Source organism: Seriola aureovittata, chromosome 5, assembly GCF_021018895.1.
Source record: "Seriola aureovittata isolate HTS-2021-v1 ecotype China chromosome 5, ASM2101889v1, whole genome shotgun sequence".
NCBI classification, from domain to species: Eukaryota; Metazoa; Chordata; class Actinopteri; order Carangiformes; family Carangidae; genus Seriola; species Seriola aureovittata.
The window spans coordinates 5,743,577-5,887,755 of NC_079368.1; the positions used below are offsets into that span (position 1 = coordinate 5,743,577).

A 144,179-nucleotide genomic window follows, 5' to 3' on the forward strand; every position below is an offset into this window, starting at 1 on the left:
TTTTCCTATGTGAACTGAATCTGAAACTCAATTTGTTACTGCTCTCTTCGTTCCTTCCCGACAGATGGATGGAGCCAGTAAAGAGGAGCTGATTTGAATCTGTAACTGGTGGAATCTGAGGTTAGAGGTCAATTTACTTCCAGACATTTGGCTGTGTTCAAAATGTAGATCAGAATAGTAATTTATGCAGCGATTCACTCAGTTATGGCCAAAGGTTGTGGTTAATGTGAAAGGAAAGCTGCTGTAACTGGAACTGAAGCGACCACACAGCTGGAACATCACATTTGTGGAGATAGCGGCTGTTTTATTATCTGGATGAATTCTTATCCAATGAGTCTTAATCATCTGTTTAAATGAACACAGCTTGGTGTGATGGAACTCAACCAAAGTATTTATTTTATCAGTCTAGCAAGGTACACATTTCTGGAAACCCATTGAGAACATCAACTCATATTTAACTTGATGCAATGTATGGCTGTCACAATTAATTATCAGCAGGGTATAAGACCATCCATTAAAAGCTCAGATACCACAATGAGACAGGAACGTCTTCTGACATCTTTCTGTATGTCAACAGTATCAACGGTCACTAGAAGAAGAAAAAAACAAAACAAACTCCAGCTGCCACAAATAAAGAGAATTATTTGAGCCTATTAAGTTGATTTCTGTGTGTGAGGCAGATTCACTCTCCCCTCCCCCAGCCGTCTCCATCCATCCACAAAGAGTAGATATTGATTTGGAGATGCTCGATCCAGTGACTTTGGAGAGGGAGACTGAAGATGCACTGTGATTACCAGCTGAGTGGTTGGATATTGATTAGGAGGTAGTCAACAGACACGACTGGGCTCTCAGTGTGTATTGACTAACTTGGTTACCTCGCGGAATCTGGCAAGAAATTATCGGTCAGCTCTAATAATTCGGGCGGAACAAAAGCATTAAGGTTTTAGATAATGTTAAGCAATCAGCTCCTTCGTTGAAAAATCATTCCATTTAATTTTAAGAAAACAGGCTGGTTAGGCATGTATGACAGAGTGATGAACGCATCACTTATCTCCCTTTAATCTCAGTTCATTCAAATAAACACAGTCTCCCATCTGATCAATTTACAGTCTCATGAAGCATCGGCTTGTGTCTCCTCAGAGACTGAAGGTTGGGCGGGTGGAGCAGCGCTGACCCGCCGGCCCCGGGTCCTCCTGCGGGCCTCTTTGCCAGAGTCGGGAGAGGTCCGAGGCAGCCAGGCAAGACCTGCACTGCTGTTGCTGTTGCTCTGGTTCCTCAGACTGCGGCGTACAGAACGCTGCCCTCTAGTGGCGACAGGTTTGAACACATCTTCAAAATTAAAGTCAGCTTGCCAGGGGGCCAGGTCCAAATGAGCTACTCCCTCCTCTCCCTGGCTGTTTGAGCTCAACCTGCTGTTGTTTTCATGATAGCTCATTGCTTGGTCTCCCTGTCCGTTCTGCTCCACCTCATGGCTCTTTTGATGCTCCTCCATCTGGTCCCCCTGCTCCTGTAGGGCTGGGCTGTTTACAGAGCTCCTCCTGCCCTGCTTGGCTTTTCTTTTTGTTACCTCTGCTGGCAGATTCAAAGTGTAGTCGAGTTCTTCTCCTGGAGATGGGCAGACATTCAGACCAGCATGACATTCTGATTTCCTGTCTGAGTCTGTGCTTGGTGTACTGGCATTAAGTTCAATGGCAACACCTCCCTGTTCAGGTACAGTGTGGTTCAGCTGGGTTTCTCTTGATGCCTCAAGCTTTGTAGTGGTTTGGTCTTCACAGTGCTCCTCTGTCTTTCCTTCAGTCTGGTCCTGAGGTTCCTCTCTGAGCAGGTCACAGTCGCCAACACTGACCTTCCTTTTCAGTCTTCTCCCTCTGACCCTCTGCCCTGACAGCCTCCTGCCTCTCCCTGTGGTGCTTTCTGTACCGGAGTTGGGACATGTGACTGAATTTTCTAAAGGATTTTCCAAGGCGTGTGTCACAGTGAGGTCACCTGTCATTTGAGTGTCGTTATCCATTTCAGGGTTCATCTGGGTCTCTGGATTTTTGGCTGTTGGGAAAATGAGAGACATACTGATGACCATAGTTTTTGAAGTGTTGCAAATTATGGGAAACTGTAAATAGGACAAGAAATACAGGGATTACAACATGTTTCTCTCCCAACAGCAAAGAAACAAAGTTTGTTATTGCCTTCATGTTCTGTGCAGCTCATGGAGGGAGTCTGCTGTGCTGACTGACTGATGAAGGACAGTTTCTCGGTGATGGGACTCAGGGTGGGGTTCTTGGAGGCGTATTCCCTAGAGCCATACAGGGAGCGGTCCACGTCCCTGTTCCACCGACGTGCAGCTGTGGAGGTCACCTGTGGAAACAATCTGCATCATGAGCACGTCTCTACTCTTTCCACTGAAAATGTTTTATGAGCTGGTGATATGATGGAGTGTACATCTAATCAACAGTACACTGGTTATCAGTGAATGAGATTATACTGAACTGATTCTTATCATCGTCAGTAAGTAAACAATGTTAGTTCGTAGAGCCCGACCAATTTATTGGCCTATCACAGATGTATCGGTATCGGTGTATATATTCTCCGATATGAAAAATTTTATTAAGAAGCAATAATGCAGTGGAAATGCTCGGGTCAAGTCAAGTTATATAGGTGGCATTTTATGTATATTTGATCCTTTGTTTTCATTTAAGCTGCTTTCATTTCATATCTTTTTCACAACCGTATATATATATATATATATATATATATATATATATTTACTCCCTAATATCGCTATTGGGCTCTATTATTTATAGTGAGAATTTTGGTGGGTAATTGGAGAAGTGCTGTTGTCAGAGGTCAGGGATTACTGAATAAATTATTAATAACTATATTTATGATATCACATAAACAACATGACAGTAAATAAAACTATTTCATTTAAGGGATTTACTTCTCGATGGGAGCTAAGGTGACTTTATACTGCACAGGCTACTGGGAAATTTCTCCTTTTTGGTTTGTCCTCTAATAATTTAAGTCTCATCTGAATGACACCTTTGCTTTAATTAAATTTCATCAGCTCTGCAACCAAAGCAAATGTGTTTGGTTAATCTGATGGATAGGTATCTATTTAGACTGATACACAGCTATGATGGAGCACCTGAATGTACGAAGAAAAAAAGAAAAACCACAAAAGCTGTTAGAAGAGGCAGACACTACAAGCCCAGTAAATTGACTGTTGTAATGTGAGCCACAGTCAAGATAGCAACAGCTATCCAGACTGCAGACTGCCTTCAAATAACTGGTTTGATGCATTGGGGAATGTACTGTCAACCACGACCTACCTCATATTAATCTTGTCCAAATGGGCTTCAAAGCCCAAGTCTGGTGATATTCTCTTGTGTTATTATTGTCAACAAATTTCATAAAAACAGTAAAACCAGGAGTGAACGTACTGTGTGTGCATCCAAAACCTGATTCATCTTATTCCTCTGTGCCATGGAGCTTCAGTGTTGAAAAACTACTACAAACACATTGGTGAGCCACACCATCGTACTGAGAGACATGTTCCTTCATTATGACGCAACTAAAGTACCCATGCTCATTATGATGAACATGATGTCCATGAATCGTAGAATTAATCCTACATGCTCCATTGTGGAGCTGTAAACACTCACTAGTGCATCAAATCAGCCACTGAAAATAGAAAATAAAAATTAAAAAAAAAAAATCAAGAAATTCACCATTTACCTCTGTCAGAGTTACTGGCCCTGTTCTGACCTGGTATTAACATCTGTCTCAGGTGATCTGATCACAAGTTGTCAGCTCTAAGTAGAGGTGTGAACACACACATTGAGGACATATTTGAGATCTGATCACTCAGGCCACATTCTTTTAGCAGTGTGAACACAAATGTGTCCTGGCCACATTGACACACAACTGATGTCCTCTCCAAGTCTAATTAGTCCCAACTGTTTCATGGCTTTTAACATTTTTTTTTTTTTTAATGTTTACATCTTCAGTAGGAATGAATGGCTCAGGCCTGAGAGCCACTCAGATGGACACACACTTTGGTTTGGGCCTTTTCGCAGAATTTGATGACAATAACAAAAATACTAAACAGAAAATATCAGCAACCTTGTCCTTTAACATGACTACATGGGTCATAATAAAACAGCAGGCTCCCGACCCATGCACCACGTGGCACATTGTTATGATTTACTTTAATATTTCATCATGACCATGTGAAAAATAAGATAAATCTGCAGTGCTGTAGGAACATGTAAACGTACATACACACAGATCCTTTCCTTAACTCAGACAAAGTAAGTTGTAGTCAGAATGTGCAGCCATCAGCCCCCGACTGCCTCCCAGAAAGACAGGTCTACAGATCCCCGGGTGAAGTGGTGTAAAGAGAAATCAAACGAGCAGACTCCGCCAACTCACCTTCATCTTCCCGGCGGCCGACTTGGCAGCAGAGCGTGTCGACCTCTTCGCAGGTTCATTCTCCTCTGGTTGCTGGGGGAGCAAAGAGTTGGCATAAGGATATGTTACATAGAGGATGTCTGTGCCACACTCTCACACACACACAAAGTGGATATCCTCGGATTTGATTAAGTTCAGATCCAGTGGAATTAAACAGTAGATTAGATAGGAGCATGTTATGACCCTTAAATTATTGAGAAAGACAATCCTTGTCTGGTAAAAGGATATTTTTTGCAAGTGAGATCAAGCTGAGAGCAGTTTGTGGTAAGAGCAGACCTTTCTCTTTCGACTGCTGGAGCGAGCTGGAGCCTCACTGGTAGATTCATGCTCTGGTTCTGGCTGCTAAGACAGAAGTTTAGAAGTTTTTGGTGCATAAAATGGAAATTTCACAGTATGAGGTTTTATAGAGAATAGAAATAATTACTTTGGAAATATTAACAGCAGTAAGGTAACAGTAGAAATGGTAAGCTGCGTGTCGCTAAAAATATATATATATATATATATATATATATATATATATATATATATATATATCTTAAATGACCACATTGACCACTGACCTATCCATGAAAATAGTTTAAAAAAAATATAAAAAATGGGAGCAGACCTTTTTCCTTCGGTTGCTGGATCTGGCTGGAACTGGGGCTGGAGCTTCAGGTTGCTTTTCATTTTCAGGCAAGGAGGCAGGCTCATCCAGGACGTCCATGATGGAGGTTGTGCTGGGTTTAATCTCAGACTCTGAGGAAAAATACAGGATTAACAGTTTGTGACTTAACCTGTAGGTAACATTATTAAACTATTAAACTAAGTGTAACTGAATCCAAATGATAAAAGTATGGTGCTCCCTTGATACTTGCAAATTGTGGTTTACCGTATTTATCATTTTAACCACCACTATCCCCGTTTCTACACTTGCTGACTGGCAACTGGCTTTTTTTCCTTACGCTGACCTCTAGATGAGAAACCTGAGCTGTTTGAGCTACACGGTGTGATGTCCCCTCTGCTTAGTTGCAAGTTAAGCCCCTCTCTACATGACTGACTTTACAGATACTCCCAGTTCCCTTTTGTGTTTGTTTTGATAATTTTGTTGTAAATAAATTAGTTTGTTACTTTGTATACCTGTGTCTCCCATTTTTTTGTTGCAGTCTAAGAGCTTGGCTGTAACAATGCTACAAATTTGAATGTCATTACTGATAAGCCTTATAGCTCAACACTCCTGGATTTGTCAGGAGACAGGACGAGACAGAGAAGGGGGGAAGGGATGAAGTTAAGTGACAATGAAAAGAAAAAAACATCAAGAAGGCAGTTCACCTGTTTCTCTCAGAGAAATAGCCTCCTCATGGAAAGCAGTGTTTAAGTTCAACGGCCGGGAGTCCCACATATATTCTGAAATTTTAACATGCAGGAAGAGCTGTTATCATACAGAGTTTAATTACATTTTATGGGAGACAATAAACTGTAACTCTCATGGTGAAACTGTAATAACCAACCTGCACCACTTGTCACTGCAGAGTCAATCTCCTCCATTGAGGGGAAAACAATCTAGGACCAGAAAATAAAGAAAAACAATGTTGCTTAGTGATGATGAATTCAACATGTGAAATCTAGAGAAGATAGTGGCTCATATTCTGGTTCTTCTCAGTGACGTATAATTATCAACAATACAACCTATAGATACTGTATATTCAATTATAACTTACAAGTATACTAAGAGAAAAAACTGCATTGGCTAAACAAAAACCACAAAACATAGATACATGTGTCAGGACTACTAACAAACATCTATTTTTCTGTAGTTTCCTGGATGTTTGTGGCTGTGTGCTGCCTGACTGTCCAGGTTATCTCTGTGTAAACGTTCAATGTTGTATCCATTATTTTTTTTTTAATGTTCAATAAAAACAATCCCGGCGTCTTGTCTACCTTTCCAGACGTCTCCTCACTGTCCTCTCCCACAAGCTGCATTCTGCAGCGGCGAGGCATTGCAAGTGTTGGGGAGGCACCAAACATGGTGGGGCTGCTGAGGTCTGGCTGAGCTTGCGGGGTCTGGGATTCACTCCTCTGTGGCGTCTTGAGCAATGAGCGCAGCTGTAAGCCCTGACCTGGTGTGGGTGCTCGAGCCGGTGTGCCCCCCTTCTGTAGTGGGGTGCTGGGGGGCAGGTTCTTATCAAAGAACTCAGGAGAGAGCGGACCTCCAAAGCGCACCCTCTTTTTGTTCTTAACTGAGGACATCCCAGTGGAGTCATCCTGCCCTGCACAGAAAGGAAAACCTTGATTGCACAACTAAGCCATTTATTAATTTACGTAGAGGCACAGAGTTTCTATACTATAAACTCTTAAGACTGTAGACATGGTGCTTGGTGTTTCATTAATAATTGGTAAAACTCCCAAACATCTCACAAAAGTTATGAAAGTTAAATCAACATAGATTTAAGGTTTTCAGGTATTTTCATGCCAATTAGACAAGAAAATAGTAAAAGACACAAGTCATTTCTTGGTTTATTTTTACATAATTTCTTAAATTCACCTTTTAAAAGGCACCGGCATATAACTTAATACCCGAGTGTTTCATATCAAAATTTCCAAGAGCACTGTGTAAAGACATAATTTGGCCCAAAGGCTGAAAAGTCAAAGACAGATTTTTGAAATTCTTCAAATCTCTAGTGGATGAACTGTTTTGGTGTTTGAAATGGGTTTACCAAAGTCTTCCTAAAATATGAAATGTACGATAAATGCATAAAATTAATCTTAGTCATATAACTCTTTTATTTTCACTTTACTTTCACCATATGTTAGAGGGACTGAGATAAAATTGGACTGAATAATTATTTCCTATTCCATATCAAACATCATGTGATGTGTGCAAACGAAAAATTAGCATTACAACACATTCCCACCGCTGCTTTGTAAAACTGCTGCAACAACTTCCGTAGCTGTAAACGTTTGCTCCATTTTTCAAACCTCTCCAGTGTCGACTGAATGAAAACTGCAGTGTTTCTAAGGCAACAGGTAAGTCCTAAGGATTTCATGAGTTTTACAGAGAGTTGATGGACTGATTGGCTGAGTCGCATATGATCTCACAAGAAGGAGGATTGGAAAGTGAAGAGCCTACAGTTCTAAACCATATTTCTATGCTGTATTAGCAGAAAAATATTGAAAGATCACAAAAACATTGCATTGACACTACCTAAAAGACATAAGGTGTTCTCCAACATGGAAAACTCAAAAGGTTGTAGGTGAATTTCCTCTCTACAAATACAACTTGGACACTATCCCGGTACGGAGCCTGGATACACAGCATCTAGCCTAGCCTCAAAAGCTAAAGCAGATAAAAGGCCAGTTACTCTAACACGGCCACAGAGAGCAGTGTGTACCTGTAGGCTTCGTCTCCAGCAGAGAAGGGACAGAGGGGATGTAGACGGGGGAGGCAGGGTGAGCTGGAGAAGCTACTGCAGGATCATCAGGTGGTGGTTGACTGGGGCTTTGTAGTTCAAAGGCACCATCCTGTTGACAGAGAATTCATTAGCTCCCACATTCTGTTGGACTGTAGTTTGAGGAGCTTCAAAAAACAGGTTGTTACGCAGAGGAAGTGTTACTGAAATATATCTGATACTAGCATCTATTTTTTGTTCCGATACCATTTTTTCCCTTAGCGATACCGATTCCAATACCTGAACTTGTGTATTGGCTGATACCGAGTGTCGGCCTGATACCAATGTGTGAAAAAACATTTAAAACAGCTGTATACGTCTAACCCTGTATGGATGTGATAACACTGTTGTCATTGTTATATGGCTCAGGTTAAACCCTTTGTAAAACATGAACAAAAACATGAATGCCCATGAATGTATGAATGCACTGTAACTGTGATCACTATGAGCGGTGTCGCACATAGTGATCAACACACTGACCAACTGCTTACATGAATCAAAAAGCTTGAGACAGAGTCAATGCTGTAAAAATACTGTAATCAGATAACAGTAATCAAATCGTTCAGTTACAGTGTTCATCGTGGGTCTTTTCTTACTTGACAACATATGCAAAAAGAATTTTAAAAATTTTATAGCCTACTACTGCGAGATGTCATACACGAGGATCTCTTGCCACAGTATGTAACCACCAGTAGTGACCATCTTTCCATACTCTTCCAACATTACTTCACTGTGTGTGAGTATTTGTGTGTGTGTGTGTGTGTGCGTGCGTGTGTAGGAACATTAATAAAATAACAATTCCTACACTAGTTGTCTTAACACTGTACTCTAATAATAATTAAATGTTATTTTTTCATTTCAAGGAAAACAAACACTGTAATTAGTGATAAGTACATAACAGAGAGCTTTTGAAAAATAAAGTGCTTAATTAAACAAAAAAATAGTAGTGAAAAAAGTCTATCTTGAGTTTCCCTTTTTCTTATTTTTTGTTAACTCCATAAACTCCATGTTAACACCCTCTGCCATTTTTATAATAAACAACCAACTTATCTTAACAACTGAACAGCTTTAACACATCCTTCTCTTCTTATATCCAACTCCACCACTTTTGCCATTTATTTCTTACTGTCTCTCATCTTGTCTCACTGTGTGTGTATGTGTGTGTGTGTGTGTGTGTCTGTGCATGCACACACACACACCTAACTCACTGGCTTGAGTGACAGTGATTGGCTGAGCAGCGTCACGTGACCAGTGCCATTAAGGCTAGAAAAGTGGTGCCAGAAAGACTCAAAATGTAATAAATTCTCAATTTATAGGTTATAGTTCTGGATCCGGATAGGACAGCAACTGGGTCTGACGGTCCACCTATTAGTGACCTCGGCCAACAGCTACTGTTAAGCTTGATTTCTGGGAAAATTGCTGTTTTATTTGGGTGTGAAACTATCAAGTTTATCAATATATTATTTGGTATCGGATTAGTGCGTAAACCCTTGTGCTCCAGTAGTTTAGGCAGTATTGGAGAAAGTATACTGTCTGTGAAATGATTTAGTCCATTCATCTAATGAAGCTCACTATAGATGTTTTCGTTACATTCTTCCTTGCTAAGGTTTATTTAAAAAGGTAAGATTCAACATTTTGGAAAATACACTTATTCACTTTCTTGTTGAGAGTTAGATGAGAGCAGCAATCCCACACCCATGAACTATATCTTTGCCAGGTGCAGTGACTCCATGTTTTGGCATCACCTTGAGGTTACCAAGCAATCTGCAGAGACTCGAGGAAATTACTGTGATGAGTCAAGAAAAAGTTCTAAGACATAACTCCTTGTAAAACCGCAAGTTCACAGCTCTGTTTGTGTATGGATTAAACAAAAAAGATAAAATGTGTTGATTAATCAGCTTCAGAGGTGCAGGTAGGCTGAATTTTATAACTTTAGACAGAGCCAGGCGAGTCGTGTCCCCGTTTTGAAGAAGTGTGTTTCCCAAAATGTCGAGCTGTTCCTTTAAAACAGATCTGCTGACAAAAGAGGAGCTGAAAATGTTACTCTTATCAAGCGAAATAGTGCAAAAACACACATCCTCGGTACTATGGCCTAGCCTAGAGTGCTGCTTTCTCAGTTCATACATTCGTGTCACTTTATCAGATTCCCAGTTCACTCAGTTGAGGTGCACCTGTTTTAAAGTGAAACATTTTGCTGTGCCAACCAGTTTTTCCCACACAGCAATCAGTGCTGACCTCTGACAAATAAACCACTTGTCCTACAGCTGCTTCAAAATAAATGCTTACCAGTGGTCCTCTGGTGGAAAATGTGTTTTCAAAATATACCAATCACAGGAAATGTTCTCTTAACGCACAAATACAGCTCCAATATGGTCGAACAAAAGCAGATCAGATGAGGCCGTTATATCTTAGATGAAAGCAAGAGCATGAATGTAGCAGGGCAAAAAAACCACCCCAATCACAGAGTGCCCTGAACTAAATCTAGTAACATTTTTAGAAATGGCGCTCCCTGTTGCTAGCATGACCACACATGTTGAGTACTTTCAGGCAAGACAGCTCTTGGTTAAAGGAGGAGATGGTCACAGTTTGGCTCCACTTGGCAGCACACAATTCATTCAGAAAATTGTGAGCTTCATTGGTTAACGTTGCAAATATCACTTCACTTTGGCAGTTTTCTGCTTGAATTCTTACTGAGTCTGGTTGTGCTGTCAATTACACAACAACTCTTAACTGGTTTTAGCTGTGTGTTTTTTTTTTTTTTCCATTTTCTCTTTCTCCCATTTTCTCTACACCCCATTTGTGTGTGTGTGTGTGTGTGTGTGTGTGTGTGTGTGTGTGTGGTGTGTGTGTGTGTGTGTGTCTGGATTAAGACCAAACCTGTTGTTTCTTAGTGGGGGAACAGCCCTCAAAGTCATCATGTAGGGCTGGGGAAATAAGCACAGCTTGGGCCTCTTCCACAGTCTCTTTGGATGGCAGTGGTCTTTGTGTCAAAATCTGTGTCACCGGTTCGTCAGCCTCCTGTGGACATGATAAAGGAATACCCGCTGCTTTCATTCTGATGCACTGCACCACAACAGAAAGAACATTTCTCTCATGGGCACAGAATATAATGAATTTGTTAATTTGCTGCTTTAGTGTTTTCAGTGATACAGAATATTTAAAACCTGATATTGCTCTTCACAAAATGCACACAAAAGCTCCAAGTTCAAAAACCAAAGACAAAAAACATGCATTAGTAAATAAATAAACCTCAATACCCAGGACTTAAAATCAAACTTGGTTTGAGAGTGCTGTTTTTCTCTTCTTTGATGCTTGTAGTCGAAAAGACCTGTCTAGCACTGACATCTACCATTAATAGAAGAGTTAAAAATAATCGGTGGATTCAACGGTAGCCAAGTACAGAGAAGTAAAACCTTTTAGTTAAATTATTTACAGCAGTCAAGTCAGTACATGGTCAGAGTTAGTGTACCTCCTGCTCCTTCAAACTGAAGTGGAGGATAGGAGCGCTGGCCTCTCTAATCTGCACCTCACAGGCTTCCAGGGGGCCCAGACACCTCCTCTTTTTGGTCGTGGGCGTCATCATTGGAGGGTGGTTTTCCTTGCCTCCATCAATGCTGCTCTCATCTAAGAAGGAAAAAAACACCTATTAAAAAGGAACATTAGATAAACATTCAAAAACAAAAGGGACTTGGGGACACCTAAGCCAAATAGAAATAAAATATCACACATCAAATAAACATAAATAGCTGGAAAAAGCTTAAAACAAACTTGATCAAAGGAATGGAGATACAGTCTCATTTCAGCAACAAACAGCTCAGAAACCGGCTCATTTAGGAGGCTAACCAAGCTTAAAAGAAATGACTGTTGTCAGAGTCGGGCCTAAACTGTGCTACGCATTAATCCACTGCTTTGAACGGTGCCTCCAGACATCATAAAGAAATCCTACTGGCATAGATCCTCTTCGAGAGATGAAACTATTAATCCTGTGGCAATGAGGCAGCCTCACCAGACAGATAATCTCTTGTCTTGATGCATCCTCCAATGTTTCTGTCCTGCATTGGCATCGGATCACAGACCTCACTCTCCTCCACATCCATCAGGCTCTGGAAGGAGGCCATCTTCTGCCTCAGTGTGGAAGCGACCCGGGGAGGGAAGGGGCTACTTCTGACACGCTGAGAGTTGAGACAGCAAAAAAAAAAAAAATCACACACACACAAAATCCAGGAATATTATGGTTAGTAAAGCACCTTGAGAATATTCTGTCATTACCATTCACACAAGAATAAAAGAAATCTTCCCTTCAAGTGAAATATGACTGAAAATGTATCTCTTTAGTATCAGACTCACCACCTGCAGACTGGAGAATTGGTTTTCACGGTGGAAGAAAGGACAAAAAGTCCACAGAAACTTCTTAAACCACTTCTGCAGCATAATACCCTTCTGCGCTGTCCACGATAGACTCACTATTTTCCAAATATGCACAGCTCTGTCATCATCATATGGCTAAATGAAGATAAGACTGAGATCCTCCTAGTTGGCCCAAAAAAATAAGAGATCTTGTTCTTGCTAAACTGGGACATCTGGCCTCACAGACATTAACACAAGTAAGAAACCTTGGTGTCATTTTACATTCTGATCTCGATTTTATGGCCCATTTTGATTATTTGGCCAAAACATATTTTATCATTTGTGCAACATTGCGAAGGTAAAACCTCTACTGAGCCAACAATATGCTGAAAAGCTTGTTCATGATTTTGTTTCTAGTCATTTTGACTAATGTAACACTCTGTATACTGGCCTACCAAAAAGAAGAAACAAGCATTATTACACTGTCACGTAGTTTGACCTTTCTCTTCACATTGATCTGGTCAAGGCTTGTTTTGGGGTAGGCAAAATATTTGTTTCATCCTGTTTATTCCCTCACACTGAGTTTTAATGACAGAGACGCCAACAGGGAGGCTCTGCTTGCTTTAAAGTAATGCACAGTCTTTTCATTGAGTAATACTGACTAGTCTATTGTATTAAACTATGATATTTCTACTTCAACAAGGATCATTTGACAAAAATTTAATTTAAGTGAAGAATTCTCCAAGAGAAAAGTGAACTTGAAAAGTGACATGTACAATTATAATTTCTCAGGTAAACCCATTTTCCTCTAATTACGTAATTTATGTCAGTCCTTAAAAATCAACTGGTCTAGTTCTACTTTGTATTGTTTGATATTACTGAGCAAGGGGTCTGTTGTTTTCTTTGGATTTCATTACATTAGTTTTAAATGTGTGCGTACATACTGCTATACATGAGTGAGGCTGAGTAATGCCCTGCGTATAGATACAAGTTATTTCTTTATAACAACATATAGTGTATAACATAGGTTAATTAAGCTACACATTCTGCGACACTCATTGACATGTGGAAATATAAATATATTCATTTGAGAAAATATAATTGTACAAGTTCTGACCAATTCAGAACAGCCTGTGTGTTGGTGGAGAAATCTTCAGTTAAATTTCTTTTTTTAATTTCATATCCTTGAAGTAGAAATATTACAGTTTCTACATTACATTATTCAGTGAGAATGTGTATTGTGGGCTGCCAAACTTGGATTTTCAGTGTCACAGCAATCCCCTGTACATAATATTGCTTTAGTTAACAGTCAGAGCAAGAGACCCATCTCTTCTCTTCTTCTCTGTTCTTTTACTCTATTAAGCTAATGTTGATGCAGACAGCAAGTCTCGATATATACACTTCTTGAGTGTGCTTCACGGACTCTGATCATGGCTGCACACAGCTCAGTGCTATATCTGGACACAATACCAGTAATCTTACATAAGCAACTGTGTGTGAGACAAGTCAGATATTATAGCCTCACTCCCCTCAGGTCAGGCTATGATAATACATTTACTCAAGCTGACATGATGTAGCACATGTTTTAACAGAGGGTTTTGTTTACAAAAACCAATTACTATTTTTTTATACATGATATAATTGCAAACAGAGAGAAAGCCAGTGCATGTTTCACAGTAAATATTTATTTAATAATTGTTAGGTTAAATAGGCTTTAAAAATATCAATATCTTACAGTGTACCTATGCATAAATAAAGTGTGTGTATTTGGTGCTGGATTCAAAGGGCTGGATCAAGAAAAAGTTTTGTTGAAAGCAAGATCAGTATGCATTAAGAATTGTATGTAGTTGAAGCAGTGACAGTCCTTGTGTGTGTCTGACAAAGTATGCTGCGCAGTCACAGACAGTATCAGAAATATAAGTCAGCTTTAATATTGATCACACAGGGCTGACCAAAAGCCACACTAACCTGAACATGGCCTCACACTCTGAAATGATGCGACATGGGTGCAAGATTTGCTCAACTGTGTCCTGAGTAACATCTCACCTCTGGAGTTAGGTGAGTTGGTGGAGTCTTCATTCTCTGTTGTGCCATGAAGCGGATGAGAGAGTTTGTCTCTGGGGAGCCCCGGACACCGATGCTCGACCGCCGCCTCGCCTTTATTTGTGCTAGACGAGACTTATCTAGAGCAAGAGGGAGAAGAATATGACTTCACTAACACTTAACTGTTGCAATATACAGGGAATATAAACATACTCTCATTTTATGAATCAGTCATGCTGAAGAGTACATCTGTTACTGTTTTAGTTGTAGTTGTGGCTGTAGTGTGGTTTAATACGCTCATATTTCTTCTTGAATGGTTTGAATCCTTATAATACAGATTATAACAAACCCATCAAGTATTTCTATAGCTTTTCTCATTGTCTCTTCCAGTGGTGACTGCGCACAGCAGAATCAATACAAAGCAAACAACTCTGTCTTATAGTATATGCTGTTTAGCACCAAATAAGAGCCAATTCCCTCACCTTTGTGGTTTGATGATACTGCTGGGGTAAAACTCTGGACAGAGATGCCAAACTGACAAGGTGTGAGCTCTGAGAAATTCAGGGGGGCTGAAGTGCCATTTAAAACAGCAGGGGAGTCCTCTTCAGAGGGGGACAACATTTTCTCCTTTTGGTCTCCCTCAGTGCCAGTGGTGTTCAACTCTACGGTAGCCATCTGCATAGAGTAGATCATATAATTCAAGAGCAGCTGCACCACAAGAACATTTCCATTGTAAACAACAGTTACTAGGTGAAACTTAAGATGGATGACAACAGAGGACCGGTCAGACACTTTATTCCCACAATATGGCCTACTGTTCTAACACGAGTCAAGCTTGTAGGCTAGTGCAGCGAATAACAATATGAATGAACATTTTGTATGAACAAAACTTCATGCCAGAGCGTTGATGTTGTATTGACTTTAGTTGGATGCTAATATAATTAGCTTAACACCCTCGTTTACATATGAAAACACGGTGAGTTAACTCAAAACGTCCCGCGTGTGGTTTATAACAAATGCATTTGTTGAATACGTATAACGAACTGAATGGGTCGAGCACATCTTACAGCTACTGACACAGAGCCTGCCACAGGCGTTACTATGGCTGACTAGCTAGGAATAGGAAAACTAAAGCTAATTGTTTAACGCTTGTTCCTTCATACGGGACGTTAGCTCACAGCAGCAACAGTAGTGCTGACGAGTGACAGCAAGTTAAACACTTACCTTGTAAATTTAAGGAAAATGACAGGGGGTTCTACTGCTAAAAAAAAAAAATATATATATGTATATATGTAAAAGCACATACAGACTATAATGTCATAAAAAGGTCATCCATGCCCCAATACATGTTCCTACAAAATAAAAACGATAAGAAAGGAGCAGCAGAGGACGATTCAAATAACGCTCCACGCCAGAGCCAGAGCCAGAGCCAGCGGCGTATGGATCCCTCCGCGAAAAAACTCTGCCACACTCGTAAACACTCGTACAACTTCAAACCATGCTATATACAATGTAGCCTTGGTTTTAGGTGAAAAATATTTTTAAAAAAACATCAACGCTCGTTGTAAAAAAAAAAAAAATCGATAATAAGTGCGAAAATGTATCGTTAGAGGGAACTAACTTCCGTATTTTAAGGGCTTGAAAGGGGCCGGAACTCGATTAATATGAATTGGCCAATAGAAATACCAGACAAGAATCCGCGTGGCCTCCCACAGTCAAAGCAGGACAGACAGATAGTTAGCCCCTCCCCCTACTGTCTCTAAGCTGAAAGACACCGGGAAATTATTCTGCACAACCTATGCACTTGTTCAACCAAGATACACACCCGTTTCCATTGACCCACAAGGCAACAATGTGTTTGGTCAGTCTCCCCTGTTTACCACTCCAACTATCTTCCATCGAAACAACCTTCACAAAGTGTCAATGAGGTAATACATCTCTGTGGGGCCTTAGACATTTACATAGTTAATATAAAGTTCAGAGGGGACTCTTTAGGGAGATTCACATACTCCTCAGCTCTTGGATCTAGTGTAGCGGACTATGCAATTGCTGACATGGATCTTTCGGTATTATATAGTATATATATGATTCACTGTCAGACAATCCCCCTTTTCCGACCAAATAAATGTGTTCTTTAAACTGCCAGGTCAAATGAGTGACACAAAAAGGAGCCAAGTTAACTGTATGAATCAAAGTCTGCTTACAGATGGGCCCCAAACATTAAAAGAAACAATCAAAGACAGCCATTAAATACTAAACCCTCCCTTGATTTTCCAGTAACTTGGGAAGAGTTAACCAAACAGATTAAATCTGTCTGCCCAAGAAAAAGCCTGTGGTCCAGACAGCGTTAAAAATTAAATGCTCAAATGCACCACCCCAGAGACGCAGAGGGTCTCTGGGGGGCTGCAGAGACAAAGTTGCTCAGTATTGCTTGGATGTTTTCCTGACAACTGGTGTAAAGGGCTCATTTTCCAGATTTATAAGAGTGGGGGCAAATCAGACCTGAGTAACTTCTGTGGCATCTCTGTCAGCAGTTGTCTTGGTAAATTATTCTGTAGTATACTAAATAAAAGAACATTATATTTCCTTGACCAACACTCCATCCTGAGTAAAATCAAATTGGATTCCTCCCAAAGTGCTGCACTACCAACCATGTCTATAACCTTCACACTTTAATAAACAAACATGTTCATCAAACAGAAAAATGAAAGACATGGAGGACTCTATTACAGACTGCAATGTGGAATAGGGGCAAAATATATAAATTCTTGACCCAGAGGCGCTGTGTTCGTCATGGTTGCAATTAAAGTCTAACAATATCTAAGGTGTAATGAACTTGCTGCTCAGCAGGAGCAGTGTGCTGCTCTCACTCCTACACAGAGAGGTGAAGTCTCTGCTTTATGCTGATGACCTTGTTCTACGGTCTCCTACTGAACCAGGACGACAGCAACAGCTGGACTTAGTAGAAAAACGCTGTCATAACTGGGCCCTGCAGTAAATATGAAGAAAACTAATATCAGGATTTCTCAAAAACACTCCAGAAGTCATGAAAACAAATACAAGTTTATCATAAATAATCAAATCATTGAACACAGTATGAGCTTTACCTACCTTGGTTTAACCATAACAGAATCAGGAAATTTAAGCATGGCAATTAACATTTTTTTATAACTTCCACATTCCAATTAATATCTGGCTTAAATATTTGAGAGTGTTTTCCTGCTCATTGCTCTGTATGGTAGTGATGTATGAGGTCCACTCAGTCATCACAGCTACACCCGCTGGGATAAACACACAACAGAGTCTCTACATGCAATATTCTGCAGCTACATTTTACACTTACAAAGAAAAACACCAACAAACGCCTGGCGAGCAGAACCAGGCAGATACCCACTGATGATTAACATTCAAAGGAAGCACTCACATTTTTTAAGCACCTTAAATCCAGCCCTCCAGACACTCTCCATTCCAAAGCCCTCCAAACCCAAGAGCTGAGCCCAGAAAAGAGTCCCCTTTGCCAACACCGCTTTCCAAACAGCCATCAGAGTAAACCACGTTATAACACAATGTAGAGGAACCTATTGAAACACTGCAAAGTAGATTGGACTGTTATGTGTCCCTAAACAGAGATTATGAATTAGCAGAATACCTCCTAACTGTCAGAGACAGAAAGCAGAGGCTGATCCAGGTCCAGGCTCAGTGACCAAACACTGGCAATCGAATTGAATTAAATTGCAAACACTGGTCCATAGTCCAGATGCATGTTAGAAAAAAGAAAGCAACATCACTCCTTTTGATGTTTTGGGGTAAAATCTAAAAACAACTTTTTATTTGTTTATTTTCTGCCAGTGGTCCAGCTGGACTGGAACTTGCTCCCTCGACTGTAAGGCCCCATCTGCCGTCGGCTGTCTTGAAACCAAACAGCTGGAGCTTGACTACAACCGTCTCTCAGTCTGTTGGTTCATAGCTGACCTGATGCTCAAAGGGAAAACTCCCCCAATCTGTCAGCCAGACAGGTAGCTATCAGCATTTTCTTGTTGGAGGTTGTAGAGTGTGACAAACTGCTTTCAACACATATAACAGAGATATGGATTTTGGGCCACAACAGCTGGGAGCCTTAGAAGTTTGTGTCCATTCACTTGCTATTCTATTTGATTTTTAATGGTGGAGATGTGGTAAATAAAAAAGGAGAGAAGAGGCTTTGTTCAGTTGGTTAAAAGCCAAACAGCCACCAATGTGAAGCAGAGTGAATGAATGGCACTTTAAGAAAAGCAACTAAAAATGTTTTCAACCATAAATTCCAATATTATCATATGGTTTAAAATGGTCTCACATCACTTTCAGCCCGCTCTTTGGGACTGAAAATCAACAAGCCCCAACCGGTGGATGAACTGTGTTATACTCTTGAAAAGCTCTGTAAACCCTACTTACACACACACACACACACACACACACACAATCTCAAACAAACACACATCTCCTCCTTTTGTGAGGTTTGGGAGTCTGCGGCACAGCCGAGTAGACTGAGATCAGATGCAACCATGAGCCTCCCGCCACAGCTGGGACTGTCGACCACATGAGGCATGTGGCTTCTTCTGCTGACACCAGGCGAGGCTGTGCAAGAAGCTTGACTGTTGTTGTTATTGTTATTGTTGTGCAGCACAGGCTGGGGAAATGAAACAGCTCCAGACGTTCACAGGTGAAGTAACGGTGTATGTGTCAGAGCTCCTACCCAAAATGAGAAGAGATGCTATTTAAAAAGCAGGACGTCTTATTTTGACAAAAACACTAAATCAGCAACACCATGATACATGGAGTTTTGCAAACCATTTTGATTTTATTCACTCACATAAAAGATTACAAATACATTGCATATCGTTTTTCTTTTTTATGAAGTGGATAAAAAAATAATATATTTGTAATGTTATATGTGTGCAAATAATGAACCATAAGACTTATCTACATGTTTTTGTTAGAATACACCCGTACACACTGGTTAATCATCTACTAGCATTCCTAAAATTTTATGATTTCTGCCCTTTCAACTTGTATGTTTTCCATTATGCTTCAATTCCCTCAATTTGTCACTGTTACCAGGCAGATATATCAGATAACTCTCCTATTCATCTTTTAAAGGGTAAAGACCAGCAATAAATGGAGCAAGATATTTTAAATGTCATTCAACAGTATCTATTATCATAAGAGTGAATATTGGATATCACTTTACAATAAGACTGCCCTAAAGGATTTATAAATGGTTTATAATTAGGCTATTCATTCAGTTGTTAACACTTTATAAATCATAAATAAACAGCTATAAACAAGTTATAACACAGTTTTCATACATTGATGCAGGCTCACTATTTGGCAAGATCAAATTAATGCTTACTCCTCATTAATCTTACTAATGATTTACTAGCATTCATAACTGGTAAAAGGAGTCTTACTCTAAAGTGTAAAACACATAATCATTTATTAATGTTGCCAGGAATAACAATATTAATTCATCAATAAATGCTGATATGTTATACACTTTACAAAAAGGCTCCTTTTACCAGTTGTAAATGTTTATAACTGATAAATAAATGTTTGTAAAAATGAGAAGAACGTGAAGATGGAGGGAGGGGATCACAGATACGTGAACATTGGGACAAAGACTGGGTGAGCAGTTCACCAAGTAAAGGAAGGTTACCACCTGTGTTCTACCTGGAATGCTAAAGTCCTAAAGAAGAGACCCACCAGCATAAAGCATCTCCATGTTAATCTCCACTGTGCAGAGCAAGCTGATCAGCAGCTGTGATTATAATGAGGATGGCTGCAGGTAGCATGTAAAAAATACTGTCAAGGCCTTACAGTATGAATCTGGTCATTTCATATGATCATTTGATCTGCTATAATTTGATCTGCCAAATGAAACTTATTGACCATTAATATGGTGATGGTGTTTAATTGTTAGTAACTTAACAAACGTGATGAAGCAGCAGATACAAATGCTGATGATGGAGAAAAACAAAGAAAACTCAGTAACTAAAGAGATATGAGGCTTCACAGTGCAGAGAAATGTGGCTCACTATTTGGTCAAGCAACAGGTCACTGTTGCCATTTTTATCTAATGTGTTATAACAGCTTATGAATGATTTATTAAGTGTTAACAAGCTAATTAATAAACTAGTTATACACATATGAATATTGTTATGTATGTTTTAAACCATACATGGGGATTGTGTGAAATCGCCAGTGTTCTGCTCTGTCTTCTCTTTTTTCAGTACATTCTTTCAACTTTGTATTTGTACCACCACCTCTCTGACTGGCAGAAGCTGGGCCATTTTATTCAGTCCTTTATCCAGCAGCACATCTCTGGTCACCTGCTAACTAGTTTTTCTGCAAATGTCCCTTTCAGCAGTTGGTGATAATTGTTACAGCTGATGGAGGTTATGTCAGAGATGTGTCAGCGTGTTGTAGCTGGTAGTTTATTCTCACACACTAATACGATAAGCCTCACACTAATCTGTAAACTGCATGTGTGTGCTTATTTACTTCAAACACAAATATGTGGATATACTGTACATAATTTTGTCCCAAACAAAACTTGTTTAGGAATAATTGACTTAAATTATAATATGTCTTAAACACTTTCTAATGTTTACCTGAATGCTACTTTGTAAATATGTGTGAGAGGAGCTGTGTGCTGCACGTCCATAAAATTTGGAGACTGAGAAAAGAAATCAAAATTTAATCAGCAGAGATGTGCTGACTTTAGGTCCTGTATATGAGCCAAGCTCCAAAAACACAAATCCTACATTTCCCAATTTCCATCTTCTTTTAGTTAGAGCCTCTGTGTCTTGGTAAAGACTCGCTCTGAGAAGCTCTGGCAGAGATACATCTGATAGCTATAACACAATCTGGGTTATTTTCTCAGAGCCACAGAAAACATTATTATAACTGTTATCATAGTCTGAGCACTTCCTGTGACCTAGACTTCTTTAACAAACGAACTCACACACCTGGAGTATATCTCTATTTTTATTTGTGTATATATACACTTATAAAAAATAAGGACATATGTACAATGATAATAAATATCAACATGTTTGTACAAGTGAAATAAGTTACTTAACATATTTTAAAAACAAACATAAAAGATCAATTACAGACGAGCAAAAATGGGGCCAAAATAAAATTGGGGTGATAATAGAATAATACAAATATTAATGTGAGAAAAACAGCAGAACTTTAAGCCTCGTGTGAGAGAAAATATTACAAGCAAACAAATGTGTACGAGGAAAATGCACATAAAGTGCATCACACATGCATTTTTTTTCAAGTTTGAGATGTGTTTTTCTTTATCTTTTTAGTTTTTGCAACATGTTATATTAAAGTTAAAGCCTGATTGTAAAAGGGAAATATATTAAGACATAACCAAGTACCAGTGTAAAGAGCGAATGTGTTTTTAGCATTCTGCTTCAGGGAAATTAATACTACAAAGAGGGCAGATTTTAGTCCCGATCAGCAGCTACTTATTTGGTTTTTCAGGAGCTGACAAATTAAATAATGGGTAATGTTTTGGTACATCGTTCAGCCTTTGATAAAGTGAGGGCATAAAGAATTGGATCCAGCAGATCACGACTGACATGTAAACAGGAAGCAAACAGGAAGTCCATCAGCATCGAGCCTTTTCTGCGTTTTGCTTGAGGGAAAAATTTAGCTGCAGATTAAATATGCAGAAACGGTGCAGACATCAGCTCAGTGTCGGAAAGAGGACGGACTGCTGAGATTTAAATATCGATCTGGAATCAAATGAAATTAATTTAAGTATTTTCAAAAAGAACAAAAGCAACTGCAGTCTACTTTGGCTTATTCAAAAGGTGAAGAGGCACAGAAAAAGTAAACATGTTGAAATGCAGCCATGAATTCCTGTACAATCCTTGAACCATAAAATCAGACATATTTAGTCGTGTTTTTTTTTTTCCAAAGAGAGCATTAGTTTTCCACAATATTAGTGTCTGTAAAAGTCCAAAAACGATCGATCAAAATGATGCACTTGTACAGGGATGATCATATCAAAGATGTACAGTCCACTTGCAGAGGATCATGCAACACTAGGATGGAGTGCTGATGGCTGAGTACCTCTTCAACGTTGGGATCATATTTGATATTCTACATCTCTCTCAGCGATCTGTACACAGTGAGGCAAAACAAAGCATTCTGTCCTCTCCTTCCTTCTTGCTGTGCTCCTCTGGTCCCAACAGACACGTCCCAAAAAACAAAAGCCACCACTGATGGACGAAGCATAGAAAGAGGACAAAACAGTGTAAAGTTAGTAACAGCAAACAGCCACAAAGTTAGGCACAAATTTGACTTCCATATGTAGTTTTACCTGGATTTAACATTTTCTTGAAATTAGATCAGAAACTAGGTTGTACTTTGTAGGACATAATCACCATGGGGCACTTTGGTCTGTTTGTTCTAAATCATTGTAGGTGAATAATAAAAACATAATATAAAGATACATAAGGGTATATGAGACTTTTGCAACTATGAAACTAATGCTATGTAGTAAGCTACAGTATATCTGCCAGTTCTGAGTAGGAGACTGGAAAGAAATTGGATGAAATCTGTGAAAGATTGAATCATTTTCATTTTTAAAAATGTTCAGGCAGTGTGCCGGCACTTTTCTTATCTTTTGCCATGAAAGCAGATTTTGTGATGCACCTGCCCTTCAAGACACAATAGTGCACAAGGACAACGTTTGATGAGACATTTTGACCTGTTGGTGGCGCGAGATGAAAAGTCAGGAGGATCACAGAAATTGCTATAATTCATGCTGAGAGGAACATGAATATCTGAACCAAATTTCATGTCCATCAAATATTTGTTTAGACAAACATTGTTCAAGAACATTTAAGACTGACCGACCAAACATCCCTAGAGCCACACCGGTGGCATCGGCCTGTCACCACCAGGGACAACTTTCCCTCCTCTCATATGAGGTGCAAGCAGTAGATGATAGGATGCTGCATTCAGCTTAATACATACTGATTTGAAATTTCCAGAATTAACCAGGTTAAATTAGTCATATTGAGTTTAAAGGCACTGCACTGTAATTGCATCGCTTTATATTTTTATTACATGATTATTTATCTTATTATATGGCTATTCTCTTCACATCACTCAACAGAAGGTATTACCAACAGATCAATGATGATTTGTTTTGTCTCACACGCTTATTCGCTTTCTTGCTGAGCGTTAGATGAGGAGACTGATAACACTCTCATGTCTGTTTGCTAAATATAGAGCTGGAGCCAGGTTAGCTTAGGTTAGCATAAAAGCTGGAAACAGCGATCCCGGCTCACTCTGCAGCAGAGGCGTCCCTCTCCATCTTTAAGAATCTCTTGAAGACTCATCTCTTTTGAGAGCACCTTCTCTCCTAACACCTCTAATACCCTAACTAGCACTTACCGCGCACTTGCGCTGCACTTCTTTACCTGATCTCCTTGCACTTTGTTTTATTGAACAGATTTAGTACTCGGTACTTACTTCAATGTCTCCTACTGTACTGAAGCTTTAGTGCTGCCCTTCACTTGCAAGTTGCTTTGGATAAAAGCCTCTGCCCAAATGTGTAAATGTACACGTTCTGTCTTGTTTCTTTAACCCGTACAAAAACAATAAAATGCAGTTTGATATGTGTTGGACAATTTCTTGGCTGGGAACAGTGACTTCCTGGAGTCCGTAACTTGACCGTCTTTTTCATACTTTGGTTCTTGTTTTGATTAAACAATCAAAATATGAAGTGTTATTTAATGAGCTTGTTTTTCCCTGCTTTAAGTTTTTATGGCAAGTAAAGCTAACTAGACCACGGCTGCAGCTTTATATTCATCTAAATCTCAGCAAGAAAGCAAATAATTGTATTTCCCAAAATGCTGAATTATTCCTTTTAAAGATAAGGTCAGCAAAGGGACAGCCAGATAAATAAACAAAATAATTTTAACACTACACTGAGGCAAAAAGCTAAATAGGAAATCACCAGAGGTTATAATTTTGCTTAAATCTGCATGAACTCAATAAAGTGGAACAATACCTGTCACTGGTTCATGGCTGCTTCCCGCCTGCAGCCGGTAGTTTTTCAGCACAGCAACAATCAGTCTGTCTGTCTGTCCATTCATCCATCAACATTGTGGGTATGTTCTTTTTGTGTTGGTGTGTTTTACAGTGCTCTTCCTCTGTATGAGTCCACAGTAGCCCTGGGTCAGTCTCTGGGCATCGGTAAGAGGGAGGGGTTTCATGGGGGTTTAAGGGTGCGTCACAAACACACTCTAGTCCAGGATGGTCGGCATTCAAAGGACCGCGAGCGTGTGTGAATGTGTGTGTGTGTGTGTGTGTGTGTGTGTGTGTGTGTGTGTGTGTGTGTGCGTGTGTGCGTGGGAGGGGTAGTTTCTGTCTTGTCAGTGCAAGTTACCGCCCTCACCAAACACATAAGATATAAAGCACTTATTGAGACATCCAAAGCGGTCGCAACAGTGAGGGTTCAACTACATTCTCCATGCCTAATGTCTTCATGTCAACTTCAATTTGGAATTAAGTGTGCAATTATTGTTCTGCTGCAAAGAGCTGAATGCAAACAGCCTTTTGTTTTCTAAGGAGATGAGTCCAACGTCCAACAGAGCCCAACCGAAACACATATCTGTTCTACACCGTGTTAATGTAATGTGGAGTGCACTTGTAGTATATTGGACTCGAACGTGCGTTTGAAGGTCACCGTGCAGGGCTGAACGAGCCGTGTAGGCTTGCTCGCCCTCACATTGTCATTCACAGAGGTGAGCCGTGAGTCACTTGACAACCGCTTGAACACTGCTGTAGTCCGTAAGACATAGAAAAACAACGTCAAGAAAAGAACAACGAGAAAAGTCTTAACAAACCAACCATCACAACAAATTAAAGTGGAAGGGATCGAGGACTTTCTCCGTGGGTAAATACAATGTGGGGGAAAAAAATACAAATTGAGCAGAGAAAGTCTTGAGAGATTGTCCTTCATTCGAAAAACCCCATTGCGCCTTTCACTTCAATTCACTTCATTTTCCATTTAATTTCCTCTCTCTTTGTCTCTCGCTCTCTCTCCTCCCCTCTCTGTCCCAGAGAGCTCCTGCTAAAGGGACGTGATTGTCGTCTTGCTTTGAGATTAATTAGTCTTTTTTATACCGCTCTCACACTCATGGCTCACAAATACAAAAACGGAAGACGCGCTTCCAGTTTTTTTAAGTGCAGTAAGCTGAAAAAAGTCTCAAAGGAAAAGAGGGACAGAGAATCAGTTCAATATGTCCGGTACGTTGCACTTGCTGTTCCTCAAATGGTTTCAGCACAGGGGCTAAAAGCCTCGCTTGTTCCACTCAACGTAAAAAGAAACGTGCCCTTCAGTAAACGCTCTGTGTTTGATTTCCATACTTGAGGTGTTCTCTGCGTTCAGCCTTATTAAATACACAATTTACACAAGTGGCGACGTTGCCCAGAACACAATAATTACAGGAGCGCATGTTGGCGAACGCGGTGTATGAGTGTGTATATTTAACATGCTGTGTGCTATAAATGTCTACAGTGAGCCAAACAGGCATTGGCAGAGCGAGAGAGAGACAACATGGGGAATGACAGCTTGTCACTGAAAGAGAGAGAGAGAGCAGGCATCCTCACGAGGAGGGAGGTAGGTTGGTTGTTTTTGTTTTTCCAACTCAGGGAATGGAGACGGAGGAGGACAGGCCTAGACGGACGACTCCTCTGGGTTGGCGTCGGGCAGCACGCTTCTCTGCTGCAGAGTGCGTCTCAGCTCTTCCTTGAAGGGACTGGAGTAGTCGTTCCCGCTCATGCCGAGGCCACCCAGCCCGCCGCCCCCAGCGCCAGCACCGCTAGCCCTCTCCTCCCCTGCTGTGCTCAGGTTGAGGCGGATGTAGCCGTTGCTACCGGAGCCTCGGATGTTGGTAAGGCTGAGACGGCTGGGGGAGTGGATGGGCTGGCCGGGAATGGCGCTGGGAGACGCCGTGCTGCTGACGCTAGTGGGTCCCAGGGCGTGGCCGGGAACGATCTTCAGTGATCCGTCTGAGTAGTAGTAGTTGGCGCCTGTTTCCCAGAAGCGGTCCTCGTCGCTGGGCATTTTGCTGGGCACGAAGGTGGGTGGCTCCTTGGGCAGAGTGATGGGGTACACCAGGGTGCTCTCAAGAGGCTTCATGTCGGCTCCCTTTCCGAGCGCCAGCTTCAGCCTCCTGCGCAGGTAAAGAGCTGCTACAAGGAGCAGCAGGCACGCCGCCCCGAGGGTGATGACCAGCACCCAGAACAGCCCCATGCTGCTGTCTGGAGCTCGGGCCTCCATGAAGACCGGAGCGCTGGCTACCACGGCCACCTGGTAGCGCTCCGTCTGAAACTTGACCCCCTGCTCCTCAGAGTAGCAGATGTAGCGGCCGGCTTGCATCTGGCCTGCTTCGGGGACGACGAGGGCTTTGAGGGTCCGATCAAAGCGTGGCCCTCCGGCCTCGGGGTCTCCCAGCTGGAGCTCACGGTCATTGAGAACCCAGCAGGGCTGAGCCAGGTTGGAGACCAGCTGGCAAGGCAGCACCATGTCAGACCCCACGACCACCGTTACGTTCCTCAGACGGGAGTGCTCTGCAGAGAGAGAGAGAGAGAGAGAGAGAGAGAGAGAGAGAGAGAGGGGAGAGGTGGAGGGAAGAGTGGACAGGACCAGGGGTTAAATATCAGCCACATTAATCCCAATTCATATTCCACAGCAGCCAATTCTCTTCTGCTTAATTCAATTTATTCAGCTCAATCCAAATATATTCACTGAGTCCAGCTCAAGTCCTCTCTCTTTATGTCCCAATCACTTGCTTTTGCACTGACAGCCAATTCCCACATGGGGCCACTACTGAGGTGTGGCCCCGTACTCACCAGGGCTCGGGATGGAGACAGGCTTATCGAACTTGGCTTTTCCTCGGCTGAACCTTTCCAGCATGAGGTCCTGTGACAGGGAGGAGGTGGACCTGGAGAGGAGAGGCCAGAAAGCAGAGCAGAAGATTAATAATGTTTCTAACCCGAATCTATAGAAAACACATCAAAAAAACATCTAGACAGTTTTTTAAATGTAAACATTTTAGCTACAGATAACCCTGAAATGCACTCAATTAGACAGATATTTCAGCCTTTTAGTATAAAAGATCTGGGAAATATCATCCTCCCCTCATATGCAGATGCTTAACACAATGTGTCAGTATGGTTACATTTGTTTCTCAAGGCTGACCGGAGAAATCATAGCATGCGAGGAGCAAGGAGTAAGGAGGAGCTTATTGTATGGCGCTGCTTATATGTATCCAATCAAAGCATTAGCATGGGTGTCTATTTAAAGGACACATAATATTTAAATACTGTTCCAAAGGCCTGATAAATATTTGCAATCAGCATCTTCCTTTAAAATATCAATACCAAGCCTGGTGTGAGTCTCGTATAGTATAGTCTATAGTATGAATGCATGGGTGCACGTCTCACCCGCGGTGGAGGTCGATGCGGACGCAGGCCCGACCCTCGCTGTCCCAAGCGCAGTAGGGGTCCCGGGCAAGCAGGCAGTCTGGCTGAGACTGATAGCGGCTGCAGTTAGCCAAGGGCAGCTGGAGAACTTCTGAACGAGAGCCAATGTACAAGTACTTCTACGGAGAAAGAGAGAGAGACGAAGAAGTGAGAGCGAGAAGACAAAGAGCAGATCCAGCCATCCATCCAGAGACAGAAACCAGAGAGATGAAAAACAAGAAGAAAGATAAACAGAGAGAGGGAGTGAGGGACTCAGTTTGGGGTTAGAGGAGATAATGGGATAATCACTCTCAATTACAATAACATTCACTCCCTTGACCCTCTTCCAATCCAATCTGGGTTGCTCTCTTTTTGCAAAAGCTGTTATAAAATGTCTGGTCGCAGCTAAGCCAGCATTAATGAGATAAGCAGTGGGCTTTCGGGCTGGGAACACCCAGTCAAAACTGCATCGATCGGTGGACATGCCATCGTAGAGCCACGGGGACACGGCCGGTGTCAGCACGCAGGCTCAGCCGACGACAGGGCCGGGAGATTGAGAAAACAACAGGGGCAGAGGTTCAATTCCCCACCGCACTGAAGGATTGTAATTAATGTTATTGTGAAGAGGGCTTTGGATCCACGAGGTGACATTTGATCTGAAAAAGGGGCGGTGTTGATAAAAACATCTGCTGAGTGGCATCAGGTCAGTGGCGCTGTGCGTTCTGCCTGTCAATGGATCTGTGATAACAGTCCGGCAACAAAGACAAAGTACCACTGTTATCCCTGAATACCAATGAACAGGTGAGACAAGAGAAAGGTCAGCTATTGGACGTCCAAAACGTCCTCTGAGGAATACGATCAAATGAAGAACAGACGTTGCCAGATGTGCTGGTCAGACAGGAGGTTTGCAACACAACAAAGGAAGTTTGTGCAATGTTTTCCCCCGAGAAAACCATTAAGTTTTACCATCCCTCAATATCTGAACACCCCCCCCCACACACACACACATACACAAACTTTTCTGACTATGCTGTTACATCCAACAACTTCTGTTACTTTATAAAACAACCACGCCCACTTTACCCTGTGACTAGATTTCCAGGGTTTGAATTGCTCTCACAAACTCTCTTTTTCATGCTTTTAAACAATTTTCTGTCAATTTTCTGTGTTCAACAAAATTGAATCCCTTCTAGGAAAGACCTTCTGAAAGTTTGTCCCCATACAGAACAATAATCACATCTCTCCCCTCTCTATGATACCTAGCTTTTCACTCCTGTCCTGCTGTGGAACGCCGATAAACACTTTTTCCTTCCGATGTGGTTTGATGACACAGACTAGTTCTTTTCAAGCATATCCTTTCATTTTCCTTTCGTTTAGCATTTCCATAAAGTTGAGGGACTCGTTAGATCCACCAAACAATCCTTCACCTCTGTGTATAATAGAAAAAGAAAACGAAAAAGGAAGTAGCCAGCATTACCTTCCACCAGATCCTGATATTTTCTGGATCTGCACCAAACTGTACAATTCAATAGATCTCCACCATTAATATGTCTGATTTTCTACATCAAGATCCAAACAGTATTTCCTGAGAAACTGATGAAATTGTTGATGTTAAGGAAAGTGATACAATATATCTGGATTTGCCCCTTTAACTGGATCTGTACCAACAATTTAATGGGTTCTTCCTTATCAAAACTGATGCAGCAGAGGTTGAGACATCCTGATGTTTTTTCTCTACTAGTTCAGCTCCTACGATGCTGGAATGTGTCCTTTATTTAAACTGTGAATCTGTGTGGTAACATCTTTAAAACCACAAGCCCCCAGTCAGTCAATGTAATGCAGTCTTTCCATTGAGGATTTGTAGTGTAGATAACCTGTGTGACAGAGATAATTTTCTTGACTTGACAGAGCCCCTCCAGGGCCACACAAGACATTATACACCTGCTTTAACACATGATTTCAGTGTGTAAATCTTTGGGGACAAATTCCTGGAAACAACTGGGAGACCTCTTATCCTTGTTTCCTTACCTTGGAGTGGGAGATGGTCAGGCTGTCCACTGGCTGGGGCGTCTCAAACAGCTGGATCTCCTCTATCACGTGGGCCTCGGAGTTGAGGATCACCACTCTCTGCAGCCAGCCCTCCGCTGCAGCACAGGGAAGAGGAAAGAGGAAAGAGGAAAGAGGAAAGAGGAAAGAGGAAAGAGGAAATAGGATTCAGTTCACTTCACATCCGTTGTGTTCAGTCAAACTTTCAATTCCTCTTCACTTCCCTCATCCCCTCAGGGCGATTTTTCATGGCATGCATAAAAACATATATTTTCAAACAAATAGCTTCAACACTCGGCCGAGTCCCAGTACAAACTACCCAGAAAACACACACACCTTTGACAGCCGAGCAGTTCATTTATATACCATAGATAGATGAGAGACTATCTACAAACACACACACACACACACACACACACACACACACACACACACACCTGTGACTGCACTCTAGCTCATTTGAATAACAATGATATGCTATGATAAATTTACCCATACACGTATGACAGCACACCAGTCAATTTGAATATTAATGACCTGCAAACAAACACCTGTGACTGCACAGGATTTTACTTAAATATTGATGAAAATATTCACCAACTCACACCTGTGACCGCAGAGGAGCTCATTTAAATATTAATGATGAGTTATTATGATATACAAACACACTCCTTTGATGCCATAACAATTTATTTAAATATTAAAAGCATAAACTCATGGTGTATGCTCACAAACACTTTCCTCACTGTGGTGATTGCCAAAAAATACTGACTGTGCTCCGCAGCTGCTGCTGGTTCATGTTGTACCTTGCGATGCCTATTAGCCAGTCTATAACTAACCCGAGGCGATGGCTTTTTTAAGGTTTAATGCTTATTTTTGACTTGTCACAACAGGGAAAAAACGCAGGCGAAACTAATAACATTAATGGTATTTTGGTGCTCCAGTAAGTTGTGACAGACAGCCGGCATTGAAACGGCAAGAAGGTCTATTAAAGACAAGAGGAAAGCGCTCTCTGCAGAAAATGTTAAGTGTGCGGTCACATACATCATAACAAATGCACACAGCTACAGTGCCATCAAGTCGTCTGCAACTTTCATCATCTTCAATTTGTGAAACTTTAACACCGGCTGCACTAAAATTTCATGCTACTGTGCACCTGAGAAAGACAGAAAATGAAAAAGAAAACAACCTCCGCTGACAGAACTTACAGCTGCAGACAGAAACTACTTAAAGGTGAATTTAAAACGAGTCGAGATTCTGTTAGTGGCCTTTTAAGACCTTGTTTAAAAGTAAAACTATCAGAGACTGAGGAGATCCTGTGTTCCTTTCATGTACGACATTGTGAACAAGTGTAGAACTCCTGTGATGAAAGGTGTTCCAGGCACAGCTGGTGGGGCGGCCATGACGCGTGTATCTATGTATAGCGTTACATGCTGACATGTGCTTCCTCGTGTGGTCCTCTCGATTAAGAGACTGTCACGGATAAAATGAAAAGCAACCCTTTCGCCAACAGGAGGCTTGAGAGAAGGAGAAGAAAAAAAAACACACACAAACACACAGACACAAATACGGCATAGCAAGCAGTAGGCATATCATCACACTCGCCTCTTGCGGCTTCAGGGACCAGTGTCAGCTAATCCCTCAATCCTGTAGCCTGGTTTTTCAGAAAAACAGTCTCGGCAAGCGCTCCCCTTCTCTCTCTTTTCACATCAGCTGTCGCTATGCTGCAGCTAATAGCTAATCAAGCCCGCAGCCCAATTGGCACGATGAGCGCGCGTCTGCCAGGGGCCCTGTTGAGTTTGTGCTGTGAAGCACGACAAGCGGGGATGACTGCACTTGGCTCAGGGAGTGTGAGTGCGTGTATCTGTGTGTGTGTATCAATTTGTGAGTGTGTTACCCCTCTGTGTCTGTGTGTGTGTGTGTGTGTGTGTGTGTGTGTGTCTTGGTTGGCCTCCCTGCTTGCCAGCAGTGAAGCCCCGAGTCCGCTGTTGTCACACTGTCAGTTGCCACAGTCACTCTGCTGCTGCAGTGGTCTGAATGGTAAGTAGCTGAGTCTCTCTCCATTCATGAGATTGGCTGCATTCAAATTCACATTCCCTGAAATCCACTGTCAGTTCTGTGTCATTCAGGATTAAGGTTCTGGGAGGGCCAGCCGATCCCAGGTCCGCGCCAAAACAGGACACCTGCATGCGGGCCCGATGGCTCCTGACTGGAGATATTAATTAAGTCGCACATACGTAGTGTTTCATTTGATGCATGAAGATGGATCTCAGCATGCAAATCAAGCCCTTAATTGAAACCCAGCTGAAGTGCGGCCAGATGGCATGTTGTTCTGTGCCACCATACCTAATGCCAGTACCTAGTACCTGTACCTGCCTGCTGCCATGGCCTGTAAGCTCTCATCTCTTCAACACATGCAGCTCCCAGCAACCCACACACACACACACACACACACACACACACACACACACACACACTCAGCCACAGTTGGGGAACAGCCAAATAAGAAGAAAGGCCACTGTGCACCTAGAATGTGTTTTTCACTGCCACATTGAGGGAGCACCATACTACAGGAGGTGGAACAGGAACACCTTATACTGTGTAATGCAATCCCACACCACAACCCCTGCAAAACACGCTAGAAACTGTGACATAAAGGCTTTGTCTCAAACAACTTGTTATGTAACTAGAAAAGGCAACATTTTCTGGATAACATTTGCACGTGCAAACAGTGTGAACGCAGTATCTTAAACTGTGCACTGTAAATGGATGAAATGTCAGTAAGCTGAAGAGCTGAAGAGGAAGAGTATGTGACATGACTGCATGCAGAACACGCCAATGTAAAAGTTTGAGGAGGTCCGAAAAGAGCAAGAAACTTGAACTTCGATGACTGAAAAACTACGAAAGGTCTGAAAAAGCTGAACTAATACGATCAGAGGGCAGACAGTGGTGGTATGAAGTCTCTGGGTGAACGTGTGAATTAGTATGAAGAGGTTGGAGTCAGACTGTTGATGAACATTCACTGCTTGATTTTTCCTGGCTGATGGAAAGCTGATATTTTTCAATCACAATTTTTCAATCACCAGTTGTTAATGCCAGGAACAGGGGCCCTCGTGTAATTTGTACCTGTGCCGATGAAGAGCATGTTGTACGCCCGCTGGTCCAAGGCGCTGACCCGATCCACTGCCAGCCTGGTGAAGTTGACGCCCTTGGTGAGCAGCAGGGGGCGAGCCAGAGCTTTGTCCTCCATCAGTGGGTGCTTCTTGGCAAAGTTGAGCGTGGCGTCAGGCAGCTGCAGAGAGCTGTTGTAGCCGTTCTCCCTGTCTGAGTTAGTTATACACTGCAGCACAGACAGAGGAGGACGGAGAGACGGGGGGGAGGGAAATGGAGCGAGGGAAGGAACCGAGGGAAGGACGAAAGGAAGGGAGAGAGGGGTCAGGAGGGAGAAAGAGGAAGAGGAGGAAACTTTTTAGCTGCAGCTGGCACAGGCTGGCATGGTTAGTTGGCTTGGAGATGACTGCCCTCCTCCTCTCTTCTTCTCCATCTTTCTCTCGATCTTGCGCTCACCTCCGCCTGCCATTACATCCCTTCCTCCGCTTCCTTTCCTTTCGTCCTGGTTCATTACATCCTTAGCTTTTTTGTGTCGTGCCAGCTTTTGCTGCTTTTCACTTCCAACCCTACCCTATGCCACGATACTTCCCTCCCTCTCGCTCTTATTTATCCACCCACCCATCCCTCCTTTTATAAAGCAGTTAAAATAAATAAAATAAGCAGGTGCATAAAAAAATCAGGGGATTACATTATGAAAAAGTAACCATTAGCCAATTTCTTGCTCCCTGAAGGTGTTTGGAAATATCTGCATCATCAAATTTCACATCTCACGTGCCAGTTTCTTACCGATCCAGGCCGTGGGACGGGGACAGGACCGCTGTAGCGTCCCCACCTCTGAGACGCCTCCCTGTACTCCTTGTAGGATCTTTCAAACACCTCCTTCACATCACCAATCAGGTACTGGCACACAGCCGACACATCCACGTCACCCCTGAAACGCGGTGGCAAAGTGGGGAATTAGTGATGTGGAAATAAAACTGAGACAGATTACCCGCCACAGTCAACAGCAGCCACACTAAGATGGAAAAATGTAAGATAAACAGTACGGAAGAATGAAATAGCCTCCCACTGTCTGTCAGGTCTGTGTGATTCCAAACAATATTTGTAGTAATCACAGGGCAATACATAAATATTAACCCTAAAGCCTAAATTTTCCTTTATTTAGTGAAATGCAGTGATTAGATGTGTCAACACGTCTCCACTCTTTCTGCAGCGAAGCAACTTGATGCACAAATTTAATGCACTGGATTTCATAGGCCAGTGAAATCAATCAGTTGGTGCTGAGATTGAGCAAACACATTTCATTTAAAGGTAAGGTCAGGGGTATGGGACCTTAACTTTTTTTTTTTTTCAAATTTTTTTTTTTTTTTTTACATCCCAATTTCAGACTCCAAGTGAAAATAAAATTGTGTATACACATACACATAACCGAGACACATCAAATCATACTTTTACTCCTCATCTCACAAACAGATTTGATTTCCGTGCTGATTCACTGGAATGAAAACATCTTTTTTTAAAATGTATCTCTCAAACTAAATCACCCACATACTGATACAAAGACATAAAGTTATGAATAAGATGGGCTGGCTCTTCAGCAGGATGCCTAGTAGACAGGAAGTAGCAAACAAACTCCCACAATTACAGTGTTAATGCGGTCTTTCACTGAGGTACACTGCTCCAATTCAGCTTTAAAGGCAGACTGTGCTGCTGCTATGAAATGTCAGTTTCTTTGAAGGCTATAAACAGGAAAAAGGAGGCTGTGTCCATTAATTCATATAATCTGATTTGTCCTGTGAGGGGAGAGCTTTTCCAGTCTGGGATCAGCACTGTTAATGTGTAGCAGTGCCATGGGTTTTATAAGGTGAACGTCAGAACCAAAGGACAGCATTGAAGTCTTAGCAAGTTAAAAAGCCAGCCCTGCTCAGTCAGATTATGGCTTGAACTCTGAGTCATCATTTACATAATGTCCAATTATCTTAATGTTATCTCTATCAAAGCCAGGGGGCTTTAAGGAATCCCCAGCGAGTCACACAGGCTTAGGCTCTTTTTTTTCCAGCAGCTGTAGGAGCTCTGAATGAAGAAACAAAGCCTGAAGTTCAAAGCGGGTTCACTTTGCGATATGATATCTTATTGAAGAGCACAAAAGACGCACATCAAAGGGCACTGCCCGGAGACAGAGTCTGCCTCCAACTTTCCTCCCAAAGAAAACCTCCTGCCCTCGCTCCTTCTTCTTTGTTGATAAGTAACTCATTAACACATGTTCTGTAGTGGTCCAACAAATGCCAATCTTTACTCCACTAATAATGCCACAGCCCCTTATTAAAACTAAGTTACTGTAGTCAGCGCTTCTAATTAGTAGTTTCATTATCATGCTTCCCCTTCAGATTTGTTCTCTCCATTATAACTTTAAATGAAAAGTTTATTTTATCCCCCTACACTGATTTTATCAAGATAAAAACAGCCAGTGGACACAGCAGAGTTTGTTTTCCCTGATCAGCCTCACAAGTGCTCAAGAGAAGTAATTCACCGTAGACGGGTCCTGAAATAACCATTGTTCGGATGAATTTGTGCTCCCAGGACGAAATAAAGTAGTCAATTTGAGTAACAGTAAAACTCAAACTGAAAGGCATAACAAGTGAAAGTAACATAAATTGTGCTCAGAACAATACGTCAAACATCGTGAGTCAAAAGGACTAATTTAACCAGCTATTTTCTATGGAAAGTTTTTAAAAAGCATCCAATGAAGTGTTTTCCTCTTCATGGATTATGAATGAATCTGTTCGGAAAATGGTTTCACTGTCATCTCAAACAACAACATGAGACAAGAAATCAGTAATAACACCAATAAAACATGTTCAAGCACACTTGAGTTGTATCCACTTCAAATAACTCACATTAGTGTCAGTTAAAGGGCTATTTTATTAAAGGCCCAATTACACAGTAAACACCTAATCACACAAAGTGCATAATTAGAGCCTTAATATCAGAGCGACTGGCTGACCCATGATTTTAATAAAAAGTCCAGTATCTGACATATTGGCACAGTGATGTAGACTCTTGCCCTGACAGCAGATGGCACATGTAGTAATTAAATCGCATTTGCTGAAACTGAGTTTCATCTACAATCTCCGTTACAGTGTCTGCTCTGACTCACCACTGGGCGTGGAAGATGCCGTAGAAGGTGGTGCTGCGCCAGTCCTGCCCGGGCAGCGTGAAGATGGCCCTCAGGTTGTTGAAGGAGACGTAACGCTCGGGGAGGGAGCACTCCAGCCGAGCCTTCTGGAAGGTGGTCCACTTCTTCTGCAGGGTCCTGGTACCACCCAGATCCCCCTGAGACAGGACATATGAGGTCTTATCAGTGGCTGAAATGGATTTTAGATTCTTAAAAGTTCCACTCCAAAACATGTTTAGTTCATTGTTACTGTACTTGGATTTTAAAGCTGTCAAGGCTGTTTTCATATATTCATTCACTCTAGAGAGAAGGGAAATCTTAAATCTCCTAACTGGTTTAGAAGCCTGTCATGGCCCAATGTGCAACTTACACAAGTGTGATGTGGAAACTTGAAACCTTCGCATTCACTGAGAATGGACCTTCAGTGAAGAAGGACACATCTTTTGTCCATCACTTAAACTTGTGAAATAAAAAAAAAAAGTTTGCATATTCATAGATTCTAGCTTTTTCAAAGAGACAGAAGACCTGATGTAAGTTGAATAATCTTTTTTTGTAGGGGTAATGACACGTTTTTGCGGAGGAATATCAGACACATTATTAATTAAAGCTTATAATTTTTTTATTATTCTTAATATTTTAAAACATGCCTGGAAGGGGTCTGCAGTTAACCTGTGCTGCCTCACTCTGCTCTGCCCTCTGCACCATGTGTGCAACATGTCCTTTGCAATAATGTGGTGTATTTAAAGAGCAGCTTCACAGCAGATAAGAATCTCGCTCGTCCTCGGCCTGTGGCGCTTTAACTTCTCACTGTGCCGCAGTGATGTAGATGCGTACTCTCGGGTTTGGTTGGTACGCTGTGACATCACTACTGGGTGTGATTAGACGTGCAACAGGCTTGAAGAGGACAGAGACACAGTACTTTTAAACCTTTTATTCTGTGTCTCTTTATGCTTATGAATGTCCGCCTTTCATTAGCTTCACCGTCACCTCATCAACACCCATTTACATCCATTGTATACACTGTATTCTACATAAATCAGGGTTAGGCCAATGGCTGACAGTCGTCACAATGTTGAGCCCAGCATTGGGACCATCCACCCCTGCTGTTGGGACCCTGAGAAGTTCAAGGGTACCACTGAAATTCAGGATAAATAATAATATTCAACTGTACAAGAGAAAAAGGAAAATGATTGACTGAAAAGTGGCCCATTTGGCATATATGTCTCATTCTTATTATCCTCAGTGATTGCAGAAGCTGTAAAAGTGGAATTAAAAAATGGAAATGCTCATATTAAATTCTTGAGTTATAGACAATGCGCTGCAATATCAGCAGGATGCCCTCTATTATTCATTGCTCCAGTACACATCATGTGTGAGCATCTGTTTCTAATTTGATTCAAAGAGCTTTATTGTTCATCACAGTGCAGACATTAAAGGGCACTTCCTATAAAACAGTGCATATATTGTGCACTTTAATTCCACACATCTCCTCAGACCGTTAACAATCTGTATCTGTTTTGCTCGGTTTAAAGGTTATTGAGATTACACGGCTGCATGCGTAACTGTAACATGACACTAAACCTTTGTTGTGTTTGCTAAAAGGTTACTGAAATCATACAAAATTAAAAAGAAAGCCCCTAAAGTCTCAAAAACAACAAAAACACCTCTGATGTCTGGCTATAATCGCTGTGGTAACCAAACCTAATCAGCTATGCTAACGAGGCCATTCATTAAGCAAATTAATGCATTAATTACCAAATAGATCTATGTCAATGTAATTGTCTTCGCATAACACATTGTGAGTAAACTGTCATGTTGTTGTTGTGGGTTTAATTAAAGTACAGCGCAGTGATTTTCTCTCTGCAGCCTGGTATCAACATAAACTCAGTATTTTGAAGTATGGTGTTTTTGGTTTGAGTAGTTTATTTGAAAATCCCTTTTTTTAAAGTTATTTTTCAGACTTTTTTGCCTTTTTATTATAGTCACAGTGTGAGAGACAGGAAAGTTGGGCATGACATGAATCAAAGAGCCACAGGTCAGTCTCACACCCAGACCACTGGAATAAGGACTAAGCCTAAATGGTATGTGCTCTAACAGGTGAGCCACCAGGGCGTGAGATAGGCATCAGATGAAATCTGATATATATATATATATATATAGAGAGAGAGATAGAGAGAGAGACATAGATATAGACATAGACATAGATATAGATATATCCAGAACAAAAATAGCTGATTCCACCACCACCATCACCTCGCTCTGCCGTGGCAGATGAAAAGAAAATGCAGGTTAATTCAAATTTGCTTGAGGATCAGATGGATGCGTTCAGCCTGGAAGTTCAGTGATGACAAAATGAAAAAAATGTGAGTGGTTTTCAGTCTGCAAGTGAAAACTGGAGGTTCCTAAGAAATTTCAGCCCTCTAGAGAAATCCTGTGCTCAAGTTCATGTGAACAACAGTGCTTCCATTTAGCTCTGAAGAAAGCTCTGTTCTCTCTGTTTTGGCAGTTTGCATGAAAGTCACTAAAAATAGAGCAAGTGACACTGTATCTGACCTGAAAATAAAGCAACATCCTGTTAACTTTTCTTCATAAGTAAGTGACATCAGGCTATTCCCAGTGTGCCTCATCAGATTTACGGATATACATATATTTACTCTTCATATATAGCCGTAAAACAACTCTATCAGTTACTTATCTATCTGGGAAACTCCTGTTGAAGTCTGTACGGCCAAAACTGCTAGCGAGTGCTGTCTCACATTATTAAGTGCTCAGAAACAGCTGCCAAAACAGCTGGAGGAAACAGAAAACAGCTGATTCCAAGCCAAGTGTGCATGAAACTATGATTCTGCAGTCAAAACTTTGTGCTCACAAATCTGTCCCTGCACTCTTTTAAATAGTCACCTGCAGATTGATTACTGTTTGAGTTACTTGTGCTTTTCTCTAGTTTTTGTCATTAATAAACTCCCAGAGATACTCCTCACAGAGAGAGAGGATAAAGCAGTTTTAGGGGGTTCCTAATTGAATCTGCTCAGAGATCAGCTCTGATAATAAACTGGAGTGGTACCTTGCAGACGCGGGCCACTCTGGCCACAGTGAGCTCCGTGTCACAGTCCAGCTCCAACGCTCGCTCACTGAAGAAGAAGTAAATCTTGTCGTCGTCCCCCTCCTTGCTGCCGCTGCTCTCCCTCACCAGGGCTGAACCCACAAAGTCCGGCTCTGTGCACACACGCACACACACACACACACACACACATGCACACACAGAAGAGTATGGTTTCAGAAAGTGTATTTACAAACAATAGTGAAGACATACAGTACGTGAATAATGAACAAATAGATAGCCGCAGCCTGAAGGTGCATTCCGGACCCCATACACACACACACGCACACACACACACACGCACACACACACACACACACACACACGCACAGACACACACACGCACACGCACACACACACACACACGCACACACAAATCTAGACACACAAGCTTGACACCTTCATCTCATTCCCTGCCACCTCTTCTCACCTCTCTGTCTATTTTCTATCATCACTCTCTCCTTCGCCTCATCTCTCCTCCAGTCAGTTCTCGCTCTCTGTCTCTCCAGTGCTCCCTATTAGCGGTCCATTTTGTGTTTCTCACTTCCTCTCACGTCCTCCCTCTCGTCTGTCTCTGATTTTCTCTATATCCAGTCCTCATTAGATTGTGAGCGATATTTTTTTTAAAAGGCAGATACAGACATTTTCGGACTGAGGCAGCTAGGGGCTTTAAATTCCACCATATTTATGCAAAAGTTTTTTTTTTTTTTTTTTTTTAATTGCAAGGATACACTATTTCCTCAGATGGTCTGTTCGTTTCGGTATAAAAGCCTCTGAAGCAGCATTTTAAACCTTCACGGGATGCTACAGTTCTCCACTCAAACCCAGGCCAATTAAATGCTTTTAGACTGGTCAGAAGCACCTTGAATTAAAGTGAGGCTAGCTTCATTGCAGGTCTAGTTTTTAATAAAACCTCTGTATCAGCATGAACACAAAACTTACACATCAAACCCCCAAACCTCAGCCTCATCTGTATGTTCCTCCTTCCTCCCCCTCCATTCTCCTCACCTTTCTCTCTATCTTTTCATCACCAATCCTAATGCCTGTTCTTTTATCACCCATTTTTCCTGCTGCAACTTCATCCTCTTCTCTACCCTTCATTTCTCTCGAAGGGGCTCACTCCCCCTCCCCTCCTACATCTCCCAAAAAGATAACGATCCTTCACTGTAGCAGAGTCCTGCGCTTCATTTCCTGCAACTCATTTCTCTTTCTCTTGTTCTTTTGCATGTTTCTGGATCGTATTTTTTCTTAATGAAATCCGGTTAAAAAGAAGCAGCTGTTATCAAGCCTAATGGGATTTCTTTTATTTGAATACATATGTCATTTGTCAGTTTTGCAGTGTCTTGGCAGAAGAAAAATATTAAACCTGAACTAAATTCCATACGAGTATCAATGAATAGATATTTTACCATCAATTTTAATTTTCTTCTGAATGGAGTGCTGCAGGAATGACGTAGGGAGCTAGCGTCTCCCCGGTTCCCTCGACAAAAAGCCAATAGGATTTTTACATTGACTTTTGGTTTACTGCAGAAAATAAACCCTGTGACAAACAAAAGTTTATGATACTTACAAGTTTTTGTTCTGCAGGATAATCTTCAATAATGAACACCACTTTTATGATTTTAAAGCCTAGATACAATTGCCCGAAGTAAATAACATTAGCATATATAAACAAACTACATCACAGTCACATGACTTCAATGTCACCGCCACAAAACTTCCATCTTGTGGTTTGATTTAGCTCTGACCTCTTCTACAAAAGCCTTTCCTCTTACAAAGTTAGTAGCCTAATAGTTTGCAAAAGTGCAGGTGCAGAGTATAAACACAACGAGGCCTAAACAAGGCTGTAAAGGTGGACTGGTAAGTAGTTTGGTTTTTGTTTTCGGTGTGAGGACGTTTAACATCCCTGACAACCTTCCGTAGTTTCATTTATACAATTGTTAGCAACAGACCTTTTTAAGAGACCTAAAAGCTTAAATAAATCACGACTCGGGTATTTACTGACGTGGAAGTGGAATAAAACATGAAAATGTCCTGAGCTTGTGTTAACCACAGACCTCATTTCGGTCATCAAACCAAATTCCCATAAAAAAAAAAAACATAAACTTCGGTTGAGGGAACCGGAAGTGCTAAAGTGCTAACTGTTGTGCAATAAGCCTGTGTAACACAGGCTAAAGTGCTAACTAATTTTCAGGTTTTGGACTCATTCCTGCAGCACTTTATTAGTTAAACTTTAACAGGTTGCTAAACCCCATCTCAGCACACTACAGTGACCATCACAATACTGGGCATCTTTGGACTGTAGTAAGGTAGTTTTTCCAAAACCAAAAACACACCCAGAGTGCAAAATATGTAAGAAATGCATAAACAGTGTATTTATCTGCTCTAACGTAAGAGACAAGCATTAGCATGCCAAGCAACTTGCTGACGACTGCCAACGCTCATAAACTTATAAGCTAGTAAGCTACACTGATATCTCCTTGGACCTCCCACCATTCCTCCCCCTCTTCTTCTCTCCCTGCACCACTTCTTTCTGTCTGTCCTCTTCTTTCACTCACCATTGAGCCAGGCAGGCAGGTATTCGCTCTTCATGCTGTACTGCTGTTGGCCTAGGTTCCTCAGAATGACTGGCTCTGTACCCAGGAAGTTGTTAAGTGTCGCTGAGTATAGCTCCTTATCTGCACCAACAAAACACAAGCTTTAGTTTCATACTTTTTTTTTTTTTGCAAGCAGAATTACAGGCGTACAATGAGAGAGGGTCAATGGTTCAGCAGGGACACACAAAAAGAGAACAGTGAATTGGTGCCTGTAGAGTCAGTGGAGCCATCCACGCTGAAGTGAACGCAGCATGCAAAGTTAAATTAGACTTCTGGACTCGGAGCAATCATATAGCTACAAAACAGATGGGAAATGCTGCAGGAGCAGTTTGTGGAGATCTGATGCACATTTTATGCCTCTGTTAAAGCTGTAAAAATATGGGGCTGCTCACTCCAATATAAAGACTGCTGAGATGGAAAAACAGGGGCTGGCTGTGTGTTTAGTGTTGATATAAATGTCATTGGATTTACAACGAAGGATTAATCTTTCTTTTTGTGGTGAAATGATTCTTTAATGATAATTAAACATGTTCAGAAACATTTAGAAACCTGTATTTGAATGTACGCATGTAAAGCTGTGTGTGCACTGTGCTGACACTAACACATTCATATGAATACACATATACTTACCCACTATCAGGCCAGTGTGCCCCTTGGCAGGGTCATATGGGCATTTGCCCTTCCCATCTTCCAGGGCTGCAGTGTTGAGGGTAAAATAGTCTGCATTCTGTGCGCACACACACACACACACACACACACACACACACACACACACACACACACACACACACACACACACACACACACACACACACACACACAAAATAGGGAAAACAGGTGGTTCGTGGTCAGTATGTATTATGACACATATGACACAGCTGCGAGCTCTGTCTGTCCGTTACAAGGACCATAGCGTCACCCTTCGCCATGTTGTCCTGTTGCATCAGCGTCACATGTACGCACACACACACACACACACACACACACACACACACACACACACACACACACACACACACACACACACTCTAGCATCCACACATTCTGCTAACACAGCGTGAGATATTTTTTTCCCGTTGCATTTATTTTTATTTTGTCACACGGTGGTCTTGGCCTCAGGTCAGCCGGCAGACATCTCAAGTTGACACCTGTCAGCACTGGCTCGCTATAACTCACTTTCTAGGGAAAGACACACATACTAAACACACACACACGCGCGCGCACACAGGTGCACACTCACCACGTAGGCGCATTTGGGCTGGAAGGCGTAAGTGCCGCAGGTGTAGAGGAGCGTGTGGTCGTAGCTCTGCAGGAAGCGGATGTAGTTGAAGCACTCGGTCTGTGAAGGAGGGAGGAGGGATTGTTAGAGTGCTGTTGTCAAATCACTCTGGTGCTGTTTTGTCCTCTGTTAAGGTGAAGCCCAGTCCATTCAGCATTGTAAAACATCCTCTGAGATTTAGTTTGACTATAACACTTCAATGAGGCTTCTTTTAAATCCTCAGTCATCTGAAATACCTCAATAACCTTGAAACCAGACAATGTTTTCTTATAATATCCTTTATCAAAGATGTGTGACTGGCTGTGCAAAAAGAAACACTAGCCATTTTTTTACTTTTTGGGCTCACAAACAGGTAAGTAGGAAGTATATTTAATTCTTCTTTACTTATTCAATAACTTAAGCCCTGTTTAGTGTGCTACTGAGGACATCACGTAACAGACACAACCACATTATCTCAGTAACATTTCAGATTGTTTCCACTCAAAAGAATACGTGAGTGATGTGAGTTAACAGTATAATATATGCACTGTTTCATGGGAAGTGCCCTTTAATGCCTCCACTGTGATGAACACTAAGGCCCTTTGAATGGAATTGGAAACAGATGCTCACTCATGATGCGTACTAGAGGAATGAATAATTCAGTGCATCCAGTTGATGTTGCCACTGCAGCAGCAAAAACAATATCTGTATCTCATGGTAATACAAGCAATTTGATTTTCTAAAAATTCATCTTTACAGCTCCTGCAATCACTGGGGATAATCAGGATGCGATGGCAGATGAGCCTCTTTCAAGCCCTAAACTACAACATAACATAAAAAGATTGATCATTAAATATAATGATGGGCAGTGTAAACGCCATATGGTTACTCTTGCACAAGTAAATCACTGTTACCATATGTATAAAAGCATTCAGATACTGGACTAAAGTCGATGTGCTTTTGCTTTAGCTAAATGATCACAGCCAATCCTGCATGATGTTCAAAATCGAACCAAAAACAACTGGAAACTGTCGATTCTCTGACGGTGAAGTTTAAAAACGCATTAACTTTTAATGACCATTTGAAAGTATTTTTAAAGCTCCACTTGTACTAATTTCTCAACATGTATTTTTTACTTCAGTTTAGTTAAAGTAGTGATGCTGCTGCAGCACGCCAGCAAACTATTTCCACTTCTGTTTAAAACCACATCAAAAGTTACTGTTGTGCAACGAGAGGAGTTTTAGCTCTGTTTCAAAAAGCTCTGTGGGATTCTATAAAATATTTAAAGAGACTTCTTGCAAATGTACATTATGCAGCCTAAGCAGTGAGGGGCTCGTGCTGAGACTAAAGCATGGAGTGGGGGCCAGTTCACTTCCCTCTCTGTGCATGAGTTAAGACTGAATTACATTATCATTATAAAATATTTGGCGAAAGTTGAAAATCATGATGAGATGGGTTGCATGTTTTTATCCGATTGAAGTAGGTACATCTTTAGTAACAAATTGGAAGCAAATGCATTTATTAAAGTCACAGCTTCTTGCTGAGACTTAGATTGATCAAAACTTGAGTTAAGACGAGGTCATTTTAGTGTTTGTTATATATTTGTTATATACATATATATATATGTTATATATATATATATATATATATATATATATATATATATATATAAATATTGTATTAAATGGTGCGTTTCCAGCGTTGTATTCTGTTTGGGATTACTTCACTCTTTATCACTTATTCAATTCTTTTCGGAGCAAGACTACCATATACATTTTTAATGTTCAAGACAAAACACTTCCTGAATTGAACCACCTTAAAGTTGCTGATGCTAACCCTGTCTGGAAGATGCACTTTCACTGTGTGCTAATGTAATGACTGGAAGGTTTCCAGTTTGAGACTCCAGACTGACTTAATAAATGTAATTGAGTAAAATAAAGTGAGTAATGGTGCTCTAATAAGACATCGTCTTAAAAATGTCTGCCAGTTTGTAACCCCAGCAACTCTGTCAGCTAAAATTCAGGTTACCTGGTTGTTCTTCCCCTTAGCGACACACTCTCTCTTCTTATCCTGCGGGGCGGGCCAGTCAATCTGGAGGAGAGAGAGAGACAGATGTGATGACTCCAGGAAAGATGAAATCTGCTTTTGGCCCATGAGCAACACATTCAACTATTCAATCATATCATGTATCAGTGTATAGATTATTTTCATTCAGTGGCGTAGACCAGACTTATAATGCAGAAATCAGCTGTAAATGGCATCAGCTCATCTCTGTCTGATAGAGTGATAGAGACACATCATGGCAAAAACAATTCACACTTTCCTTGTAGCCATTTTGCTCAACTTGGCCAATAGTCTCTGCACTCTTGACCACCGGCTGCTGTAACTATAGCAACAACCACAGACTGATAAATTATTATACCATAGTTTTACCAATATATTTTGGTGCTGAAAAATATAAATGTATCACAGATGCAGTGTAAAAGGCAAATAAAGGTGGAGGTGCAGACTTTTGATCCATCAAGTGTGTGCAAAGAAGTTTCTGAAAAACTATTTCAAATTATTTCAAATAAAATTTTACATTATTTTTACATTATTTACAACATTCCACACACTGAGCTGCCCAGGTGGTGCCAGGATAAAGCATCACTGCAGAGACCCAGATTCAGTCCCTGGCATCAAACACATCAAACACACTGTTGGGAGGTAGGAAGCCGTGAGGTCCCGCTCCCTGATGATTACACTGTTGTTTAAAGGATCAAAAACAGACTGACAAGAAGGTGAACCATAACACACTGTCCCACCAAGGGTCCAATTCTGCTGAAACATGTGAGGGACAAGCAAATAATAAAAGAAAAAGAATGGTGCACCTTCTGTCCATACTACCTTTTACTGATGACTGTTATTTAGGTTTATTTGCAGTAGCTGCTTTTTTTAATGACTGTGCGACACATGGCTGAACTTTGCTCTATTGAAAGAGGTCTAAAATATAAACTGTGTTTACTGAGGACTTTCCACACCATTAGAAATAATTACGCCAGCCATTACAGGCTGAGAGCTGCAGTAATTTCAGAATTAAACTCTGATTTAGTTGACTGGATTTAAACCAACAGCAATCAAACAAACGGATTACTGCCACATACCAGTAGTCATAAACTTGAATAACACCTACTTTTATATCGTGTAATAATTCTGACTTTTAATGGTCTTGAATAGAAGAAGCGATGCACCTGGTTTATCATGAAAATGAACTTTTGTGTGATCCAATATTTAAAAGTCATTCAATATTTGAGCATAAAAATGTCTCTAGATACAATACATATCAAATTTTGTTCCAGTTCCTATCTGATATGATAATATACTACTCTCAACTGCTGTCCACTGAATATCCACATTTAAATTTCAGTCTTCCTATGTTCACTGGAGAAATGATGGCGTTATAATGGTTAAGATTTAATAACTGAATTAATCATTGGGATGAAATATTACCTGTAGACTCTGTGGTTTCAACTAATGGACTTTTAAACTAAGACCAGATCAAATTAAGCAGCAGTTTATTGGTATTTCTAATTTATTCTTATTTATCACTCGTCACTCTCAGCTTTATTGTATGATCAGTCTTCGTCTGCTTCACACAGATCAGGTACTTTACCAAAAAAATAAAAAACCTGTAGCAAGTAGCTGGAGCTTTCACTGTTAATGACAAACATCCCACAAAGACACGTCTGCCAGAATAAATCTCCTCTGCCTCACATTAACACACGGAACTAATAATAAGCAACGGCCCGTGGGGAAATTCTCCAACTCTCATCACATTAGTGTCTTTATCTTAGAGTCTTTGTGCGACAAATAGATTGTAGAAAGTAAGTGCGGTTAACAGCGGGATCTTACGTGGTCAGTGAAAAGGTCTCAGCTGTTGAAAATGAAGTGGAAACATTTATTTTGGGAAGGAACTCAGTGTTATTACATGACCACTCGGATTCAGCGTTTTTTAAAAGCACGTGCTAATCTCTCATGTTTAATCTCACAGTGCATCAGCGCACTCTACGCATTGGCCAGTAGCAAATGAATAAAGAAAAAAAAAAAAGACCTTAAATTGAACAGTGGTTCTCAAGTAACTCAAAGTGCTGGCTGAAAGTGTGATATGATTTGCAGAGGAAGGAGCAGTAGACATGTGAATCATATTTCATGTCATTTCAGCTCACAGCGTGGGACTTATGATTAGTGAAACGCTGTAAAGTATAAAGCTGGAACAAGGTAAAACCTGTACAAGTGAGTCTGTGTTTCCAAATGGAACGACTGAACACAATTAATAAATGAAATAATGAAACAATCCACAATCATCATGGGAAAGAACATAACTAAATGATTTTTCTTTACTTTAGGTCCCTGAATATCAGAGGTGTACTGTGCCTGCAGGTTTAACAGCCGCTAAGACAATGACTGCGGTACGTTGGAAGCCCCTACACACTCGTACCTCAACCATCAGACAATGGGTTCTAATTTTTCTTGACGTCATTCACATGGAGTTAGCAGCGGCTAGTATGAATGGGGCTGAAGAGATGAATGTGAATTATAACTGTGATTATAGCTGGTAAAAACACTGAATAAAGCAGTTTCACATTAAAAGTCAGCGTTTCGCTGTACGGCGGACATGACACATTAGGGAAGGGCTGGGAGCTGACGTCCGATGACTAAAGTCCTTTATCCAGTTATAATATATAGTTGAAAATGACCAAGGTGTAAAAAGTGTATCTTAAAAATGTGGCTTTAAACTGGGTAATGCTGACACATGAACAAAGCGGATATGATGTCATTCACAGGCGATCAAATGACATGTACCATTACCAGAAAATCACATATTTCTCTGGTCTGAGAATTGCTGGGAACATCTGGGATAATCTAAGAAGAAAACTCAATATAAAAATATATAGCATAGGTAATTTTGAGACATTTTAATGTGGAAATGTTACATATTATAACTTTAAGTGTTCCACAGGTCCTGTTCCTGGTTCTATATTTATCTATCTATTTATTTAATCTTATTTTGTTTGGTTTAGTTTTGTGGATGGTACTTATGATGTTATGGTATGTTCACTGGCTGCACAACATTATGTTTATGTGTCATTTTTGTGAAAGTGGAAAATAAAAACATTCAAAAACAAAAAATAACTAAATTATGCAGAGGAAGACACTTCAGACACAAACGGGAGCTGTCTGTCTCTGAAAAACCATCCGTAGAAAATGTCCAGGGAGGAAAGACAGACATGAAAGTAATGAAGAAAGACAGTGAGTGAGGTGGCAGCAAAGACATAAAAAAAGAAGCAGCTAAAGGAAGGAAGGAGGAGGAGGAGGAGGATGAGGGGTGAGAGAGTGATGGGCAGATGGTGACAGAGGGGATGGGCTATTCCCTTGTCCTTGCTCAGTCATTTTTCTGTGTTGCCTCTTTCCCTCTACGTTGCACATTGGGGGCTGACAACAGGTGGTCTTATCATTACTGTAAGTCTCATGGCCCTCACTCAAACAGCCTGTGCCTGTGTATGTGCGCGTGTGCATCTAATAACTGCTCATTACAGCGGTAAATCAGATAACAATTCCCAAACCGCTGTAGGCTGCTCACTACGCCTTCATTGGACTGCTGTAATTGTATTGATTGCAATATGGACCAATTACTGAGGAAACTAGGCAAAACCAGATCAAGTCTCTCAGGCTTAGCAGCTCTGTGTGTGTAAGTGTGTGTCAGGTCAAGTCAAGGGTATTTATCTAGCGCTTTTAACAAACAGTTTTCCCCGGAGTGCTTCACAGAAAAACAAGATCCACAAATTAAAACAAGGACAATAAAAAACATGATTGAATAAGTGCATCATAAACTCTGAGAAACTGGGCCAACGTCTGCGTAAGTGTATACGTGTCTGAGCGCCTGTGTACACCCACACATTCACAGTGGATATGTTTGTGCTGATAGAAGTGAAATACTGGAGCCAATAGCTGCACATATTACGATCTTAATATCTGGCAGCATACTCACACTATTACTGTTGGAGGCTTTTAGCACCAGATAAAATAAATAAACCTCCAATTAAAGTAATAACCTGGCAAGATTTCAGAAAACATCTCAACTGATTCCAATATGTATAATGATAGGCTACTGTAAAAATCTCTATCCTAATTAACAAGAAATCTAATTTTCATGAGACGTCTTTGCTGATTTTCATAGTTCAACTCAGTTGAAAGATTTTATACACGGAGCCGAAAACAGACAAAATCTAATAAAGTAAAGAACCCTCCAAATATAACTGAAAACATCAAATTATTATTAAAATATTCTTGGTAATATATTTAAAATGGAGTATAAAAAGAAAGATAAAGCTTCATACTTTTACTTTTACAGTTGGTTTAAAAACAAACCAAAGTTTTTCTCTGGCCCCAAAACTAACAAAATGTTTTAAAAGGTTATCAGACAAGTCAAGAACAACATACATCAATGAATAATTTTGGTTTTATAAATATGAAATGTAAAGAGAAACTGACTTTGATGAAGACGATGGACTTGAAGATGAATATGAAGATAAAAGCACGATGTCTGTCGACTTCCAAGTAACTCAACTTTGCTAACATTAGCTTGCTGGCTAAAATGTTTGATCTGCTGTTACAAGAATATATATAATATATAAAAAGAAATAAAATACTTTAATACATATAATAATACATACTTTAACTTTCAGTTGGTTCAAACAGACAAAGCAGAACAAAAAACAAAAAAGCCGTGATGGCTAAACACACTGAGCACTAGCCTGTTCAGCTAGCTACTTTGCTGAAGCTAACTTTATAAAGCCGCCAGTCAGTGCAGTGTCTGTGCTGTTAATCATCTGTATAATATACTTTGTATTTCTGTAGCAAGCTAATGTTAAAGTTATACTTCGAAGTGCACGAACTTTTTACATTTCATATTCATAACACCAACAGTTTTTATTGATGTTTTTTGTTTTTGACTTCTAATAACCTTTTAAAAAAAAAAGGTTGGTTTCGGGGCTCCATGGTTTTCTCCCTGGGCCAAAAAAAAAAAATCCTATGACACTTTGGTTTTTGGTTTATCCTTTTAAAAAACAGTTTATTAAACTCCTAAAAAACCTGTGTGTTAAACCAAAACCAAGGCTGTGTTCTGCCTTGGAAATGTTGATGGAGGTACAGAGCTCTTAGCTGCAGCAATTAATACTTTTTATTATATTTTTGACCCTTCAAGGAGGACACACTAATAAATTTTGAGTAAGTACCAAGATGCTTGACAGTTTGTACATTATTAGCTTCTACAAGGCCTGAAAATTCCATAAAAGAAATATGGGCCAGACCAATAAAAGCCCCGACAACTAGTATGACTCAGTCAGCTTCATTACGGTGCTATTAGATTCTTTGATTATCTGCCAGAGTTTCTTTTTTTGTGTGTTCTCAAATGTCCTTGAGTTCAAAAATGAGCCAAAAAATATAAAATAAAAAATAAAAATAAAGAAATAAAATAAGGTCAGTCTGCAAGTTAATTGGCAACCAAGAACAGTGGCACAGGCAAAGGCGATGCTGGTTGTTTCCTTTCCTTTCCTGCTTATCCAAGCTGAACCTTTGTAAGATCTAATATACTTTCATACAAGAGTTATATCACAATTTATTTCAGAATTGAATTTGGTGTATTCAAATTAAGCATTTGAAATGAGTGTTTATCTCGGGAATGCTCGGTTACCAGGCCGTGTGGAGGAGATGATACCTTTTGTTCCCGAGCTGTCCGTCACAAAGCACTTTGATATTAAATCTTATGTGAGTTAATTTCTTGCATTTCTACAAAGGCCTTTCAGAGTGTGTGGGTGTTTGCAGCAACAGTCAGGCAGTGTTGTTGATATAATTGTTTTTCTTGAAATCCTTTCTTGTCCATATTGAACATTTGCAAATTTGAATCCCCCGCACTGGTGTATGTGCATCTGTGTGTGTGTGTGTGTGTGTATGTGTGTGTGTGTTACCTGTGGTCGGAGCTGTCTGCTGATGTCGTTGGGGTCCAGGGCGAACAGCGTCTCCCGTGCTCCGACATACAAAACCCTCTCGTGGTCAGACAGAGTCAGCATGCTGTAGTTGAACACCCCCTGAACGCTGAACCTCGCCATGCTGTCCAACACATCTTTAGAGAGACACACAAACACATCATTACATCACCGATAACACCTCGCTGCAAAATATCTCATCTTTCCTGTCAGCTGATCCGCTGACAGACGACAGAATAAAACCTGAGAAGAACATTTCACACTTTAGTTGCTGAAATTTGTCGATGTCTCAGCTTTTTCACACCACTGAGCCTCGCCCACCGCCTATAGCTTAATGTCATTCATCCTGCTTTTGCATGACACATCTCCCCCACACTACTTCTCTCCATCAAGTACAGAGTCAAACCTCTGAGAGCTCTTGAACATTTGAACCCTGTGGCCAGCTCGTCTTACTCGTGATCTTCAACCATATCATTTTGCATTTACTTGCCCAGATTTCTGCAAACATCACCTAGTTTTTACATTTTATATATATAAAAGGACCTAAGCAGGTAACAAGCCAGATATTTCCTTCAGGACTTTATGGGGAAAAGAGGGAGGAGGTGAATATTGCACTTATATTTGCACGACTCCAAAGGAACGCTAATGTTTCTCAGTGTCTGTGTGTAACTGTGTGTTTGCTGTATCAGCTTTATAAAAGGGATAACTTAATAATGTTGTGTTTACAGCTTGTTGCGCTGCCCTCTTGTGGCCAAAAAATCAATTAACGCAGATGTAAGTATCAACGGTTTTGCTGGTGATATGGGTATTAGCTTGTAACAGGCCTCTTATGTAATTTAAGTGGCTACAAGATTCAATTTGACCCCATTTACACCTGTATTAAGTGCTCAACTATCAAAGTACCCCAGTACATTTAGAGTAATTAACAATTAATACACTCTGAGAAGCAGGAGTCCTTCGTTTAAAGACTGCTCTAGACTACTCTAAAAACTGTGAAAAAGTCACAAAACGTCGTCACAACATGAATGTAAAGCAGTTTAACTACATGCTCACACGGTTATAACTCATCAGGCCCTAATGGGTTTGCTGAAACTAACCACAGCGTCTATCTCCAAGATCTGCTGTAAATTATTCCTGCAGGATGGAACGCTGCACTGAAAGCTTCCCAAGCTCCGTATTTACTTTGAGAACCTGGAGCAGAAGCAGAAGTCTTCAGGGCGAGTCTGATAAGTTCCAGATCTGCATGTCAGAAGTGAGATAAGGCGGCCGTGTATTTGGAAAAGCTGTGCAAATAAACAAGAGGCAATGATGCGCTCTTAGACCAGCCCTTGTTTTGACAAAGATTGCAGTGGCGTGCACCATTACAGCCACCAGCTGTCAATCCAGCGCCACAGTTCGGCAACATCTACAGCTTTTAAGAGAAGGATCTTGATGAGAACAGATTCTGGGAATGATGGAAAGGCTGCAGGTCTGTGCAGAATAACAATCATTTTTTTTATCAGTGAAAGAAATAAATCCTCAAAAGCTTCAATCACCTGGTGCTTTAATGTGAGTTTAAAAGTGAGCTTGTTGTTGAGCCAGATGTTTGTAATCACACACTTGTTCAATAAAAATTCCATTAAGGTAATTTTCAAATTGACAAAAAACAGCTAATCTTATTTCAGAAAAGAACCTCAATTGTGTTTTGCCTCAGTTTAACACAGTTTTTAGACTAAAGATTGTTAAAGGACATATAAACTCGGCATTGCAGCATCGAGAAGACTCCTTCCATGGAAGAGACGCAGCTTAATCCAGGCTCTACAGAACACCTATACACAACAATACAAGGATTTAGAGTTGGAGCTAGCAGCATTATTGCAAATGGAAAATGTGATCCCAGTGACAACGTGGGCAGAATGCACAGCGTAACAACACTTAGAAATGCTCACTAATAATGGGTGTAAATCTGCGAGTGCGATTAGTTCATTATCTGATGTGCACATCCAGATGCAGATCGTATTTTAATACAAGGAATAAATGAGGCCTTTTACTCTGATTGGGCCATCACTCAGTGAGTTAACAGAATATTAGCCTCCTCGTAAACCCAGTTATTGATCCTTTGACATCAAACAGCTGAATCGATGTGACTTATCTCAGGATTGTCTCATATCTTTAAGGATTACCCATATTTCTTGGTTGTTCCTCGCGTTCACAGCTCGCAGACCAACACAAACAATCTCAAAAAGATTATGAAGAAAAAAAAAAAAAATCACAAACACTTTCTCCACGGTCCCGTCTGCAGGGTGTGTAGGAAAACCAGAGCTGACTTTTTTTTATATCAAAATTTAACAAAGATGCACTCGCTGTTTTGCTGTTCACACACACACACACACACACAAACACACACACACGCACACACACACCCAAATGCACACTGTTCAAATTCTCTGACTAGCATACAGACAGACTACTGGTGCAGAGCAGAAAAGAAAGCAAGACAAAGACAGGAGGAAAGGGAGAAAGGATGGTGTTTAGTCTTCATTATCCACACTCTTGTTGCTTGTAGTGTCACCTTGTTCTCCCTCTCCTCTCTCTCCCACTTTATCTGGGCTGAGAGAATGTGTGCAAAATGCAAGCCGACAACGGCGTGGTGGTGTGATTTCATAAACTGACAAAGATTATATATTTCTTTTGTTTTCTATAGCAAGCAAGAATATTTTTTACTTCTTTAATCATTGTTCTCGCCTGAACACAGCAGCTGAAATCCAGGGAGGGAAACAGCAGGAACTGGTGTGATTTATGCTGCGACTAAATGCTCATGTGACGCTGTGGCCTAGTTAGGCCTACACTGACTTACATACATGGAGAAGCCTGTACATAATGAAGGGTGTGTGTGTGTGTGTGTGGGAGAGAGAGAGACAAAAGGAAGGAAGCTTGTTACTAGACGCCTGATGGTAACTGTTTAACCATCAAGATGCCCTTGAGGCCACTGAACTGCAGAGTCCTTCAGTGTAAAGCCACTTCTGTCTGCTGCTTTAAACACAAGGTGATCCCTTTCAATATCTGCTGCACAGGAAGTGGTGCTTTTCATTTTTACAGAAAAGCAGCATTACTTACAGCTGAGTGCAATCGCATCAAATGCATTGACCTTTTTACACCAAAGGTGGCGCCAAGGTCAAGAAAAACCAGCTCAACTGTTGCGCGAACAGGAACCACAACTAAAAGTGCTCAGAATAAAGGAACATTCACACATCGTCAGTTCTCAGGAGCTCAGGAGTGTCAAGTTTGTGTCAACTGCCAAGCTCCAAATCTGTCCAAAACACCACCCCACAATTTTTCTGACCTGCTAATTCATTCATTTATTTATAATTATTCAATCTTTCTGCCAAGGCTGTAAATTCTCAGCATAAGAATGAGTTTATTTCACATTTAAAGTGCAGCTTGTTATTTTTCACCAGGAACACTCATGTGACACCAAAAATCTCAGAGGGCAAAAACTGAAGATTTGGAAGATTTCGTTATTGTGGCTTCAGATATTTGTGATCTCTTTTAAGAAAAGAAAACCAACATCGCTTTCAACATTGGCAAAACATCAATGTCCTGACAACTGCAAATTTCCCCGCTGTAAAACTAATAAAGGACTATCTTATCTTATCATAGACCAAAGGTGTTGGGTAAATAAACATAGAGTATTCATGGTCTAGACCTGCTCTATATGAAAAGTGCCCTGAGATAACTTCTATTATGACTATATAAAACAAGAATATTGGACATTATTATTTTGCAACCTTGGGGGCTACATCATATCTGTCCTTTCAGAAAATTTCACAAGGCCTTCCTAAAATTGCAATCATTTTTTTAAATCATTTTATTATGTTTTCCAGTTTGAACTCTTATTTTAGAGCAATCATTTAATTTTTTGGCTTCAGACTCCAAAAAAAACCAACCAGTTCCTAGTTCCAAATTGCAGTTATGACCAAACACCCTTTAATAACCTCCGCACCAAAATGATCATTTCTTAACCAGACAGACAGTTTTTGGGTCCACAGATCATTAAAGCTTGGAGACCAACTTGGCCAGTGGCCCCAGGTCATTTGAGTTCCAGACCCCTGGCCCTGGACTTGTTTTTAATGAGGACAAAAACTGATATTATGTACAATTATTTATATATTAAAGTGTAAAACAAAATTTTAACCATCACGGGGCGATAAAACCTTGATGCTAACCGATTTCCATCTGTGTGAGTGTGTGTTTCACTGTGAACATGCAGCAAACATTATAAACAATCTGAACAAGTTCAGGTGAAAAAACCTGAGAGGCGTCATGTTGTAAGAGAAACAGACGGAGAGAGATAGAAGAGAGCAGGGAATTAGTAACCAAAGGAAGGAAGGGGGATAAGTACTGAAGTCAGCTTATTATCTGAAGAGCACTGGTGTATAAACATTGGAGGGTATGTACGGATGGGCGAGCTAGATGAGAGTGAGAGAGAGAGAGAGACAGAGAGAGGCAACATCCTCAGGGGAGAACTGAGCACATCTGCTGTTCCACACAGCCAGGCAAAAAAACTCCAGAGCTGACACACTTTTACTGAGGCACACACACACACACACACACACACACACACACACACATAAACACACACACATGCACACTTGTGTCAGGGTACATGGCTACACACAGACACACACACACACACACACAAATCAGTGCACATCTGTACACTCAATATACACAATTTATGTGTAAGCTAAAAGACACATTGCATTTGCGCACACACACACACACACACACACACACACACACACACACACACACACACACACACACACACACACACACTTGCATGCAGAGTCCTGAACAGTTCTCCAGGGCACCTGCTCAGTGACTTGAACGTCTCTCTCCACCAGCAGAGGGAAAGTTTCGCTCTGAGTGGCTTGTTTGAAGTGATCAGCAGCTCTGTCATTAAGAGTCGATACGGGCAGACGCACTTACCATCTGCCACCACACTGTGGCAGCCCTGAGGCTACCTGTTTTGTGTGTGTGTGTCTGTGTGTGTGTGTGTGTGTGTGTGCAGGTGTGCATGTGTGTGAGGTTGCAACCTGCTTGATTGTAGGTTTCTCTATAACAGAAACAAAACTGTCCACACCTGTGATTCATCTGTGTGTGTGTGTGTGTGTGTGTGTGTGTGTGTGTGTGTGTGTGTGTTTGAAAGACACGATGTGAATTTAAATTTATGTAAACAGCATCTGTAGGTTTAGGAAGAAGCTGAATTTTAAAGATGTTGTTACAGCTGTATGGAATTGATTTCAAGAAAAAAAAAAAAAGCAGCAGAGATACAAGATACATGTTGTCCAATCCTGTCAGTGCACTGTATTTGAAACTGTTGAAATCTTTAATACTTGTCCATCAGCTTAAGGACATGGTGATTGTGAGTGTGTGTGTGTGTGTGTGTGTGTGTGTGTGTGCGTGTGCGTGTGCGTGTGTGTAAGGATGGTTTGCAATAAATTACAAGGCCTTTGATGTTGGAAGACAACAGTTTGGGATCAGACGAAGAGGAAGATTATAAATAAAAGAGCGTGAATAAGAAACAGAGGGCAGAGACAAGGGGGAGGTGTAATGAGTCCAACACATGATGGAGAAATACAAACAAATGAGCACGGAAACAGAAAGAAGGAAGAGAAAAGGAGCAAAGAAACCATGACCGAGCGGAGTACCACAGGGCTCAGAGATGATCAGAGACTGCAGTACAAGGCCTCTCACTGACTCTCTCTCTTTGTTTGTCTGTGTGATAGAGGAAGATAAGAGAAAGAGAGAAATAGTGCGACTATTCTGTATCTGTGAGGGTGGATAATATCACTGATAAATATAATAAAGAACATGGTCGAAGAGAAGAACATATAGTAGGATTGCTTTGTCAGCAATCCCACCAACAATACATAGATTAAAATAAAAAGATGTTGGGTTATAACCTTTTGCAGGTCTGATTCTGAAGTAAATACATTTAATGCATCATTTCAATGGCTGGCACACGAACTGATTCAGAAAACATGAAGATAAATGGCCTTTAGAAGAGCCACATAAGCACTTTTGCACATTTTAGCCCATTAACTGAAACTCATGTAGGCTATATTTTTACATCAGTGGTTGCCAACCTGGGACCTGGGACCCCCAGGAGGTACCAAGATAAATCTAAAAGGGTCACCAGATAATAAATAAAATAAATAAATAAAGTAGGAAGTGACTAAAATCCAAACATAAAATGTCCGCCATGGCAAACCATGACTCATGTATTATGATGTATTATAATACAAATTGAACTGTCATTGATGTAATGATGATGTCATGTGTAATTCCATAGCAGTGCCTTATATTTTGTAAACTCGTCCTATAGCTGTCCTAAGACAGCACTTTGTGACGTATCATATTACTATGACGACACTAAACATGTTGCTGCAATTGTTGGTTTGGGACTTCTGATTTTCTTTTTTTACTCCCTCCCTTCGCTCCCTGTTTATAAACAAAAGAGTACTGTTGGATTATGGCTTCTCATGGTGTTTAATACAACAACGCTATGAATTGTGGGTGATTCCCTCGGGCAAAGTCTACAGAAATGACTTACAGAAAGTCTACATAAAGGGCTCAAAATGTCTACTAGACAGCCCTCATACACATGATGACTTGACAGTGGGACTAAACGCTAAGCCATGACGGACTTAGTGAAAAATCTGTGAGTAAGGACATGGGGATCGGGCCTATGTTTTGTATGTCAACGTATTAATCTTCAGAGTAAGATTAATATGAGAGTTACCAGATAAATATAGTGTGATCAAAGTACAAAATGTCCTTCTGAAATGTAAAATACAAGTTCATCAAAATTGAGCTGAAGTGCAGTACTTAATGTTGAAGTGTACTTAGTTATTTTTTCCACCTCGGTCAAAGCCATGTAACCATACATGTAACTAATGCTATTGTTAACTGAGCATCTGAACATCTGAGACTTGACCATTATTACTTATACATTATTACCTATTGTGTGTCTTGTGCATTTGATGTTTGTCAGACTACACAGTATAAGTTCCTTTACAACTATAGGGTCACGCAACAATACTGAAACATTATCAAGAGGATGGCAAGCAGGCAAAGTAGGAAGAAAACCTTGACTCTCCGAAAAAGATAATTTGAATTCTTTCATTTCTTGTGAATGTAATGTATTGAACGTCATGGCTTCTTAGAAAGCAGCAGCAGGGACAAAAATGTTCACCTCGATGGATTAGCTATCTCAAGCAAGTTGCGTACGTGTCCGTGCTTGTATGTGATCCCAGATGTGTATGTATGCATGTGCACACCCAAACCAAACTGAGCCAAACCAAGCCGGACCAAACGCAGCTCCCATGTGGCGTGGAGCAGGAGAAGGAGGAGGGGATAAGGGTGAGCAGCCTGTTGCTTCATGGCCGGCTGAAAAGGTCTCGCACCGGGTCTCGCCTCTGTGATCTGCCTCCATCGGCTTTCCAGCGGAGCTCCAGCCTCCCCCTCCCTGCCTGCTATAAATATACCCAGCCTCTGCTTATAGCTTCTAACCGCCGAGCCACTCACACACCAAACTATGATTAAAGGCCTATTTTTGGGAGAGCTTTGAAGCAGCGACAAACAGCGAATGAGAGGCACAGACAGACAGACAGACAGAGGAGGGAGAGACATTGTGCAGTGCCCACACAGACATGCAGATATACTTGAGCATGCATGTAGAGCTGCGTCAGACCTTCATCTGAGCAGGTACCCTCTTTGAAGGAAAAAAAAAAAACACAGCACTGCACACACAAAGACACACACTCCCACGTGGATGCACAAGCTTTGTCTGCTGAACACACGACAAGTTCACAGGCGAGTCAGATGGAAGACAGAATGAGAGCATGGAGATAGAGAAAGAGAGACAAGACTGGGAAAGATGTACACGATTCTTCTGGCTGGCTCTGCAAAAATACCCTGTGCCAATTGTGGGTTGTATTTGGGTTAATATAGATTAAATGCTAGAGTACATTAAGAGTAAATGACATTCAGAGGATTATTCAGACTGCAACACAAGGAATTCATGTGCATAACTCACTCATGACTGATTCAATTCTCTAAGAAGAATAAAACTAAGTACATTGATAAATACATAATTAAAGTGCATGTTTTGAGCTGAATAATTACTCCTCTCTACATGGCTTAAATGTGTAAACCCTTGTTTGTTGGTTGTGGAGCATTTGTATTTCCTACACAGTTTTATCATTATTGTTTCTGATTGAATTCAACAGAATTGGAAGAGAGTGAGATGAAGGGATGGGAGAGTGGGAGGAGAGGAAGTGGTAAAAGTGGATTAACACAACAAGTGAACATGCGAGTGCACTGGAGGGGGGTGAAGGGGGGAGATGAAAGCAGGAGAGGAAGGGTGGCGGTGGTGGTGTGTGTGGGGGGGTGTGAAACAGCCTTGCTCGGTGGGGGGTCGCCATTGCAATCCACAACAAGCGGAACAAATCAAGAGCTGGTTGATGCCACAAGTGAGGCTTTTCCATTCCAGCGTCATGGTCGGGCATGTATGACTGGTACAGTGATGGGCGCCAACTGCGGAGAGTTAGGCCTTTTTTGTACAACGTTGTGGTGGCCGATGACACACACAATGAGAGAGGGGAGCCTGTGGAGCTGGAGCAGTGCAGCACAACTATGCTATAGTCTTGGAATTTGATTCGCTGAAAAATGTACATGCGGTTTTTGGTGGTTCACAACAAGGGGGATTCTTATCCGAGTGAAAAGCTGTTAAGACCATGAAACAAAGAGACAATTTAGGTTCCATACTAGGCAGGGTAGTTGGGCTACAATTAGTTGCATAATTGATCCACCTGTCAATAATTTATTGGTTACCAAATCAGGCCTTTGCACTGGTATTACACAACAATCAATTTGTGGTTCAATGTAAAAAGGAGAAAATCAGCAAATCCTCACATTTGAAATGCAGGAACCAGCAAATGTTTGGCATTTTTTCTTGTTAAATGACTTAATAATTTGACTTTCAAAGCTGTTGATTATTTTCCTGACAATCTACTGTTTCATTTATTATAAATATGTAATCAAACTGCATCATTAAGGAAAAAAAAAAACAAAACACATGAAATCCAGGAAACATACTTCACATGTGACAACCAAGCACGCTTGTGTCATGTGATTTTTTTTGTATGTTAAATGTCCAAAAACAACATGTGCGACACTAAAAATGCTGTTTCACATGTTATAATTCATGTGCTGTTATCACGTTTCATCATGCGACATGTTCAAACAGCGTCATACAGTGTGTGAATCCATTACATGCGATATTGTTGTTTTCACATGTGATGTCTTTTCTCAAGTCAATATGAATTTATCATGTGAAATATCCAGAATTCCTATAGGTGAAATGTTTGTTTTCAGGATAGCGATGATGGACAGCGGTGATTGTTAAGCAGTTTCGATAGTGGTAAACCATGGCCCTGGAAGGTGCTTTGGATAAGTGCAGCATTCGAGTAGCATTTTCATTTTAATCCATATGCCCACTTGCCCAAACATCAGCTCTCACAAAGTCAGTATGACAACACAGAGCACACCGGGTCCTGACATCTAGTCCCGGCTGTTAATCTTCAGTGACCAATCAGCGCAGGGTCAGAGGATGAGTGACACTCAATGCAGATAAAAAACAGTGATGAATCTCCTTCTTCCATCCCTCCCCCATCTATCCTCCCAGTCACGCACAGCCTCTCTCTGCCTCCTCCTCTGCCTCGCTCTCAACCACTCATTACTGTAATTGGAGGGTTTGGGGAGATACGGCAGAGAGACAGACAGAGGGGAAAAAAAAGAAAGGGTTAGAGAGAGAAAGGGAGGGAGGGAGGCAGGGAAGGAGAGAGGTTTCTGGAGGTCAGAGGCCCAGCCCTTTTCCACTCTCCTTCTACTCAGTTTTTTTTTTGTCCCACCATCTCTCATTCTCTTTCTTTTTCTAAATCAAGAGGCATAAATTTGCTTTGGCTTTTCTTTAAAGATGCAGGGCTCATTTACTGCATAAATACTGGCTAGATTTTCAAACACAGCATCAAGTTTCTAAGGGATCTATTTCTCCTACTCTCATCTCTCCTTCTTTCTTTTCTTTCTTTCTTTCTTTGTTCGACCACAGCTGCTGCATTCTGTCATAGTTTTGGCTTACTGGCCTCTGCCGTTGGGCTGGGCTAAGGCTTGTATGTGAGGTTGTGTGTGTGTACGAACGCACCAGGAGAAACCAAAAAAGAGAAAGAGAGAGAAAAGGGAGTGGGAGAAGACAGTGGTGTTATCAGCTGAAACACTTTCTGTGGTGAGTGGAAATGGGCCAGGTTAAAGGCGTGAAATAGCTTAAAACAACATAATGGATGCTCCAATCGGCTGTGGCCAGTTCATTAAGAAATAGGAGGAAAGAGGACAGAGGAGGTGAGTCACTGAGACGGAGAACAAAAGGAGTTGCAAGGCAGAAAACAAGAGAGAGAAAGGATATAAAATCCCCTCCTCTTGAACTTTTAAAGGATAAGGAAGGTAATTTTTTTCTTTTTTCTTACTGTCAACAAATTCCATGAAAAGAACCAACAATGAATTGATCCCTGCAGATGTGTAGACTCAAGTGCTATGACTTGCAACTTGGCTGTAACAGAAGGCGAATTCATATGTAATAGAATTAATTGCTTAACTCAGTACACTCAGGGCTTTAGCTACTGTCTTAGATATATATTGCTTTTACACGATTTATTAATTACCATTATCCATTAGCCATTGTTAAGCAAAAGTTACACAGGCTAGCTCGTGGCTAGAGCTGGGCTGAAACCTTTTCACTTATGAATAATTTAAAAATGATTTCATATCCCCCCCAAGCCCAAAAATGTTTAATGTTTAATTAACTCCTGACATCATGTATACTTTGAATCAGTTCTGCAGCAGATGATCACATTGTGCGAACTGGAGGGAAATGTGTGTTTGGCACCAACAGACAGAAAAGATGATAGCTGGTATTATCACATTCAAATATAAAAAGACTCTGCTGTTGTCAACAAAAATGAACAGCATAACATAACAGAACACTTCTAACTGTTTTAGCTAAGAGCAGCGTGAGCGACGAGCTAGCATTACGTAGTTGAACTTTGAAAACATCCAACTAAAGAGCCTTTCAGGCAGTGTGGTAAAAGAGTTCTTGAAACAAAGATTTAGTAGCATAAATTTTAAATAAATTAAAAAAAAAAAAAATCAATAAACAATCATCCATGTCTGACATTAGCTATTAACTTGAAGATGGCTAGTAGTCAGGTTAGCCTAATGTTGCTAATGTTCTTCGGTAATGATTATTTAGGACTTGAAATACTACGTTTAGAACTTGATGTCGAATTGGGTGTGAAAATGGGTTTGCAAAAGCCTGATATATCTTACTCCTCTGTGTCATAGAGCTCAGCTGTTTCCATTTACCACACTGTTGCACTGGGTGGCATGTTTCTTAATTGGCATAAATATGGCCAACTTAGTTTATGTTGCGTTAATCCCATGTATGGTCCAGATGCCGTAAATACTTCAAAAGTGTATTCATCTTCAACTGAAAATAGTCCCCAAGAACTGCACTGTTTACTCTGTAACATAAACTACACTGCCCGGCTGATTTAGGAAACTACTTAAACCATGAATTTATGACCCAGAGAAGAAACAATGAACTTGGGGCTGAGTGTCACAAACAAGGAAGTTAAGTCAGAAAGTACTGTAATTTACTACTGATGGATGACCTTGTTGTTCATTTTGGCCTACAATAAAATGAAGACTAAATATAAAGAGGTTAAAATTAAATATATAGAGAATAACATCAGCCTAATCCTAAAAAAGTATGGATGAGAAGACCTTTTGCAAATAACAATGAATGAGAAACTTGTACAAAATGAACATGAATCTGAAATATAATCCACATAAAAGTGAAAAGAAATCAAGACACATGCACCTTGTCAGTAATTAGAATGAGAGAATATGAGATAAAAGTGAAAAGTATGTAAATTACAGCACTCATTATGAGGGCCATACATAATGTGTGTACATAAAATGTCTCATTAGGAGCCAACAGTGATTTTTTTTTCCCTCCATAAATGTGACGAGCGGCTGGTGAGGAATAACAACAGCTTATGATTTAAAATGTCAACACATGACTTTTAAAAAGTAAGAGGAAAAGAAGTGAAAAGATTGAGATAGAAGGAGAGATGCACAGAGAGAGAGAGGATGCTTGTGTTTTTACTTCTGCAACCTCATGTAAGCCTCATGTAATTGTTGGGCGGCGGCGGCGGCAGTGCTGTTGGTGTTGGTGGGGTGTTGTGGGGTGGGGGGAATATTATCTCTTTAGCCATCTCTGCCCCACCATAACCCACCCAACTCACACATACACACACACACACACACACACACACACACACACACACACACACACACACACACACACACACACACACACCCCTCCTGTACTGCCCCAGAGCTCCAAATCCCTCAGACTGCCAACCTAAGCAGTACACACACTGACACACACACATATAAACAAAGGGGATTAGATAGACAGACTCACGGCTACACACACACTCTCTCTCAACACAAATAGGTATAAACACACTCGCCCTCTGTGCCCCCACATTTTCTCTCACTCTTGTTTTTTATTGCCTGTCTTCTTGTCTCTGTCTTGGAAATTCACACTGCATGCAAACAGCAGTTCATGCACACAAACACACACACACACACACACACCACACACACACACACACACACACACACACGTTAATATGGATGCTATGTGTGTGTCTGTGCAGGGAGATGCTTCCATACAAAATGAAACACAGGGTAAACGGCCTGCAGAGTTTGTCTATGTGTGTGTGTGTGTTTTCCTTTCTCTGTCATTCGTCTGAAGCTACTTTCTGTCCTTTTAAGGCAGTTAGTGACTGGCCTCTCTCTCCCGGTCTCTCTATGTCTCTCCACCTTTCTCTCCTGCTTGCTTTCTTTCCGTTATGTATCTCCTCTCTCTCTTTTCATTTGGACTCTCCCCTCCAATCCATCCCTCCCTCTTTCTGCAGCTTTGTTTTTCCATTTCCCCTCTTTCATATCTCCTCCTCAGCACTGTACCAAGAATTCATCCATATAAGTCATTTAACCCAGTATTGAGCCCGAAAATCTCATTTTTCTTTAACCAAGTGGAGAAATCTGTCAACGGGTAAGATAATCCCACTTGTTTCCAATGCAAATCAATTTGCGTCAAGAATCGTTCTGCACTCAAGTACCACACTCAAATCAAGTATGATACAAGTGACGTGATCTGCCTTCTCCTGTGTTTCATGACAAGGCTTTTATTTCTGAGACATTGCTGAAAAACAGTAAGGCTGCACTTGAAGTGAGGGGCGTTATCTTGTCTGTGCAGGCAAATTTATTCAGCCATTTTTCAGAAAAATGCTGAAATGAGATCCTTTTTTGTTCCTGTCATACAACCATATGTGTGCAGCTGTCCCTGTTTGCCCTTTCTGGTGAGTCTTTACCACAACTGAATGCTGGCCAAAGTGCAGCACAGATATGGGCTGCTCTGCTCTGCCAGCACCAGCTTCGCAATGTCACACTCGAGCATTTCACCAGGAACTATTGATGCCCTATCGATTGGTTTTTCCCCTCCATTCTCTGTCCTCACATCTCCCCACAACACCAGTGATGCCTGTAGCATGGAGGGATGAGAGGAAGAAGGAGGGCTGTGTGGAAAAAAAGGGAGAAGGGGAGGAGTGGGGGATGGGCGATAGCGGTATGAGAAAGCAGCTTTTGAAATATCCCCGAACACCACCACCATCACGCGCCATTCTCCTAGAGAGTGGCTGAAATCGGAGCTCTTTGTGAAAACGCCATGAGAGCAGTTCGGGTTCATGCGATGAGCCGAAGCATACAAAGCAAAAAAGGGGAGGGGAGGGATAAAAGGCAAAAAGAAAGAGGATGAATAGAACCGAAAGGAGAGATAGATATGGGATGAAAGGTGGGATAGGTGGCACAGAGAGGTGAGAAAATATAGCTTTTCTCCAGATATTTTTTTCCTTCTCTTTATGGTATTTCCATAATCCCCAAGAGAGAGAATGCAGCACTTCCCCTTTGAGGGATTAAAAAAAGACTATTTCTCATCTTGCAACAATTGGCATTGTTCAGTGAAGAAAGCCGGGCTTGGCTGGAGAGGAGGGCCGAGATAAATAGTGCAAATTCAGTTGAGCACTAGGATTAGATGGATGCATTGTTTTGCTGAGGGTCAAAGTGGGCCTCTTGAAAAATCAGAAATCATCTACCTCTGAAATAATGGGACATCTTCCCTGATTGCTGTAATGGAACATATTTTTTTTTTACTGTTTTTTATCAGATGTCTGACCAGATAAATCACTACCAACAGCTGTCAGCCTATTAAATCTGCCATATGAGGTCATACAACCATTTAAAACAATACATTTCCCAGCAAAATCCAAAATATCCAAGCTGCTGAAATTAGTGGATGCATTGGCAGGGGCTGCATAAATCCACACACGTTTCGTAGCAACAACCCATGTTTACAGTGCTGACCTCTGAGGCAATGGATGGAAGAAGCTGTTGTAGCTTACTAGGTACAAATGTCTTTTGAATCAACTCTGTGAACTTAACTGTCCATTAGCAACCAAGCTAATGAGCTTTTTAACACTTGTAGACGGTTTGCAAGCCTAGCAACAACTCGGTAGCCTACAGAACTCGCAGAGTTGCCAACACTAGCATGTTACAGGCTGGTTAGCGTGTTAGCATTTACCTTGCCAGCTATAGTAGTTCCTCAAACAGCCCTTTGCCAAGCTCCTTGAAACAACCCTCTTAATTATTCAGACATTTCAGAGTGAATGAACAGTTAACACAGAGACACAGGATTTTACAATGACTTTAAGGAACTGCTACCTAAAGGTTTTTTTTTTTTTTTTAAACTGGCTTTCACTGGAATGTTCGAATGGCCGAACTCCTCTCTCAGCTGGTATTACACTGCTCACTCACCCTGGTATCGAATAGTTTTGCGTGGGATTGGGTTCCAGTTGAGGCCCAGTGACTTCTCCCATCCAACCAGAATCACCAGGAGCAAGACCTTTGTCCCGCCCATGGCTCCCATGTCAGATCCCATTTGTCAGAGCTGGCGTTGAGCAACGGATCCAGGGATCAATCAGTTGATCAGAGGGACTCGAAGGGGGCAGCCGGCTTCTCGCAGCCTGCCAGGTAGAGAGGAAAAAACCAAGACATCAGCTGGAAGCAGAAATTCACTTTCTTTATTGACTTGGTTGTTTATCAGAAAGAATTTTGTCACAAAAGTGTTTACAAGATACACATATTTCAAAGAGCCACGTGAAGCGGTTCATACGTTCAAGCTGAACTGAAAGATAACATTTCTCACTCTGCAAACATGTAGGTCTATAAAACTGAACACGGTCATCAAAATCCACAATAATGTAAAACAGAAATGAGTTATGCAAATCATTAAAGCCAACAAGGACACAGCTTTAATCAGTGTATGTGCCTCTGAGTGTGAGTGTCTGCCAACAAAAACAAAGCAAACATTTAAATGACTTTTGGCCTTGGGGGTTATGCAGGAAGGTTCTCCCTGTCCCTCCCTCACGGTGAGCGATAATCCAGCTATCGCCACTCAAAAAAGCTCAGAAATAGCTTATCGCTGCACTCTTGTCAAGCCAATTCAGCAGCAGTATATTAAACTGGGGCTGAGTTATCAAAGTTAATTGGCGCTGGCAACGCATCAAACACCAATGTGTTGGGAAATGAATGTCGAGGCAAGGACAATCCAATAGCACTGTGTTGTAAATGAATTGGTTTATACCTAATGAACATGTCAAGTGTGCAGCTACAGAGCGGCATTACAGTCCAATAACAGCACAGGATGATTGACTTGTTACTGTGCTGCAGGTGAGACTGATGCACAGGACGAGAAGAGGAATTTCACATTAAAATAATGCTCACACACACACACAGACACACACACACACACACACGGACACACTTATATATGTATGAACTCAGTGACATCAATAAGTGGCATAAATGTACTGAGTGCACTCACATTCAAGATGAAGCACGTCACTTATTAACAAGTAACTGTTAAATCAACCATGAGCAGCCTTAAATAAATTAATTTCTTTTTCATCAGTAGTTTCATTAGAGGAGTGTTTGAGTGTGAAAATAACTTTTTTAATTATATTAAATGGCTGTCATTAGTGGATTTGTTAGTCAGCCACGTGTGCTGACAAACCTCGATGCTGTGGGAGATAACAGAGCTATGAAAGAAATGACATGTTCTGCTTGTTCTTCTACCAAACACAGTCAGGTTTATTGGTTAAATAAAAACAATGACAAATAAATGTATTTTCTTACTTCTCTCTTGTGACATCAAACTGTACAGATGATTTTTTTTTGCCCAGGTTTTAAGACGTGTCTATGAGATTTTTGCTGCCATTTGAAAACAGTGGAGGTGAATGGAATTTCATTTGTGTTGCTCACGGCGATAAAATTCAACAGCAACATCGAGAAACAGTCTTTGTTATACTCTTTTTACACCAAAATTAGCATCTAAACGTGGCCAAGTTTGCCTGAGAGGATACACACAACTGCAGGGAGCAATGTCATCAGATGCAGTTAGAACAAACACAGATGTTGCATCTCGTTCACCATATAAAGCATGTTCACCTGGCTGCCGATTGGAGCCGAAGCAAACAAACTAGGTTGTATGACGCGTCCTTGGACAGCATCTTAAGGTAAAAGTGTACCTGCTCTACATGACCACACCCTACAGCTGGACATAAAGCCTGCTATCACATCCACCTCCAGGCTGCCTCCATGATCTCAATGAAATTAATCGTACAAATATGGAGCACACTTTCAGACAATCTCTTATCGACGGCCATGTCTCCATGGCGTTCCACTGGGTTAAACATATGAGAATTAAAAAAGATATCTTGAGAGAGAAGTTCAAACCCTGCCTCACTTTTACATCATTCGGCCAATCCCGGTGTAAAGTAAGTACCAGTGTGAGATTGTCTGTTTTCAAAGAAATTATAAAAATTGTCAGAAGCAGCCCTGTCTGATTACAACACAGGAAAGGGGATTTCATACACTGTTATATAATCTGATAAGCACTTTGTGTGAAGCAGACTAAAGACTTCAGGATAATCGACATAACAGTCTGTCCACAGTCTTCATAGTAGGGACTATTTTTTGTCAGTATAAAGTAGTTCCTCCTCATTGTCATGGTGTGGTCTGTGGAATACTGGAAACAGAAGACACTGTGAAATTTAAATGTCACTTTTAAATGCTGTGGGCGCCACAAGCAAAATTTGCGTTCACTTCTATTGTATTGAAATGGCAGCAAAAATCTCAGAGATGGATATCTGAAAACCTCAGCACATAAAACCAAAACTATCTGCTTGGTTTGGCTTGGATTTTTTTTTCTTTGGTAATTTGATGAACAGACTCTTTAAATTCACAGTGCAACTTCAACTCACTGAGTGTAACCTTAATGCTAAACCAGCTACAGGATTCTAAACTTTCCAGTGCCGATATGAGGGATGGTGGATATTTCTTATGAGGACTAAATACCCTCATAAAAAGTGAAATTCACACATAGACATGCACAAACACCATCTGTAAGCTTTCCCCTCCGCACCTGCTGCTGCTGTGTATCAGCGAGTGAAATGACGCCTTTGATGATGTGTGATCATTGGAGGAGGGAAGCCATTGACTTTTAAACAGGCACAAAATGTCAAACTGTATTTACATTAACCCGGAAAAAGAAAGAAAGTACCTATGTATGTGTAGCACATTTTAAGTCTCCCACTCCCTCGTCTAACCCCACATGTGAATATTAAGTTCAACAGCTGGCAAACAAACATTTGGTCTATTTGGCGGATTGGCAGGGGGGGTAATTGAGATTTGGAGGTGTGTGCGTGCATGCGCGTGTGTCTGCATGCCCATTTCCAACCAATGTGACTGTTATTGATTACACTTTTGAGAGGAAAATAATACTCCCCCTCCACCCCCCAGATCAGATCATGGCGACGTGCTGTTAAATGAGCGTGCTTAAATGCTGGGTTTGGGTGAAAGCTCTCCAAGCCTCGCAGTGCCGACTACCAGCTTTATTGGATCGATGCTGGAGGCCTTGCCGGCTAACGCTTGAGTGAGTCGAGAAGAGATTGAGATGGAGGGAGGGAGCAAGGGATGAAGGGCTGAAAGGATGAGAAAAAGGGAGTGAGAGTTATGGAAAAAGAAAAGAAAAAACACATCTGGAGATGTTGCGAGAGGCTTGCAATTTTTCTTTTTTTTTTTGTCTCCTCTGTGCTCTGCTCCATTTCTGTGTTGAGATGTAACAAAGTGAAGTGGGCATCCTGAAGGTCGGATTAAGTGAAGAGGCAGCGTGTAAACACTACAGGGGCAGATGAGGAGGAAGAGGAGGCGGAGGAGATGGAGATTCGAGGCTTCTGCCTGTTTGAAGAAAAGCTTAAAAATCCTCAATGTTTACCTTTTTCTCATTTCCACTTCCTGTTTCATGTATTTTATTTTCTTTCCTATTCCCTGCTAGTACAACAACGCAACTGTTTATCATAAATAATTTTGATAAAGCTGTATACTAAATGTTGATTTTCGATTCAGGAAACACGGGTTTGTAAAGTCATAGTGAAATATCAATAGGGAGAGCAGTTTCAAAACCTGGGCCTATCCATGGTGCTTCCTATTTACTCATGGAGTGACATCCTGCAGCACTCTTTGCCCATAATAGGTAAAAAGGAGATATATTTATAAAGAGATGAGACTCTGACCATGACATCCTTAAGTCATTGAAATGGATTTCCACTAAAGAAAAACACAGTTTGTTAATAAAGCTGTCTGGACTAAAATATCTATCTGTGGACGTGAATGGACTCCTGTTCTTGGGAACGCCAAATGCTTCAGTAGTACTTTCAAAATATCCCAATAAGGATCTCACAAAGTCATGTCAATAATTGCGTAGCATTCAGCCCAAATAAATAATGCTTAAATTGCTTTCAGAATATCGCCTACATCAGGGAAATATCAGCTTTTGAAGAGGACACAGCTCAATTATATTGTAGTAAAGAAAAACAGCAGACTTAATCTTAAATAATAAATTCCTACCAACATTTTTCCATAGGGACATTTTTAATAAAAACTCATAAAACAACCTCGTCAAACCCACTGGTACTGGTGGAAGAAGTACACAAGTTCTTCACAATCCAGTTCTTCAAAGTAAAAGCATCAATAATTCAATGTAAAAAGTACTTAAGTAGTTTTGCATTCAGAATTGTACTAAGAAGTACAGAAGTATTGTCAACAAAATGTACTCAGCATTCAAAAACTTAAGTATTCATTATGCAGTTTAATATGTTTTGTGTATTTATATATATATCTATATTGCAAAATAATTTTTACGTTTGACTGAGGTGGACAATTCGGTTTGGTATTGTTAAAGTAAAATGTGACAGAGTGCAGTGGAAACAGACTTAGTGAATAATTCATGATCTACTGTATATACACGAAGCATGTGACTCAAACGTCTACTGAAACTTCTGCTCCGCCAAAGAGATGAAAAATATCGGCAGACAAAAACATCAGATCTGTGCAAAGTGATGAGGAGACTGTAATCTTCCTCAAATTAATACATGACATAAACTTAAATATCATATCTCCATAAGTTTTCTACATTGTTTTGATGGTGGTGGGTGGAAAAGCAAATTCATTTCCATTTTTCTTCAGTAGTTTCCTCAAGATTCAGTTCAAATGTGCTACGATTTGACAGAAACATAGCAAGTGTTATTATATCAGCAGTGTTAGCTTTGAGAGCATGAACAGTACCTGTACAAACTATTTAAAAAGCAGCAGAGTCATGTTCCTCAGTTCAGTCAGTTTGAGTCATTTGGCTGCTTTAATAGCATACAGCAGAGGGATTCCATACAGTGCCAATGTAGAAAATGGAGCCATTCACCATAGAGCAATAACAATCAACTAAGAACAGATTAGCTAGCTGCAGGATTGTTTTCCATTCGGTGTTGACTACTTCTCTTGACACCACTAAAGCTGCACACTGAATTTTCAAGCTACCTCTGCAGGCAACTTTATGAACGCAGTGGGAGATGGCTGAAGTCAGTCTATGATGAATTTCTATTTTATTTTTCTTTTCTATTTTCTTTCTATCAAACCGACTCTTATGATCCCTCCATGTGTTGTGAGAAGTGAGGGTTCAGCCTCGCTCTCCCCCGACGACCAAATTAACTTGCTTGCTCTGTCTCTCACCACGGCCTCTTTAAGGTCCTGCGGTGTCACATAACTCTGCAGGCGGTATCAAATCATCTTTTAGCTGCTGGTGTTGTTGTTGAGCCTGGTTTAGCTAATGAGCTGAGACACGGCGGCCTAATAATATCAGTCAGCACTCCACAATGGAGAGCTCATTAAAACATACAGAGAAATAGACCACATGTTCTGATTAGGTTGCCGAGCAGTGTGTGTTTTGGCTGTGCCTGTCGATTTGTGTCATTTCATGTGCACGTCTGTCTTCTTAGCCTGCATGTAATCACTGTGTGTGTTTTCGGAGGTAAGACGAATCCCTGTAGGGAGAGGCAACGTGGGGTTGTTTCTTCGAACAGGGCGGAAGAGAGGAAGGAAGAGATGAAGAACGTTTTCAGCCCTTATCTGTCTGTCCTCTTTCTTCACCGCTGCATCTCTCTGTTTCTCACTGTCCTCTTCCTGCCCTTCATTTTCCCCACCTCTCCTTTCCTGGCAGCCTTTTCCTTCCCTTCCTCCAATATTACTACACACACACACACACACACACACACACACACACACGTTGACCTCTGGTGCCGTCCCAGCTGATTGCAGGCATTGTTTGACTTTAAACCTCGACCTCTGACCCTTTTGCCGGTTAAAGCGAGCCAGGGCACATCACCCACCACCCTGCACCCCTACTATCACACTGGGACAGACTTAATGTCCATTAACCCGTAACTGCCCCCCTCCTCACACACAACACACACGCACACACACACACACACACACACACACACACACACACGTATGGGCGGATGGACTACAGGACAGCCCCCGCCCTTCATCTCCCCTCTCGCCTCCCTGCAAAACAAACACAGCAGCTACCATCAGCTCTCTTCCTTCCTTCCTTCCTTCCTGCCTGCAACCATGTTCCCTCCCCTTATCCCTCCACCTTTTATTGCTCCGGCAGCATTTAAAAAAACACACACGCAAACACACTCAAGTGCAAACTCTCACACAAAAGCTTCTTCACCTAAATAGAACAAGCTGGATCAAACGATTTCACACCTCGTGGACGGAGAGATGAGAGTGGTTCCAAGACTTTTATACCTTCTTTCCCTCCCCTTGAAATCATTATAGTGAGGAGATGGAGCAGCTCTGGTGCATTAATGGTTGGTTATGTTTGGGCTTCTGATGCTGCTGATATCTAGTGTTTCTTGACAGAATAACAGTCTCGTCAGAGTAGAATTGTTTCTGAAACAGCATTAAGAGCATCATGGGACAATGAAACTCAGTATTGACTCCAAAACGATACAAGTGATTTTGATGTAAAATTACCAGTAGTAGTATGCTCTTCTTCTTGAGTCTCATGTTTAGCTGTACCTGCAGCGTGCCAGTGTAAACCTGCTGGTCGGTCCATGCACAGTAACTATTGGATGGACTGCCATGAAATGTAGTTCAGATTTTCAAGATCTCCAGAGGATGAAGCCTAATTCATTTTCTCATCTAGTGCCATCATCAGGTCAAAGTTTCAGTTTATCCGACACTTTGCTTATGACCAAATAACTGTACTTTGTGTTTAGTGCTAATTAGTAAATGTTAGCATGCTTACATGCCAAACTAAGACGGTATGGTAAACATTACCTGCTAAACCTTGGCATGTATCATTGTCATTGTGAGACCGACATTAGCATTAGCTCAAAGCGCTGCTGTAGCTAAGCAGGCGACAGTCTCACTGAGCTGCTAACAGAGATGTGCACTCTGTTTTAAGAAATTAGATTATGTGCAAAATGAGTGTCAGTATATTGAAACAGCACAATAAAGCAGCAACACTGCACTACAGCACATAAGATTTGGAACAGACTCAAATGATCTCACTATATACACAGGCTTGTGATGATGAAGAATCTCCATCATACAGGATATCACTGAAAAAGAAAAATGTGAGACTTAAAAGAGGTAAAGTTTGATTGGTGGCACAGTTCAGTTTTTTAACTTTACTTTCAGGAAGAACTCGTTAAGAGAAATTCTTCAAAACATGGTCTTTTTCCAAGATTCATTGCCAAATGATAATTGGTGACCCAAGTTCACCTAGTTTCAGTTTTGCGATTCTAATGTATTCTGAAGGGTTCAAAATGTTATCAGTGAGTCTGTGAACCAAGCGGGGAGCCTTGGGAGAAGATTCCTCCAATTTAGATGAATTTTTACAGCTGAAACGTTTTGATCAGAGATCAGCCTTTAAAAACACGAAGGTCCCCCAAAAGCAGTTTTGGTGATTTGAATCTGAGCTCACACGCTGTAAGTCACCCCGTATGACAGCTTTAGCTAAATGCCTGGAATATGAATTTAAAAACATACAATGGCTCCAGTTGTGGCATCAAAGACGAAATTTCAAGGATCTGGGTTCAAGTTCAGAGCAAAATGGCTATGAAATCGGAGTGATAAAATATCATGTTACAGCACTCCCTGCAAAATTGACTGAAAAAATGACTTGTGGGATGTAAAGTGAAGTGAGAGAAGTCAACATCAAACTCAGCATTTTTTTGCTATTACTTCTCACTTATTCATAGAGTGCTGCAGAGCCATGCATGCAACAGGGCTGGAATAAAAAAAAAAACACATTTAGAGAGTCTTTTTCCTATGCACTGACATGACAAAGGCAGACATGGACACTCCACTGACAGTGAAACACGCACTCACCCTCCCACAGCGCGCACATTCAGCGTCTGAGTCTCGGCACAAAGGCACAGGTGATCAATTAAGGCAGGTAGAGTGTATGTTTTTGTATGATAGTCTGCATGGTTTTAATGCATGCTTTAAAGCAATATCAAGCCTGACTGAGTCTGCATCTAAGTGATAGCATTAACTAGCATATCAGTGAATACAGATGTTACAAACAGGCGTGTTGAGTCTTAATGCTGACCACTTCACACAAAAGAGCTGTGTGTGTGTGTGTGTGTGGGTGTGTGGGTGTGTGTGTGTGTGTGGGTGATGTGCTGGCAGATTGTGCAGCGTATTTGTGTTGAGCTGGCACAGATGAAAGACTGATAATCAAAGAGCGGTTTGATCAGCTGCATGCGCTGTGTGTGTGTGTTTGTGTGTGTGTGTGTGTGTGTGTGTGTGTGTGTGTGTGCGTATGCATCGAAGATATGAATGTCTCTAAAAAAGACCTCTAAAAAAACAAAAATCCTCCAAAATTGTTTGAAATCAACCTTTAAAGCTGCTATCATCAATATGTGAGCCACCCATCAGTTTTCATGCACCTGAGCACATGATTTCCTATATTTGCATACAATTAATGATTTTCTAACCAGCGGTAGGGCATCAAGCAATTCAAATGCATCAAGTTAATGTCATTGACTTTCCTTTCACATGGTGATTGAAATTCACTTCCCATCTTAATTACCTCAAACTGAAGCGGAACTGAGCACAGAATTTGACTTTAAACAACCTATTGCAAATTGATGGAAATGTGAAAAAAAAAAAAAAAAAGTCCCAGGAGAGCTTGCAGTGTAACATCTTAGCCTCCGTCACTGCTGCCTCCACCCAGCACCCTACTCTTTCATGTCTGTCTCCTGGGAGATTATGCAGGGCTTCAAATCTCCATCTTCTCTCCTTTCATCCCTACTGTAGATCTTGCTCAGCCCCCACCCCCACCCCCACCACATCCCCACTGCTGCCTTGTCCGTGTCATGGTCGGCTGGTCAGGCGTGGTCGGCTTATAATTCTTTGATCGGCGCTCTGATCTCCTCCATCAGTGCCAGGGGCTCCAGCTGATTACAGATGAAATGGATCTGATTTGGACTCTAACTGCGGGCCAAACACCTGCTCAGACCTGAGGAAGTGATAGAAGAGGAGGTGCAGGCGAGATGAAACCACAGAGACTGATGTCCAGCTTAACAGACAGCGAGACCATCTGTGCTTTTGGTGTGTTTACAGTGGACGCACGCCTGATGGAAGCCGATCACGCTCAGACATTTGGGGAGTGGAAGTGGTATGGAGATATTTCACAACTACTCTGAGAAGAAATTTTTTAACAATACCAGAGACTTGATTTGACTAACATGAATATTTTAATGCAGCTACCGGGAACAGTACCAAGGATAAAACGAAAGCTTGTGATCAGATATTAAAGCTGCACCAACAAATATTTTATACTAACAATGGGTGAAATGGCCACATGTAATTTGATTTGGGTTGCTAGTAGTGACAAACACGCATTATCATTCACCAAATGTGCCGTCCTCCTTACCTGTGCGGCATTTTTTGCATCTTTCACCTCATTATTTTGGTTTGACAGACTGCAACTTTAATGTTTTGGTTCGCTCTCTCCGCTCTTATCAAGGTTGTTGCTAGCCACAGCTGTTTCAGGTAAAAAGATACAATCAGCCCAGCACCAAAGAAAACACACATACGGCTACTTACTATAACTGGTGAACATATTGGAGCATTTAGTGGCTAAAGAGCAAGATATTTCCCTCAGCAATTGGTGGAGACCAAAAATGGGGCTAAAGAAGAGAATTAATGTTGAACTTACATTCATCAGCATTTCACACCATTGTTGTTGTCATCTGCTCAGTGTGTAAATAGGCAAGGCTTTGCAAACATATACATATTTTTAGGAGTATCTGAACCTATGGAGTCCTTTTGCATTGAACTGACAACCACCCTAAAAGAACTTAATGAGTGTGAGTGGAGAGTTTTTACTGTTCATAAATGGCCTTAATCATTGATCCTCAACCCTGTGTCCCAGATGTCCATGGTTTTAATTCCAACCAATCACTACAGCAACTAATTTCATCAGTGCATCGGTCTCTCTGATAAAATTGGAAATCAGTCAAATTAGCAGACTTGGTCAGGAGCCACTTGAAGAACTCCAGAAATGTTCCACCCTGATAAAGTGCTTGGTTCAGTGCTTTATAACAGAGCTCCACGTCATGGTTTAATATCTATATCATGATATACAGTTATTATGATGTTTCGCTTGATAAATGCAGAGGCAAGATAAAACAACTGAGTTAATCAAAACTTTGAAATAAATAACAATAATAAAAAAATCGCCATGACAACCATTAGGTAACTGTTTCTAGCTTGTCAACTGAATATCATGTTGACAAGATGTCAGTCATTACTGATTGGCTGGGACAAAACAACCCCAAAACAGTTCAGTGAAAACCTCCAAACATGAACACGAAAATACAGTCTGATTATCAAGATGACGTATTATGTGTGTGTCAGGATTCATCACATTTAGAGATTCTGGACTGATGGACTGGACTTTGGGGCTGATTGGTTTGCTGAACATGTATTTAGATGTCATTGGTTGATGTAGCTACTCTGTACTCTGCTATATTAGCCTATATGGCATCAAGACGACTGAAAAAACTGCCATCACAGTACATTCAGGTCAGTAACAGATTCACAATCTAACTACAGATTTCTCTTATTCCTTTAACCTGATTGAGGAAACCAGATTTTTGGTTTACTTGACATTAAAGAAATGTGATTACTGCAGAAAGCCAACAATAACCAGGTTAGTTATGTGCGAGCAGACACATTGTCTGTGTTTTCCTCTCTCTCAGCTCTCTCTTCATCTAGGTCTCCCTCCCCCCTTTTTCTCTAGTTGACCTTGTCCTCCGCGGCCCAGAGTATGTTGTTTCTGATGAGTACAACTCACGTGCACTCTGCCCTGCCTTGCCCTGTGTGCAGGCCCAGGGGATGCTGGGATGGGACTGTGACCTGTCATCAATGCGCATATATGAGTGTGTGTGCACTAGTCACAGGTCGATCAGCCTTGCTGAAGGCAATGGACTGGCTTATGCACAGCAGGCAAACCCATACACATTTACATACTGAATACAACTGCTGCACACCTATATAGACTGCTACATCCACACATATGTATGTCTGTATTCACACACACACACACACACACACACACACACACACACACATATCTATATGCTAAGGATCATACATGCACGTACTGTACACTGTGCCGACATACAAAAAACTGTTTTATCATGTGTCATATGCACACCCACAGATGCACACACACACATCTCCACTTTCGTCACTCATATATGTTGCAACCTGCTCCTCACACACCAATGCACTAATCAAATACACTCTTTTCCTGCCGCAAGCCAGATTCATACAAACAAAAAAGCTGACAAACTTTCTCTGTTGTATTTCAGAGCTCATTAAAAAGTATTCACCACTGTACGATTTAGCGCCGTAATCAGCTCTGAATAATAGAAATGGTCGTATTGACGCCTGCAGGCACCCGACGCACTGTCTCATTTTGGAACAACAACCGCTGGGCGTGTGAATGCAAAACACTATGACACACACACGCCCACACACACATCATCTCCCTCTTGCTTCTCCTTTCTCTCTCTGGCTGCCAGTCCCTCAAACGCTCACAGTGTATTCTGGCTGGGGGAGACCGCCTACTATGCTCCTTGGGGGGCTAATTGTCCAGTAGCGCTCTTTCGCTTTCCCTCCCACTCTCTCTGTTCTCTCCTTTCTGCTCGGCTCCGTTCTTTGAGCGTTTCTTTCGGGATGAGTTCAGGAGTTCACGCTGAGCCCAGAGCCCTGGATCCCAGTGAGGTGCCACAGGGCAGAAAGGTTACACCTAGCTGGACTCCTATAGAAACAGCCCACACACATCAATGGCAGGCAAGTGGGTAGGGAGGCAAGGTTACACTGACAGAGAGATGAATAGATTGGCAGGGGCAATGGAGGGAAAACAAGACTGAAAGGAAAAGACATGACAAACTATCGTGTAAATGTTGAGGGTCAGAGTGGCTTTGTGGGCTGAGGCTTTCATGGTAAGGTTTTTTATTCAGGTATATAACATACTGTATGTTTATCTAGTTTTATGGCCTTCCAAACACCCTTATAGTGTGTTATACATTATTTTATTGTTACATATTTTATATAGTGTTCAAACACATATGACCATAACCTATATTGAACACTGGATGGTTCATACAAACACTCACTTTGAATGCATCATCTCACAGCACTGCAATCTGATCATGCTGCTACACCACTACCTGTTTTCAGCCAATTTAACACCCCAGCCACCTTCAGCATTCAGATTTATCTGAATTTTATTATATTTCTCTCAGTAAGTCTTCATTTTAGGCTCGACTGTGGCATTTATGAGTTCAGGACAGTGTGTGTTAAGGTGCCTGAGAGTTGTTCTGGAGCAGAACCACATCCCCAAATTAAAATGCATATTGTTGTTGAAGTAAATGGTTGAAACTTGACCTGAACTGCTTTCTGATTATTTGTGAATGTCGCAAGTATACCCAAAAAAAGTAGATATTGTATTTGGCAGTGATAGCATAGGCATTAAAGAATAATTTCAGTTTATTACAACCCGGGACTTATTTTGTCGATTTGGCCATCATGCCTGTTGTACATGATGGCTGAGATCTGGGAGCATGTGAACATCACTATATAGAAGTCAGATAAGGCAAAGAACATGAGGGGACAGGTAATCAGGCAGGTTTTAAACAAACCAGAGGTTAGCAAACTCATTTTGAAGTAACAAAATTACAAAGTTCTCCTACACAGTACAGGATCATTATGGACATCTGGGGATTTTTACCCCCATCTTTTTAGCTCATGGCTCCTTAAAACAAACCCTTGTCGACTTGCAACCCTTCGTCGCCGGTTGTGTTGTATGTCTGATGGTATTTCTTCTTTTTTTTTGATCCAAAAGTTAAAATAATCCTGTAAATGTCAAGGAGAGTTTTTTTTAAATCTTTGCTATCTTTCCATCTACCCGCTGGATTTTTCTTGATAACCAAACCATATTTTTATCCTGCCAGACTTTGTTGAAACTTCATCTATGAAAAAAAGACCAAAGTTGTAATAAACTCTCTTTTGTTAAATGTTATAAATACGAGATAAAGCTAAAAGCTAAGGTATCGATAAGGCTACAAGCTAAACTGTTGTTTAACTAAACCACTGTTTAGCATTTGGCTTAAATGCTACACAATTGTAAAAGTAGCATTAGAGAAAAGTCATAAAGTCAGCAAACTGACTCAGTACAGTCTATAATACAGCAATATATAAGTTTCTAAACGTTAGCTACCATAAACTACTGGTCACATAAGACCAACAAAACCCCTGCTGATGATTTTAGCTTTTCATTTGCAAGAGAATCAATGTGTGATCACTTTAACTCCTGGTTGGTTATATTGCTGAATAATGTTAGCTTGAGAAAAATTAGCATGCAGCATATAGCATATTCATTTCTCAGTTTTTCTAATATTATGATGAGAAACTGTTTTGACTCACTATCAACACTGAACTGTGCATCCCTGTTCATCTCCCTGAATACCACTTTTATTCTTTTACTTTTTATTCATAAGCCATTCAAATCCCTGAAAGGCAGGCGGACGCTGTAGCAGAACAGTGAGAGACACTTTCCCCTGACTCAAACACTAGTCAACAATGAAGGTGCCCTTCAGGAAGGCACTTAGCCCAGCTAGATTCAACGTGCTCAGTGACTGAGAGAAGTCTGGAGAAGATGAAAGAGTTGAGCTTCCAGTACTGGGCAGATCCCAGTGGCCAAAATTAGCAGCCTGTGGTTCTTATGGGGCAGATCCCAGGAATGAATGTGCATTACTGTAAAAAATGCAAAGCAGGACATTTCCGACAAAGCCTGTGCATACTCAGCAGAAGCAAAACCGTTCCCTGGATGAATAAATATGAAAAAATCTGCCAATGACAGCTATCAGATCAGTTAGCGAAACCAACGGTCATCAGCTTAAAATGCAGCTGGCAGAGTTCCAGTGGAGACAGATATTTGTTGAAGAGAGCATAAGTGTAAGGTGAGAGGAATGAGTATAGAGTGCTCTAACCCAGGCTCTATTAGAGCCTGATTGGGCCCATTAGGAGGGAAAGGTGATACGTGAACCACAAGCAACGCTCCTCCGGCCTGGCTCTACATTAACCGCTGCCTGCTCTCTACTTTGTTGAACACACGGGCTGATCGATAGCAATGAAAAGGAAGGAGAGAAGGGTAGGAGGTGGCAGGGCAAGGAGGAGAGAAAAGAGGTCCAGGTTTACGGGAAGATAAGCTGGGATCGATTGAGAGACAAGGACTGCTGCTGCGTGGAGAGAGAGGACGGAGGAATGCGAGATGCAGAAGGTTCACACTCGTTCACCTCATCAAAACCGATGGAGGGGAACCTGTGTGTGTGAGGGTGTGTGTGTGTGTGTGTGTGTGTGTGACTGGATGTGTACTTGCCCAAAAGTATATATGTCTATGTCACTCAAACGTGTGTACTGCCAGTTTTAGATTATAAATTCTCAAATAAAAGCCAGTGAACAAAAAAGACTGAGGGGAATTATCTTCGGTAATTCACTAGAATGTTGTATAATTCAGTGTAAAGTTCTATCACTACATGTCACACGTCATTCGCTTTTACACCAAAATGCTGTTTTGATTCACTCATTATCTCCGATCACTTCTATGTGGCATCAGAGTAAAGGTAGCACCAATTACACTCAACACTTCCTGTGGATGCTTCATATTAAAAGCCTACAAGGAAATAACACCGAGCAGCTCAAAGGATTATGCCTTTTGAACTACTGAAAGACTTTTGATATGAAGCATTGTTGCAGGAGTTGAAAAATAAAGAAACTAATTAAAATGAATAAATGCGTATTTCTGTTACAGGAATAGTTCAACATATAATATTTAAAACTACATATTGTGTCATGTGTGTTAAATATGCAAAAAGAATGATAAAAAAAAAAAACTATTAAAAAAAGTTGTAGTTTTATACAGAGTTATGTGCTAGACTATTTCTCGGCCAGACTTACCTCTTCTCCCTGCTTCTGGTCTTCATGCTAAGCTAAGCTAATTGCCTGCTTACCGTATGCTTCATATTTAGTGTAAGTACACGAGCATGGTATAAATCTCCTTGTATAACTCTCGACAACTAAGTGAAAAAGCGTATTTTCCCAAAATGTCAAGCTAGTCCTTTAACCAAAGCCCTGTTCTTAGTCACTAATGTATTCAAATTGCTTCTATACTTTGTTTTTTTTTTCAGAGAGAAGCTGCCTTTAAGGATTATATCCCCTTAGGCACCGAAAGACTTTTAATGTGAAAAACCATTGCAGCAAGTGTTGAGTAGCTTAACAGCAAGAAAAAAAAAAAAAAAAGGCAAACTGTAAGCGACTGGAAAAAAAAAAACATAGTGAATTAAAACAGTAATTTTTTTTTACATAAGAGAAACTCAGAGGAACAGCGCAACAGAGTGGCTATATTGTAGTTCTGGGGGAGTTTGTGCTGTGTAAATGTACATTATATTTAATTTATTAGAGCAATATAGAAGAAGTGTTGTGTTTGCATTAACAGCACACAGTAAAATTAAAACAGGAGCAGATGGATGAGAAAAGCAGGAGATAATATCTAAAATAAGATAAAATACACTTGCCTGTTTCCCCTCGGCAGCTGAGATAAATGAAAGCACTCACCGCTATCTGAGAATTTACAGTAGTAGCTTGTGTCGTATTGCATTCATCTCAGTGTGTAGGTTTGTGTTAGCGTGCATGAACATTGCAATTTTTGCTTTGCTACTGGTGTGTACGGAGGCATGCATATAAGTTGAGCGCATTTATTTTTTGCAGACCTGACACCTGTCACACTACTTTGATATGCATAACATCCATCTCTCTCGCTTTTCACCCTCTCCTCTTCCTCTCTCTCTCTCTCTATCGCCCTCCTCTCAGTGTCATATCCTCCATTCTTCCACCCATCTCCCCCTCTCTCCCCCTTTTGCTCCCCCGAGCTCTTGGCGTCTATGATGGCACCCTGTCAGAGAAAAGCTATTTATGATCGGCAACCAATATCCTCACAGAGATAAACACATACTGTGAGAGACACAGATAGAGAGTGAGAGACAGAGAGAGAGAGAGAGAGAGAGAGAGATATCCAGAATTATTAGAGGGAACGAGGGATAAGTGTTCATTGTGACGACAGAAACACACACTCGCAGAAAAAATACGAACTGAGGAATAGAGCAGTGTTGCCTGTGGCTGTTTTTTTCTCACCTTTGTGTTTATGTGTGTGAATGTGTGTGTGTGTGTGTGTGTGTGCGCTTTGGTCATTGTTGTGATCACAGTGTATATGTCTCTGTTTGTGTGTGTGTGTGTGTGTGTGTGTGTGTGTGTGTGTGTGTTTAAGCACATCCCTCTTCTACCCATACGTCTCTGTATTCTGTAGGTGAAAGTTAGGATACAAATTACTTTTTTTTTCGAAAGGCAATTTACTAAAGTCTGCTGGAGCTCGCAGCAGCTCGATCAAACAGACAGCTGATCGTAACTGAGAAAACCTTTCATCACACACTTAAAACATGAGATGGTCACCTACAAACTTACACACAAACTCTCACACATACATATCACACATAGTGGTATCCAATGTTGTACTATGGCAGGGGTTTAAGTTTGGTTTAAGAAATGAAGGCAGCAGTGGAGTGTATGGATGTAACGGATTATAACCCTCGATTCTGTGAGTTGTCATCTAAGAGCGAAACACATGATGCCCAATGATAAATCATATCACATTTACACACATAAAATGAAATGTGTCCAGTTACATCGTCGAAATCAAAATATGCATCAAGTGTCCTTGTTTCTTTTTTTGGAAGTTATTTTATTAAAAAAAAAAAAAGTAAAAAAATATAAACCAGCCAAAGCAGGCAACTAACTTGGTCCCAAAGACTGCATACTCATTGTGTATTAGTTATTTTGTGCAATGAAAATTTGTAAATGTGTATCACTAAAGCACAATACAAACTAAAATGACAATGGCTCTAAGGGAATAGTTGATGTTGGGAAATACAGATATTTGCTTGCTTGTCAGTGTGAGGCAGCTCTGTCAAAATTGACTAAAACTGACAAAAACACACAGGTTTGAACCATTCAAATATTATTTTTTCCACATTATGTCCATAAGAGGGCAAACCAATACAATGAGAGACATAACTACTACTACATTTGGGCGCAAGACGTGCCCTCGGTTTGCTTGTGCTGGAACAGAAGGCTACAGCTTGCATACAACTTTATCTCAAGGTTCCAACAATTTTTCCGTCTACTAACCAAAAAGTATTTATCAATCGGGGCATCTTAGCGTGCAAATCACTCTGCGGCTGAGTTGGGTTGTGAACTCATCATTATGGTTGCTGAATTGTTCACTCATTGGAGTTTAGGAAGCTGCGAGGCGGACAGCCATGACAGTGCTGCTTTTTCCCCCCAAAATCAAATAGAAATTTTCACAATTGAATCTCTCTCTCTTTTTTTTTTTTTTTTTTTACAATTTGATTATATTATCAAATTTAGAAAATTTGTTGACAGTCTTACTGTGGGGTTGCCCAGAAAACACAGAAGACTGGTCCAGCATGTAAAACCCCAGTAAAACCACAACTTGTCCTCTTCACACTTCATGTTAATCAATTATCTTCAGAGGTGCTGGATTGTGCTGTTTCCCCCTATTTCCATTCTTTATGCTGAGCTAAGCTAACTGCTTCCTGACTCCAGCTTCATGTTGAAGTGACAGATAATGAGGTTGATATTGATCTTTTCGTGTAACTCTCGATGATGAAGCAGCAAGGAGTAAACATGAACTATTCCTTTAAGTCTTATGATCTGTCCAGTCCGGAGGGGTTTTTGTCAAAATTGACATTGTGCATGTTCCTGAATAAATTTGAGCGAAACAAATTGTATATAATTATGTAACAGTTTTGTTACCTTAACTAATATCTGCAGATCTTCCTATTGGGCTTCATACGACTCCAACAACCTCCGATAATCAGAGGACTAGGCGAGCCTGTATGTAGCCTGAGAGGCAAAACTGAGGGTAGAAGAGCCTATAAATCACCTGTTGCCATAAAATGTGCGTCTGAGCACACAGTCGTAACTACAGGCTCAACCTCTCTCATCTTACAGAGATTTTTGTGATTAATCAAACTAAAAGTGGAAATTTTGGCCTTTATTTTCATTACACATCACAAAATTCATTATTCACTAAACTGAACTTGAAATTCTTCGCACGGTCATTTCTCTTTACTTCCACTCCCTCTTTCGTCTTTGTTTTCTACTTTTGTGCTTCGGGCAAAATCTGGCTGCCTCAATTTCACCCACACATACACAAGGTGTGAACACCCAACACACACACTTTCTCACACCCATAACCTTCAGCATCTTTCTTAACAAAATGCTCTGATATCTGAAATCCAATATCCTACCCAAATTCAACCTTTTCCTTCACTTTCCCTTCCTTTTGTCTGCTTTTTTCTGAACTCCCAGCTCATGCGTTGCTCTTCTCTTTCTCTTTGTCTTGCACCAGAATAATTTATTTCCGGGAGTACCTGAAAATGTCTGTAATTTCCACATCCTGTTTTGACAAGCGCCACCTTACCCTCCCTCCTGCAAGGTTTTCCTTTCCCTCCTCATATTCACTTTCTCTTTCTTTTGATTCTTTGCACATTTTACATGCCTCACCATACCTCTCCCTTTCTTTCCTCTTCTCCTCCTCTGATTCACTCTGCCAGTCGTGCTGTTTGCCGAGGAAGGTTTCAGAGGAGGCAGAAAAGATGCTGCTCTGTTTTTCTTCTCCACCCTTTGTTCTGTTTTTACTTTCTTACTTGTTTTTCTTCTCCTCCCTCACGCGTCTTTGTGCTTTCTTCTTAATCTCCCCTTCAGTTTTTTTTCTTCTTCTGTCTTCTTCGTGAATGTTGAGTAGACACACGCAACCCAGATGAAGGTCACATTGGGCTAAAGGGGAAGAAGAGAGGGGTAATGAGTGACAGGTGGAAGTGTACACAAACACACACATACACACACACAGACACATTAAACTCCTGCTCACACCAGAATGTAGCACAGTGAAGTTCATCTTTGGTCTAAAGCCACCTGGCTAGCTGGTGAACCACTGTAGCTACCGAGCTAACCGCTAACACAGTAGCCAGCCAGGAGCATACCAGAGACCATCAGTCACAAGAGAGACCCACAGCGGTACATTTTCATGCGGGAGCTGTAGTTTTTTGAATGCTAACAAATTCATTGTTGTTTAAATTTGTTAAAAACCAAAAAGGTGTCCAGTTTTAATGGCAATTGCTGTAGTAGATGCTAGTTTTCCTTAGAATACGGACAGTAAAGAAGAAGAACTTTGCCCAGATGTGATGTCATAACTTCGATTCTCTAAAGGCCGAGGGCAGTAACTAAAGAAACGGTGACGTTGAGGGTTTGAAGTCCGAGGGCTCCGAAACCAAAGTGACATATACAAAGATAAGAACAAAAGATAAAGAGTCCAAAACAAAGAAGAAGAGTCCCCTCTGCCAGCTGATCCTGAAGCTCTGCCCACAAACACCAGAGCTTCAGGACAGACACCAAACACAATCTGGCCCAACCAAATCATCTCAAAACAGAAAGAAGTTAAGTCAAATATTGAAACAAAACCACTAAATCCCAGAGTGAAGTAGAATTCTACTTAACCTGAAACAGAGAGCACATGGTGGCAGAGGACCTGACCACCAGACGAAGTAGACACAGCCTGATCATAGAAACAGGCTGCCACAGACAGAGCAGGCTGAGGCAGAGACAGAATGTCACTTCCTACTTCCTACCACTACTGTGAGAAATATAAGGATTTGAGAGAGGTTTTCTTTGAAAAACAAAACAATATACAGTATATCTGAGTTAATCCATGTCCCTGAGCCTCTGAAACTGCCCTGTCTATGTGGGTAGAAACACAGTCTGCACATTTGTAATGATGGTTGATACTTGCATATTATTCTATTTTTATTGCTAACCGTCTGTACTGTACTAATTTGATTACTGTTCTAAGTGTTATTAACTTTGTGTACTGATTTGGAAATGTAGGTTTCTTATCTGTCATGCCAATAAAGCCTATTTTATTTTTGAATTTATCAAATGTAAAACATTCATTTTTGGCCTTTTTTTCTGCACTCATTATATCATTATTTCTTTACAAAAACCCTTGTAACATTTAGATACTTCACTGTGTTTGGACAACGTATGTAGAAAAGATGTTTTTGTTTCTTCTTCAGCTTTGTCCATTTGAACTACTGAGGTATTTAACATTTTATACATATTTCTTATACATTTAAATAAAGGTAGCTTATCTACATCAAATGTTCATTAGAGTGAGAGACTGCAGTTATTTTTACCAGTTAGCTAGGCTAGCTAGCTTATAACAGGACTAGTTTATCTGGTATTAGCTGTTTTCTCCGTTAATAGTTTTAGCTACTGTCTTATTTATGTGGTAGGCTATAACAAACTCAGTTATATTTAAGATTTTGTTTTATCTAATAATATTGTAAAAAGTATTTAAAACTGAGGACTAAGACTGTACATTTATTCAAAGTTCCCAAAGATGAAAAAAGCTCTGTGTGCTAGCTACTTGTTACCTAACTAGTTCACAAAGTTAATTCTAACTACGTATCTCTAACAGTTTAATTGTGTTGTTGTTGTTGGACCTGATACACACACGAAACACAGTCTCTGACCTCACACATCTACGCACACATACACCTGAATGCTCAAGGCTCATATTCATTTGATCCCACGGTTTACACTGCAGATCACATAACTAACTGCCAAGTCCCAGCCAGCGTGTCTGTGTGTGTGTGTGTGTATTTGTGTGTGTGCACTTATGTCCATGTGTGTGTCTGGAGGCCAAGATTCATGTCAGCATCAGCGGCTCACTAATCACAATGAGAGTGCCGAGGGCCAAGCGGATACTGTCAGTAACGTATGGGCCGGCTACTGTTACACACAGGGAGCATACAAAGGCAGCAGTGAAACCTCTGACACCATCATAGTTCATTCACTGCCGTCAATAAAGCAGGCACTGGAAACACTGCTACATTCTGTGCACACACTGCTGCACTATATTGACTGGAAAAACTGTGATGTCCATCAGTCTATACTGACTGAACACACACACACCCACACAACCACACACACACACATAAAACAACCTCACATTGTGTGTGGAACCTTAACATAGCTCTTAGAAAAATCAAATCTAAAATCTTTGAAACCCTCTCTGATTCAGACTTTCTATCACACTCATGTGAATGTCCTGTAGACGTAAAACTAGGGTAAAACAGACCTGCTTTCATTTTGTGACGAGGCAGTTTCCAAACAATCCAATATGTTTTTAAATGGTTTATTTATCCTGAGAAGTGGAAAAAATGTTCTCAACCCATAAAGGGATAATTTAATCCTTCATGGTTTTAATTGGGCAGTAACGATTTGAAACCGGCTATTGACTTGTTTTTCTAAAAAAACCAAAGACTGGATGAATGCTGCAAGAAAATAAAAGGCAAGTTACGTAAAAATCTGAAACTCTATTTCGTGGCAGGGACTTCCAAATTGAGTTAGTTTAATTAAATGTGCTGGAAAGTGAATTCAGACTTAATCAGGAACCTCATGACTGTGGCTAACTCACCATATGAGCGTGTGTACGTGTGTGTGCATGTGTGTTAAATGCTTCTGGTGGAGCGCTTAACCCTTCGGTGAGTATCTCCACCTGGGACTGAACCGGCAGCCTGTCTGCTGAAGCTTTAACAGCAGCAGAATAACTTTAAAGGCTGTTAGGAAAAATGTCTCCCTGAAATGAAATATACTGCTGAGGCCACTGGCTGGGATACCTATAGGCACACATACATACACACACACACACACACACACACACACACATGACTGTGTGACAACACAGCAGCGTACTGGCCATCTCTGGTAGATTTTTCCTAAATAAGTAAGTCATCCAGACCTCAGCTTTCCATTGGCCTCATCCAGGAGAACACAGCAGCCAAAACCCTGCAAGGCTCCACACAAACACACACACACACACACATAAATATGGATGAACGTCTGCACACAAACCAAGGCACACACATATAGTCCCCAAGCATACACGCAGGCAGACACACGCGAGGCCAGAAAGGAGGAAGAGGGGCGGGCTGGAGGAGGAGTAGGAGAGTCTGGTTAAAAAACAGCGTTTCAAGAACACCTGCACACACACACACACACACACACACACACACACACACACACACACACACACTGACACACACACACTGACACACACACCTCCAGGTGCTGGCTGCCTGTGTGTTTGACAGGCAGCGCAGTGAGTGGCTGTGTGGAAGCCAGCCAGCCGCTTGTGAATCAGCAATGACTAACAGTTTAAACCTGCACTTTCTGAGCTAATCGCCTGCATGCTTATTGTAAATACATGTGTGTGTGTGTGTGTGTGTGTGTGTGTGTGTATACATGTGGGTGGATGTGTTGCATACCCACGTGTGTTCCAGTGTCTGAATATGTGTTGACGTGTGTGTATGCGTGCGTGCTATGTCTTTATGAGCCCGAGCCTTTAATTGCTTTGCACCAAATTTGACATTGTCTAAGCTGACAGCACCCTGATGAGCGGAATAAAAGTGGAGCGACGATGTACCCGTCACTTCCTCCAATCGGCCTCGACAAGAGCACAACTCCACGCTCCGTTTGATCACTGCACAAGACAACGCAATTGGATGCTAATCACATGCAAAGGCCTGAGCTTTGAGCGTGTGCCAAAGTGTGTGGGTCTGCCTCGTAAGAGCGTGCGCATGTTTGTGTGTGCGCCAGTAATGGCAGCTCTAATCAGCAGCAGGATTGGAAGAGGCATGTGGCAATAAAGCCCAACAAAATGCCTGCCAGTCCCTATTAGAGCCGAGCACTCTCCGAAAACCTGGCCGACGACACACACATACTCACAGACGCACACACAATCCATCTTGCTGGACATCTGGCCAAGGTCAGAGCTGGATCTGAGCGATGAATGCCAACTTATCACCCCACCCACCCACACCACCAACCCAACAACTGCCCCGCACCCCTTTAAAAAACAAAAAAAGGTTGAGCTGCAAAGCTTGACTTTACCGACTTTGTCCTCCAGAGTGATTCAGTTGTAAACTCTGACCCCTCTAAGTGCAGCCCATTACTCATGGGTTGTGATTTACAAGCTAAAATTATAGATGGCCGCCATTTGCTGGGCCCATTATCAGCGCCAAGGCATGACAGAGTCAATTCCCACTGATATCCCTCATGAGAGTCGTCAATCCATACTCAACTCAAGGATCGATTATTCAGTGTACCATAGAAATGACTGCTATACAGCTGAAGGTGTAGCATTTGTCTTCTTCATGCTTTGCCCTGTCTGTGAAATATTATGTCTCTGTGCTACCATTCTACTCTTATAGGCTTAGAGAGATTTCTGGCTTTGAAGATCAATACTGACATTTTAACAGTGATGGCTGATGTCACTCAGCTCTCGCAATCTGTTGAATTTAATCACTTTGTACCACGTTTTAAAGCTGTAACTAATGGCTTCATTAATGTTAATGGATGATTTACTAAAGCTTTATAGATCCATTATAAGCCATAACTTCTTGGTTGCCAGATTGTGAGAAATCCCTTTAGCTAATTAGACTGTATGACCACTCATTAAGCATTTATTAATTGGTTACAGCTTTATTTCAAAAAATAAAGGAAAAAGACAAAGGGATTTTTCACAACCTGGCAACCCAAATTTGTTCTTAATAATGGTCTAAAGCAATATAATAATCATTAATGTAGCTATTACTACAATCTATAACACTTATTAGAGAGCACTTTATTAGAGAGCGGTATCAATAATGAAAAATATTAATTCCTCCCAGCTTGCTCATATTGTAAGGTGGCAAAGTCCTCTCATTTCTCTACAGCAGCAGTTTCCAGTCTTTTCCATATCATGGCCAACTGTTGGCGGCCCACATCCAAGCCTTAATACAGAGGCAATATAATGTGTTCTCATAGCACTTTTTATTTTAATGATAACGATTGTATCTTATCATAGTGATAGGCCTTAATATAAATAAAAAATGATAAACCTTTTTTATGTTTTTTAAGATCATTTTGTTTTAAACAATTTAAAAATATTATTCCTGTATATATATATATATATATATATATATATATGATTTTTTTAACCAAAGTTGACACTGTTGATTTGTCGGCCTACCTAAAATACCCACCAGGAGGCCACGAAGGTTGGGAACCACATGTATCAGTCAAAAATTGAGAATGGTTGCGCCCCTTGTCTTTGCTACACTTCATGACCTCTCTAACATGAGCAGTGCCAGAGGAAAATATCTGCTTTGCCAGTTGCGAACTCTGTAAGTGCAGCCCACAGCGCAGAGATGCTATCAAAGCTTCTGGCGTTGCAGTCTGTCAGAACACATCCACCAAGTTTCTGGCAGTGTGAATGAGCGGTTTCAAGCCCTATTGTCTCTGCACCGGGACGACAAACCCCCTCTGCACTTGTTGGTGTCGACAGATAAAGTGATTGTGATTGAAATTTTTTTCAGTGAAGTGGGACCTTCCCATTATTATCCACTCATTTCCTGTGTGAAACGAAGAGCCTGCGTCAGTGCTTTTGGCAAACGATATTGGTTCGAGCTGAGGAGCTCAGTGTGCCAGAACACACAGAACAGACAAGAGCCATAGTGGACACCAAATACTGAGAAGCACCTGGTGTGTGAGCTGAACTGAGGGAGAAACACACGGAGAGAGTAAAATACTCACATTTGTTCGCAGATCCGCAACATATGTACGAGTGCTTTATATCAAAGGCACATACTCCACAAGGTTTTATCTGTTTTGAAAGTGAAAAGTGATGAAATCAGCCCACGAGAGCAGGGAGTCCATTCACCTGAATTGGTATAAGTGTGTTTTTGAAGTGCAAGTGAAGTGTATGTGCATGAGAAGAGGAAAGCCCTGTAAAATGAGTGGGGCGAGTGCATGGGGTTGGGAGGCCTCAGTGTGCATGCATGCATGTATGTGTGTGTGTTGTATGAGACATCTGTTTACATAAGTGGGAGGATGTGATGGTAAAGCACTGGCTTGGGCCCTGGCCTTTTCACAACAAGGCCCAGGGCAGTGAGGAGGTTTATCCTAATATTTGCCTCATACTGGGGTAAAGCCTAACAAATCCCTTCTGCTGAGGTGCCCTCCAATAAAACCTGCAACGTTCCTCGCAGAGCTTTTCATTGGACCACTTTCACTCCTGATATCTGCTTCTCTCACCTCACACGGGTGTCAACTCACAAGTAAACTTTTCCATCTAGTGAAATGCCCAGTAAGGGTGTTAACGCTGGCATGGTGCTCATACAAAATAAAAACAAATAAGTAAACACGTTATCTTGATGCCAAAGCCAATCAGTGTCAAATGGTGTATGTCGCCTTGCTTGTTTTTCCATCTGTAACTGATATTTACAGTTTTGTTAAAGCTACAATAATAAATATTTATCATCGGTCCATCCATCCATCCATCCATCCATCCATCCATCCATCCATCCATCCATTTTCCACTACTTATCTAAGGGCGTGTCTCCAGCTCCTCCTAGGGGATCACAAGGCGTTCCCAGGCCAGATGAGATATATGATCTCTCCAGCGTGTTCTGGGTCTACCCCAAGGTCTCCTACCAGTTGGAGGAGCCTGGAAGAACTCCAAGACTTCTAAGAGGCATCCTAACCAGATGCCCAAACCACCTCAAGTGGCTCCTTTTGACGTGAAGGAGCAGCAGTTCTACTCTGAGCTCCGTCCGGATGTCCAGGCTCCTCGCCCGATCTCTAAGGCTGAGCCCAGACACCCTGCAGAGGAAACTCATTTCCGGACGCTTGTATCCATGATCTCATTCCTTCGATCACTACCAAAGGCTCAAGATAATTTGAAATCGCTACCTGATCTGATCTGTTTTCATATTAAAATGTATTAAATGTTTGTGCATCTTTTGATTTTCACTAATATGTCAAGGTTGTGTTTAGAGCATGTGATGCTGCCTCAAATGGCAAATAAAATTACTGCTTTAAAATATGCTCTTGGAGCCTCGGATACTTGAGTATTTATTATTGTAGATTTATTGATGATAAAAATTGATATGAAATAGTCAAAAGGGCAAATTTTGTATTTTTTACTGAAAAATGGAGATTCAACAATTCACCATTGATGGACTAAGAGTAAATATTGTATCAAGCAAAAACTAGTTTGAAAGGCTGTTTGTAATGTTTCGCATGTCTTGTATTATAAATAAAGAAAACTCAGTATATTGGACAACATTGACAAAGTTGCTACAGATATGGATAAACTATAAAACAAACATTGACCCATCTCTTTTTCACTCTCATTTTTTTGTCCTCCATCTTGCTTTTGATGCCAGATGTCTGGCATCATGAGAACACCTCCGCAAAATACACACACTTCTCTCTGCTTCCTGCTTGCTGAGGGTTGGCACATTCATTTATGCAGTGGCTAAGTTTCTCGATGTTCAGGCTTGGAAGCGAAAGAAAAGAAGCATTAAAAGTATTCTTGAAAACCTTGTGTCACGGCCTTGGTGTTACGTGGGAATACGTGGCATTTTGGGTCTTGCGCTGACCCTAAAGAACAATGTCGCCCAACTGGATGAGCATACAGCCCTTCTCTACATACGCTGTGATTTTATAGACTTAGTCAAGGTCATAGCAAATGTGATTTTTCTTATTTTTCTTCTCCTGCGCAGCAACCAGACGCAGGGATATCCTGTTTCATTAGCTTTCCTCTCACTGCTGCTGCCGTCTGTCCTACAAAGTGTAACTGGCTGAGGGTCGACGCTGCAGCTGAAATAGCAAATAGCCGGGGAACCCTACATGAGTGGAAGATTATTGACAGAGAGGAAGGTTAAAGAGTAATACAGTGGGTAAAGAGAAGAATCACCTCCTTTCAAACATTCACATTTTCAAAAAAAAACAAAAAAAAAAAACAGCTTTTTTCCAGCTTTATTTACTCAATGCACCACACAACATCCATGTGAAAGAAAAATAATAAAAGAATGGTTCTGTGTTGATACTCTGTGGAACCACCTTTCGCTTTCATTCCAACCTTGAGTCTGTTTGGATACTTTTCTACCAACATCGGTCCAAGACCAACACGCACCTACACTGAGCAACATCTGCCCACTCTTCCTTACAGGACTGTTCAAGCTCAGTCACACTGGACAGTGACCACTTCTCTTCAGATGCTCAACAGGCTTCAGGTCTGGGCTCTGACTAGGCCACGCAAGGACACTGACCGTTTTCTCCTTCAGGCACTGCATGGTCAACTTGATCCGTGTGCTTCGGATCACTGTCGTGTTGAAAGGCGAACCTTCTTCCCATCTTTAACTCTCTGGCAAGTATCCTGACAAGTGCCACAGTCCCTGGATCCTCCTTCTTTACCGTAGGTGTGGTGTTCTTCGATGTTCTCTGAAGTCCTGTAACTCCTCCCTCGCTCTTCTGTCCAATGTGGGGGGGATGATCTGATCCAGGCAGGGTCATGGTCGTACCAAACACCTTCCACTTCAGACTTTGACGGATGAATCTTTTGAAATTTTTCTGTACCAACATCTCCTGACTTGTTCTTTTCCACAACGTTATCTCTGACCTCTTTCGAAAGCTTGTTGCCACCCCTAGTGAGTTGTTTACTTGCAGTTGCACTACACACCAAGAAAATTTTATGAACAAATCAAAATCATTGCAGCTGATCACAGGTGGAAGCCAGTTACGTATGTGTTTGATCCACAAGGTGATTAATGTCACCTGATTGAGTTTACAGGACATGCGGCTCTGGCAGGGAGGCGACTCTATATCAAATCAAGTCATTGGAGTTTTTTATGATTTCATTTCTCAAAACTGTTGCTATTTTTTCTTTCACTTGTCTATTGCAAGTAAAAGTTAAAAGCTGGAGGAATTGTTTTGAGGCTGTGAAGCAACAAACTGTGAATGTTTTGATCTCACTCTATATGTGAGCGTGGGTCAATCCATGCAGCTGTGTGTGCCAGTAAGTGTGTGTGTTCATACATGCTCCACATCCATATTTCCCCACTGGGCGTTCTGTGTTTGTGTTGCTCAATTTGTGCACGTGCGCACACTTGCATGTGCCCCTGCATGTGTCCTTGTGTGTGTAGGTGAAAGTAGCAGCATGACCTCAGTGCATCATCTCATTATGTGGCTCTCCCAGCCTGCAGGAGGACCCTGTCCCTAATGGCCTCTGTGTTCATTATGGTGGGGAAGACAGAGGGCAAAACACGGGCCACCATCCCCCTCCATGGAAACTGCCGGACCCCTGGGGGCCCACTGCTTGGCTGGCTGTCCCACTCAGGCAACGTGCTCCAGCCTTCAGGGACGGATACAGAGGGGAGTTTGACAGCCAAACAAATGAGATCACCTCCCAGTACTGACGTATACCTCAACCTAACCTGACTCCACACAGTTTATCAACCTTTCCTGATTTATCTGATCTTATATTTGTCTGTAAAGGGTCGGTTCAACCAAATTACAGACATGTTTTCTCACTCAACCCTTTGCAATATCTCGCTCCTGAAGATAATTTTAGTTTTATTTTCCCCAGATCTGCTGTTTGAGCTGCATTTGAGCCTGAGTATTCAGTTTTAATCCTGTCCAAACCATCCTGCCACGACACAGGAAGAACTACATGATATCATGGGAAACTGCCAGGAAGGCCTGCGATGCTTGAGGTACTGGGCGATGGGGTGTAATGCAACAACAAAAAATCCTGCAGCAATATGACCTACCTCACCCACCTGCAAGTGGGGATGCTCAGTGGCAACTCTGGATGTTTTGGTGCCATGGATGGAACTGCATGTATCAGTTTTTAAAATATCTAGTTGCTGGACAGGATCAGGTTGCAACCGTCTCAGTTTAAAAGTTACTGTGCACTTGTTACAGCCAACTAGGCCCGATGGCAAGGGTTGACACAGTGATGCAAAATGACATTTTTACGTCACTGTACGAAACCACTGAGTGGTCAAAACCTAGAGGGGACTGTCAGATGACACCAAGACAGATAAGTGGACTCAGGTCTAGCTCAGAGTTAAATCTCTGCTACTGTCCCGATATGCTCACCTCACTGTAGGATTTCCCTGCACACCAATGGAGCTGATGTTAAAAGAATTCAACAGATACACCTTGTTACAGAAACATCATCCGGGTCCGGATAGTTCACAGAATACGCTGTGTAAAGCTTTCATAGGGACTACTTATTCAGTAGAAAGTAGTTCCACTGAGAGTCTGACAACTTACAACCTGGTGTCCCAAACTACCTACATGGACAGATACGACTAGAGGAGAGAAAAGACGACTTATAAACTTTGAGTGAACTGAGTCGTATCCTTCAACTGGTGACGGAGATGGACAGCCGTGTTGAAGGAAATTACTCATCTTTCTATTTTTGCGAGGACATCTGTTCTTCCTAACACACGCAGCAGGTGACTGACGTCTGCACACACGCACGCAGTGGACTCAACCTGTTTAGCCCGACATAATGAAGCACATAATCACATCCACGGACGCTGAGACACAAAGGAGTTAGATCAAGAAGGATTATCCCCATTCCACCCACATACACACACACACATACATACACACAAACACACAGATGACTTGCATGCACGCAAAGACGTATTAGGAGTCCATGCAAACAAGTGCAACAACCTCAGACTGTTGCCACCAAATGACGAAGGAGAAGGAGATAAGGCAGGAGACTGAAAATGGAATTCTTCGTCTCAAAGTGATAATTATGAGACGATATGAAGGAGTCACATAGAGAGAGAAAAGAAAGAAAGACAAAAAGAACAACAACACACACACACACACACACACACACACACACCCACCCTCTGAGCAGCTCTGGCTGAGGTCATCTTTATTAATAAACCCTCTGACAACAAACACACTCACATCAAGGCCCTCGCCCTCCCTTCCCTCCCTTCCTTAGCTCCTTGAGATGGCAATTGCCAGACTGACACAGTGGGGGAGAGGGGTGCCTTAACCCCCCGCACATGCACACACACACACACACACACACACAGTGCAGGATGGCCTAGAGACAGCATGTCAGTGATCTGTCAGAGGGTAACAGTGCGTAGCAGGTGTGTGTGTGTGTGTGTGTGTGTGTGTGTGTTTTGGGGTACAGCAAAAGAGGGGAAGGCCAGACAGACAGGAAGTTTGCCCTGCACACAGGCTCAGACACACACTAAGAAACATGCCCCGGCTCATTTGTTCCCACTGACAGGAGAGGAGAGGGATGGTTCTCTACAAGACGTGCCTAAGGGAGGAGGACAGGTGTGTGTGTGTGTGTGTGTGAGAGAGTTGGGAAGAGAAGTAGAGGAAGGGAGCTAAAATTTGCATCAAAGCTTAAGAATGTGTGGCTGTTTATGTGCAAGTTTACTTGTATGTGTGTGTGTGTGTGTGTGTGTGTGTGTGTGTGTGCGTGCGCGTGCACGTGTGCGTGTATGTGTATTGGTTTGAATTTATCTTCTTATGAATGTTTACCTCTCAGGATTTGGATGTGCTGTTTGCTCAGTGAGAGGGTGACTGTAGCTGTGTTCTGCTTATAATGGAACATTAGGGCCTGACCTGGATCACTGCAGTGCAGCAGCCACGTGGCATGCCGAAGTGCCCTTCAGCAAGAAACTCTAGGTAGCCAAGCAGATGTGCAATCCAGGCCTTGGTCTGGTCTGTAAAATTAAAATGAGGGGCTGTGTTTTTGAGTGTTTGTTGTTACAGGAAATAGTGAAAGGACGACATATGGTCAAAAAAGCTTCTCAAAACAACAAGATGATACAATTCTAGGACGTTATCATGACACCAGTGACATAAATAGTTCCACCAGGTTTGTGTGCATGCAGATGATACTGCGTTTCTTCTATTCATCCTTGTATCCATTTTCTGCAGACTACCCACGTCCAGGTCGAGGCAGCCGCGGGTTAAATCTCGAGCTACATCCTTCAGTTCTTTCTGGTCAACCCTGAGGCGTTCCCAAGCCATATGGGATGTGTTGTTTGCCCTGTGGTCTCAACAGTTAGACATGTCCAGGAAACCTACAGAAGGAGGTGTCCAGGGGAACTCCTAACCTGATGCCTGAACTACCTCAACTGGATTCTTTAAACCCAAACAAGCAACAGATTTACTCTGAGCTTCATCTGCTGGTCTGAGCTCTACCCCCTGTCCCCAAAGCCCAATTTAGACTCCTGCATCCCTCTGGCCATGTCCATGAGCGCCCACATGGACTGTACATTTTCAGCCTGAAATTTGTGACTTGTGTGAAGCACGTCCATGCATGCAGACACACCCAACGCAATACAAGCAGGCCGTCGCACATGCATTTTGGACTATATCCGGTCCTTACAGGTGATCCCAGTTGTGAGGAAGCTCGGAAGCTAAGTAAACTTATATTCGACAGTCTTGTGCTTTCTGTTTCTACATGGAGATCATGAGCACAGGTGGAGTCTGAAACATAATTCTGTAAATTAAAAAGTGCGTCCTTCAGGCTGAACTCCCTCTTCATCTTGACAATCTGTTAAGTTGTGTTGGCATTGGGCTAAACAAGGTAGCCCAGATTTCCCTTTCCGAATCTACATCCTCAAATTCTCTCTGGTGTATGCCAATTTGTCCCAGTCCAGATGGGATATACAACCCTTTCAGCGTGTACTGGGTTTGTCCTGTAGTCTGAAAAGTTGAACATGCCCAGGACACCTGCAGACGGAGGCAACAAGAAGGCATTCTAATGAGGTGTCTGAATTACTTCAAATTCATTTTTTAAATCATATGAGGCAGTGGTTTAACTCTGAGCTCCACACCCTGTCCCTAAAGCCCAGTTTATAATTTTGTAACCTGCCCATGTTCGCAAGGGTCCACATGGACCATCAATGTGCAGGCTAACATTTACAACCCTGTGGACCGTGCAGAGTATGAACAGAGCCGAGTGCATCCGTTTCAGTGTCTCGTGATTAAAGGCGAGCCCAGACATGGAGGAAGATGAAGAGAACTCGTTGCTGCAGCGTACTCAGCAATTTCCTTCTTTCTGTTGTTAAACAAAGCTGATGAGCATGACTGAGGGCTGGAACATACATTGACAGGTAAATCAAATACACCCTCTGGCTCACATCCCTCTTCACCACAGGCTGGTTGAACATGGTCCAATGGTTTTGCAGGACAACACTTAGTTTGTTTTGCAGGGTCCCTCTGCATCAAGAACCTTCCACTGTAGTGACTTCATTAAAATGTCGGAGGGGGGTGTATTTTTTTCATGCAGTTCTAATGCTGGTCTGAACGTGTATCCTGTGTAGTCAAATCTCTGTAGGTGGCACTCTTTTCCTTTGAAAGCCTCAGTGGCTGTCACTGTCATGCTTCACACGCTGCATGTTCTTCTAGTTATTCCCAACAAACAACTGCTGCTGCTGACAAATACAAGACACATTGCTTCCCATGATGCTACTTGTTGCTGAAGCTCCTTCATGGGACCGACTTACGTAACACTGAGTGTTTACTACAGCAAAGCTCAAGTAAAACAAACAAATAAAAGTTTTATGAACTGAGAATATATTAAGTCGCTACTGTGTTGTGTCATTTTGCAATAGCAACAGAAGCAAAGGGTGTGGCAGATTAATGAATCCCACCATCAAACAAAGTTAAATGCAGTAAGTTATATATTACATGATGTAAATCCTGTGAGATGGATGAATTAGTCATGCCAGATCTTCAAAGGAGCTCAGGAGCAGAACATGTGACAAATTTCAACCTTCGTGGATCGTCTTGCTCAGTAAATGCAGAACAGCTGGTGAATTTCACCATTCACTCTGGTTAGGCTGTATTTAACATTTCGGTTGAAAAGCAATTTCTTTTTCCACCTCAACGAAGCTGTTTTATGATATTTGTGCTTCTCTTGGAGGCTGCGGAGTGGAGAGATGGCAGACAGTGAGGGTACAAACACAAATGTTGCCAGCTGGGTTTGAGCACACTGTGTTGTTGGTAGGAGTTATACAGCTCAGACCTATGGAGGCCAGGGACAAAACACTATTTCTACAGTGTGAGTGTGTCTGGTGCAGGTAAAATGAACTGAAGTGTTCTCATGCTCATGAAGGAGACTATATCTAACATTGTACCCTATGCCTGAATATATGCTGGATGTATATTTAGATGTAAATTCAATGATTGTTCAAAATTAGAAATGAACGGACGCCAAGCATTTACATTCATCTCACTCTTCTGCTGCTTACTAAATGGTAAACAACTGGCAGCCCAGACACCATGACCAACTGGGATTATATCACCTCGTCATGAGATCACAGCGGGCCTGTAGCCAATTGCTCGACGTGCTTCAAACTGTCAGGACTGTTGGAGACGAGATTAAACTCTCCACTCAAACCCTGGGCTCACTTACATTTTATCCATTTCCAATGTGAGCCTAACTGGAATCAATGCTGGAGTAATGGACAGTGAGAGACCGTGTTAAAGTATAATGCTACCTGCTAAATGCAGTTTCTGGCCATTCGATGCGAGCAGAAAGCTCGCCGTGTAATGTTGTAAGGATAAATTCCCTCTGTCAAGTACGAGGGAAAGGGAGAGGTGGTGGATATGAGATGTAGCTGATTTGGATTTTTAAAGGTAAATATCTTTGGAAGCTGCAGATTGTAAAGCGCTTTTGTTGGATACTCAGGATTTAGAAATTTAACTGTTAAATTGCAAAAGAACAACTCGGATTCAGTGTTCTCTGCACAGTTTATTTTTGTCAGGGTGGAAAATTCTCTGGAGCTACTTTTACACCGCCATGTGACAGCCAATAAATACCATACAAACAAAATTCTATAAGGTGGGTTAGCAGCTCATTAAGGCAAGTTTCACCGCAGGGTTTTACAGGCAGGCAGCCCAGAAGCTGCAGAGAGAAATCATTACTTCATCTACATCACAATCACAGACACAGACTCAGTAAAATCAGTTTGATATTATTCTAACCGTAACATAAAGATCAGCTTTTAGAACCTGTAATTTATTCATACAGACTGTCATCACATGTAGCTTTGTCACTGGGGTGCTTTTTCAACTTTCCAGCCATCACAAATTGCAGACCATTTTGAATAATATCAACATAAACAAATCTGCCTCTGAATAAATATGAAACTCACTGGTAGCTGACACATGCTGTCAGCAGTTGAATCAAAAGCTCAGTAGTCAATTTAAAATGGAAAAATGTCTTCGGCCACATCTGCGCAGAACCAAAACCAGTGGTGGGCTGGCTGTTTAGACAGACTGGCAGCATGTCTAAAAAAAGGACACGTCAAATTCAAAACACGTTATCTTTTTCTTTTTACCGCATTATGTGAAAATTAGGACACACACTGAGACGTTCAAGGGAAAATATCTTCTGAATTCAAGTCGCTGAGGTAAATAGTTGCAAAAGTCAAACCTTAAAAAAACCGAACACAGCACACACTGATCAACAGTTACTAAAGAAAACTCTGATTAAAAGAATACTCAAAAGCACAACTGCACCACAAAGAGGAAAAACGGCACTCCCTGGCCCTTTAAGTCAAGTTTAAAGGAGAGAACTAGGCCATTTTGTTGCTGCAATGGAAAAACAAAAGTGGCAGGGTGTCTGGGTGGCAAACACAGAGGGGGGAAAATGACAGTGGTACAAAGAAATCAAATAAAGACTGACAATAAATGAAGTGCAGAGGAGGCCTGTGGTCACCGAGCAGAAGTCAGAGAGCTGCTGACGACAACAATCACTGCCTCTGTCTGTTTTATCTGCAGTATTTGCCGCTTTCCTATTCTTGTCTGCATCACTCTATCTTACTTCTCTGACTCTCTTTCATCATTTCAGATACCTCTCAGGCTCCCATTCTCTCGATATGAGTTTTTCTGTTTTCTTTCATTTATTTCAACCTCCATTTTTTCTTTTTCTCAGTTCTGTCTGGCACTTTCTGACTTTTTCTTTTTGTGTCTATTGGACTGTCTCTCTCTGCCCCCTCGTTTCTCCTCCTTCCAGTCTATTTAGTTGCCTGACACTATGTCTCCGTCTCTTTTCAGTCACTTTTCTTTGAACGAGTAATATGACATTTTGGGAAACACTTTTAAAGTTTCTTCCAAAGACTTAGATGAAACCATCGATACGACTCTCATGTCTGCGCAATAAATATGAAGCTACAACCAGAAGTTGTTTAGATTAGCATAAAGGCTCGATGCGGGTGGAAACAGCTAGCCTATCTTTGTCTTAAGATAACCAGCACCTTATGCCACATTGTTTAATCCATACAAAGACCAATTGCAAAAATTATAATTTTTTGTTTAACGGAGCATTATGTACAGGAGTATTCCTTGAACAGCAAGACTCTTGAAAAATACCAATTTAAAGGAAAAGTTCAATAGTTGGGACTGATCAGAACTGCACGGAAAACATTAACCTGGCTGTTTCTGCCATATCTTATGAATTAATATGTTTGATCTTTGATTAAACTGTACATAAACCCAGAGGTATTGGAAGGTATATTTTTTGACAGTGCACAGCTAGCTGTGTGGCCTTGCTTTCAGTCTTTAAGCTAAACTAGCAAACCGTGTCTAGACTTCTACTTCAGGCACAGACATCAGAATAAAGTCGTTCTCTGAAAGAGAAATATATATATCGACCTTTTCCTTGAACCTTTTTCAGGTTGTTCCTTTCTCTGTCTTTTTTTCTCTCAGGTCTAAGTAGTGTCTACCTGTGGAGTTCCTCCATTTAAATGAATGATGAAGAATTGATCAATCTCATGATCCCTTTGCAAGAACCAATAAGTCAATAGACAGACTCCAGCTGCCGCTACTGCATCAACACACACACACACACACACACACACACACACACACACACACACACACACACAGTTACAGATACACACTAATGTCTTTGTGTCTTCGTAGTTCAGTAACAACACCCTGCACTTTCTCAGGTGTTTGAGTGCTTGTTTGTGTATGTGTGTGTGTGCCATAGGTAAAATGTCATACTGCTACAGCCCAGGTGAGACGCACTACAAGCGTTTGATGCCTTCATACTAATTAATAACTGTCTGTGTGTATGTTTTGGAGAGTGTGTGTGTGTTTTTGAAAGTGTGTGTGTGAGAGGTGTGACGCAGTATGCACGAGAATATGTGAGAACAGAGACTTTATGTGTCGGGATTCCTCAGTGCATGTGTTTGTTGATTTTGCATAGCTCGCCCCCCACCACACACAGACAGACAGACAGACAGACAGACAGACACACACACACACACACACACACACACACACACACACACACACACACACACACACACACACACACATACTCCTTGTCTTTCCCAAACCCCTGGTGTCTTTGTGAGTCAGTCTTGTCAGTGTGTGTGTACGCACATCTTAATCTCCCAGTTTAGACAAACCCAGCAGAGATTCTAGTAAATGTTGTTAATAAAGTCTAGCGGGAGGTCTGTCTGCCATATAACCGCGGTGACGCCCACACACACACATCCACACACACAAATACAGACATCCACAAAATGCAGATATATATAATTAATAAGACTAAAGGAGATACAGACACAAAGCACTCAGACAAAGGCACACCCTCTCACACACACACACACACACACACACACCACACACACACACACAAACACACACACACACACACACACACACACACACACACACACACACACAGACACACTTTAAAGTCAAGGACACAAACACATAAATACACACTGGCACAGGTACAATACACACATACTCAAATTCAGACACAAAGAGATAAGGATGCACACATTAACACACACACTCACATTGTTGCAGACACAAAGAAACAGCCACACAAACCCAAAGAAACAAAGAAACAGAAACACACACACACACACTGCGACAGACGGCATGGGCCTGACAGCATGCAGCAGCAACACCAGCATCAAGGCAACGCACTATGATAGTGAACGCAGCTCTAGAGACAACGGTTTTGTGTGCTAAATAATACACGTGGCAGTCCACAACACAGCAGCTCTGTGAAACAAAGCAAGTGTCCATGCAGCTGCACAAGAGAGAAATCACACACACACACACACTCATGAACACTCAGAGCACAGCGGAGCGCCCTCACACAGAGACATGGGCACAATTAACACACACACACACACAACAGTCATGTTACCAAGCACAACCCTCACATTTAATTTGCTATGATTCGCCTGCCTATGAATTGATGAAAAAGGGTTTTAATCAGAATAGGCTGGGACCAATGAGATTCATCCAGCTGCTAACTGTCTTTGTCCTAAAGCCTCCTCCACTTTCATTAAGCATCCCTTCAAGACTGACATAGAGATACAATGAAAATCACTCAGGTTCATGACAGTTTTGTCCTAAATGGAGGCTATTCTGACTGATGGAAAATTATTTAAGTCCAATACAGACCTTATAAAAAGGTTCAGGTGTCAGCCATCTATCACTGATGCACATTAATTTTAATTTTCTGTCCCGTTTGCTTACAGTGGTAAAATAACATGAGTTAAGTTATCTCTAACACTCTGCCACTTTCTGCATGTGCATGTGCATTTTGCGGTTAACTAGTGTGAACTACCGTTAGCTAACGACTTTTGCAGTCTGCTAATGTAAACTACCATTATACAACAGTCAGTTCAGACCAAGTAATTTGATTGGACGAGAGGCATTACATGAGTGCTGATACAACTGCACTGTTTTAGCAGCACTTTGAACTATATCACTCCGCTTCACAGCTGTTCTATTAGCTGTTAATCAGCGTCACATTAACGTTCGTTGTCTCTCTGAGATTGTAACAAACTTTGCAAAGATGAAAATGTTTCCAGAAATAACATTTGAATTAAATGGTGTGTGGTTGTCAGAAGAGGATGAAGGGAAGAAGCCTGGATACTCCAGCGCACACCTGAGGTAACGTGTAGACAAAGTAGCAAGCTAGTGTGCACTGTGCAGGTCAGGAAAATGTTTGTGTTGCTTAGCAACAGTCCAATACCAGTCTATTTGCGGAACTATTTGTGTTGCCGTTGCCAAATAAATGATACAATTAACAAACAAATCATAATCTGATGCTGCTTATTTAACTAAAATGGCGCTCGTAGAACTGTTGTATAAAACAAAAGGTTCTGATGTTGTACTGAATATCAGTAATCAGCTGTGTATCAGCTGTGATTGTCTTCAGCCTCGTACCTATGACCGAATCACAGCCGTGCTGATATTCAGTACAACATCAAGACCTCAAGTGTGATATTGCTTAATTAGTTGACAACTTTTGCTTTTGGCTAAGGTAAACTACTGTTAGGGGAGATTGTTAGCTAATGTAACTACCATTAGCAAATTTATATTCTATATAGACAGTATATTGATATTTTCTGCACTTTTCGTCAGTAGGTTGTTGTGAAACTTACATTTTGTTACAGTTTTAACAAAGCTTGATAAAGAAGACCTGTCTGGGAAACAAGGATGGGCATTAATACTGAACCTTTAGCAGTAAAAACACTTGTGGGCTCTGATTACCATACATAACAGCAGCTCACCACCAGTAACTCCACAGCACTGCCTTTGTTACGCATATTATACAATTCTCACAAGCCTTAAAAGCATGATGGTGTATAACTGTCTCTGCTGCAGTCTAACTATAGATCACTGTACGCTATCCTTTGTAGCCTTGTGTTACCTTATACATTTTTCATTCAGTCTGACAGACACTGGTTTACACATTTTTCATGTGGGAAAAATGAAAGGCGTCAAGAAGCTCTCCCTCTTACAGTGTAAAACTTTTTATACCTTTCCTCTCTCTCTGCATGGACATCAGATACATTTGCAGATTCTCAATGATACTTGAGTGAAGCAAAGCGCTTGTCGATGTGACCTTAATGTTTCCTTGACTTGACCTTAAACCCAGGAGGTATCAGGTCATGACCTCCTGTTGTATCATTATTCACCAACATTGGAACAGCTCCTTCATACTTTTCCTCACCTCAATGTTCTTCTTTTAGCACACACACAATGAGCTTGCACCTCCTTTTTTGCCTTTTGTGCAAATTTTGGGAAAAAATTCACATTGTGCCGATTTGTGCCTTATACCTATAAAACCACAAATTACCATTTTTATTACAATTGTGATTCAGCTCTAGCATCATCCATTTCTTCTGTTTCTCTAGCAAAAGAAAATCACAAAGGCACAGACACAAATACAGGAACACACTCGGCAAAACACACAACCAGCTGCTGTTAGCCCACTAAGTGTTAGGAAAACTCACACACACACACACACACACACACACACACACACACAGCAGCTAACTTAATTTCAAAATCAATTAATTAAAAAGTACGGTCTTCTCCCACAGGGAGTGAAAGACAAATTTGAGGAATTTAATCCTGGTACACAAATCAGAGCTATTCAGCTGCAGAGATATGAGGACAGGATGGATGGAGGGATGGAGGGGTGGAGGAGGGACGGTCAATGAATATTAATTTCTGAAAGCGATTTAACTCAGTCATTTCAATTTGACTCAACTCCTCTTGCTTCTCTTACTTAGCCTCTCACATATCTATCTATCTATCTATCTATCTATCTATCTATCTATCTATCTATCTATCTATCTATCTATCTATATAAATATCTATCTATCTATCTATCTATCTATCTATCTATCTATATCTATCTATCTATATAAATATCTATCTATCTATCTATCTATCTATCTATCTATCTATCATCTATCTATCTATCTATCTATCTATCTGCAAGAAGAGAAGAAAAAGCATGATCAGCAGAGAAAATGAGCAGGATGGAAAGAGAGCAAGCCTGTTGTGTGTGTGAGTGTGTGTGTGTGTGTGTGTGTGTGTGTGTGTGTGTGTTTGTGGGGTTCATCAGCATCCCTCTCTCACTCCCTCACTGTCTCTTTCTGTTAGTTTTTAAAGGGACGTGTTATTGATTTTTTGACGTGCAGAAGCAGAGGGGGGCTCAGGGTATATGTGTGTATGCTTCTGTGTATGTGTGTATGTGTGTGTGTGCGCGCGCGCGTGTGTGTGTGTGTGAGTGGGTGTGTGCTCAGTGGCTAGTGTAACCTCAGGCAAAAAAAAAAATCATAATAAAGAGTTTTCTCTCCTCCCTGGTGTTCCTAAAAAAGACTTTGCCTAATAAGCATGAAAAAAAACACTGGGAGATAAACTGTTCCATATGCCACGGGTCTGTGTGTGTGAGGGGGGGAGAGAAGATAGATACAACGTGTGACTGGGTGTGTGTATGAAGGTGTGTGCGCAAATGTGTTTGGCAAGCAACGTGTGAATGTGTTAGCACAGGTGAGAGTGTGTGTGCCTGAGAAAATCCACATGGTCTTCTATATTTGTCTAATGTTACGAGTGTGTGTTTGAGGGTCTGCGTATGTGTGTGTGGAAGCATAAGTGGTGGAAGAAGCATTTGGATTCTTTCCTTGAGTAAACGTAGCAAGTAACATTTAAAAACATGTATCCTCTGATTGTTGATCTTGATAAGTAAAATATATGATGCGCACATGCCGCATGCAATTTGAAACATTTGGTTGCTCCTCTCAGTTCTCAAAAACATGTTCCTATCGGGCCGTTCACACATATAGGTTCAAAAAACTGGGACGACAGCTGCTACTCATTGAGAATGAGCCCAGTGCCCCCTCCTGAGCTCGACAGATTCAAAGCTACACTACAGTGGAAAGTTGAGAGAGTATCGACTTTATGCAAATATCCTCAGACGCAGTGCGAGCGACAGCCAGACGGGAGCCAACTGCGATCTTCGTTTACTACTACACTCCACTACGCAAAGGAACTTTAAACTTTTTAAACTTTAAACAAAATGGAGGATCGTCACAGTATCTGGCTCCCTGATTCTCTACGATGTGTCTTTTATGAGTTACAGGAACATATAAAAGAAGTTTGACATGTGGAAATAAATCCCAGCCATTGTGGGCTTGTATGTCGGTGGCAGATACATCAGAAAACAACTGTCCAGTTGCAGCAGAGTATATGAAACTACAGATTCATGAAAGGACAGATACTGCCAACTACTCTGCCAGTCGTCTGAGTTAGTCAAATCAACAGGGTATGTTCATTCTGATAGTCGGATGTCAGTTTGGAAAAACCCATGTGTGACTAGCAGGATGTATGCTACAGGTAAATGTCCTGTAAAAACAAAGAATACATACGTTTTTCTCAGTAAGAAGTAAATCGAGTATTCATTATGCAGAATGGCCCCTTTCTAAGTGTTATACACAAGGTATATTATCGCATTGTTCTTAATGCATTAACATGTTAGCAGTATAAAGGTATAGCTACTTTATAGCTATACTTTAACACATCAAATGTTATCAGCTGAACATTTGTTTTGTGTGTAAACCTTAACCTGCAGCCTGTAAGCAGCTGCCAGATGAATAGTAGGCTCATGCTAGTACATCACATGATGTGGTGGAGTAAAGAATATAAAACAACATAACAGTGTCATACAATACCTCAAAATAGTACGTAAATGTTCTTTGAAAGCATGAATTTCTGCATGCATGCATGTGTCAGACAATAATACAGTATATGTTCAAGTATGTGTGTGTTTGTGTGTCTGTGTGTGTGTGTGTGTAAGTGTGTGTGTGACAGGCTGCATGTGGAGAGGTATATTACAAAAATACACAGGGAGCACAGCAGTGGGGACTAAAGGGGAGAAAAGAAAATAAGAGTGAATACCTAGAAGCAAAAGATGAGAAAGATTGAAAGAGAGAGTGAGAAAAAGAAGGTGAAAGCCAGGTTGGAAATTGATGGTGTAATTGTTGACTGCTGGTCGGCTCTTATCTTGGTTTCTCAGGGCTGTTGTCTGGGCAGGCTGGTTTCTTTCTTGCTTTCCAATCTCTGTCTCTCTAGGAGTGGACCAAACCTGGCAACCTGTATACTTTTCCCCTCTCTTTTTCTTCCTCTCTGCAACCCTTGTATTTTTTCCCAATCTCTGTCTTTCTCGTCGTTTATCTCCTTTCTGTCATATTGTTGTGGGTTCATCCCATTGAGCATCCCATGTCTTTCTTTTCTTTTCTTCTCTCTCCATCCCTCTATAGTCAGAGCGGGAGCAGTGGACTGGAAAAGAGCAGCAGGGGGGAAGGGGGGAGTGAAGCCACCTGGGGGTCAAAGGTGAGTCTGCAGCAGGCTAGGGCAAACACAGAGCCTGTCTCTCTCTTTCACCCCCCCTCCCCTGCACATAAACCAGACCAACACCTCAACGACATAACTATTATAGCTGCAGCTGGACTCAAAGGAGATTCTAGTGCCAGCGAATAGGATGCTAACCAGAGCTAGCACTGATAACCAGGGGCTTTGCTAAGCTAGCAGTGATGTTTCAATAGAAAACTTACAGGCAATTTGCAAAGTAAAGAGAAGTGGCAAGACTATACTGGTTGGAGAAGCAGATTTAAAGAAAGTGAATAAGTATAGTTGGATTTAGACTTGATGTAAAGGGTTAATGATAGCCCTCGCATGGATGCTAATGGTGCAGGCCTTCACCTGCTGATAGCACCACAGTGACACTAACAAATGTACTGCATGTGATGAGGCTGAATTGAGCTTTAATTATACTTCACTGATTGTGTTTACATTCTTTAATTTACTTCATGATACAGAGCAACTGTGGGCTCCGCACGCACTTATAAAATGAAGTTACAACAAAATAACTTCTGTTTTGCCCTGTTTGATCACTGAATCACAGATTATTTCCATGTAGTTGCTTTGCTTACATTTTGTTATGCAGTGTGACAGAGAGTGAAGATCACAGCGAGCAGAGGGGTTTGCAGTAGAGATGTCTTTGTTAGTTTTAGTGAAAAGAACACAACTACTGAGTCTTCGGCTTCTGTAATGTTGTCTTTCAACAATATTCACTGGGAAGAGGAAACACTTCAGCGTAGCTACCATGGCTATGTGTATCATACTTAATCACTGACTAAAGCACCGAACTGCTAGCCCTGTGCAAAAACCTCATGGACTGCTAGGACTATGGCAAGAATGTGTAATAAATGTATTAATAGATTAGACTCTAGGTTTTTTTGTCATACAACATGATAAATCCTTGAAAACTGATCATTGCAAGAGAAGAATAAAAAATATCAACATCTTATTAGTTTAAGCTAAGGCTAGGTATCATACAACAATTTTCGACATCAATACTGATACAGATACCTTGACTTTATAACCAACTCTTAATGATGCTTTTTCTGATACCAACTTGATTCCAACTGTGATGCTTTTGTTAAATCCATATTAACAAAAAGAAAATTATGATACACGCTATGGTACAAATTTTAGTTTTACTTTCAAGCTCGGCCTCTTTAAACACTCGAATCTGTCGTGTCAAATGATGCTTATTGGCTCCCTGACGCTGATGAGATTTACTCATTTACTCCTCATGTATTGAAATTTGGTACGGAATGACAAGGCATTTTTCAATCCTTGATAGTGTCAAACCACTTCCATCGGTTCATAAAAGTGTTGAAGTTCGATACCCTGCACCTGGTTTAAGCACACCACCTAAAGATAACTGTGTGTTCATTAAAGGGTTAACGCCTCCGGTGTATGTGTTTACTGGCACCAGTAGAAGGCTCTTGTTGAACTTGACAGCTCCCAGTGTGGAGGTAGAGCGCAGCACGACAGTGACGCTATAGCACTGCGTCTCCTGTTTCTACTGTTTCTCGGTATCAGGATGAATTATTCAGCTCAGTCAGTCTGATTTCGCTATCACATTGACTATTTACTGTGGTATTCTTAGTTGCTTGCAGGATCTAATTGCATCACGGGCAATATGGAAAGCAGACGAGTAGGTGGGGAGGTGGCATCGTCAACAAAAACAAACAGCAGGTTTGGTTATATGTGAGCACGATTCTGTACAGCCTGTATTTACTTTTCATTTAAGGCAAAAAGGGCTGTGTTTGACAAATCTTTTCATGAGAGGAAACAGTGACAGGTTACCTTGCTGCAGTCGAGATTGCAGTTTGTGTGAAGGCTGTATCTGTTCCTCCTTTGCCACTGACAAAGAAAAAGGAAGAGTGACTCATGAGCTCAGATCATGCTGGAGTCGTCATACTGGGATCCATGAGGCAAAATCTGATTAGTCGCTCAGGGGGCAAGGCATCTCACTCCTCTTCATCGCACTTTAAATCATTTTCTACAAGTCACGCTGGCTCTTTGCTGGGACATCTCCAATTAAGGAGAAGAAATACACATCGGCTGTGGAGATGTCTACACAGTTTCACACATTGTTTGCTATCGTCCTCACACTTGCCAAAAAGCCCCTGTGGTACTAAAAAGAGGTACTAGCCTAGCAGTAAAAGCCACACTGGTCTGGGCATTGATTTCTCCAGAATAAAGGTAGCATTGACTTCCCAGTAAGACTTGATGGGCTAAGTTTCCATGTGGAATTACAAGCCTAAGTTTACTTTGAATTTCCAATTAGAAGTGCTGCTCTGGGTAAACAGATATATTTTCATTTAGGAGGGGGTAACGACTAACTTTGATTTTCCTACAGGCCAAGTTAACACTAAACAAACACAGCAGGAAATAAGCAGCGTAGCTCTCGGTCTCCTAACAGCTATGAAAGCTAAGCAACTCCCACACACTAGCTCAACGGAGCTCTCAGAGAGCAGCCATGTAGGGGCCCTCCTGCTGCTGATAAGCCTGCATGGGCTCCTCTGTAGTGCCTACCCTGGAGAGAGGCCATTAGCCCGGCCGCAACGCCTTCCTGGATAAGCTGTAGCTCACCAGCCTGCAAGCCGAAGGGCAACTTTTTATTGTCCTTCCCAAACTTTATGTGTGAGTGTGGAGGGAGGGGCTGTGTATTCTGGAGTCTGCAATACAGTATGTGTCTGTGTGTGTGTGTGTGTGTGTGTGTGTGTGTGCTCAAGCTGCGCGCTCCCGGCACTTCCTGCCTACTAACGGCCAATCCCACGGTAGGGAGGGTGAGCTCTATCGGACCAGAACAATGCCTAAAAAAGGCTGTCATATAAACAAACTACTATGCTCCGGTTAGCACAGGGGGTTAGGGGCCTACTTTTCTCTACAAGCCCCCCCCCCCGCTCATTTCATCTGCATCATTTTTCATACACACACACACACACACATTAATGCACACAATCTCAGATACCCAGTCGATGCACCAGTATTTTTTTTTTTTTACTGTTATCTTTTGTTGCTCGTGCATACATATTTGCATTTACACTATCCAGGAAATATTGCCTGGAAACAGCAAGAAGCAGGGGCTGAATATGCATAAACATACTCTATGCAAAGTACATGGCAATGTTGTCACTGAGAGTAAACAATAGGAAGCTCCGCATTCACACTGGGGCGAAACAGCTTTGACATGTCACCAAACCCAGAATAACAAAAAAGAGAACAATTCCAGCGGTCCTCTGTACACAAAACACAGTGCAGACAACTGAGCCAGAAAACATCTGCTGAGTCGCGACAAACAAAACAACAAGCAGCTGATGAACAGGCTCGTCGGGGGCCTCGGTGAAACATACTAAATACCTTACATGGTGCCCCCGAAACACAGTTGGTTTTTGGCTGAGCATATTACTGTCTCTCTCCAATCCAGCTTTACAATTTCAACCAAAGCCAAGCAAGAAGAGACACAGGAAACAAGATGAAAAGGGAAAGATGAGTCAAGATGCTATCTAAAGAGGAAATTGCTACAAGTATCAAATATAATGAAGATTTTTCTCCCGGAGTCCGTCTTTGAATCAGTTAGAGGATTGGAAAAGCACATTGCATGGCCGAGGATGCGACACATAGACGGATACTACTGCATAAATGCAGATACTATGGAGTTTAATGACACTATACTTTAATGACTATGAACTTTAATGACTCAAACGATGATTTAATGATGAGAATGAAATATGAAAACTCATTGCTTGCCAAGAGTCACATGAGAAGATCGACACCACTCTCATAGCTGTTCGTTTCATATGCTGGGGCCAGGAAATGGTTAGCTTAGCTTAGCATAAAGAGTGAGAGCAGGGGGAGACCTGGTCGTCTCACTCAGTACAAAGATAACAAAGATCCGGCTCTAAAAGCTCATTAGTTAACATTTCATTTATCGCTTAAAGGGATAATTTGACATAGGGTTGAAGCTGATGATTATTTTCATTATTGATGAATCAGATGATTTTTTTTCTAAATTAACGGAAAAGTTGTTAGGTCTACATAGTGGATAGATGTCATCAAAATGTCTTGTTTTATCCAAGAGTCTAAAACCCAAAATGATCCATTTTACAGTGAAACAGAAAAGCAGAAAATCATCACGAGTGAGAAGCTCAAATCAATAGTTTGGCAAAAAAACAAACAGAAAAAAAATTTATTAAATGAAATTAATTGATTATCAGTACAGTTGCACATAATATTTTTGTGGTTTGACTAATCAATTGTTTCAAGCTCTAGTTTTACATTTTGGGAAATACACTTGACACCACTCTCATATCTGTCTTTATCAGGCCAGAAAAGTGCAGGACCCAGGAAGTTAGCTTGCTTGCAGCTACATGTTTCCCCCTGCTTTCAGTCTTTATGCTATGCTAAGCTAAGCTAACAGTGTCGTGAATCCATCTTAAGTTTAATGTCATGTGTGTATGTTAGTACTTACACAAACACTGTGCTGGCATCTCTTGGTATGACATTGTTTTTACAGAACCCTATTCCACCTCAAGCAAGCACAAAAATCCATTTAACCTCTCTGACGCTGCATGTCCTGTTTTACATAAAAACCTGGATGGAGAGCCAGTTATTGATAGATAGATTAGTTCAGAGAGCAAAGCAACATAGATAGATAGATAGATAGTGAGAGAGAGAGAGAGAGAGAGAGAGAGGTAGAGATAAACAGAAATAGAGAGAGCGTGAGGCTGGCGGACAGCAGATGGCCAAAAGTGGTCAGCTGGTAACAAACAAGCAGGTCAGGGCTCTCCTCTACCTCTATTCTACTACTCATAAATAATGCAGAGGACTGGAGCCACCCATAGCACCTCCACCGAGCTTCTTCTAAAGGACTCCAACTCTCCGAGCGAGTCTCATAAAGGCAGACGGAGAGTTTGTTGAGCTGAAGAGAAGCACACACCTTTATGTCATGGCGGGGAGCGATGGATTGCTCTCCGTCTGTTCGTCCATTTGTTTCAGACAACAGTAATCAGATTTGGGTGATGCCTCTCACCACTGCATTCTGACATTTTTGAAATTACATTGATCAGAGGGGAAATTACAGGTCAGAATGAAAAGCTCCGATAAACAAAACTTCCACATCGCAAGAGAGAAAAGATTTGAGGCATCCAGTTATACTTGCTCTACAGATTTGCCTCCAGGAACATCAGTATGCACCATATTGGATTTTCCACCACTCTGACTTTCCTGGAAACACTTCTCCCCCCTCAGGGCTTATTTATTTATTGATTGCCCCAAAGGGGGGCTGCATCATTCATGGAGGGTGACAAATATTTATTACTGCTTTGTGTTCTCTCTCTGTCTCTCTTTTTCTCTCCTATATATATATCTATATATCAATTTTTAACAATAATGTTAATTTTTGAAAATAATGGTAATAACACTTTTTAATTTAGCTGAATTGAAGTGAGAGAAAGCTCCCTAATGGCTGCTCCCAGGGCATTCTGGGTACTGGCACTACTATTAAAGCCACCAAAAAGGGTTATTCTACTTTCCTCTATAGTAGCATAGTTTTCATTCACAATAGGCTGAATATGCACTTGTCTGTTCAATTAAAGTTGAGCTACATAAGTGTTAACTTCTGACACTCTGGCAATGCAAAAATGACCTCATTATGCTACTCGTATTGAGCCGAAACGAGTGAGAGAGCGGAAGAGGAAAAAAATATGTCTGCGTAAGTGAGTGAGATGGAGAGAGAGCGAGAGAGAGAGAGAGAGAGAGAGAGAGAGAGAGCTCAAAGGGAAGGCTAAGTTGCAGAAGAGCAAAAGCTTCTCGTCTCGGAACAACTGCAACCACAGCTGCTGCCAAAACCCTCTGGATCCATCCTCAGTGCCTGACGGAAACTTCTCAACAGGCCTTAAAGCCACTGAGAGGGGCGGGGGGCTTGAGGATGTGCTGTGTGTGTGTATGTGTGTGTGGTTCAGCTTGTTATAGTTTGCATTCTATATTTAGAGTTTGTTCTCTGACATTGTAACATCAATAAATTATGGCAGCATCAAAATTGCGACAATGAACATTTCTGTGATATAAATGTAAGTAAAGAAAACACGAGTAAATGAAGAAACATCGTCAAACATCAACGTGTCACATCGGCTGTGCACAAGAACACGTGACTATAACACAGGCAACTTGGGAAGCACGTTCGCAACTTTTGCAACTTTTGCAACTTTCGCAACTTTCGCAACATGTACGCAACGTGAACAAACACTTTGCAAATACAGCAAACACACTGCAAGTAATACGTCCTCATTCTGAGCGTGAGTTTAGCATGTTGTGTGTTCACAGTAGAAATGTGACAATATCAAGTCTCTTATGCAAACTGAACAAAATTTATTTTTCAGCTTTTGATGTCCCACAGTGCAATACACAAAGAAAAAGAGGTGCTGCTCCCAGCTGGAAGTAATTAATTGCCGGTGGTGAGGAGACAGCTAAAAAAAATAAATATAGTAAAATAAAAATAATGAAAATATTCATAATAATAAAAAAGAAATCACTGGAAAAACATTTTGATTTCTCTTAGTGAAGATAATTTGGCAGTGACATTTCAAATCAGTTTGACTGGTGCCCACTGAATCACATTAGCCAACTACTATATGGCACATGCTGTTTGGCACTTACATGTAATATGTAGTATGGAAATAAGACACAACAAAACACATCACTGCAGAAATTTCTGGGAAATGCTCAAAACTGATGAACATGCTAGAAAGTAGCAAAATGCTAATGCTAGGTGTGTAGCAAACATCTGCAATAATTTTCAGAATCACAGAGTTTTAATAGCTAAAACATTATTGTTTCCAACATTATTATCGATAGGTGGTTAACTTCAGCAAATTGATCACCTTCATCAGATTTTAGTTTTGCAGTGCATTTCTGTATGTTCTCTATGTGCTGTCAAATTGGTGAAAGTGTAATGTTTATAATTTCTTGTCCAGTGCATTTCCTCCTGTATTGATTTATATCACACAGACAGGTTGCTTTATGGCACAGGTGAAGTAGAGGGCTCTGTTCCTCTAGTTGAGATAACACTTTTTCAAAACAGCAGATGGTGGACAGGGGAAAGGGTCAATGAAACATCCCAAAAAAACAAAGGGCACATTTATCCTCTACAGGAAAGGCAAAGAGAAATAAAGGCACATCACAGTAACAGAGGGAGGAACGACAAGTAGCAACATCCCAGTTAGAGGAAGGTACAAAGTTCATGGTTTTTGGTCTTTTGGCCAAAACTTAGAAAAGGAAATGAAGACCCGAGTTTTCTCAATCAACTTTACAACTTTCACACAAAATTCATGAACAATGTGCCAGTGACATCATAACGTGTAATACAACTCATATTTCTGTGTTCATGTGTGTGATTTAGTGTATTTTTTAGTCCGCAGCTGTGCACATATAAAAGTCTATCTGAAAACACACACACACACACACACACACACACACACACACTACTTTGTCTTTGTCTCTATAGCTAAAGGAGACCTTGATAATTAATGAATAACAATAACATGGCAGGCTCATACACACTGAAAGCACAAGGTTTATATCAGTTTGACCCTGCACCCCACCAGAGTCCATTCACCATCATGTTCCTGTAAACAAGCGTCTTCCCTCCCTTCTTCTCTAAACATCAGCCTCTTCAGCCAGGCCCTGCCTCCCGCTGTTCGCCTCCAGCATACACACACACACACACACACACACACACACACACACACACACACACACACACAAAACACCCATCTGTTTCAGCTCTCCAGACCTTGCATCTGTTCGGCCATGAACCATATCTATGCTCAACACAAACACATATTCAAACACACAAACACGCACATTGTGAAGTGTTAAAAACGAGTCAGGACAATTCTCTCCATGCAGCATCAGAACACTGAGGGCATGGCCAGAGTCGTGAACTCTCCTCAGCTTAGCAGGAAGCTCAACACACAGACCAGTTTGAACCAGCAAACACAAAAGCAAATCTGCTTCTAAAGGAGATTTCTGAGAGAAAAGAAAAGCAGATATTGCTGGAATTAAATCGTCGGTGGAATGAAAAGGATGTTTTGCAAAAATGTCTCATGTGGGAAGCTGGCACATCAACTGTTGCTCAGCAAAGGATGTGAAAAAAAAAAAAAAAAATCCTCTCCCACCATCTAAAATACATTATCGTTAGCGAATTGAGATGCATACGCTCTCACAACACCATAGCCACCATGAACGCGGGCTGAATGGTCTAAGTGTGTGTTCCTGTGTGTGAAGCTTTTTGAGTTGCATAATCAGATATCATCCCGTTATTTCGGGAGTTTACCGTGCATTCAGCTGCTCGCCATGTGGGCTCGCAGGATCTGTTGCATTGACGTGATGCATGTGACACAGAGATGACAATTGTACACACACAAACACACAAACACGCACACACACACACACACACAAACACACAAACGCAGAGTCAGACAGGAGACATCTGGTGCAGTGATGATGTAACGGCTGTGATGCAACGTTGGCCCTTTAGTGTCAAAACACACAGTTTATGTCACATATGTGCGCACATGCACGAAGACGTGAAAACACCCACACTGACACAGATAGTGAGGGAGAGCTGAAGGGATTGGGTAATTAACTGATTAAGCAGAAAACTAATGCAACTATTTTGATAATTGATCATCGTTTGAGGCACTTTTTCCATTAAGGGTTTTCAGCCTTTCTTTGGTTTATTTGATAGTAAATTCAACATCTTTGTTTGGACAAAACAAAGCATTTGAAAATGTCACCTGAGGTCTTAGAAACTTTGATGGACATTTTCTTTATTTTATGGACAAAACAATGACTCCATCTTTGGAGAAAATCACCAGCAGATTCATCTGTTATGAAAACAATCGTTACAGCCCTGTAGTGAAATGAACAGCTGCAGGAACACACACACAACAACAGACGCCCAACTTACACTCAAATACCAAAAGACTCATATTAAAAAACTGCATGTTGTATGTGAATCTGCACGTGAGCTTGACTGTTAAGCATGCCTGTTTGCATGTGTATGTGATGCATGTGGTTCTTTGTATGCCTGACTGTGTGCCGCTTAATTATATATGTGTGTGTGTGTGTGTGTGTGTGTGTGTATGTGTGTGTGTGTGTGTGTGTGTGTGTGTGTGTGTGTGTGTGCAGAGCATGAGGAGTGTGTGAGGGAAGATGGGAAGGAGGCTGGCCATCAGGATGTGGAGTCCATTGTCTGTCCGACAATGAAGAGATCGAGTCGGCAGGAGTCCTGTGGCTCTCTCAATGGAGGTATTAACATCTGGGGCCATAGGGCTGCAGTGTGTGTGTGTGTGTGTGTGTGTGTGTGTGTGTGTGTGTGTGTGTGTGTGTGTGTGTGTGCCTCTGTGTGTGTGTCTTTGTTGCAACTGCCCTGGATAAAACTGGATTTCTAAGGCTTTTTTTTTTTTTTTTTTCCGGAGTCAGAATAAAGCAGATCAGGAGGAATCCTTCAAACAACCAAATTGGTTTTCAAACATCTCTCCTTGTAGCCTGCTTCAGTTTTGTATAATCTACTCTGTGTGTTTATATGACGGATTATGTGTATTCTTAAAGGTCTGTGAACTTGATTTCACAAATTAAAAAGTGAGTCAAGTGAATTTCGGTAGGATTATCCTCCGCTACATCCCGCTACACTGCAAATGTCAACTTGCAGCTCAGTGCTAATGCTAAATTTTACCAGGATGTCACTTTCATTAATCTTTGCAAATGACACGGTGACACACATGCACGTACGCGCACACACACACACACGCACACACAGCTACACAGAACTACCTGCTAATGAATGTTATGAAAAAGAAATCTTAAGACAAACTTTATGAGAAAACTGTGCAAATATCACAGCAGTACGTGGATCCTCGAGTACAATAACGCTCATATAAAGACGTCTTCACCACTTCCTCCATCCCACATGTCAATAACATGACTCCTCTGACTTACCCACAACCTTTACTGTCTTCAGTTTGTAGGGCCGTGCTCCCCCTGTACTGCCTGTTAGTTAACTGGCAGTGGCACCATCCAGCTTGTAAAAAAAAACAAAAAAAAAAAAACAGAAAAGGGAAAAACAGTCAGACCCCCCCCTCCACCATCACCACCACCACCACCACCACCACCACCACCCACCTCCCCTTGCTCACTGTCCAGCGTGTATGCCTGCCCCCTCTTCCTCCTCAGTAATTACAATAATCACTCAACTGAAACTAATGCTTACTTCATTAAGGCAAAAAAAAAATCAGGAGGGGGAATAAGGAGGAAAAGCTCTCCAAAGTAATATCTCAAGTCAGTGGATTATTGTCACCATAAGAGCTTAATTTTTGAGTGTCAGCTGAGCAAGCGGGAAATAGAGGCAGGGACTCATTGCTTTTATGGCTCCGGGGGTGGATGAGGGCTGTCACATATGACACCTACAACAGCTGTATGAAAATGAACTCTTAAACCTCCACGTACATTTAGAGTAGGATGCCGGAGAACTCTAAAGCCATGCATCTGTTTAAGTACTTCAACTATAAACTGTGAACTCTCAGTTTGGGCAGACAACAGCAGTCACAAAGTAAGTTGGGAATATTACAGGGATATTATAAAGATGTCACAGAAAATTTGAAACACTATCAAGCAAAGGAAGCAGCCTAAAAGTTCATTACAGGACACCACACACACTCCAGACTTACAGATGTTACCTACAGGCTACTAATAAAATATGAAGTGATTTTTCTGGCAGCAGCACTGCATCATAAGTATGATACAGCACAGATTAGACAGTGTAGATACAGTACTGGACTGTGATTGTGGAGCAGTGAATGTAGATATACCGACTACAGTGAAACCCCGGACTTGATTCCCTTCCAGCAGCTCCTGACCGCAGTGCGCTGTGTTTACACTGCGCGAAAAGGAGATAAAGTTGCACCACACTGAGCCCCGGACGGACAACCCCACAACACCTCAAATAATCTGTCAAGACAACACGTTGTACCTCAAAGCGTCTTATTCCCAAGAAGAAAAAAACAGGGGAGGCTTCGTGGCAACAGTTGGAGATCCGGAGACTCGGAATGAGGATGTTTTCTACCTCTGCCTCCTTCGTCTACTTTTAATCGAGCCACCTCACAGCACCGCAGCCTCCATAGCGATAAATAACGGCTCCAAACTTACCTTATGATTACGGTGATGGTGGTGATGATTACAGGCAACGCGTCCTGCGCTTTCCTCTCCGTCTTTCCTCTGACGACAGATCCAGTATCCTTTCCTCCCCTCTCTCTTCTTTCTCCGTTATCTCGGGTTTGTTTTTGAATCGGAGTTATGAATTATTCCACATCCTCATCAATTTTCTGACGAATTCACCCACGGTCTCTCACTTCTCTCCCCTTCCTTCCTCTATTATTTTAAATGTTTCGACTCTAAAGCAAATCGAGCCATATGATCCTGTCATTCAGTTTCTACACAGAGAGACTGGCTCTCCGCGCAACTCCCTCCCAAGGCTTTGTAACGCGAAACCAGAGGAGGAGGAGGAGGAGGAGGGGAAAAGGGGAAAAGGGAGAGAAAGAAAAAAAATCCTCTATCCACTATCCACTATCTAGGACGAGCTGGATGGATCTTTCCGCCTCTCTGTCTCTGCGCACAAGTTTCAGCAGCCCGTACCCAACAGACTGATCGGAGTGGTCGTGGCGCTGCGTCTCTGTGCCAATCTCGACTGATGTGTGTGTGTGTGCGTGTGTGTGTGTGTGAGTGTGAGTGTATGTGTGTGTGTGTGGTGCGTGGCGCTGCAGCGTGTGTGCGCCCCCAGCCTACTTCTGCAGTACGCATCACAGCGGGGACCGGGGAGGATTTCAAAAAAGGCACACAAACAGGTCTCCGCCCATTAGCCTGTACGAATAAGGGCCCCGACACAGACGAGGGGCCCCCAGCAGCCATTATACTGCTTGATTAAGACCAATTCATTGTGCGGGAAGTGGAAGGTCTGTTTTTAGCGAAGTGCTTCCCAACCCGGGGTCTGACCCGAGACACCCACAGGTCCTGTTTAACGGGCTCCCGCAGCCAAATGAGCATGTCGCGGAGCAGGGTGGCCTGGCGTTCAAAGAGCCCATTGTTAGACTGGAGGGTCTGGTCCACCTCCACTTCCTGATCTACTCAAGCACCAATGAGCAAGGCACTGGCAACCCGCCCTGTAGCTGAGCCTGACTTCAGTTCTGTGTGTGGCAGAGGACAGACTGAGGAAATATTCCACAATAGATCAATGCAGCATCAATACAGTAATATTATTACAGCCCTCACTATCATTGCACTAAACAGGAAAATAGAGTAAGAATAAAAATAATCTGTTATTTTCGACTCTTTGATCCTTTTTTCAGATGAAGCACCAAATGTAACATTTATAGTTTTTCATCTATTCTATCATTTTCTTTGTCTCATCTCAAAAGATCAATAATTGATTCTATAAAATGAACAGTTTGTGGTCTAAAGCGTCTTCTCCAGACATGACAATATTTGTGATCCGCCTGTTTCAATTATTGATCGCTCTCATAACAGGAATTGCTACTTATCAGCTGCTATAACGATAAATGTTCAGCCTGGACAAAATATGTGATGTGAGCTTTGCTAGATGAAGTGTTGAAAGCAGCAATATCACACTGTTAAAATGTCATTTTATAGAATTTCTAACAAGGTAATTGTATTATAGATAAATTCTTGATCAAATCAGAGTATTTGTATGTGTTTTAAAACATTTGTGTGCTTTAATACAGCCGAATTCATGAAGCTGTTCTGCTTTCCATGTTTTTCTGTTTCTGTTGTCAGAAAATGGAGCAAGTTTGAAGTAGTGACTGAAACGCCATCAATTAAGAATACATATTAACATCCACGCCACTGCTCTGCTAAACTCGTGGGGCAGTACTGGCAACTGTCTTCAGTGGAATGTAGCTACTGTTTGTCTAAAAAGTCGCTAGATTTCTTGCTAGGTGCCTTTTTGAAAGAAAGAAAGAAAAGTGTCTATATCTTGGCAACACTGCAGTCTGTAAACACCCACCTAACTGAAACTGTTTGCGCACATTCATTTTGAATCAGCAAAGGCAAATCCACACTCTGCCGGCTGACCAATGGTGCAACATGATCAATCAACTCTGTCACTCAGTCAGTCACGGACATTCACGTTCATAGTGCTGGACCTGCTTCAAACAAACACACCAACAGAAACGGGTGGCGGTAACAACGCAGGACCACGCAGAAAATGAGACTTACCCCAGTGCATGCTGGGAGGTTTCCCTTCATGCCCTCGTCTGGATGCTTCATTGTAAACTCATACAAATGACTCATTTTGAGTTGACTTACACTACAAATATAAATAAAGAAGGTTTTAAGTGGTGGAAAAAAATACACTGAGTTAACAGCTGCATCGTTTTACTGTTTTCACTGTTTGTTTATAATTTTGTGAATTTTACAAAAGAAAAATAATCCTGAGCTGAGACGACAAAAACATAGAATAACAGGCAAGAGTTTGGATTATGATCCAAAGATTAAGTGCACAGATTAGAATGATAATCTCTGCGTATTAACACAGAAAATATTACAAATAATTTTTGTCTCAGTGTCAGTATTGATGTGGCTGCAGATGCCATGGGCTGTTTTAACCCCCAGCACAAATCAATAGACTGATAAGAACATGGGTATTTCCCAAAGGAAAATTGAAGACATCATCATCTGTCTGTTAACTGCAGGAAAAAATTCGGCTCTTAAACTACAGTTCACTGCTGTCTGTGACAGCGCGGCCTGCACCTCTCCGCTGATGCTAAACTGTTTGAATTCACTTGCCGCCTGACCGAGACACTGTGAAGATTGTTGCCCAAATCCTCACACAGACAGATTACCAAATAAACAAGGCTGAATTATAATGCTCATAATCTCAAACACACATTAGATCGTAGACGCTCTGGCACAGATTTATTTGCTTTGAGAGTTAATGAGTTTGGATTTAGGACACTAATTTGGAGTCGGACTCTCATTCTGCAGTGTGTTAAAAACAGCTCAGTGATGAAAAGGAGCACGGCCTCGGGCCACATCAAGAGACACTGATGAGAAAATGTGGGTTTCGTGCTAGAGAGTTATGCTCAGTATGGTAAATATGGCCTTCTAGGAATTTAAATAAAAGCGCAAGAAATCCTACATAGACCGTGACCTTCCCTCTGTGCAGTGTTTTCAGTAGCATTTCAAAATAAAAGAATATGATGAAAATTAATTTGCAGGGATTATTTGCACCCAAGGTTGGATAAAACAGACTTCAGATGTATTATGTGAAGACGCAGTCATGTGTGAAGTTCCATGCCTGACCTCAAGTTCAATTTGTTATTGATGTACTGTGCTGCCTATTCAGCAGACAGCGTGGAATAAATTTCAGTATACTGAACAACTATATATGGTGTTTTCTTTCTACTTGTGCTCTTTCTAAATTTCCTATATGCTGAGCCAGTTTCATGGCCCCCACGCCTGTAAAATCCATTCAGATACTTACTTCTGACAATACTGCCGTCTCTCTGCTTGGCCTGAAATATTTAAATTCTTCCAAGAGGCAGATCCGGATGTATCACTATTATATTCATTCTTTGGTTTCAGTTTTCTAATTAGATGGTCAGGGATGTCTGTTTGAACTGTCTATTATGAGAACACATTCAAAGACTCTCTCTCTCTCTCTCTCTCTCTCTCTCTCTCTCCTTTTTTTTTTTTTTAAGACACTTAATAGTGTATCACGTTTCATACCAAACTGTACTGGAGTTTAATTCACACCTCTTCTCCAGCGGGAGCTTTTTTATTCCCATTTTTATTTTACTTATTTTTTTGTTTGAACACCTGCAGTGGGCGTGAGCGAGCACTCAATTTGTCAGCGTTTCTGTTTATCAGTCAATGTACAGCCGTCAACAGACTGAAAGCGAAAACTTTCTGGCATACAGCAATGCCACTGCAACGCACATGAGGCCTTGAGAGTGTGAAAGCATAAATTATAGGCTAATGGCTGACAGAGCGGCAGAGAGAGATAGCGGCTGATAGCGAGTCAGCAGCTCACAGCTCTCGTTTTCTCCGATTTTCACAGCATCTGATACAAACAATAACAATAAGGATATGCAAGTAATTACAGCACTGCAGGTTTTTTTTCTCTTCCAGAAATTAATATGAGAGGATAAAAAGATACAGATTTGCATTTTCCTTTAGCGGAGCTTCAATAGATCATCTTCAGATTAGAAAGTCTTTAAATAAATCACAGGGTTCTTTCGTCGGCGTGGCTCAGACTGCATCTATATGTTCCCTCACCCACAGACCACAGCATGTGAGACTGCAGGGCTGTGTGTTGGACACAGTGGTCTGCCGCACAGGGCACTCTGCTTGCTCTATTTCTTCCCATCTTCTACACGTCAGACTTCAGCTCCCACACAGGAAACTGCCATTTACAAACCTGATGACACAGTCATGGTGCAGATGGGGAATACAGGAGCTGCTGGTGGTGGATAAAACATCCCAGAGTCACGCCAGTAACATGGAAATGGCTCAAACATGCACATATCTGTGTGTTCACCTCGATGACAAACTGGACTGAACCAACTACACAAATGCCCTGTACAAAGAAAGTGATGAGATAAGGTTCTTTGGAGTAAGACAACTTTTCTTTCACACCTGTAGTTTGGTTTATTTGATATAAGGCTGAAGAGCAGTAAAGAGAATTGTAGCTTGTAATTTGCTATCCATGTTGCATTCACCACTGGTAGTCATGACCAATAAGACCCAATCAGAGAGCGAGCGTGGGTGTCTATGTCATTCTATTGCCGGACAGAACTTTCATGCGTCTTACATTTATGTTCTTTGGTGTCATAAAGACTTGATTGATGATTGATGATTATGAACATTTTTAGATCACATGTTCTGAATAGTGACAAGTAGGTAGGAACAGGATTTTGCATCTCTGAGTTTAAACTACACACGGACACACCATTTAGAATTCCTGCACTCACAGGCTGACATGCATACATGTAACCATGGTTACTGAATATTAATATGTACGTATGGATCAATTTTCAGATTGCTTCTTGGACAGCTCCCGATCAGCAGATGGATTTAAAGGAAATTTAGCTTGATGCTAAAATCACATATTTGCTGTCATAAAATCCTGCGGTCCGTCTGTTTGCTTTCACACCTCAAATGTGAAGCGCCTCAGAGTTTGTTCAGAGGCGGTCGGTCTCTGTCCGGCTGTTTGGCCACTACGAGACTTCAACTGAGCAAACTGATAAGGAAGGCCGGCTCTGTTCTAGGACCCTCTCTAGAGGAGATGGGGAGAGAGCACAAGCAACACCTCCCACCCCTACAGGAAACTCTGAATGCAGTGGGCAGCTTCGTCAGTGACAGGCAGCTCCACCGGCGCTGAGTAAAAGAACGCTCCTACAAGTCCTTTGTCCCTGTTGCTGTCAGACTCCTCAGCCTTTTTGTCAGACTAAAACATCTACTGGACTAAAAGTCAGTCACACTGCCAGCTTTAACCTTTTCATGACTCTCTCACTAAATCAGACACAAACTTCACACACTTTAGTTTTGCTTTTACAAGTGCAACAACTGCATTTCAAACTGCTGAGGATGCAACACCCACGTTCATTCTCTCAAGCGTAATTTTTGTATTAAACTTTTTAATGGCACCTTCACTTTATTTATGACTGTATTTGTCTAGCTACACTTTATAGTTACTATTTATGTTGGTGTATCATTCAGTATGTTTAATCTCAGTTTTCTACAGTAGGAGTTCATTCTGTATGTCGCATCTTTGCTTTTTTAAAAAGGTCCCATATTGTATGAAGTGATCTTTCCATGTGTTGTTTGATCATAAAGCAGGTCTAGGTTCTATATTAATACTGTGAAAGTATCAAAGTGTTCAGTCAACAGAGAAATGCACACAGCCTATGTTCAGAGACTGAGCCTTAAAACCAGCTGTCAGGACTTCTGTAACTTTGTGATGTCACAACAAAGCAGTCACCGCTCTCAGCCATGCCCCAAGCCCCGCCCACCTGGACCCACCATTCAACCTTGCAGGATTTGGTTTGTCTGAGTGTTTAGCTGAAATCTGCTATATTTTCATTTGATCACTCAGAAAACAGCCAGCAAATCAGAAGAGAGGTTCAGAGCCTTCTCTCTTCTGATTGGCTCACCAACCTGTTGTTAGTAGAGCTCCAGAGAGAGGCCTGAGAGAGGAACCACAAATATATCTTCTTATGGATCAACACCAGGAAAAGTGTAAAATATTGGACCTTTAAAGTTCAGGTTACTTTTCTGTGCATCTGTTCATCTGCTGCTGCACTTTCATTTAGCAACAGGACTGATTCAAAATTAAGACATAAAATATCTGAAGTGTGCAAGCACCCGCCAACCCGATGCAGAATGCAGCTTAATCCACACTGTTAGCTACCAGGATGGTCTGTATGAGGCTGGCTCGGGAAATCCAGCTCTTCATATAGTGAACGTAGGAGGGATTAACTCTTGTGATTCACAATTCAGGTCAATCTTCCCTGGCAACAACAGAGAAAGAGATTTTGCTGGTATTGATGGGAACTAAACCCTAAAGAGCTTCAGCTTCAAGGCGGGACAAAAAAGAAAACAATACAAAATCCTGGTTTCATGTATTATTAGCTGGTTGATTTGAAATGCAAAGTCATTGTTTTCCTCCAATTTCCAGACCTTACATGTCCCAGAACTGATAGTACCAAGGTTGAATGAGTGACGAGCAGCCACAGGAACATTTTTTAGCACACAGTGTGGCAAATGTAGAAAGCAAAGCAGGCCAGACGGTGAGAAAGTGGGGTAAAGTCTCATTACGAGGCAGAGCACAGGTCACCTCCCGTGAGCCCCTGCTCTCTTTACATCGCTCCTCTCGTTTTGCTCTGTTTGGACTTTTCCATCACATTGAGACTTTGGGTTCACTTTGGCTGAGATTTATCCTGGGGAACAGTTAGATCTGGGAAACAATTGTTACCTCATTTACCTTGTGTTGCCTTTCATAGCATTCATTACACAGCTGCATGTGGATGTTAAATATGTTAATATGTGGAGGATGTTGAAGATGGAAGGCGATAAAGGAACCAAATACTTATCCGCTCTAATAGATATATATCATATTCTCTGCTTGACAGACACTGGTACAATTAAAGTCGACAGAACTGACCTTATAACAGAATTAGGATCTAAGACTATCATCTGGATTGTAAAGAGATGGAAATGAAATGTAATGAATGGTTTTAACATCCAGCAGTGGCAGTTTGATTCTAAGCGGTGGAGAACCAAAGTTGTCATAATCAATCTAAAGGTCTTTTCACAACGTTAGCTTTTTGACAGAAAACCGCTTTCAGCCGCTGCTGATCTGTCACATTTCATCTCATTGCAATTTCATGGGTAAACATTTGTGGAACGAAGAGGAGAAATCTCCTGTCTTCATTTCAAACGAATGGCCCAAATGTTTCAGTGCCTGTGCAGTCGCCTGGTGGTTAATATCTATTGAGACGAGTGTATTAAAACATGTCCCATATGATGAGTAGCTCCCTCCTCCCCCCTCGACGAAAGAAGGAAATTACAGCTCAACAGAACATTATTTCATTCAGCTTGTATATTCATTAAAGTGAGATGGGAAGCGACAAGGGAGGTTTTAATCAGAGCATTTTAGGGAGTGGAGAAAAAAAAGAATCATTAAAGAATTGCTTTTCATTACCGCTTCATAAACATGCTTTGTCTTTGTGGTCTGACCTGTAGTTCAAAATTGTGGTGTTTGATTAGAAAGGAAGGAATAAGGCCTGCTTTCACCAAAATAAGGCAGTTGAATTAAAGAGCGTGTTTTTCCAACACTAGAAAGGAGTTTAATTTTCTTAAAAGTCAGGGTGATAGATCAGCTCGATGACAGAGATAAACCACTGGTTCAACCCTGGGTTTCTTTCACTTAATTTCACAGAGTCTCCAAGCCTATAAATCAACGCTGGATCTCGGCTTAATTTGGATATCTAGTTTGCCTCGCTGCTGCTCTGTCTCTCTTGATGGCATAACAGTATGCTAATTTACTGTCTTAATCTAAAGAGGAATAGTTTCAGGGGGTTATTAAATTCCACTGGAAACTGAATAAGTGGGATTTCTTCAGTCCCCGAGTGAGAGCGTGCCGCCTGTCAGTGCAGGGGGAAAAACTGCTGTGGGAGGCAGGGTTGGGGCCCCTGGGACCCCTGTATCTCTTCTCTCCTCTCCATCTTCTGCTACGCCCCTGGACCCCAGCTAGCTATAATAAACAGCAAGTGAGTGCCCTCACTTCCCCTCAGCTCCATCACTCTCCTTGCTGCAAAGTCTAGCTGATGAATCTTCTTCGGCAGCTATGCATATGCAAACACGCTGGCAAACATGAGAGAAATTATACATGGGCAGCTTAACTCCTACACTGTTCTGTTCTTTTGCAGGAAGATACATAGGAATAGACTCTGGTTGTGCCTGCAGTTAGATACTCTCATTTGTGATGCCAAAAGTTTGGCCAGTGTGTGAATAAAAAACAATCCTTGGTTTAACAAAATGGAGCCATTTTTTAAAAGGCCAATTTCTGCCTCGGGCTTGTTGGTAGCTGGCTATGAATGCACATCATTCGCATCCACTTGTTTGCTCGGAGAAAGCTGCCGCGAATGTTGAATACAGCGAGTTTGTTTCTGTGACTATGCATTTTATATCTGCGGTTGGATTTCACATTGGATGCATGATCAATTTGAACAAGACTTAAGCCGTGTCCCAAAATACATACAGACTAAATCTATATAGTGAATATATGGTGTGATCACACTGGAAAAGGGTCAAAATTAAATATACTCTTATTGGAAAAACAGATGTGTGAACATTTTGATGAAGTTTGTGTTTAATTGGCAGTGACAGCTCCACGAGGCTTGAGCTAAATGCTAACGTCAGCATGCTAACATGCTCACAAAGACAAACTTAACATGTTGATTCTGAGCAGGTATAATTTTTTTCATGTTTACCAATGTTAGCATGTTAATAATTAGCGCTAAACACAAAGTACATCGAGGCTGACGGTTATGTTATTAGTTTTGAAAATGAATATCTAGACCAAATGTCATGGCAATCCATCCAACAATTGTTGAGACTAGTTAGAGGATCACCAAAGTCAGTATGATATATTGTCAAGGAAACAAAACTGTCTGTACAAAATGAAATTATAAACAGATCAACCAAGTCATTAGAATTTTTTTCAGGATCATAAATGTTCAAAATTTCACAGCAATAACCACGTACTTGAAATATTTCAGCCTGGGACAAAGTGGTGGACAGACCAACAGACCAACAGACTGACAGACCAACATTACCATTAAGGATGGCTCAAACACCTCAACATACAGTCACACCATGCAGATTAAAGGCAACGTGCACTTAGATGGCGTTGAGCTACAGCATATTCTTAATCACTGATGACAATGGCTTGACAACGGCATCCATGTGGCCATGAGGGGCAGAGAGGATTACAGTCCTGCCACATTGCTCAAATCTAGTTTGTTTTCATGTGTGCGCCCCCCCCCCTCCACCCCCACCCTCAGTATCATCTAATGCAATCATCCTTCAGTCAGTGTTCAACGGTGAAAATCTAATCACACTGGTTTGAGGTTTCAGAAAGCCATCTGCTTTAATCCAATTCCTGACAAATATCCCTGTCACGACGCTCCCTCTGTCACCGTAACAACTATCCATTTCAGCGGGCTAATTTTACAGGTTCATCTTGTTAGGGATGAGACAGATACGGAGGGTTGACGGTGTTTGAATTCTGGAGACAGCCGCTAATGCCTCCCACACCTTGCCCATCCCACTGGGGGCATTTTCCACTGCTGTGACCCCGGATGGCCCCTCAGACAATGACGGAAGGACACTGAGCCTCTTTCTGTCTGCCAAAGCCCCCTGCCTTACGCCACGTCTTGCATTCTCTGGAGTCTGGGCGTCACAATGCCTTTGTGAGGCATCTTAGCAATCCTAAAGGGCAACTCGCTCAACCGTGAAAAACAGTCAAAATACTTACAGTTGCCATAAATGCCCATAAGCTAGGCAATCTTTCATGCTTTATAATGTTGTCCCCAGTAACACGGCAACACTGAGGGCCTCTGATAGGGAAAACAAAAGACAAATGACTGACCGTGGCCTTTTCTAATCTATCAATTTCTTCTAGAGCCTTTTTGTCCTTCAAGCCATGCCGCCGCATGTGGGCCTGGCTGTGCACAGCTGTGATTGTATCACCATCAAAATGCCTTGGACAGTGTTTGAACCTGCTCAGACACATTTTGTTTGATGGCCTTTAGCCCAAACCACCTTGACTGCGACGCTCTCAGAGTTCAACCTGACATATCTACATCCCTTTTGCAAAAAAAAAAGGTCCTGTCAAGTTCCTGGAAATGTCTATCACACCTTCCTACATGAGGAAAAATGAAATGTTTACAGGTGGATGTGGCATTTATACGGGGCTCCATAGGATCACTTAGTGATATTTAGCATTTCCTGGCGCTCTGTGAAGCCATTGGAGTGTCTCCATCCTGCTGGGTAAGTGAGTGGACTGGTACCATTAGCAGACAGACTGTGGGCACTGGCTAAAGACTTAAGACCCATTGTTAGAAGAGCAGTTTAAATACCAGCATGTTGTTAATACCCCCACACACTGATTCACACATACTGCCTCCTCACATGCACACGGAAACGCACATACACGTCAACACTCCTACCTTTGTGCTCTATCTCCGAGACATTAGCACTGTTACTTCCAATAGCTCCTCTGTCTTCCAGTGTGTGCATGTGGGGCAGTCAGTACAGTATGTAACAGTGCAGTTCTCTCTGCTAAGAAAGGTGAATTGTGCTGTATAACCACTTAACCCTCACCCCCCTCCTATGCCACCCTCCCATGGCAATGCCAATAAAACTTGGATTATTTTTATAACACAATGTATGGCTGCTGACTTTACAAGCTCCCCTCCTGCCCCTGGGTGAGAGAGAGGGAGGGGGAGGAAAAGTGAGGAAAAAGGAAAGAAAGGCCAGGTCAAAACCGCTCCGTGTCTCCAAAAGGGCAGCATATCCAAAACCATCAATGAAGGTCTTTTCTGCTGGGAGGAAAAATAAACACTCTGACTGAACCTTTTCCTTTTGCTTTTGCTTCAGTCTGCTGCTACAGAGGGCACTACTGTAGCTACACAGCTCCCGACCAAAGCTGGTAGCTTTCCTGTCCCATCCGCTTTCATCATCTTTATCTTTTGGAAATCTCTTTTGACCTTTTAGTTTTGAAGTATTTGTACAGTTAAACAGCTCTTCCCTGTCTGCTACAACAGACGGTGCCAAAAAGAGTTTCTTGTTCTTGTTTAATGACTGGTCACAAATCCAACAATTTCAAAAATCTTGGTTTTGTTAATAGATCTTCTAGTTAAATTATCCTAAAACAGCTTGTCAACGTACTTTCTCTCATTCTCCACTACTGTATGGTAGTAATGTTTACCTTCTCTACAGGAAAGCATCGCAAAGTATATGGGGGCTGTGAAATTTTATTGTCTATTGTGTATTATATTTTTTATTTCCTAAAATTTACATTTAAATTCAGCTTTCCCTTGTGAGATTTGCTCCATAAAAAAGACACAAAATCAAACATGTAACTTATACAGCAGGTAGGTACAGTAGTACTATATTTGTGATTGAGCATTATCTCTGGAAAGGCACGACTCAGTTTTGCCTTGTCTATACTGCCTTTGTTCTGCATCATAACAGAAAGCAGAGTTACTGTAAAATTTGTCATATAAAGTTAAGTAAATCATGCAAATTCAACATCACATCTTGCAAATCGTTGCACTAATCTGTGTGTGCTGGCCCCACACAAGAGGATCCAATGTCCCTCTACCGAGAATCATAGAGGAGACTCAAGGCTGGTCTGTACCAAGAGGCAACCTTGGAGGCTATACAATGAACCCAACACAGGAGTGCCAAATACTCCAGTTCCTTGAATGGCCACTTGAGGCTGGCTCCAAAATGGTAAAATATTGAAATGTCCGAGCTAGGGGCAAAAAACAGTTTTAGTTTCTATAGCTAATTTCCTCCTTCATGACAACTGTATGGGGGCTGAATTTTTATACAACTCACTCATTTAAACTTGATTAAGGCTTAAAGTTGTGTATTATCAAAGGTGTGCCCGCTTTGATTGACAGGTGGGGGCTGTCACAGTCTGCAAGTCATCTGCTAGATATCAGCTCAACTAGTTCAAGTCACTGAACTTGGCTTCTCGGCCATGTTAGTGATATTGGTGCCTTTATGAAGGATTTTTCATGCAAATACTGGGCAAACAATATGGCTAGTATTATTTTATTTATATGTTAGCACTAATTGGCAGGTATCGGTGCGTGCGCTCACTGGACCTGGCTTATTAACTTCAGTTGTTATCTAGCTAATTAGGCAGCAAATGAATTAGCCTTAGTTAGCCTTTTTGGCAAGATGCCCAGCTGTGCTAACAATGCTAACAGGAGGGTATCCTTGACACAGTTATTAATCCGCATTCACCGAAGTCTCAGCTCCACACATGCCCCTCCTCTTCGCCCATTTTTGGATTAGCCCAGAGTTCGGCAGCGTCAGGTACTGCCAGGATGGCAATGGCAGAACAGTCCACTCTGAGCTTCAAAACTGCTCTAAAGGAACCTATGGGTGACGCCACTGAGGCTTCGTCCATCTTTACATACAGGCTATGGCCTGAACTGATTATCATCATGTCTGTGGTCTCCCATGTTTTTAAAATTGGTTAAGATTTGAAAATCCTCTAGTGTGCTGTAGTGATATAAAAAATAAAGACTGTAGCTGTTAACAGTTTGGGGCGTTACTAATGTGATACATTTGTATTTTCACTAGTGCCTTGTGAAAAACGAGTGTGTAGTGTAGCATGTGTCGTGGTGTAGTGCTTAGTAGCTCTTAGTGATCACTATCTCAAATTATTTGACTTTTCCTCTTTTAGTTACTTATTTTGAAGGATTGCACAAACTCAATACCGTCCAAAGAAAACATTCAACCTGAGGATGGTCTTGCTTTTTTAAAAAGTCACATATAAGAGTCAGCCCCCTTCCCCACCCCATTAGTTCCTAAACAGTCCCTGATTTTGTTAAGTGAACCCAATGCTAAAACATAGGTTGACAACTGTGTTTGTTCTCCCTGATCACTGACAAGAGAGGCACTTGAGTTTTTGGAGATTTTGACTGTGAAAGACCAAAAGAGGAATATGATTAATCTACCAGGTAATGTAACTTGCAATTACTTGGACTCCTTTCAAGAAGCTAAAAAAAGGCTGCTTATTACTCCCTCAGAAAAGCACACCACTCAATGACCTTGCTATTATAGCTGTAAAATTTGCCAGTTGCGTCCTCTTATCCTCTAAAATTGGGACTCAACTTAATTTCTCATCCTCTCTGTGCTGCTTGATAAAATCAAAGTTGAGAGAAAATGTCCTCCAGGCAAAGCCAACTTTTCTGCCATTTCTCATCTGAGCTCAGCGCGATGTGTGAGGAGATGATGACTAATTCTATGAAAATTAATCAGGGCGCCTGTATTTCCTGGATAATTCAGCTTTAATCTTATATTTAGAAGTGGTGATAACAAAAGTAACGACTTATTTTTTTATGATTGGAAACTGTAATGTGGCATTACTTAAATTGAAATAGTAATTTATTTCACTCCATTGTTGGGTGGCTCACTGAAAAGGGCTGGGACCGGGTTGGGGTGGAGGGCTGGAGAGAGACGACTGCTGGAGCTGCTGCATCAGCATGTGTGCAGTAATGTGATAGCAAGGCCTGGCCGCACAAAGAAAACACAACCAGCTCTCTAACAACCCTCCCAGTAAGACCCTGAGAGGGGAGGGCAGCGGGAGGATGGGATGTGGAAGAGGGAGGGGGGACGGCAGCACCACTTCAATAGCTATGCTGCCTTCAAATTCAGATGGAAATATTGTAATTCTAAGATGAGCACATATGAACAATATTAAATGTGGTAGCCTGAAGTGCAGAGATGTGATCTTTAGGGAGAAAGAGAGCAGGGAAGCTGTGCCAATACCTGCTGGCAAATATGAGGTAGCTTTTCATTTTTTAATCTCTGTCAGAGCCATATGTTCCTACCTTTTTTTTTATTTTTTATTTCCATATTAATACATATGATCAATTGTGTTTTTGATACATGATATCCTCTGTGCTGAAGTGCTGTGTGCTGTTTGATTTCTAAGATGAAAAAACATACTTTGGCTACAGTGTCAGGTTTTTTTCTACCAAAAGAACTTGATTGCTGTTAAACTGTAAGTCATATTTATGACTGGAAGGAAGGGTTTATGTGGAGCACTGGAAGGTACATTTGCCCTCCTTAAAGCCAGACCTGTCCCACTTTCAGCAGCGGGGCGTGCATAATTTTGAAAGTAGGAGTTGGTTAGTCAGTGGCAAGGCACTGTACCAGAGGATTTCTGCATGATACCCTACATGGTATCAGAGATTTTTTCCTTGCTAGTGCTAGTTAGAGGCTTATTTTTTTATTTTTTTATTTCTGGGGCTATGGAATTTGTGGTAAATACATGAAGCCCATGAGAGTGTATAAATCACATTGTCTTTAGAGCGTCATAATGCTGCAATGGTTCAAGTTAGAGACATACCATTTTTTTCTCTCGTTAAATTACAGATTTGGCCATTTCTAACAAGCCCACTTGGTCGGTTAAGTCATGTGACTTTGGTCGGTAAGCTAACATTAAAAGTTTGAAAATATTTGGATAGTCTTACCATTTGCCTGGCACATTGCTGCTTTCTCTCTGTGTGTTAATGGTTCGATTCTCATCTGCCATCTTTGCTAGTGACGTCTAGAGTCACTCTGAATTGGACATTCCTATTGGCTCCAGTGGTTGCTGGGTCTAAGTTTATCGTTGTGACTGAAAACAGACAGAAGGATGTGACCAGTCAGAAATTTAGTGCAGCAGAGGCTTTGGAGCTGAATTTTCAAGGAGCAGACAAAAAATGCCCATAAATACTGCTTCAAAGAATGAGCAGAATTCATGAAAATAAAGATAATTTCAAATCATCTCTAGAACAATCCAAACAAATGTGTGAAACTTTCTGTGTTGAAGTTTTATCTATAAAATAAAGAAAAATTCAAGGTCGGTTTTTTGTTTTTTCTAGGCTACTAACCCCTGTTATACTGTACTGAAGTCTTTATTGAGTGACATGTATAATTAGCTGAGGTTGTGCAGATTCTGAATATGTGTAGCACTTAGAGAGACTTTCAAAAGTGACAACTTTATAAGGCAAAACACGAAAAAATGGAAAAGTCTTAATGTGGGACTCAGAGGGTGAACATACCTGCTAAACATTAGCATATTAGAATTATCATTATTTGGGTTTTAAACAGGTTTTTTTATTTTCAATTTGCACATAAAAAACCTGTGTGGAAACTGCCACAAAGTGTACTGGAATACACCATGATGTGCAGGAAGCAAATACACAGGAATGTGACATTTCCATCTTATTTTCATTGTCATTATTTTTCAGTTTTTTATTTTGTCATGCCCTGTTCTTCTGCAGCAGTTTAATGGAAAATTAGCACCACCAACTTTCACAAAATCAACTCCTTATATATGCATAACAGTAATGAATAGAAAAAAAATTTCTCCTACAATGGCCAATGCATGAAGGTCTGGCAAAGAGTTTGTTGATCCTTCAAAATGAAAAATACCAGATGAATTCTGGAAGACTGTTTGTTTACTGAAACCTAGGTGGAACCTATAGAATCACTAACCACAAACCACAGAAGTATTAATTAAATTAATTACTTTTACCTTCAGTTGTTGCCATGGTTTCAACACTTTCCACCTCTGTACATTAATTTCATCAGACTTTAGAGTCAACTACTTCCCTAATCCACACTTTTCAATTTTCATATGCAATCTGGTTAATGTTTTCTAATCATATTTATGCTTTGCGTTGTTCCACTGAGCTCAAATCCAGTTGAAATATTTCTTAAAGGTGGCACAGACTCGCTGCTCCAGCTGTAGGGCTGAGGGGGAGGGGCGGGTGGTCAGGCCAGGACAGATGTGTTTAAGCTGGCAGGGAAAGCTAAATGGAGGAGGAGGGGCGGAGAAACTTCCCCCAAAGCCCTGCAGCTTTCATCGAAACACTTCCTGGTTCTGAACTTAAATCCCCCCTCCGTCATTCCCCAGGGTGGTATCCCTTAACTGGGCTCGGTTTCACCACGTGACGGACACACATAGTGCTGGTGTTATAAAAAGCAGGCTGCCATTGTAGCTGAGTGAGTGGAGACCTGGATAACACAGCGCATGTGGGGCGAATTCAGCCTGTGACTGTGTGACATAACAGCTCCATGTGACTTTTTTTCCACTCTCATATACACATTTTCATAATGTGTACACTCAAGCACACACACACACACACACACACACACACACACACACACACACACACACACACACACGGACACACAGAGCTCTGCACTGACTCTGGTGGGATCAGGTGGTGATGAGAACAGAGCATGCGACTCTCCACTGGCGACCTGAACAACACAAACACACTGGGCGCTTTGTGAACAGTTCAAATTCTGTTCCCAATGATATAATAAACACACCGCACACACACACACACACACACACACACACACACACACCCTTGTGTTTGTATTTTCCCTGATCCTGTTGGGTAGAAAAGGGAGGGAAAAAAAATCCTTTTGAAACCTGAAACTCGTCTCCATCAGCGGCCCCTGTTCTCCCCTCCACCAGGCCAGGAGCAGAGCGGCAGCAGCAGGAGAACACGGGCCTCTGTTGTCTCAGCCGGAGCCCTTTGGATACATTTTGAACTCCTTCTCCCAACGGACGCAGCAGCATAGAGACTTTGTTGTACTGAGGAGCATGTGAACGCACTGCTGACTTGAGTGTGGTGAGCAATGTGACTTGTTACTGTAACAAGGTCAAGCTACACTGACAAAGTTGAGTTGAGTTTGTGTGCGTCTGCTCATGTTCATAATACAGTATGTCTCTGCGTAGGCAGGCATGGACACGGTGCATTCACAAAGTATTCATACCCCTTCACTTTTTTCACATTTTGTTATGTGAGAGTGTTCAGTGTGTGTTGTGTGTATGTTATGTTCAGTGTAGGTACACTTAGATACCAAAATTTCTTCACTGAATAGCTCTGTGTCTGAAGCCTTCCACTGCTACAACAACATCACAAATTATGGCCTCATATAATAATATAGACTCAGTGTTTCTCTGGCACAAATTGAAACTTCCTTCACAAAGGGAGGTTTTGATGTCAGGGGATTGTATTGTATTACACTGTACTGTAATGTGGCCCTACTTTGCATAATTCCTTTAAAAATATTTTACAAGAGAGAAAAAAAAGGCTTTCTCCCAAATTGATTTGAATACAGAGACTAACATTAAACAACAACAAAATCTGGGTTTTGTTTTTCATATCAATCTGTCTCTGCTTTTGGATGCATCACACTCAAATTTGGGACAGTTGGTCCACACAGAGTGAATCTTAGTGTCATCTAGTGCCACCAAAAACTAATTTCCACTCTTCTAACAATTCAGCTCTAAACCTTGCTACAAATGAACTAGTGATGGATTCCTGTCAGCCTCAGTTCAACATACTGAAATTCAATATCATATGAGACATGGGGGACTTGCATAAAGTTATTGTTTGCCTTAGTGATGCTAACATGCCAACATGGTAGCCAGAGCTTTGGTTGCTGCCCACGCCTCTGAATGTATCAGTGATTCAAACTGGACGTCACTCACTACTCACTGATTAGGAAAAAACACAACATCATCATCACATCACTTTAAATATGTGACCGACATCCATACGTAGTTCATAAATATTTCATAGATGGTTTACGACGAATTCGTAAAGTGTACTCCTCCTGTTGACACCTTTAAGTGGCACCAAATGAATAAACAGACAATGAATGACAATATAGTGAAAAAAATGTACATACAACACAGACGGTGACAAATTAAAGGAAAACCCAACATAAAGTGGTTAGTAAGGTGTTGACCCACCAGAACAGATATGATGATGGTGCTGCAGAGAGCTGTCTAACACGTCGGTCCAAAATCTCCCACAAGTGTTCAACTGAGTTGAGACCTGGTGACCGTCAAGGCCACAGCATATGATTCACATCATTTTCACACTTATCAAACCATCCGGTGACCCTGCGTGCCCTATGGATGGGGGCACTGCCATCCAGACAAGAGGTTATAATACACCCTCTGAGCTGCGCTGCGTCTTCAGGGCAGATTGGAGGCTACAGTGAGTTACAATCGGATAGTGACAAGACGGGCGGGGAATAGCTCATTAGCGTGCTAACTTCAGTAGAACAAAAGACATGATAGAGACAAGAAGGGGTTGCTACCCATCCCTTATAATATGGGATCGTCCCGTGGCCTTTTGCTGCATGTAATTCTCTTTCCCTGACTTTGCTCTGTAGTACTGACTATAAATCAGCATTAGGCTAAATTTTTGTTACCCTTAATATTTTTGTGGTTTTGGGTTATAAGCACATGAAAGAGTGTGTATCTGCGTTTGTAATTCTTCACATATAAAGGTGGCAAACCTAGAGACAAGAGTTAACATGTTGCTTTCCACCTCCTGATGGGTAAAGGAATAAAGTTTGATGCTGAACTCTTGTTTCTTCTACACTGCTAAGTCAGCAGCTGTTAATGCTAACGTTAGCTATGTAGCAATAGTAAAATTTACAAATAGCTCCGTATTCATGTTTACACACCATCTGCATGTCTGCATGCGTACCGCAGCCTAAATTTGTGAATAGCTTGGATATGTTTTGCGTGCTATGAGCATTTGTCCCGTCTAGAGGTCCTCAGGGGCCCTCTGGAGCTGCAGAGATCTGCTTAATGCACAGCAGCTACTGGAATCCCACTCATCTGCTCTGGAGTGAGCTGGCATAAACAGGAACCCTAGGGAGCTGGTAATATGTTAAATGATCTGACTCCAGTCCTGCTCAACCTTATCCAGCCTATGCAATAAGAGATAGGAGAGCGCGATGTGTGTGTGCTTATGTGCGTCCCTGCGACAAGAGTTCTGTGTATGCGTGGGTATTACGAGCACTGCCTTCAGATGAAAGACACTAAGCTAAGGAAGAGAAAAAGATGGGAAAAAAGAGAGCAGCTAAGAAAAAGGATGCAAATTACCAAGACAGAACTGAAATCAACTGGAATTGCTCCTTTGGTGTTGCGAGCCAGGCAGAGCTGTCTTTGTGTGAACAGTTCAAAGGCGGTGGATATATCTCTCCTGGCTGTAATGCGGCCATATATATACATAGATATGGGTATGCTCCACGTATACACACACAGATAACAGTAAAGGTGTGTTTCAAGTAACACAGGATCAGAGAGCAAGTGATGGCTGCCGGTGAAAAAGTGTCAAACTGAGACTTATCAGCTTGTCCTCCACCTGTTCTGGCACACCGGAGAGAGCAGAGAGAGAGAGAGAGAGAGAGAACGAGAGAATAGGGGATAAAGAGTGTGAGGAAGCGATGTAAGGAGAGGAAGAAAATAAAACAGACTCATGTGGAGGGAGGGAGAGAGGAAAAATCTGAGGTGTGGAGAGTAAGACGGAGAAAGAGAACCGGGGCCACGGGGGGAAAGAGCGGTAAAAACAGATAATAGCTGCACACAGATGGGTAGTGAATGAGAAAGCTATCTTAGGAAAGCTTAGAGGAGGAGATAGAGGGGGAAAGAAAGCTCAAGAGGCAGAGAAAGAGAAAAGGTTGAATAAAAAAAGAGAGCGATAGCAACAGTGTGAGAGATAGACAGCGAGTGGAGGGTGGGTGGCAGAGAGACAGAGAAGTGGATGGCCATTTCCTGTGATGGTAGCCAGAGGCTTTTTTTTTCCCCCTCCAATCACCACACCAGCCCCCTCCTCTTCCCCCTCCACAACTCCACCACACTCCCATCTAACTGCACCTCCACCACCCACCCTCTCACAGCCAATCGAAAACACACTCACACACTCACTCACACACGCTGGCATACAATTTGATTGCGGAGCTTTAACCTCTGTCTGGCTACTGTAAAACGCACGGCAGCACGATCATAATGGAGTCTGGGAGCAACACATGTTTCTCAGCCCATTCAGTCTTGCTCAACAAGTGACTGCTTGAAAATAATTACATCTCATTTTATTCATTGTCAGTGAATTACCTGCTTGAGTGGCCGCACACAATGGCACCCCGAGATGTGGATACATAGGCGGGGCAGGAGCTGTGGGCTTAGGAGTATGTGTGTGTGTGTGTGTGTGTGTGTGTGTGTGTGTGTGTGTGTGAGAGAGAGAGTGTGTGTTTGCATGTTAAAATGTATGTTTCGTGTGAATGGCTGCATACAGATCTTTACTGGTTTGACTCTTTTGATTCCCCTGTGTGAGTGAGTGTGTGATTATGTCTGTGTGTAAATATGCTGTTAGCTGTTAGCATGTGTTTGCCATATACAAAGCAGCACACAGATCTTCCTATGTTATTAGTAAGGTTACAGATATTCATCTAAGGATATCTGTATTTTTAAAACATTTTTTTTGTTTAGCTTGACATTTTTTGCAATTAAGCTTAATCAACTACTAAACATTAGACCAGTGGTTTTGGGAACCCTCAGGGGTCCATGAAGGGGTTCCTGGAGGTCCCCCAGCAAAAAGAGGAATAGTCTATGACTACCATGTATGACTATTTTGGTCATGGGGTTCAAACACTTAATGTAATAAAACACCTAAAAGCAAAAATCTTATCAGATGGGGTGTGTGGTCTCATTTGTGTCAGTTTAGAGTCCTTGATGTTAAAAAGTTTGAGAACCACTGTGTTAGATGTCTGTATGCTGAATTAAAAAAAAGCTACAGCCAGGAGAGATGCTTTTGACTTATTCTCGTCTGCCTGGAATTTATTTCATCTATGACAGCAAAACACATTAAATTAGTCTCACATGAGGCATAACTGAGCAAAAACATGGCTAAAAAGGATAAAAGTTAAATTAAGCAAACTAGCACTTTTAGGGTTTACTAACTGTAAAATCAATCAACAGAACAGAGGAAACCTGTTAGTCTTTGTATATTTGTATAATTCTCCAAAAATAATACCACCACCACCTTTTGAAACATAATTAAAAAACAAAAGAAATAAAAATATAAAAGTCTTATATTATTTATATTATAAATTCCTTATTATCTGGTCAGGAGCAGTGACTTCCTGGAGGTACTGTAGTTGGATTATTTTGCCTTCAGAGAGAGCCAGGCTAACGAAGCTAATTGGCTGCTTGCTTTAGCTTTATATGTAATGGACTGACATGAGAGTGGCATCATTCAGCATTGGTTTCAGCTGATTTTCACCTAGATTGTATAGCAAATTTTCTTCTGGCCCAGTATACACACAGTTCCTTGGCCCGAATCTGGCCCATATACAGTGTGATTGTCTGATGCAACTTCCAAATCTGGACCAATATAGTTCACACCCAGAAACTCTTCCATTTTTCAGCCAATACTGGATAACAGCTGGTATCTGCCCAGATGTGGACGCACTGTATATGGGCCGGACTCGGGCCGAGGACTCATGCGTACAGTATGTTGGGCAAGAAATTTCATTTTGCTTTATCTGCACACAAATTTGTTGTGATTCCTATTGAAACAACACTTATTTATTGTATACAAGGTGCTTTTGTGATGGTGACAGCTCAGAAAAGCTTCTCCCAGTAGAATAAGAGAATGGTGAGAAAATACAAATGAGGTGTTGATTATACGCCCCGCTCTTATTAGAGTTTCATTAGTTTTTTTAATAATCAAAATAAATTTCATGCATTTCTTTTCTAATCCAAGCAGACAATAATGAGTCCTATTTGTGTGTCCTTTCATTTGTGCATGTGAGTATACACTGTGGGTTACCTTACAAGTGAGTTAGTGTACAGGGTGTGTTACATTATAACTTAGCCTTTCCTGGTGTGCGTGTGCATGTGTGTGTGCGTGTGTGTGTGTGCGTGTGTGGTTGTGTGTGTGTGTGTGTGTGTGTGTGTGTGTGTGTGTGTGTGCGTGTGTGCGTGTGTATGTGTGTGTGTGTGTGTGTGTGTGTGTGTGTGTGTGAGAGAGAGAGTGTGTGTTTGCATGTTAAAATGTATGTTTCGTGTGAATGGCTGCATACAGATCTTTACTGGTTTGACTCTTTTGATTCCCCTGTGTGAGTGAGTGTGTGATTATGTCTGTGTGTAAATATGCTGTTAGCTGTTAGCATGTGTTTGCCATATACAAAGCAGCACACAGATCTTCCTATGTTATTAGTAAGGTTACAGATATTCATCTAAGGATATCTGTATTTTTAAAACATTTTTTTTGTTTAGCTTGACATTTTTTGCAATTAAGCTTAATCAACTACTAAACATTAGACCAGTGGTTTTGGGAACCCTCAGGGGTCCATGAAGGGGTTCCTGGAGGTCCCCCAGCAAAAAGAGGAATAGTCTATGACTACCATGTATGACTATTTTGGTCATGGGGTTCAAACACTTAATGTAATAAAACACCTAAAAGCAAAAATCTTATCAGATGGGGTGTGTGGTCTCATTTGTGTCAGTTTAGAGTCCTTGATGTTAAAAAGTTTGAGAACCACTGTGTTAGATGTCTGTATGCTGAATTAAAAAAAAGCTACAGCCAGGAGAGATGCTTTTGACTTATTCTCGTCTGCCTGGAATTTATTTCATCTATGACAGCAAAACACATTAAATTAGTCTCACATGAGGCATAACTGAGCAAAAACATGGCTAAAAAGGATAAAAGTTAAATTAAGCAAACTAGCACTTTTAGGGTTTACTAACTGTAAAATCAATCAACAGAACAGAGGAAACCTGTTAGTCTTTGTATATTTGTATAATTCTCCAAAAATAATACCACCACCACCTTTTGAAACATAATTAAAAAACAAAAGAAATAAAAATATAAAAGTCTTATATTATTTATATTATAAATTCCTTATTATCTGGTCAGGAGCAGTGACTTCCTGGAGGTACTGTAGTTGGATTATTTTGCCTTCAGAGAGAGCCAGGCTAACGAAGCTAATTGGCTGCTTGCTTTAGCTTTATATGTAATGGACTGACATGAGAGTGGCATCATTCAGCATTGGTTTCAGCTGATTTTCACCTAGATTGTATAGCAAATTTTCTTCTGGCCCAGTATACACACAGTTCCTTGGCCCGAATCTGGCCCATATACAGTGTGATTGTCTGATGCAACTTCCAAATCTGGACCAATATAGTTCACACCCAGAAACTCTTCCATTTTTCAGCCAATACTGGATAACAGCTGGTATCTGCCCAGATGTGGACGCACTGTATATGGGCCGGACTCGGGCCGAGGACTCATGCGTACAGTATGTTGGGCAAGAAATTTCATTTTGCTTTATCTGCACACAAATTTGTTGTGATTCCTATTGAAACAACACTTATTTATTGTATACAAGGTGCTTTTGTGATGGTGACAGCTCAGAAAAGCTTCTCCCAGTAGAATAAGAGAATGGTGAGAAAATACAAATGAGGTGTTGATTATACGCCCCGCTCTTATTAGAGTTTCATTAGTTTTTTTAATAATCAAAATAAATTTCATGCATTTCTTTTCTAATCCAAGCAGACAATAATGAGTCCTATTTGTGTGTCCTTTCATTTGTGCATGTGAGTATACACTGTGGGTTACCTTACAAGTGAGTTAGTGTACAGGGTGTGTTACATTATAACTTAGCCTTTCCTGGTGTGCGTGTGCATGTGTGTGTGCGTGTGTGTGTGTGCGTGTGTGGTTGTGTGTGTGTGAGCGTGTGTATGTGTGTGTGTGTGTGTGTGCGTGTGTGCGTGTGTATGTGTGTGTGTGTGTGTGTGTGTGTGTGTGTGTGTGTGTGTGTGTGTGTGTGCATATGTGCTAGTAGGCTGTTTGTCCAGACTATTGGAGAGCAGATGACTAGAGAGGGAGAGAAGATGTAGCTGTAAATATTTAATGTCGTCCATGCGCTATCGTTGCCCTGCATTAGACTCCAGGCAGAAATGAACAGCGGACTGTTATGATTGGGCAGCGTCTGAGAGCATTTTGCCAGGAGACAAAGACATAGAAACAGAAAAGTAGAGGGGAGAATAAATCTGGAAAATTGCTCTTTCTCTCTCTGGATTTATTTTGTTTGTGGGGTGGAGGCATGATGGTTCAATAAAGTGCACAATATAATGTAAGGAAAAGGTTTGAGCAGTAAGTTGACTAAAGCTCTGGTAAAGTCCCTGAATCCTTCTAGCAACTGAAACCAATCAATTCTGCTGATATCTGGTATCTGTTGGTGAGATTACTTTTTGATACAGCTGATGTTTTTGGGTAGATGACAAATGGTTGGACATAGAATGGTTGTGAATGTTTTAGTCATGGCCATAAAAGACCCCCCAAAAAACTACAGCATTGGTTGTTGAGAGGCCTCACACTCGATATTTTGATATTATCAATAGATTA

The 144,179-nt window shown here is 41.4% G+C and overlaps 2 protein-coding genes across 7 annotated transcripts; both read right to left on the reverse strand.

Moving 5' to 3' along the window:
* Positions 1-370: 370 nt before the first annotated feature.
* cdca2 (cell division cycle associated 2) lies at positions 371-15,767 on the reverse strand. 3 transcript variants are annotated; one of them, XM_056377394.1, is made up of 15 exons: positions 15,510-15,767; positions 14,768-14,960; positions 14,289-14,425; positions 11,902-12,067; positions 11,365-11,519; positions 10,773-10,913; positions 7,839-7,968; positions 6,388-6,716; positions 5,958-6,009; positions 5,779-5,853; positions 5,075-5,205; positions 4,744-4,806; positions 4,429-4,500; positions 2,184-2,352; positions 371-2,043 (listed from the first exon to the last, which is right to left on the reverse strand). In XM_056377394.1, the coding sequence occupies exons 2-15, from the start codon at positions 14,958-14,960 to the stop codon at positions 1,112-1,114; spliced, it is 2,745 nt and encodes a 914-aa protein (XP_056233369.1). In that variant the 5' UTR covers positions 15,510-15,767; the 3' UTR covers positions 371-1,111. The 3 variants fall into 3 exon arrangements, with proteins under 3 accessions (XP_056233369.1, XP_056233368.1, XP_056233370.1); XM_056377393.1 differs by having other exon boundaries at positions 4,744-4,809; XM_056377395.1 differs by lacking the exons at positions 14,289-14,425; positions 14,768-14,960; positions 15,510-15,767 and adding an exon at positions 12,243-12,399 and having other exon boundaries at positions 4,744-4,809.
* Positions 15,768-21,295: 5,528 nt separating this feature from the next.
* sema4c (sema domain, immunoglobulin domain (Ig), transmembrane domain (TM) and short cytoplasmic domain, (semaphorin) 4C) lies at positions 21,296-120,369 on the reverse strand. 4 transcript variants are annotated; one of them, XM_056376224.1, is made up of 17 exons: positions 119,782-120,369; positions 85,134-85,263; positions 66,178-66,386; positions 51,118-51,272; positions 45,140-45,202; positions 43,094-43,192; positions 42,484-42,580; positions 41,815-41,934; positions 39,221-39,372; positions 36,139-36,314; positions 33,768-33,912; positions 32,997-33,210; positions 29,853-29,968; positions 27,807-27,964; positions 27,213-27,304; positions 24,364-26,930; positions 21,296-22,561 (listed from the first exon to the last, which is right to left on the reverse strand). In XM_056376224.1, exons 3-16 carry the CDS (start codon positions 66,299-66,301, stop codon positions 26,035-26,037), a joined length of 2,607 nt encoding a protein of 868 aa, XP_056232199.1. In that variant the 5' UTR covers positions 66,302-66,386; positions 85,134-85,263; positions 119,782-120,369; the 3' UTR covers positions 21,296-22,561; positions 24,364-26,034. The 4 variants fall into 4 exon arrangements, with proteins under 4 accessions (XP_056232199.1, XP_056232200.1, XP_056232201.1 ...); XM_056376225.1 differs by having other exon boundaries at positions 84,996-85,263; XM_056376226.1 differs by lacking the exon at positions 119,782-120,369 and adding an exon at positions 118,576-118,657.
* Between the last annotated feature and the right edge of the window lie 23,810 nt (positions 120,370-144,179).

Excerpts from the sequence above, each read along its gene's own strand:
- cdca2 (XM_056377393.1), bottom strand. The coding sequence starts at position 14,960 with ATGGCTACCGTAGAGTTGAACACCACTGGCACTGAGGGAGACCAAAAG. Across the intron at positions 12,068-14,288 it reads CAACTCACCTAACTCCAGAG|CGTGTCAGAAGTAGCCCCTT; the intron begins GTGAGATGTTAC and ends CTCAACTCTCAG. Across the intron at positions 10,914-11,364 it reads TCAGTTTGAAGGAGCAGGAG|GAGGCTGACGAACCGGTGAC; the intron begins GTACACTAACTC and ends TCATGTCCACAG.
- sema4c (XM_056376227.1), bottom strand. The coding sequence starts at position 66,301 with ATGGGATCTGACATGGGAGCCATGGGCGGGACAAAGGTCTTGCTCCTG. Across the intron at positions 45,203-51,117 it reads GCAGACAGCTCCGACCACAG|ATTGACTGGCCCGCCCCGCA; the intron begins GTAACACACACA and ends TCTCTCCTCCAG. Across the intron at positions 29,969-32,996 it reads CATGCTCTTCATCGGCACAG|CGGAGGGCTGGCTGCAGAGA; the intron begins GTACAAATTACA and ends CCTGTGCTGCAG.